The sequence below is a fragment of the Mytilus californianus genome, unplaced genomic scaffold (assembly GCF_021869535.1).
Source record: "Mytilus californianus isolate M0D057914Y unplaced genomic scaffold, xbMytCali1.0.p SCAF_2, whole genome shotgun sequence".
NCBI lineage: Eukaryota > Metazoa > Mollusca > Bivalvia > Mytilida > Mytilidae > Mytilus > Mytilus californianus.
The window spans coordinates 33,285,894-33,419,794 of NW_026262668.1; the positions used below are offsets into that span (position 1 = coordinate 33,285,894).

The 133,901-nt window shown below is 32.7% G+C and overlaps 3 protein-coding genes across 4 annotated transcripts; all 3 read right to left on the reverse strand.

Annotated features, from left to right (window-relative positions):
- Positions 1–27,505: 27,505 nt before the first annotated feature.
- LOC127728944 (beta-lactamase domain-containing protein 2-like) lies at positions 27,506–49,776 on the reverse strand. Its single transcript, XM_052236524.1, has 8 exons — positions 49,643–49,776; positions 48,637–48,831; positions 48,050–48,149; positions 47,395–47,500; positions 46,069–46,191; positions 43,372–43,556; positions 34,134–34,373; positions 27,506–29,338 (listed from the first exon to the last, which is right to left on the reverse strand). The coding sequence occupies exons 1-8, from the start codon at positions 49,774–49,776 to the stop codon at positions 29,114–29,116; spliced, it is 1,308 nt and encodes a 435-aa protein (XP_052092484.1). The 3' UTR covers positions 27,506–29,113.
- Positions 49,777–57,648: 7,872 nt separating this feature from the next.
- LOC127729737 (uncharacterized) lies at positions 57,649–70,116 on the reverse strand. Its single transcript, XM_052237608.1, has 10 exons — positions 69,755–70,116; positions 68,316–68,598; positions 67,213–67,547; positions 66,581–66,703; positions 65,747–65,858; positions 64,798–64,895; positions 63,519–63,741; positions 60,365–60,454; positions 59,158–59,406; positions 57,649–58,280 (listed from the first exon to the last, which is right to left on the reverse strand). The coding sequence occupies exons 1-10, from the start codon at positions 69,995–69,997 to the stop codon at positions 57,853–57,855; spliced, it is 2,184 nt and encodes a 727-aa protein (XP_052093568.1). The 5' UTR covers positions 69,998–70,116; the 3' UTR covers positions 57,649–57,852.
- Positions 70,117–80,084: 9,968 nt separating this feature from the next.
- Positions 80,085–119,161, reverse strand: LOC127729738 (DDT domain-containing protein DDB_G0282237-like). Of its 2 annotated transcripts, none has more exons than XM_052237609.1 (11): positions 119,020–119,161; positions 108,342–108,389; positions 104,341–105,451; positions 102,873–103,211; positions 100,874–101,106; positions 99,837–100,029; positions 96,794–96,920; positions 90,448–90,567; positions 87,559–87,646; positions 87,015–87,138; positions 80,085–84,306 (listed from the first exon to the last, which is right to left on the reverse strand). In XM_052237609.1, the coding sequence occupies exons 2-11, from the start codon at positions 108,372–108,374 to the stop codon at positions 82,154–82,156; spliced, it is 4,521 nt and encodes a 1,506-aa protein (XP_052093569.1). In that variant the 5' UTR covers positions 108,375–108,389; positions 119,020–119,161; the 3' UTR covers positions 80,085–82,153. The 2 variants fall into 2 exon arrangements, with proteins under 2 accessions (XP_052093569.1, XP_052093570.1); XM_052237610.1 differs by having other exon boundaries at positions 84,170–84,306; positions 87,034–87,138.
- Between the last annotated feature and the right edge of the window lie 14,740 nt (positions 119,162–133,901).

Sequence of the window (133,901 nt, forward strand, 5' to 3'; positions counted from 1 at the left end):
AAGCAACTATGGGACAATGTTAACACTTACAACATCTTCTATTGCTGTAACCTCTATAAGGTATGCTTAATTCATGTGCTTTTGAGCCGCTAGTCTGGACTGCAGCAAGGTCATATATATATGACAGTTTAATCAATATGTGTGCTTATTCGATCTATACAGAATTACATATCGAGTAAAAACAGGACTGTTGTGTGAGGATTCAGAATAATGTGATCGGATACGGTTGTATTCACATCTAAACACCGTTATAAGCAAATGGTCGGATCATTGGTACTTAGCAAGTGAACCGACACGCCGAATAAGTTTACGCGTAGGTATTGTACAACAACAACAAAACAGAAGATACAATGAAAGTGACAAAAACAAATCACAAATCGAGAAATAAACAAAATCTTGGCAAAATCCACAACACGACGAAAATTCAACAAACTGTCTACAAATCTCTACACAAAGAACGAGCAAGACGTACCCAACCGAAAACAGGGTATGATACCATGTGCTCCAAAAAAGTAAGTAGATGATGTTCCAAATGTGACGTGTTGATCAAGCAAGTACAAATTCATTGATATTTTCATTCAGTGATTTCACAATTGATGAATAAAGGTCGGACCTACAAACAAGCGGAATCATACAACGACATTATTTATATTATGAAAATATTATTATCAATCTCCAATATTGTACATTGCAAATGTCAGTCTACCCTTTTATTGTTTCTATTTTGACATAAATTGTACATGAGTGGACCACCAAAAGTTCCTTTACAGGTAAAACGGGTTTGGCTCCTCTGACCCTATACAATAGTTATTTGGGACTATTTGTATCAAAAGTCAGCTTTTGTATCTCTCCTATATGCTTTAATGTGCATAAAGTTAAACAATTATCGAAACAAATATAACATATTCCCAAAAAATATATAAAATTTTATTCTCCACGGGTAATCCCAATCACAAGGAAACTTATATGAACGAGGTTAACGATTTTTCTAAATACGAAATATGACATGTAGTGTTTTTTTCAAAACCTTTCGTTTCTTCGTTTTGTTCTTCTCAAAGTTTCAAACAGATACTTATCATAGTGTCCGAGTAAATTTAAATTCCTTTTATATAAATTAAAAAAATATGGAATAGTTTAAAAAGAGATCCAAGGATAAAGGTAACCGCACAATAAAATCAATGAAAACAATAACTACGAAGAGAAATAATACATGGGTTACATTGTGTTTTCGAATAACGAAAAAATAAAGACATCTAAAGTGATTGCATGGTCTTCAAAACAATATAAGGGTCAAAACAATTTGTCACAAAAATTTAAAGCAATGACAACAACCATCAGAAAGGACAACTTCTATTGCAGCTCCTGAATGGCAAATGCTCATTTTGTGGCATTTAGCTAAGTTTGACTCTCCCCTTTTGTTATTATCTTGACCTGACTAATAGCAATAGATACACAAAAGAGCAGTTAAGGAAACAGTACAGGAAAAACATATTAATCCTAATAAAATGATAGACGTACAAGGACAATTAATAATTAACAATATCAACTAAAACATGTTCTCCGTAACTGAAAATAACAGACCCAAAATAATACTGAAAAAGGTAAATAGAGCAGGATGACATTTCACTATAGTAGTTTCAGCGGGGTAAATAACAATACCGTCAAATCGTTCAATACACATCCTCTTGACGTTCAGTATTGTTTGCTAACAAATAACAGCATGTTCAAAATTTTTAAAACAGTTAATTTATAATAATGATCATATCAATGATAAAATATGTCAACACAGAAGTGATGACAACAAAAGCACTTGAGAATATCTAAGATACTTGTAACATATCCACGTGAATCTGTGACATAGATATTTCATAACTGCACTACGTCTAAAAGGATGCCGTAAGTAATAGGAACCATTTTTTCAATAGCTTCATTTTAAGCAGCAATCTTCTATTGTTTACGTAGAATGTCGATTAAAACCAAAGTTACCGAAGTGATGATGGTACTTATATGCTTTCATGAAAGCATATTTGCAATCGATTTGTCTGTTATCATCTAAATTTGACACTGTTTGCGTAGTTTGCCGAACTGAACTAATGTTCATGGAAGCCTTGATATTAATTGTGCTTGTTTTGTGTTTATATTCTTGTATTTTAACATTTACTTAGTTAATTGCGGTACACACACGACAAGCCCTTTTTAATTACCGATATCAGCATCTAATTAACAAATCAGGAGCTCATACAGTGTTTAATTTTCTTTCGTTATTAAATCATTTTCCCAATTCCAACAAAATCGTGTTTTATATGAACTTTAAACAATTAGATTGGATTCTTTGACATTAATATTTTCTATGTTTTTTTTTACAATTTTAACCAAAGATGAAGACTGTATCTTCTTTCATTGGATACTGTAATTCTCCCTTTAACATTATATTGCTTGGTCTCCTAATGCTCTATGAAATCATACGATTAAAACAATTTTTCAGCAGTAAATGCCGGGTTTCAAAGTTAATGTGAAACTACCCACGAAAGGGGCGATGTCAATCATGCATTGGTGCCTAAAGTGCCAAGGATCTGCTAGAGCACGTACAATCTCGGGTTTTTTTTTCTTGCAATAGTACACAAACATTTGGTTTCTCTTCCCTTTACACTAGATTAAGTATGCCTAAATCTAAACTTAAAAAGACAGATTGAAAGAAAAGTACAGCTATGTGGTTCATTGAAAAAAAGATTGACAAAAGCAACGTAGATACAAATATCTTGTTCAAGGAAAGGGATTACCCATACTAAATAAAAAAACACTCTGATGACAAAATTAAGATTGTTAATTGTTTCATTGACAAAATATATATTACGTTTGGAGGACGTGTTTGTTAACTCATAATCATCATTTCTAGGGAAATCTAGTGTTCCTCTTCTTGCCGAATTGTTCCATTATTCATATAAGGGAGACGGAGCTTTTCTGGAAGAATGAAAAGAAGCTAGCATTATGCGTTGACTTCACATTCCGCTAAATAGACGACAATTACCAATTGTTGTGTTCTTTAATAAATTTTCTTTCTCCTTTATCCTTATAAGGATTTTCCAAACGCCAATAACATTATAAAAAATCGTGTTTTAAACAGATGATAAAATGAACATTGCAGCACTAAAATAGTGTGTCGTGTGATATTAGTCGTATAAATCTTTTTTTTCCATTGTGATTGAAATATAAACAAACCGTTATTATTAACATGAGCAGATGCGACGTAATCACCAATTAAAATGAATATCCTTAGAAATCGAAAACATCGACTATTATTTTTACATTAACAAGATGTTCATGTTATTTTTTGTAATTGATCATTTTTGCAAAATTCAAACAAATATCAATGATCATCTTCATTAAACAGTTGGGAAGAGTTAGAATCTAATGAAATATTTAATCACCTGATACAAATCTGTATAAATGTTCACAATTCAACATGAGCTTGCAGTTACATAATATTTGTTGTCGAGACACCCTCCCCATTTTTCGTCGGTTTCTGCTACAAAATCTTTTTTTTCGCAGTATCATGAGGACTGTTGATGTCTGTTGTTTAAAGGAGGAGGGCCCCGGCATTATAATCTTTTTCACTTATGTTTTTTGGGGGATATCTCCTCCCCTTTACACTATCCTTATAAAATTAAGAATTACTAGTGAAGACTTTCTTTGATTATACAGTTATGTGCCTTTGGTGAATTCTTTATATAATTTTGATAATTTGACAGCTTTCTTTTTTTTCAAGTAGTTTGTCTTTTTTTATTATATTGTAATAGTTTTTTTGTTGTTGAAATTTTGGGTCAGTTGAACTATAGAAATAACTTTATGCTGCAAAATATAATCGTCCTGTTTTCACAACCTTAAGTACGTGATGTATTGTACAGATATCAAAATCTGTATGGTGACTTCTCTATTTCTTTTGTTTATTTTTGCCATTGAGCTTAGATATCACGTTGTGTGCTGTTAGTCGGGGGTCGATGGTCGACATTGATTTCAAGGTAACGACGTCAACAAAAATATTGAAAACAAAAATTAATAAAAACAATGACCATTCTTTTTTTTAATAGAATTAAGCTATAAAGTCATAATGGTGATTTTGCAAGGTCATATTAATAAGCTATCGATTACTAGATTAATTGATCAAAAGAAATAAAAAGGGTAAATACAGACATATATAAACGTGTTTCTTTCCCAGATTCTCCAGGGGTATTAATATGTCACAGAGGAATTGGCTTCCTTTGTGTCTAGCATTGGTTTTAGAAAAGGATTTATTTCCTGTGTTTATATACATACCGATTGTTTTTTTGCTATATTGACAAGCATACTTTTATTTAATTATTCGATGTAAAGGAGAACGAACTGTTCATATTGGAGACTAATTTATGTATGTTATTTCAGTTCTGGATTTATTTTTATCTGTTTTTTCGGTACCAACTTTAACAAAACTTTTTCCTTGATGACAGTAAAGCATATTTGGACCATATGTCCTGTCTGATGCTTCATTCATTTTTAGTTGCTCATGATTATGTCATTACCTTTAAGTCGCTGTCACTTTCTCTCATGGCGTTCCATCGGTTTATGCTTGTATCATTACCATTGATAGCTAAAAAGATGCTCCGAAAACGAGTATGGATGCCTTTTCTAACATTAATATTTTCTGTGGTTAACAGCGTTTTAACAATTAATGTACCTTATTTAAAGATAGATTTAATATCTGTTCATTCGTATATAGACGATAATAAAGTTGTTCAGGGATGTGTGCCAAAAATATGGATACACATGCCCGTTGCTAGAAAGTGGCTGGTTATTGTTGCACGACCAATTTTGACTTTATTTTTGTATGTTTCAATGAGTGTTATGGACGTATGTTTGATCGTAAAAATGCTACAAATGATTCGTTGGAGGAGACAGAATAGTTCGAAATCAGTCGACACTATCAAGAATATAAGTTACTTACTTTCTGTGTTCATCATGACGATAATATACACCATTATAAACATGCAGTTATATCTATCTACCTCATCGTTCCTCAAGTTGATGAAAGTGCCTTTAAAGACATTGAAATATATTACTATGTTAGTTCACTCGGCTAACTTATACAGCATTCAATTAACTCTTTGTATCCATCAGTACTTCTTTTGTACAATTAGAGTATCCAATCATTCAGAGAATCAGCAAAGAAAATATTTTGCGTTAGATGTGCTGAGTGAATCAATTCTTAAATTTTCTTGGATCACACCTTTCAATTCAATTGAACATGTGGTTTTGAAATGAATAGAAAAATAGATTACTATTCAGTGGTTATCGTTCGTTGTTGTATATCATATTTGTTTTTATTAATTGTTTTGTACATAAATCAGGCCGTAAATTTTATTGTTTGAATTGTTTACGTTTGTCATTGTAATCACTTTATGTTTAATATATATCATTGTTTAATGTCGAAAAATAAATATCTGGTTTCATTTTTCAGTAATCTATAAATCCAAAAAATCGCTTCGTAAGCACAAAATTAATAAAGCTTTATTTCTATTTCATATCATTTAAGCAAAGTTTGCCGTAAGAAGAAATCGGTATTGAATATAGTTAATTGGACATCTCGATACCAAATTAATTTCATTACATTATCAATTAAGTGACTTTTCAATAGAAAATCCCGTCATCTTTACAGTCAAAATAAAGTCTTTTGAATAGAAATATGTTCTTTTCTTTTACTACCCGTGTATCGGGTTATATGACACGTCGGCAGTCATCTCGATGGATAATTAGATGACCTCTAGTCTACAATACGCACGAAATACTGATAAATTATAACGAGTCCGTGCATTGTTAATTGATTTTTTAGACTTTTTGTAATTTGAATACACACACTATAAAATGATTTTGTTTTTTGAAGTGCAACAATAGTTCAAGTGAGACAGTCCTTAACGTCCCTTCCGAAGTAAAAATTGTGCATTTGATACACCCTTCAATCGCGGACACACCTTGCCGATAGGGAGTAGTTGTACACCTTAGCCGGTTTAATGGACCAAAAACTACACCGCGTGATTCTCTTGAGGGTCGAGAACTTTGTAAAAACACCAGCATCAGATTCATTATTTTCAAATGAGCTAAGACTGATTCTGATATAAATGAGCTAGCGTAACTTTTGAAATATAACATTTAAAATGACCCAACGACAAACAGCACAAAAAGATTCAACATAACAAAAGAAAACTTTCTATACAATATATACCAAGCTCTGAATCTAAGTCGGGGAATGCATTTTCAAGAAGAAAAAAGGGAATATTTAAGCAAAGCAACATTGCCTTTTATTGCTGTTCTTTATTTCGTAGTCACAGTAAGGGTTTAACTCGAAGCAGAAAAGAAATTTTCTACCTTACTGCAAGTTCAAGACGGCTCCTACCATAGATTTTGGCAGAATTCATGGCTGTTTCAATCGAGCTATATATTTGCATTGCACAACACAACAGTGGGGAAAAATTAACAAATTATAAACAATATCGGGCAAAGAGTTTTAACAATTACTGTCATAAATTGCCCGACATCCTCACCTCAAAACATAGAAGCAATGAAAACATTTAGAAAAAAACAGAACATATCAATTTACAGAAGACAGGAAATTGTGTAAGAATAATTCGTGAATGACATCACGATAACGAAAACAACTACATCGAAGGGGAAAAATTGAAGTATTATCAGAATAATAAATACGTCACAGCTGTAAAATATCAAAGATCTTCCAATAACACATTCCGAAGCGCATGGATTCTTTCGTAATAAAATAATGTTTACAACTACTGTTAAGATTTAAGAAATGCAGATGTTGATGAAAGTGCCTTTAAAGACATTGAAATATATTACTATGTTAGTTCACTCGGCTAACTTATACAGCATTCAATTAACTCTTTGTATCCATCAGTACTTCTTTTGTACAATTAGAGTATCCAATCATTCAGAGAATCAGCAAAGAAAATATTTTGCGTTAGATGTGCTGAGTGAATCAATTCTTAAATTTTCTTGGATCACACCTTTCAATTCAATTGAACATGTGGTTTTGAAATGAATAGAAAAATAGATTACTATTCAGTGGTTATCGTTCGTTGTTGTATATCATATTTGTTTTTATTAATTGTTTTGTACATAAATCAGGCCGTAAATTTTATTGTTTGAATTGTTTACGTTTGTCATTGTAATCACTTTATGTTTAATATATATCATTGTTTAATGTCGAAAAATGCAGATGTAACATAGTTATGGTGAGGGAAATCAAAATGTCAAAAACCTACATGACCCGACTAACACCGAACTACAATAACACACGTGCAAGTGTTAATTTATGAATGATGCAAATCATAGAACAGTATTTTTGGCAAAAAATCCAAATTATATTGTAAGTTGTTTCCTTTAATGATCTGACATAGGCATCGCAATTTATGAAAGGCCCTTTGCATAAAACATACAAAATCACATTTAAAATTTTATGATTCTCTTTCCCTAGAGATATTTTGAATATCATAAGGTTTAAGACTTTCCACTTTTTCATTTTTGTTTCGTATTATTTCCATTGGTTACCTGTATAAGTAAAGAACACAAAAACATAGCAGTGCAACTGTTAAAACATGGTTTAAATCCATTCAGGTCTGAGTTATGCCGCTTTGTTCGACGAACTAATAAAAATATGAAATATTAACATGAGAAATTCATCTTTTTGCGAGCAATATATGAAAACTCTCAAAATTTTCACCACGCACACACATATCGGTTAAAACCCTAATTTGAAATGCCTAACGTTACATGGCCTATTAAACTTTTCAGAGGTGCAGCGTTACATTTTAAAATTTAAAAGTTTGCATACATAAACTTGTGAACTGAACGTTTTAATTAAAAAAAACTGTGTCACAATTAGACTCATATATCTCATAAAAGGCAATTGGCGAAAAAAATAAGTTATACATAGTGGAAGTATAGGACTGATCACACATACAAAAAAAGCAAACCAAAAAATAATTGAACATGTTTCACATGTAGAGTTTACTCGTTTTCTCGAGAAAAAAAATCTCAATTGAAAAATTACAGAACCATCACCTGATATAAAATTTACTGTATTATGTGTATTTATGTGATGTCCAATACCTGAGTGAATCGAAGGACAGCTTATTCCTTAACTTCACGTTGCTCTATGATCTATGGTATGGATGATGTCCTCGCACTGAATAATTCAAAGATTTATGAATGTTGATTGCAATTTAAATAAATGATACCATATAAACAACTAGGCGTGCTTTAATTCTGTATATCTGTATTTATTAATAATTCATAATTTGTGAAAAACCACACTGAATCTACCAGAAAATATACTGAAGATGATATTATCAAAATGCTGGACTTTTTGATCGACAATATATTTGTTGAGTTTGGAGGATTTATATTTCAACAGACAGTCGGTATTCCAATGGGAACTAATTGTGCACCCCTACTGGCCGATTTGTTTTTGTACTCGTATGAAGCAGAATTCATTCAGAACCTTCTAAAAGACAAAACGAAAAAGCACCTTGCGAAATTCTCTAATTTTACTTTCCGATATATTGATGATGTTCTATCATTGAATAACCCATATTTCAGCCAATACTTACATCTCATATATCCCAGTGAACTTAAGGATACTACTGATACTAGAAGGACTGCTTCATACCTTGATCTTTTCCTCAATATAGACACAGATGGACGACTTCACACGAAAATCTATGATAAACGGGACGATTTCAACTTCCCAATTATCAATTTCCCATTTCTCAGCAGTAACACACTCTCTGCCCCTTCGTATGGTGTTTACATATCTCAATTGATACGTTATTCTCGTGCTTGTTCACACTATACGGACTTCATATACAGGAGTGTGCTCCTTACACAGAAACTGCTCCAACAAAGTTATGAGGAGGACAGATTAAAAATGACACTCCGTAAATTTTATTGACACCATCACGAATTGGTTAGTCCATACGATGTGTCTTTGTCCAAACTAACTAAGGACATTTTTACCACGTGTTAGATTGTGGTTTGTCATTACGTCGTCTGATCTTTTAATTACCGAACGTGACTTATTCCCGATTGTGACTGTTTTGCTGAGTGTGAAACCGCTTTGCTATAAGACGTGTCACGGTACCTTTCTATCCCAAATTCATGTATTTAATTTTGATGTTATATTTGTTATTCTCGTCGGATTTTGTCAAATGTCTTAACGTCTTTTCTGTTATATTCGTGTGTTATGGTAAATATCACCCCCTTCATTTATTAAATTTTAGTTTGGTTCAACGAAATTTATACGATATATTTGGTTTACAGTTTGATTCAGAAGAAACACTGACATAGCTAGATAATACAATTAATTATCTAATTACTACCACAATTTGATATTAATAAGTATTGTAATTTTCATTGTTATTAATAAATGTAATGTCAGTATTACAAATCTAATCTTGAATCAACCTAATCCTGTCTTATTTTTGGGAAATATTTTTACAAATTCAAATGTGACGTCACTTTTTGTGATTTTTTAGAATTTTAAATGTGACGTCACTTTGTGCGTTGATGCTTTGGCTAACTCGGCTGTGTATTTTTATATGTTGGATTAAGTTGTTTTATGTAATGTATCCGTTTTTATTCTGTAGTTAGTCCCCACTTCGGTTTTATCATGTATATCTATTATATAGTCATTTTATAAAATTTACTGTTTGCAAAATTATAAATTATTCTAAATAATAAGGATGTTCTTGTCCCAGGCAGAAAACCCTGGCCGTGTTAGGCGCAACATTTTGGAAGTTTTGGTCCTCGGTGCTCTTCGGCTTTGTACTTGTTTTGGCTTTCAAGCTTTTTTCATCTGAGCGTCACTGGATGGTCTTGTGCGGACGAGACGCACGTCTGGCGAATTGAATTTTAAGCCTAGTGCCTTTTGTTAGCTATTATTCGTGTGTTTCTTTGTCCTTTATGTTCTCCCATTTATTTGTATTGTGGTCCTGGCATGTGATGTTGTCGTTTTGGTGTTGTGTTTGACGTTGCCATTAAAGCGGGAGGTTTGGCATGCCACAAAACCAGATTCAACCCACCATTTTTTTCTAAAAATGTCCTGTACCAAGTCAGGAATATGGCCATTGTTATATTATAGTTCGTTTCTGTGTGTGTTACCTTTAATGTTGTGTTTTTGTTGTGTCGTTGTTCTCCTCTTATATTTGATGCGTTTCCCTCAGTTTTAGTTTGTAACCCGAATTTGTTTTTATCTCTATCGATTTATGAGTTTCGAACAGCGGTATACTACTGTTGCCTTTATTCCTATCTTGCCATAAATCTAGAACCTGACAATGAGGATCAGTTTAGAACTAAACTTGCGTCATTGAGATGACTTCAATTTCCCATTATGAACTTTCCATTTCTGCAGAGTCTACATAATAACAGAGACTTTTTAACGCAAAATATGACAATCAGGCCAAAAGATGAAGCTTTTTCACACAAAAAAAGAGTTAAGTGGCATATGAGAATTTCTAATTTTAGATGAGAACTTTTTATATGCAGTAAATATCTCACAGTGTCATACGATATTTCAGGACTTGTGTTTCCTATCATGATTTCCTTGGGAAAGGGTTGCTGCTTTAAAGTAAGCCATTGAAGCAAAAGTTCTTATGTAATGATAAATCTGAAGTCATTCCATAAAAAAATTAATGACGTCATTACCATTTTGTTGACGGTAATTGAATCTATTTGTCAGAGATTACCATGGATATAATCCACTTGTTTAATATCCTTTTTTTTCAAATCGCAGTCTAGAATATGTATGAAATATTTGCCACTGGACGTTAATCAATCAATCTTCAATCAATCGGTGCTAAAATATCGTCCCCTTTGACTTGATTCGACTGCTTACTCTTTCGGAACACATAGGTTTACCGGAGTTCATCCCCGATATTTGTTAGGGTTTGTGTTGTTCAATTTTTTAGTTTTCTGTGTGGTATTTTGTGGACTATTGTTTGTATTTTCGTCGTTATCTTTTGGTAATGGTGTTGTCTGTTCTTCTTCGACTTATACATTTTACCCCCCTCCCCCCTTTTTGAAACTTCTCTCCCTTTTCAATAGAACATATACTATATTTTCTACCGCCATAACTGAATACATGTAAAGAGAAAACAGCTTCTCTAGGGGGTACAGAAATAGAGTAGACAACCACAATAATATTAAAATATATTGAACACATTTTATTTTTGGTCTATTGTATGTCCGAATAATAATAAAATCGGACTTTATATTATTTCACTGAATTTAACAGCATTAAGATATCAAAGCAAGCACCAGTATTTATTCATACTAGACTTGTAACTGTAAAAATGTGAGTATAACTTCTTGTTATAATGAGAATTTGTACTAAAAAACAACGCAGATTTTGACATTTGGTTGGAGTTTTTTTAACGATTTTCAAAAGTTTATACGTTGGGAGCCTTGAGTAAAACAGTAAACAATAATATGACAATCAAGATGTCAAGTTCTATTCAGTCGAAATTCTAAAACTCACATGCACGCACGCATGCAAGAACACGAACCACCACACACGCAATAAAAATTGAAGTTACAAATCAATATCTTGCAATTATTTGACCACAACCTAATAAAAAGTTTGCAATTTAACAACAAATAGGTATTTTAACATATATCAGATTAGTATTATAATATTATAATGTAAGAATGTTCAAATACGTACATTATTCAGAAATTAATGCTCATTCTGTTTTTACACAAACAATCGGATTCTGTTTAGTATAGCATCACACTAGAATAAAATTGGCGCAAACTGGGAGAGATTCGCGCTAAACAGCAAAAAGGGTCACATTATCAATTGTTTTTTACTAATTAGGACGACGATAGACCACTGTAAGCTAATCAATTGAAAGAAGTTGCTGAATAATGAAAATACCACATGCTTTGATTTGAATATTACTGTTCTTATTGAGTTATCAAGAACATTGTTTAGTTGTTTAATGTATATTTTATCATTTTCAACATTTAACATTTTTTGGTATTATGGTGTTATTTCTTCTCCGTAAAGTATAAAAGTAATGAAACTGGTTTTTTTTTCTTGATTTTTCATGACACTCTGTGTTCCCTATAACACTAAAGTAAAGCACACAAAAACAATTCAGGCTGCACAAAAAAATCGTACAATGGTATTTGCTGTTTTCTCATACTGAGTGATTATCATTGAGAAGTTATACTTCATGTTTAGATTTTGTACTTCAATGGATATTTAGTTGGGTTAATATTTAAACACATTATATACTGTTGAGTTATTGTAAAGATCAATTGATAATGTAGTGATAGACTCTGTGAGATCACATTAACATTAAGATTTATTAAGATTTAAAATACAATTGTTTTGTTTATTTGCAAAGTGTTGAACGGATCATATAGAGGTGACGATCTTTATATTAGTTGATGTTTCTTAACAATCATTTTAAACTTCTTTATCTCTGTCGAACATGGATAAACACGCATCATGCGGAGGTGTGCTTTTAAATATAAAAATCATTATTTCTTTAATTAAGTTTTATGATATTTACTTTAATAATTTGAACTCCGGGATGAAAGGGAGAAATCCGTTTGCGCCAAAAATGCGTCATTTGCGCCACTTGTAAGGGAACTACCATTTGATTTTTATGGGGGGGGGGGGGGGGGGGGCTAGGATGAAATTTGAAAAAAATAGGCAGGACAGGAGTTTTGAGTAAAAAAAAAGGCAGGATGAGATTATTTGCCAAAAAAAAAAGGCAGGATGACAATTTATGTAAAAAAAAAGTCAGGATAAACTAAAAAAAAAAGGCAGGACCGAATAGAGTGAAAAATAAAAAGGCAGGACCGAATAGAGGGAAAAATAAAAAGGCAGGACAAATTTTTCATCCTAGCCCCCCCATAAAAATCAAATGGTAGCTCCCTAAGTGAATAATTCATCAGTGATGTTTCTTAGCTTATTTTGACAAAATTGAACTAAACTGGCTGCTAAAAGCGAATTATTATTTCACTATTTCTCTTGAATTAATGATTGAACAAAATAGAATCATATTTGTTTTTATATATCTCGTAGCTAATGCCCCTTCTAAAAACTGATGTTTCTATCACGTTAACATAGATAATTTGATAAATAAGCATACAGATAATTTGGCGGAAATAAATCTCGTATACCTGCGCAATTGATACCTTATAAAAATAAAATTTGGCTCCATTGATATATCTTCAAAATAATAATTGGCGCAAAAGGACTGCAGTCAGATTAATTGCGGTACAAATATATTTCCCATGGGGTATACAAATATGCCCAAATGGGAGTCGACAGTCAGACTTGTATGGGTGCTGAAAAATGGTGGGCCTAGTGAGCGTTTATTTGACTGTTTGGCATATGTTGGAATTTGAAGTTAAATCTAATACTCAATGTTTGAAAAGTGCTTCGCTCTCTGCACGTAGGTCCTTAAAAAGCTCTTTAAGTGTTCTGTAGGTAATTTATTGAAAGGCAAATTGTTTTTTTCTACCCAACATACCATCTTCTTAAATTGTAGTCCTGTTGTGCCCTTCTTCCTGGTTATACCTCTTTGAGGAAAACATTTTTGATTTATTGTTTTGTTTGTTCTTGTCCAGAATATACATGCAATATTTGCCACTAAACAATAAGCAAACACCAAATACTAAATTTCTGGTTTGTAAACACAGTAAAAATCCCTTTAAATATCAACTGTAACCCTTAATCATCTTGTCTGTCAGTTTGTGTGAGAGATTTGTTGAAAAAGCTCAATTCAAACAATTCAAAAACAAATAACACAGTATATAGAATCAAAGTAAGAATAGATCAATCATATGGAGACTTTGAATTGTTCAGAGAATTTCTACTGTTAAAACATATAAATGTAGCCTATTTTTCAAATTAAACATTGAGCGTATTTCTAAAAATATCCTGAAAGAATTGATTTTTATATCAATTCATGTTATTCAGGTAAATATACAATCAATAATTCCTCTGCATTTATAGCAAATGTACATAGTACTCAAATGTCATTAATTTAACCTTTTTTCTCATAATTTATATTTTTGTCAAAAGTGTATATGGTAAGAAACATTATTGATTGGGTTCGTTTACCATATTAACCCTGAGGGGATCATAACTGCATGTCCTTTACATTTCTGTACGTAACACGTTAGCCCTATATAGATTTTTCAGAACTTTAATTTATCAGATTTCCCATTTCAGATATAAATGTTCCAATCTTCATTCATAATTTTCAAGGTAATTATCATTAAATTTGATCTCGTCCCAAAAGTTTGGCCCCAATTAGCCATATAAAAAAGTTTTTGTTTTCTTTAATATGTTTTTATGAAAAGCTAGCAAACATGCTCGATGACATTTATAGTAAAAAAAATCTATTTTTCTTGGAGTATAAATGTATCATTTTACCAAAAGTTGGATAACAAAATGCTATGTTCTCAATAGGATTTTAAAATATTTCAATTTAACTTTGTGTTAAATTTTGAAATTTTGGAAAAGTGGTAGATATGTCAATAATACATAAAAAAGGATAATAGGAAGCATAAAAAACACCGCACAGTACAACAGACACAAACAACGATCGACTCCGAAGAAAAAAATAAAGATCCATATAGCCGATGTTGGTATAGGCAAAAAATAGTAGGTGTTGAAACAGTTTTATGTGCAAAAAACTCCGGATTACAAAAGAGATATTAATAAAATAATATTGCATATTAATTTCGGCCACATGTTGAAGTTGTGCACTTGCTATTTTGGAATTGTTTGCTCCCCATTTTTCCAGACTTTGGGGAACTTAATCATTTCTTCAACAAAATTTTCAAAAAAAGATATCAATTTTTGTTTTTATCACAGTTCTTTGGAACATCACTGAAAGTTTGCAAAGCTATTGTGGTTGTGCACCTTCCATTATGGAGTTGTTTAAATAATTGTTTCTTCTTTTCGCATTTTATATTTCTATTTCGTTCAATGTGCAGTATAGACCTTCTTCATTTGTTAAGAAACATTCTGCTCAACACGTCAATTTGAGTCTTTAATCAGTTTTTATGAATTTGTATAAGAGTACGTGTCGGTTATTTTTGATTACTTTTAGATCCATCAACTATAATTAAAAGAAATATACCCGTAAAGTTTGGCAGCCATTCGCTCTATGCCGATGTTTCCCCCCATTTTGGTTATGTTTTCAATTTCTAGCAGGTTTGTTCATGTAATTTGGTATTAATTAGTGATAGTTAAGTGCTGATGGTTTCTGTTAAATTTATTCACAACTTTTCTAGTATCTGGACGATTTCTAGCTTGGTATATTGTAGTAAACTTATCTATTGTTTGTCTTGGTGTTGTTGGGTTGCTGTCGCATTTGCCCATACAACACATCACCATTTATTGATATTGCTAAAAACCAAGGTAGACCGAAAAGATGGGTTGATTGACCGATTGTTGTTTGCTAAACGTTCATTGGCAAGTTTGTCATGCATATTCCGGATAAAAAAAAATTAACAATAAATACAATAGGTAGGTTCAATAAAGTGGATCGGCCGACATGAAAAGGGGGGGGGGAATCAACTACTGCCACTGGATAAAGAGTTGGCTGTTTAAAATATAATAGATATAACGTAACACATCACAGTCAGTGGCGGATCTAGAAATTTTCATAAGAGGGGGCCCATTGACTGCCTAAGAGGGGGCCCGCTCCAGTCATGCTTCAGTGATTCCCTATATAATCAACCAATTTTTTCCCACAAAAAGGGGGGGGGGGGGGGCCGGGCCCCCTGCCCCCCCCCCCCCCTAAATCCGCCTCTGATAGTGGGATATCTGGAGTGAACGAAAACAAAAGAAAATTCACTCTTTTTATGATCGAGTCGATAAGGTCAATAATAAAACAATACCGTTGACGATACTGATCAAAAGTTGTTTCTAAATAATAATTGTACATTTTAAAGAAATTATTTATCAAACTGTGTTATTAGAAATATACATGCAAATACACGATGTTTTATGTTCAGTATTTATCGAGATAATTGCTTTAGAAGCTTGTGAAACTGAAATTTAAAAACTGCCAATCTTTGCTGAATATTGATAAAAAAAATTGGAAAAAATCATGTACATACAAAATCGAAAGATCTTTCGGGTCACCAGTTTTCTGAGTATTCCAAAAAGTCCTTAGCATGTTACAATTTCCCAAAGTATGCTTATTTTTTCACACCTAAGTTATCGAGCACACCGGTCTGCTCTTGTCACATGTACATTCAATAGAGAACTATTGTCTTTTCGTGAATATAAACATTGAAAATTCTGTCTGTGCAGGTTAAAAAATTAAAGATAACTATTCTTATAAAGTAGGTATCTTTCTACTATTTTGTATACAATTTTAAGAAAAGGTCGTCTCGAGTTTTGTACAAGTATTTACGGTCTTCTCACATTCAATGTTTACATCGAGATAAGGTCTGTTTCATTTTGCTTAGCAACTTAATTTCAAAGTGCCAATCTTTGTATATATATATACGAATAATTAGCATGTTCCAGAGAGGTATACAGACAGTAAAAAAATAAATTGAAGTTGGTACTCCAGGAATTTATTCGCATAGCAACATTTTAAATCAGTTATACTCCAAACATCTTTAGCCTGCTGCACTCGTCGTTTGCTACTTAAGGAGGAAAATGATAACATTGAGTGGAAGTTTTGTTTTATTTCAATTTATTTCTATTTTTACTATTTACCAGAACGTTTTTCCGTGAATCCATAGTTGATAGCGTCCTTGCTAAAATGGGACAAACATTGAGAAGATCTAGTTTTCAGTGATTACAGGGGAGGTAATATTTTGTCACTAGATTTCCCACTGATCATTATATAATGATGGTAAATTGAGGTAAAATATTTAAAGAAATACATTTTAATATTTCATATAAAACTAAGTTAATCTTACATGTATTTGTAGAAAATAAATAATTCTTGTATAAAGCTTTTTGTGTAAAAAGATATAATTAGAAAGTCTCTAATGTTATGTAACTTTTGATATATAAGTATTAGATGTGAAATTCTTCCTATTTGACACTTAGCGATATAAATAAGGTTTGACAGCTTAAACTCTTAGAAGTATTTCCTTTAGCAAATATATTAATTCTTTTCTGTTGTTCACATAGAATTTTATCTAACCAAAATAATCGGATTTCCCTAATGGTCGTAAAAACAAGGTAATAAGTCAGTATTAAGTAATTAAAAATAGTAACCCCAAATTATGTAAAAATGTGAATAAGGTAAAAGAGATCTAACCAATAGAAACTGTTCTTATAAAAATAAGTATTCTAAAAGTCATTTTGATTGGTGAATAAAACAAGTCCAACCAGCACGTGTTCTTAGGGTTTAAAATAGGAAACCCTAAGGAATCAAACATTACTCTAATGGTTGGACTCGAAATAAACATATATAGACATCTTTGTTTTATTCACCAGGTTCGTAAACTTATTATTTTTGTTAAATGAAAAATTAAACGTAATCTTAGTAATATTTTAATGTAACAATTTTATAACAGAAATCTTTCTTTATTAAAGTTACCATAAATATCATAATAAACTATTTTAATTAATTAATGAAGTATTTTGATAATTGTTAATTCAAGTTCATTTTAAGAATCAAACTCTTTTATTTCATATTAATGTATTTTGATTAGATTACTCTAATGGTTGGACTCGAAATAAACATATATAGACATCTTTGTTTTATTCACCAGGAGGCCTCGAAAGAACGCGAACGACAGTCCCCCAAATTGTCGTAGTTAAAATAGTGAACAGAGACTATGTAAACACAAGAGTGACGACAACATTAACCTTCAGCGGGAGAGGGGAGGCAACGGCCTTAGTCTGCCCTGCCCTCTCTTTCCCGCATAACAGAAATGGTGTCTGTGTTCACTTTTTAAACTACGACAATTTGGGGGACTGTCGTTCGCGTTCTTTCGAGGCCTCCTGGTGAATAAAACAAAGATGTCTATATATGTTTATTTCGAGTCCAACCATTAGAGTAATCTAATCAAAATACATTAATATGAAATAAAAGAGTTTGATTCTTAAAATGAACTTGAATTAACAATTATCAAAATACTTCATTAATTAATTAAAATAGTTTATTATGATATTTATGGTAACTTTAATAAAGAAAGATTTCTGTTATAAAATTGTTACATTAAAATATTACTAAGATTACGTTTAATTTTTCATTTAACAAAAATAATAAGTTTACGAACCTGGTGAATAAAACAAAGATGTCTATATATGTTTATTTCGAGTCCAACCATTAGAGTAATGTTTGATTCCTTAGGGTTTCCTATTTTAAACCCTAAGAACACGTGCTGGTTGGACTTGTTTTATTCACCAATCAAAATGACTTTTAGAATACTTATTTTTATAAGAACAGTTTCTATTGGTTAGATCTCTTTTACCTTATTCACATTTTTACATAATTTGGGGTTACTATTTTTAATTACTTATTACTGACTTATTACCTTGTTTTTACGACCATTAGGGAAATCCGATTATTTTGGTTAGATAAAATTCTATGTGAACAACAGAAAAGAATTAATATATTTGCTAAAGGAAATACTTCTAAGAGTTTAAGCTGTCAAACCTTATTTATATCGCTAAGTGTCAAATAGGAAGAATTTCACATCTAATACTTATATATCAAAAGTTACATAACATTAGAGACTTTCTAATTATATCTTTTTACACAAAAAGCTTTATACAAGAATTATTTATTTTCTACAAATACATGTAAGATTAACTTAGTTTTATATGAAATATTAAAATGTATTTCTTTAAATATTTTACCTCAATTTACCATCATTATAATTAGATACGAGTCTTTGCATTACGATACTGGGGTTGTGAATATTATATATCCTGCAAAACCCTTTGGAGCTGTTGTGACCGAAATGATTATTTTTCAGCTAATTATCATTATTTTCGATCTTTATAAGATATCGGTTCTAACTTAAACTACGACAATGTTGGTATAGGAATGTTCATCGTTTTACGCTTTACAAAACACTTAAAATACTTAACATGTTAAGGAAAACATGATTTAAATGATCAAAAGTAGAAGTTTATTCTTAAATTTTCATGTAATCTCTTTACTGGTCATCATCTACGTCATCCAACTTTAAAGAAATTAAAAATGCAAATGGAATTTGATTTCACGATTACAAGATTTATAATTTTTTTTTAAATCCTTTGTGAAATAAAACCTTGAAGTGAAAAACTTTAATAACTTAAATACTGGTATTAAATGGGTTGAACTACAATACAACAGTGACGGTTATAGACCAAAATTAAACGACGAGCCAAATCTCTTCAATTAAATTACATTTTATTTTCAGTGGTAAGCCTGGAATAGGGTTCATAAAACTTTAAGGGGTTCAGTTTGCCTACGGGAGTATATACTAGTAATACCAATTTGATCTTGCTTCAAGCTGTGAACACTTGAATTCATTGTTAAAAATCGTTTCAAAACTTGCAGGCTGAACAGCAAAAGGACAGCAGCAATTGTTTTTATTATGTAATTAAAACCTGGTATTTCATGGAAGTATTCCTCACTTTTTTATACATCCTCGGTCCGTGTCTTTTTTCTTTTCAATCTTCCGCGTTTCATATCATAGTACGAGTACTGCTTTGTTCGTTTTAAAGGTTGACAAAGATGTGCGTGTGTTTTTTGGGAAGTCATGTTACAAAAAACTAACTTCATTAAGTCTCGTTAAAATTTCTCTCTCTTGTTTTTAAATAATGTCTTATACTTATAGGACTTTCTAAATTAGGCATTTGTTCGGAACTCATGTACTATCTGGAATGAACCAAACTACATCGGTTTTCTCAGGTGATATTGATAGCTTGATCAGCTGGAACCATTAATCAATATAATAAGGTCACTTGTCTAGTACAAAGTCCAATAATTTGGTCCAAGTAAATAATTATTCTGAAAGAAGAAAAAAAGTTCGCTCAGTTCACCTGAATTACTGTCCAAAAGGGAGAAAGACAGTAAATATTGACTTTTAAATTTATGTTGACTCAAACCGTGGATCGAATCTACGACCTCCCGCATTCGAAGCAAGCAACTAAAAGAAGAAAAAAAAAAGCCTAAAAATAATTAAAGTGTGGAACATAGAAACCATTCCCCCATTCTCCTGTCTGGGAAGAAGTTGGCCATACAAAATATTGAAACCGCTTGATCCACCATAGTGCACGTTGTTCGAATTAAAAATAAAAATTCTGTGTCAAATTTGAACAGATGATAATTCTCTGAAGACAAATAACTGTTAGATACGCAATGATCAATCTTGTGTATAAATGGAATTAGTTTATTTGTGTATTGGATATTTATCACATAAAGAAAATAATCGTATCTATTTTGCCTATAAATTGTATTGTTGTTTTGAATTAAAGATTTTCTATCGTTAGACGAATTTAAATGTACTGTAAAAAGAAGTTAATATAGCTAATAGGCTGTCGAATTTTAATAAACCTTCGGATTACTTATACACAGTTGGGGAGTAATTGTGTGACAAGAGATTTCACTCTTATTATGTAGACATTTTCGTAACAAATATTTGCATTCAACATTCAGGATAATTTATAGACTTCGGACAATACCGTTTTACAAAAACCGTTGACACAGGATAAAATACATATTTGACAAGTAACCTGCCTTTATATAAGATTTAAATATACTGTGTACATATATCTCATGATAACAAACGGTGTGTTATAACATAGGTTTGAGTGACGACACGGATTACTTTTAAATGCTTCTTAAAGTTTCCAAAAGAAATTTTATGGTACACTTTACTGAATCTAAGGAGTTATATACTTAAATATTTCGTTCATTTTTATGTGCATTATTTCATTTTAACTGGATAATTATGTCTTTCAACGTTTCATATCATGGATTAGCAACCAAAAACATCAAACATATTTATTCTACAAGACAGAGTGTTCAAGTGAATCCATATAGAAGAAACAGAATTTATAATCCGCCATCTCTTTCGTATGAATATGCCATGAGGAAAAGACCAGATGTTAGTAAGAGATTAATGGCATATGATCCAGAATATGGCACTTTTCTACCACGTGCACCAGCATTTCGCGCTTTACCAGGGTATAATTTAGAACGCATGGTATCAAGACTTACGAAACCAAATAAAACAAAAGCAAACCCAAGAGAATGTCAGCATTATAAGAAAAGTTTTAATGAATATGAATCTGATATTGAGAGTCCTAGAGTTGAATTCAAAAGAACTAAAAGTGAGGTGCGCAGAATCACAGATAGATTATTGGAACCAAATGTTTGCCACAAACACCATCACTATTCGAAACGTGACAGATATGAAGAGGATGGGGACTTAACTCCTATACATATGTAGGTTTAGGAAAATTTCACTTTTATATCATTTGAACAAATATGCATTACTAACTCAGATGCAATTCAGTATTACGCAATTTTGTTTCTTTCAAATATTTATTATAATGTCACATATATATAATAAGTCACAATCATAAATTTTATTTGGAAGTTTTTGTTTTTATTACTTTGACTTTTCCAATCATTTCATGAGTGCTACCACTTTACCTGTCGTCTGTCGATGTAAATTATGTTTTCCCGTATACCTTAACCACAATAATTATCTCTTCAAATGTTAACCCAATTTTATTTCAATGGTGTCTGCTGTCAAACGTATGAATTTATTGAATTTTATACGGAATTGTTGGTAGAAAATATCACCAAAGAATAAGGCACCAACGTTAAAATCATAATATTAATATAAACAAGGGATGAAGGGTACACGCTAATGAAACACCTACACGCCAATACTAAAAACCAAAGGCATCTAGAGATCAACATAGTCTTCATAAATAGACCGGTGTCTATATAATTTGTCAAACTCTTAGACAAAATCGCCCCAAGTCTAACAAAAATGTTGAATGTTTAATAAACGTTCCTTCTTCGCTCACTAAGCAGACCCCCTTTTTTATAAACAAACAGCAAGAGGTGTGCAACATGTTTTCTACAAAAGGCTGTGTGTAAAACATATACCATATAAAAATAAGGAGCTGTGGTATGATGAACAATGAGACAGCTATCCACCAGATTTCAAATAAAGTGGATGGAAGTAATTTTAGGCAGCTGTACGGCCTTCAACAATGAGAAAAACCCATACCGTATAGTCGTTTATAAAAGGCCCCGACATGACAAATGTGAAAAAAATTCAAACGAGAAAACCAAAGCATATTTTATAAGAAAACAATGTACGAAAAACAAATATGACAGACATGAATTAACTACAACCACTGAACTACAGGCTCCTGCCTTAGGACAGGCACATAAAGAATGTGGCGGGGTTAAACCTGTTTGTTAGCGCTCAACCCTCCCTAACCTGGGACAATGGTGTAACAGGACAACATAAGAACAAACTGTAAAAAAACAGTAGCAATTAGCTTGACTCAAAAGATCAGTACGAGGCAAAAAACAACTCGCATAAAACAATACACACAAAGCATTGAAATAAGAGTACTCGCAGTTACTGAAAGCTAATTTCAAGTCAATTACAACTAATAAATAAATAATTTCCTCACAGACTAAAGTATCAATCAGTACACACCCAATGGATTTAGTGTAAAGACTCATAAACAGTCAGAGAACCGTATAGTTTGCTATTTATAATGGTATCTAGACATGTTGAATTTCAGATCAGAATGATCAGCGACACATTTTTGCACAAATTATAATAGATTTTAACACTTTCAATGGACTCCTGATTGTGAAACAATGACTAAAAAGCAGTTTATATATGTTTCGACTGAAGTCAAATGACAGTTTCATTCTATTTCGGCGGCCAACTTTATTTTCAAATCGAAATAAAAAGAATAAAAAGAATTTATGACTTGTTATCCAGATGGATGTACATATGTACATAAATTTCAAGGATCTTATAATGTACTATGTATTTGGAATTCAAATTAGTATCATATAATTATAAATTAACTATTTTCAAAACATTGAATTTCTCGAAATACTAAGGGTTTACTACCCAAGATATAGATTACCTTAGCTGTATTTAGCAAAACTTTTAGTTTTGTGTCCTCAATGCTCTTCAAATTCGTATTCTATGTTTGGCCTTTTATAACTTTTTCGATTCGTGCGTCACTGATCAGTCTTTTTAGACGAAACGCGCGTCAGGCATACACAATTTAAACCCTGGTATCTATGAAGGGTTTATTTACAACCACTGGGTTGATGCCACTGCTGCTGGTGGAGTTTTCTTCCTGAGGGTATCACCAGCCCAGTAGTCAGCACTTCTCCGTTGACATGTATGATCATTGATGTGGTCAAAATTATGAATTAACTGTTAAAAATATTTGAATTTTTCGAAATACTAAGGATTTTCTACCCCATAAATAAATTACATTAGCTGTATTTGGCAAAACTTTTAGGAATTTTGTGTCCTCTATATGCTCCTCAACTTCGTCCTTTTTTTTTGGCTTTTTTCAAATTTTTTTGATTCGAGCGTCACTGATGAGTCTTTTTTAGACGAAACGTGCGTTTAGCGTACAAAATTTCACGGTATTTTATGATGAGTCAATTCACCAAACATCTCAAAACCTCGATGACTTTTATATGTATTCATCACAGAAATCGGGGTTTAATCATGCTTCCTTGTATCGACTTCCAGGAATATCAGATCAACATTAGCAACGCTTGTCCTCCAATGTTTACAATTCATCAGTTTTTAAGACAGATTCCAAGACGATATTCTGAACAGGACCGATGCTCAAATAGTTTCATTGTGGCTACAATCTTCGATGTTAGATCAGCACTTATATTACAATGGAAGGAAAACTATCATCTGTCTCAGTAACATTTTGTAGTAGAAGAGGGGCGAAAGATACCAAAGGGACATTAAAACTCATAAGTCGAAAATAAACTGACAACGCCATGGCTAAAAAAGAAAAAGACAAACAGACAAACAATAGTACACAAAACACAACAAAGAAAACTAAAGACTGAGCAACACGAACCCAACCAAAAACTGGGGGTGATCTCAGGTGCTCCGGAAGGGTAAGCAGATCCTGCTCCACATGTGGCACCCGTCGTATTGCTCATGTTAGTACAAACCCGGTAATAAGACTAATTCGGTAGGTCATATTCGGGGAAGGGGGACGGGATTGTAGTCACGACATTAGGAACATATCCGTTATCATCTGTGAAACGGATATTCCGTAACAGTCAACCAACCCGTGATGGCGTCCGTAAAACTTACGAAGGGATGATATCAACTTCCCAATTGTGAACTTTCCATTTTTATGTAGCAACATTCCGGCAGCGCATGCATACGGAGTATATATCTCCCAGCTGATACGATACTCCAGGACTTGTATTTCCTATCATGATTTCCTTGATAGAGGGTTGCTGCTCACAAGGAAGCTATTAGTTTAATTTCTTGATGTTAGTCAAAATATGCGGCAGACTTAACTGTATCTGTTGTATTCTTTATCTTAAGTTCGATGGGATAGATATGTTCAATATAGTCACCAAATTTTGAATTATTTAGTGAGAGAACATCATCTTTGTAGCGGAGAGTAAATTTAAAGGATACTGCTAACTTCTTTTCTTTCTTCCTAAGAAGTTCCTTAGTAGACTATGATCAGGTCCAATCAGAACAAGTTGTAATGATTACATTTACTAGTAGTTAAAAAAAAAATTGAAATGCAGACAGAATTGAACGAAAGGATATAACTTTATTTCACAGTTTTATTCACATTTTAAAAAGGCTAATCTACTACATTATAAAGGTGTCTTGACATATCCGAAAATTGAATGCTAAAACTAATTGAATCTAATATTTTCAGTAAGGTTTTACAAAAAATGCAAGACACTGAAGCTAATTTGATGCATTATATGAGCATTTCAAATAATTGTCACTAGTCAGTAGTAATGGAAACCAAATGTAGGAAAACCAAAGGTATAAAAAAATGAAGAATAACAAACCTAGAAATAACATCTAAGTAGGCACCAGAAAAATATCAGGATAACCTCAGAATGTAAACATTTTTTTTGTTTTTTATGTCATCTCAGATATTGTACAATAAACTTATGTCAAAGTAACGACATACCAATAGAAAACGAGATGTGAAAGATACAAAAGGAATATTCAAAATAGAAAAATAGAAAAGTGGAAAATAAACTGACAACGCCATGGCTAAAAAAGAAAAAGAAAAAACAGACAAACAACAGTACAAAAAACACAGCAAAGAAAACTAATGACTTTATCAAGCAACATGAACCCTACCAAAAACTGGGGGTGATATCATGTGCTCCGGAAGGGTAAGCAGATCCTGCTCCACATGTGGCACCCGTCGTATTGCTCATGTTAGTACAAACCCGGTAATAAGACTAATTCGGTAGGTCATATTCGGGGAAGGGGGACGGGATTGTAGTCACGACATTAGGAACATATCCGTTATCATCTGTGAAACGGATATTCCGTAACAGTCAACCAACCCGTGATGGCGTCCGTAAAACTTACGAAGGGATGATATCAACTTCCCAATTGTGAACTTTCCATTTTTATGTAGCAACATTCCGGCAGCGCATGCATACGGAGTATATATCTCCCAGCTGATACGATACTCCAGGACTTGTATTTCCTATCATGATTTCCTTGATAGAGGGTTGCTGCTCACAAGGAAGCTATTAGTTTAATTTCTTGATGTTAGTCAAAATATGCGGCAGACTTAACTGTATCTGTTGTATTCTTTATCTTAAGTTCGATGGGATAGATATGTTCAATATAGTCACCAAATTTTGAATTATTTAGTGAGAGAACATCATCTTTGTAGCGGAGAGTAAATTTAAAGGATACTGCTAACTTCTTTTCTTTCTTCCTAAGAAGTTCCTTAGTAGACTATGATCAGGTCCAATCAGAACAAGTTGTAATGATTACATTTACTAGTAGTTAAAAAAAAAATTGAAATGCAGACAGAATTGAACGAAAGGATATAACTTTATTTCACAGTTTTATTCACATTTTAAAAAGGCTAATCTACTACATTATAAAGGTGTCTTGACATATCCGAAAATTGAATGCTAAAACTAATTGAATCTAATATTTTCAGTAAGGTTTTACAAAAAATGCAAGACACTGAAGCTAATTTGATGCATTATATGAGCATTTCAAATAATTGTCACTAGTCAGTAGTAATGGAAACCAAATGTAGGAAAACCAAAGGTATAAAAAAATGAAGAATAACAAACCTAGAAATAACATCTAAGTAGGCACCAGAAAAATATCAGGATAACCTCAGAATGTAAACATTTTTTTTGTTTTTTATGTCATCTCAGATATTGTACAATAAACTTATGTCAAAGTAACGACATACCAATAGAAAACGAGATGTGAAAGATACAAAAGGAATATTCAAAATAGAAAAATAGAAAAGTGGAAAATAAACTGACAACGCCATGGCTAAAAAAGAAAAAGAAAAAACAGACAAACAACAGTACAAAAAACACAGCAAAGAAAACTAATGACTTTATCAAGCAACATGAACCCTACCAAAAACTGGGGGTGATATCATGTGCTCCGGAAGGGTAAGCAGATCCTGCTCCACATGTGGCACCCGTCGTGTTGCTAATATATGTACAAACCAGGTGATACGTATAATTCGGTGGGTCACTTTCGGGATTGTAGCTACGATAATTGGAACATATCCGTCGTCATAAGTGAAACAGATATTCCATAACGGCCAACCAACTCTTGATGGTGTCCGTAAAATTAACGAAGAGATGATTTGAACTTCAACACTTGGAACTCTTGGTTTAGTAGCTTCCTTGTGAGCAGCAACCCTCCATCAAGGAAATCATGATAGGAAATACATTCCCTGGAATATCGTATCAACTGGGAGATATATACTCCGTATACAGGCGCTTCTAGAATGTTGATACACAGAAAAGGAAAGTTCACAATTGGGAAGCTGAAATCAACTCTTTTGTCGTAAAGTTTTGTTTTCAACCTACCATCATTGTCAATTTCTAGATGTAAGCCAAGATATGAGGCAGACTTAACTGTATCTGTTGAATCCTTTATCTCAAGTTCGAAGGGATAGATGCGTTCAACATAGTCACCAAATTTTGATTTATTTAGTGAGAGAACGAATAACATTAAACAGTACCAATGTTACTGCACCAGATGCGTATTTCTTCAAATAATGTCTCTTCTGTGATGCTCAAGGCCAAAACATTCACTAATCCAAAACCTAATACTATCATTGGAGAGTTGATATATATCCATATGCATTATGTACCAAAAGCATAGCCAAACTCCAAAAATATGCACGAGGAAGATAAATTCCTTAATTTAAAAAAAAAAGATATCTTAAGTCACTGCTAATTTTATTAACAAAATATCGATATTTTCATGCCAGTACCGAAGTTTAACCAATAAAAAAGATTAACAGTCGTTTAATTTGTAATATCAGTTCTGATTAAGTATAAGGAGGGGTGGGCAGAAGAAAAGCCTCACTCCCGACATGCCTTCCTTAAAAAGCCATGTAGTATTTTTGAAAAAAAACATCTCATAACATTTATTGTCTTTGGTGCTTTTTTTAATTTCACTCTTAAATTATTTATTATTTATTGATTTGAAAAACATTAGTTTTTAAGCGGCTGTGGTAAGTTAATTCTTAACAAATATAAACCACAATGACAACACTATCAATTATTTGTCTTCATTGAGGATTATCAGAAAGTTTAAATTCATTTTAATTATTCTAATAGAAGTTAAAAGCAAGTTAATGTTAAGAAAACAGACGTTCGTTCATATTGTAGTATTGCTGTAACAACGAAAATATTTGTATATTCTGTTGGAGACACAAACAAACTTTCTATATAAAGTATATTTGTGTACACCTTGCTTTTCCTTACATAAAATATTGGTTGTTTGCCAGTTCTAGTACTAAAGTTCTAAATATAATAACGTTAAATGGAAGGGAGATGGAAGGGGAAAGAGGGGGGGATTCGAAAGACTTTACAGAAATGTTAACTGGCATATATTTATTTGGCATTCGACTTTGGAATTTTCAAAATGGCTGCCGTAACCATGGCAATAAGGGCGGGTGACATCCGCTATTGCTTGCAATGGCAAGTCTAGTTTTATCTATCATTTTTCATTTTGTCTAATAAATTAGATTATGGCGACAAAAAATATTTCACAATCTTTTTGTTCTGTTTATTAAGTGGTTACAGAGAGTAGATGAGAATACAAAAGTTTAAGTACGGAAGCATATGGACAATGGACATTTAAAGATTCATTAATATAAAGCATGCGGTCTTTTTAGGCCTGGAATTTATTTCAGAAACCGGTCGATTTCCTTTACTTTTTTGGTTGTTCAAAGTTCTCTTTTCCTCGTATATATTTGTTATTTGTTCCCTGTTCAATGTTTGGTGCTAGTAACTGTTGTGTCGCGACATTCGTGTTCTAAGAGTGTATTAAGCAAAGTATGTTTCGTTTTTACATCATAAAGTTCGGTTCCTTTTTCACATTATTCGCCAAATCATACCATAAAACGAAAGGAGAACGAAATTCGGACGGCACGTAGGGAAAGGTTGTTTGAAACATATTTTTTTTCAGTTTTTTTTTGTCCAACTTCAACAGAATTTAAAGCCAATTTTCAAAAGAAATTGTGTAATTTCCTAAGGTTTGAAAACTTTTATTGTTCTACTGATATGAACTGAATATAAAGTTTTAAATATTAATACATCAAAAATAAAAAAGAATGGTTATCATAAGGAATAACATTACACAGTTGCTCGCCTTACCTCTTTTTACTGTTCATGAAAAAGGTGGGATAACAGATCTTAAATTCTAATTCAAATAAAAAAGAAATAAAATCGTTTAAGAACAAGCGTCGTTCAATTCACTTCTTTGTAGCTCCCGATGTATTTTACGCATATTTACACATATATTATAACTACGTTATAGTTACGTACTAAGATACTGATAATGTGTCAAACTGTTTACCTAAGGAAGATTTCGATTTTTCAATATTATTTAAACAGTTATAAAATTCCTTCTGCAATGCTAAGAACTTAGGATCGTTTCCGTAACCAAATGCAGATAGATCATTTGTAAGATAGGCCATGCCTATGTTATTTATTGTATCGCCATACGCCATCTGTCCGCCATACCCGGGATGTCCATATACATCTTCATTCTGAAATAAAACAGTTTCAAGTACATATGAAGGTTTGTATAAAGGAAGATGTATACATCAATGAGAAATATTTTTTATCCTTCCAGTGGATATACAATTAAGGGTTTGCAGCGTCTGACTAACATTCAGGAACTATGTATTTGCGATGATGACAAACATAGAAATTGTTATTGTTGTGTTATAAACATGTATGAAGCAGTCCAATAGAGATTTCCAATAAAATGACTTTACTCGACATAACCGACCTAACTCAACGTATATCGTCCTATTGCATCGAAGCATGACGGAGGGGAGCATACACTGCATATAGATATAAGAAGATGTGGAATGAGTGCCAATGAGACAACTCTCCATCCAAGTAAAAATTTATAAAAGTAAACCATTATAGGTCACAGTACGGTCTTCAACACGGAGCCTTGGCTCACACCGAACAGCAAGCTATAAAGGGCCCCAAAAAAATTACTAGTGTAAAACCATTCAAACGGGAAAACCAACGGTCTAATCTATATAAAAAACGAGAAACGAGAAATGCATTTTTTGCTCTTTGAACACGCATTTTTTGCTGATGTAGACTTAATGTAAAAATCAACCCCAACTACTTTTTTTAATCTTTAAATATTTTGTTATTAAATTTTTAATGATTTTATTGACAAAAATATTTTAATGGAATAAGTAAGCTAGCAACTTGTAATCAAATACAGCCATCATTTCTTGTTATTTCACTTGACCCATATTTCAGTTCTTCTCAACATATGAATTTCAAAAACTACCAAGTAAACATTTAGCATGAAAATATTAAAATAATGAAATCAGAAGCGAGAAGGTTATCTCTTTTTTTGTTTTTATAAGTTTTAACGTTTAAAAAGTGGATTCCAACACATCCGAATGTAAAAGGTGTACGCGACTAACTTAAAAAAAAAAATCTATAATTTATTTCAAGATAATTTGACGTGGGCAGAAGTTCATATCATTGATACATTTATCAAAAAGTACTTTTTAGTCTTTAACTATAATAATGCATGGGACGAGGTTTTGATCATGTATGCCTAAACGTGCATTCGCAGATACAGGGGTAGAGGGCGTACTCCCCCTTTCGATCGCCAAGTAATTTTGAACATCTCACATTTTCCACGTTATCTATACAAATGTTTAGTATAAAATCGTCCAATATTTTTTCGCATTGCTTCGCTCGGCAGTATAAATTCAATTATCGGGAACTACGCCCTCTTTCAAATATCTTGGATCCGGCCATAATCACAAATTGTATAGCACCAAAAAAAAATTTAATGATTGTCGTTTGACTTTGATAAATACGTTTTAAAAACAACAATGTTTGAACATTAGACATCTCGCACGAGGTTTAAAAGTTTAAGACTACATACTGAATTGGATTTTTTCCTGGATTTAGAGCTCACTTAACACGGAAATGTGATACTGGCGTGTAATCCAATGGACACATATTCTTGTTTCTGATGTTTCTTTTAATATAAATATTCATTTATTTAGTTATATATAATCCCACTAACAAATAATCATGTATATTTTACTGATAAATTATCATTACATTTTATAGAAACTACATATAATCTGCTATACAGTTATGAACACTAATGGTCCTACAGACACTCTGTGCTTTTGACATGACACAAGGTCTTGCTTTTCTGGAGTGTTTATGTACTTAATTTGTGATATGTACAAAAAAGATGTAGTATGATTACCAATAAGACAACTCTTCACAAGAGACCAAATGACACAGAAATTAACAACTATAGGCCACCGTACGACCTTCAACAATGAGCAAAGCCCATACCGAATAGTCAGCTATATGAGGCCACAAAATGACAAATTTAAAACAACAAAAACGATAAAACTAACGGCCTAATTAATGTACAAAAAAATGAACGAAAGCACAGCAACAAATGATAACCACTGAATTACATGCTCCTTACTTGGGACAGTCACCGCCATACATAATGTGGCGGAGTTAAACATGTTAACGGGCCCACTTAGTGACTTACCTGGGACAGTGGTGTAAGAGTACGAAATAATTGATTAATATTCTAGACTGGATAATTATTCTGTATTTATTAGTTGTAATTGTTTTTAAGATAGTGTTCAGTAGCTGTGAATACTCTAAGATCGGTTCATGGAGTTTATTTTGAAATGCTAGTAGTTGCTGTTTTTGTGCTTCGTTTAAGTCGGACGAGTCAATCCCTTTCTTACTGTTTTAATTATGAGTAGACATGATCATTTGATAAACATACTTCTATGATCTCTATTGGCTTTAACTTGGACATTTATAGCATGTAGCAAAGAGATGCATGCATAAAATAAGTTCTCGACATAAATTGGCAAAAATATCAGATAAGAATTTAGCATCAAGCTATAAAACTTACAAGCTATGATAAATACGACGAAGATTTAGCTTCAGGCTATAATACTTATGAAGATGATGATACTAATGTATGTCTTATATCCAGCGACAAATATTACATATATATTAAGGATGATGAAATGATAGTGATTCGCTGGATCGAATTGTCCAACAAAATAATTGAACCCAAAATCGAGGCTGGCCTGCTACCAGTCAATTCCATATTTAATAAAAACATGTTTATATATTTTATGCTTTAACTGCATATATTATTATTCTAGCATCATATGTTTTGTTTTGATATCACTTTTTGTTGCATAATTTGTTTGATTTTTCTCCTTGTTTCTTTGTATCAAAAAGCTTAGTTTTTATTGTAAAATGGTGTTTCACAGCTTCCATTATCCTTGTGACTTGCTATTGTACTATTATCCAGAAGGCATGCAATTATTATTCTAAATAGTAAAAAATACTTTTTAACAAGTAAAGATTTCCCCGTTTTGATCCAGACTTCCTTACCACTAGCATCTAAGATACATACACTGACAAAATATTGTACCCGCACTCATATTACAATCACCCTGTCTGTCCGTCCGCCAGTCTGTCCGTTCAACAAATATTTTCAATTTTCTCTTCAAAGGCATTTGTATGCTGAGCATGCATTCTTTTTTCGATTTATTTTTTACACTCCTGGGGTCAAATAATGCTTAATAAAGTATGATGCAATCCAAGTTATCAACTTTAACAGAGACAAATTCTGACTAACACTTTGAATTCGATATTTCTGAAATTGCTAGAAAAATCTCTGTCATATAATAAATACCCAAGGAAATTAAATATTATAAAACATTAAGAGACGAAAGGAAAAAGGGACACCAATCTGATACCGACAAATAAAAGCATGTCAAATATTAAATAATAAAAGGTTCATTTGCAAAGTATATCGAAAAACAAAGTCATGGTCAAAACCATGAAACACAACTCAAATCAATCGTATGATAGGTAAAGATACGTGTATATACGTGGTCTTATGACAGTGAAGTTTTGGCGGGAATCTCAATAATCACGTGATATATAAAAATCATGATTTCTTTCGTTTTTCATCATCTTAGAAATACTTGATATTGATAAAATTGATCCTGAATGGGTTTTATAGTTTAGGAATACTTAGTTAAAACTTGAATGACGTATTTAACAAAATTTATATGTTAGCAATAAACGGTCCCGTTACGTGCGTACGTCGAGTTAGGTACGTATGTCATTTTATTGGAAATCTATAATAAGTCGTGCTTTATGACGTTATGCCATAGAAATGCAAGGTTTTGTCGGATGAATCGAATTATCCGACTTGACTACATGTATATGTTTCACAGAACGTGAAATCGAAAAAAAAAATCACATCAATTTAATAATACTATTATTAAACCTCTATTACTAGAAAGACAAACTATTTGTTTTTCGGTTTTTTAAAACATAAATCAGGCCGGTAGTTTTCTCGTTTAAAATGTTTTACATTTGGCATGTCGAGGGTTTATTTGTGTGGGAGAAAAATCCATATTATACCGTAACTTCAAATAGACGTTTTTCACATGCCATGACGTAATACATAATAGGGGTTTGATAAAGCATTTGCAACCGTGAATAAGATCGATTGCATGATGTCGTACAGATTCGGGGTTTGATAAAGCCCTTGCAACTGTAAATGATATTGATTACATAACGTCATACATATAAGGGGTTTGACAAAGCCTTGAAACCGTGACTGATACCGATGTCATCACGGATGGCTGATATTGCACAATTCAATTTGGTTGTATTACACATAAAATTTACTTGAACTTTCTACTAAGTATTTAATAAATACGTATACTTTACACATTTTAATTGCTCATTTTGAAAAGCCGACTCTTTTTGGATGTCGCATAAGACATTTTCGTAAATTTTATTTTTTTCCCGGGATACTTTATCTGTTGATACATATTATGTGACCGATTTGTGCATATTTAAATATGTTTAGCAATGTTGGAAGACGTACATAATGGCAAATTTTAAAAATACAAATTTTTTAGTCTCTAAGAAAACTTGTAAGATTTCCGCTGCTTTTGCAATTTGGGTACTCGGTGCAATTTGGGTACAGGGACGTTATTTGTAATATAAAATGGTTAATGACAGGATAAATGTTGATAAGTAATGCGATTAACGATAAGGTATTAATATGTGCTAATGGCTTTGCTTAAATACTGCAAAGTTTCAATTTTGATAAATCTCTTTAATAAGTTCTGAGGTCAGTGTGTAAAACGCACGACGAACAACAAACTTTTTATCCCGATGTTTCATTGAGTGCAGTGGTACATCAAAACAATAATTATTAATCAACTATGAATGGCGCAACTGTCATTCATGAGTTACACATATACCACCAACCTTTGGATTTTTTGAGTAGAACAGTCCTCTTCCCATTTGTATTTTTCTTCCATAGTTCAAACTTTCACCTGCTACTTTCGGAGTTGTTAATGCTTTTAATGTTTCTTCTGACAAAAACTGTTTATCCCCAAGTTTTCCTCCATTAGCTAAAATTCCATACAGTTTTGCCATACCTCGAGCAGTTCCATGTCCACTTACAGATGAAATAGCGATTTCTCTCATGTAGGGATCAGTCGTTATCTGAAAAGTAATTCGGAATTGTTTGATATATATAAAAAAATGTTTTAAAAACTGAGGGTTCAACTTTGAAAGCAAAACGGAGTCGGAGGTTTTGCTTCCTAACTTCTAATCCCGTAACGTGAGTCATTTTTATCGAAATCATACAAATTGAAACCAGTTTCTGGTTGAGTTTTTTTATCTGATATATCAGTACGCATTTGTCTTCATCAAACTTATTACCCCATTTAAATCGTGGTCACTTGTGGCCGATTTTTAAGTCGATTTTCAAATTTCTATTATACAACATACTCGTTTATCATTGTATGTCTTCTGTGATATATTTAGCCATAACCGGTCAACTTATTGTCAGCGCCATGAGATTTTAAACAAAACCTGTAGGTCTGACTAAATTTCTGAATATTGGTTAAAATGATCATAATAACATCTTAATTCCATGAAATATAGGAATTTAATTGATTTGTGTCAATAGTTTATCATATATAAATTGTTATTTATAACTCGTGATAAGGATAATCATAACTATACTAATTTATTACGTCACATCACTTCCGCAATCAGGTGAAAAACACTGCGCAACCGCAATTCCAGTATGCTGCCGACTTTCGTGGGTGACTGAAGTGGGTCAATAACCTCGACTACCAATGACTTTATTAAACGACTTCGAGGAAGTCTTATCAAAATTTTATTGAAGATTTGATAGTGTTCATATTTATTCAGTAATTTTTTTCATTCTTATTTGGATATAATATAAATATAAAGTTAACAATGGAGGACACCATTATCCAGACCCGTGGAGATTAAAAGTCTGAGAAAATGTCCAATAGGAATGCTAAAAGAGTATAAAACTAGATCAAAAAGACCCAAAGCCGTGTCCAAGCCTGTTGAGTTGGGTAAGGTCTCTTCCATGAGAACGCCATCGTCTTCTTAAACAAAGTCTAGTGTTAGTGATATTCTTAAGCAAACGAGGTTCAAGCAGAAAGTAAAAAAAATCCCTTGTTAAAAACAAAAACCAGAATCCATTAAAGAGACAAAATTTGCTAGCATGTGCCAAAAATAGGTCTGGTGATAAAGGTGTCTCCACAATTAATGAAGAGTTGGCTAAAAACTGACATTTTTAGAAATATGATTTGCCAAAATAGTTTTTCAGATTTCATGCAGGGTGATGAAATTACAGATCAGAGAAATTTGGCGGTTTTGTAACTGTTCAAACTGATCAGGTTACTTGGCATATGTTCGGGTGATGCATGCATAGTAGACACGCTTATTCTGTTGACGTACATGTTTCACGTGTGTTCCTTTGGGAGTATATGCGATTCCCTCAGGTTTTGTTTGCCACCTTGATTTGCATCTTCTTAATCGATTTACGAGATTTGAACATCGATAAACTACTGTCGCCTTAATCCAAGGCATAACACAAAACAATTTAATAGAAAAACAAAGGGGTATCCATCCACGACACAAAATCAATACATGCACAGCAAAAAAACACACAAAAAGCAAAGGAACAGCTCTTTTATTGCTGTTCTTCATCTTAGAGTCACAGTGAGGCCTTCAACACGGAGCACTGCAAATTAAAGACGGCCCCTAGCACCGGCTTGAGCGGAATTCTTTGCAAAAATAATTTGGATAGTCTTTGTTAGATGCAACACCGACTAATCGGGCCCGGTCAAAAAAGAACATACTGGAAAGTAGTACATATTTACAACAAAATAGTTCCTACGCATAGGTGTAAATCTAAAACTATGTAGAATACATTTTAGTAATTACTAGTAAGGTATTAATTAAGATATATAACACTTTACTAAAGTATAAATAAACTAGATCTAATGTTAAAGAAAGTGGAGTGCAATGAGCATAGTTAACACGAATTCACTCCCTGTGATAAATCATGCTCATATATTTGTATTTTTGATGAGGATAACTCTTATGAAACATATATGGTGAATTTGGTCACTTGCGAATGCCAATGTTCCAAATGATAAAAAGTTGTTGGCGGTGATGTGGTTAAAAATATTAATGTATTGGCAAATCAAGCAGGATATCAAATAAAATAAGAGGAAGGGCCGGCTTGAGAAGTGGTTTCAGTGGCGGTCGTAGACCTTGGTATTTTAGGATCAGCGGTAGAGGCAAAAGCCGTGGTAGAGGTATAGGCCATGACGGAACATCTCATGCAGGCTACAAATATTAGAAATATAGTAGCAAATAATAATAATACTACATGTATAAATATTGATGCAGATATCGAAAAATTTACTTGATATTAAAGTAATGAATCAGGTAGAATCGATTGAAGGAAAATAGAATTCACCAATTTTTGATAGACCTAAAAGAATGGAGAATATCGTATGATACCAAATGTTTAAAAGTAACATGAACATGTAGAGTATAAAGTAAAATAACATAAATACCGAACTCCATGGAAAATTCAAAAGGAAAGTCCTTTATCAAAATCAAAAGCTGACTTGGTACAGGCATTTCCTTATGAAGAAAATGGTGGATTAAACCTGGTTTTATAGCTAGTAAAACCTCTCACCTGTATGACAGTCGCATAGAATTCCATCATGTTGACAACAATGTGCGAGCAAAACAAACAGAAATAATAGGTACAAATGTCAAAAATTGGGGCACAACAGTCATCATTGTGTTATAATAGATATAGGAAGATCTGGTATGAGTGCCAATGAGACAACTCTCCATCCAAGTAAGAATTTATAAAAGTAAACCATTATAGGTAAAGGTACGGCCTTCAACACGGAGCATTGGCTCACACCGAACAGAAAGCTATAAAGGGCCCCAAAAATTACTAGTGTAAAACCATTCAAACGGGAAAACCAATATAAACAAACACTTATGTCAACAAAGAAAAACAAAATGACACATAGAAACTCTACAGAAAAAGCACATAATCAAAAATGAAAGACAAGGATACAAAAATGACCATAGTACATTAACACAATAGCGGGACATATAAATACCGAGCCACGCTAAAATGATATTACCAAAAATGGACTAAACAGTAAGGTTAAAAATATACAAAGACAAATACTTCAAGACCATCATGTATTATTTGTGAAGTTGATACGGAATATTTATGAACAAGGACTTGGAATCTTCCGATGCACTTTTTTTTAGAAAAAGGACGAGACGTTTTTCGACATAACCCTGGTTCATCAATCTTCTACTTAGACACTGTTGACGTTTTATAAAGTCTGAGTAGCAGCTGCAAGCTCTTGAATACCGAATTCTTTGGGAAATGTATATCCCATGTGCAGGTGAAGCTAGTATATTGTTGCCAAGGTGGGGAAATTTAAAATTTCAAAATTAAAATCGTTTCGTTTGTCATAGATTGTGGTACTGAGATGACTGCTCATGTCAAATTTGATGTACGAGTCTAAAAATGAGGCGGAGGAAGCCGTGTCTATTGTTTCTTTAATTTCTAGTTCTGGAGGATATATTAATGGAAACCAATCAGAAAAGTTTCGATTGTTAATGAAAAGAATATTATCAATATATCTGAATGTGAAATTAAATGATCTGGCTTCTTTGGTCTCCTTGTTTTTGACAAGTGTCTGAAGGAACTCCGACTCATATGAAAATAAGAAGAGGTCGGCAAAGAGAGGCGCACAGTTCGTTCCCATAGAGTGCCGACAATTTGTTGAAAAAGTACCTCCAAATTCAACAGATATGTTGTCAATAAGAAAATCCAGCATACTCATCACTTGTTCCTCGGTATATCATGTTTAATCCTTTTTGTTCACTATTAACAAAATATGCCGTATGGTATCCCAAAGCAACACATTCATAGCGTATGCTACCAATTTTCTTATATTGAAAAGCCTTGTGGAATATTTCTTTTAGACGATTTTTCAATTTCACACGGGGAATGGTGGTATAAAGGGTTGAAAAATCAATGGTTTTGATAGAATTAATTTCAGAGAAAGATCGAGATTTAAAATTACCCAGAAGTTCTTTAGGTTTTTTTTAGAATCCACATATGGTTAATACCACCTCACAGAGTAAACAGTTTCACAGTATTTCTGAAGACCTTCTTTCTTTGTAGAAAATGAAAACAATTAACACGTTATAAATTTCATGCGTCCGAGGCGCTTTTCTGGATAACATGCAGATGAGCCGGTAATGTACCGTTGTTTATACGGAATTTTTTGAAGCTTAGATATCCAATACAAACAAGGTAAGTCCTCAGATTTGCTGTTCGATGTTATTTTCATTGAAGCCATGAAGGACTTCTGGTTCGCCAAAATCTCATCCTCGTCAAATGATATGTCTTTGTATGTGGGATTAGCTGAGTGCTAATTTATTCCTAATTCTTTTACAAAACACTCGTAATAGTACGATTTACATGCAAAAACAATATTATTTGAAGCTTAAGTTAGTATTAGATAAGTTAATCACATTTACATTGCTGCAGTCTGGACTTGACAAATTTCCTACTCCTTTGATATTATCAGTGCACCAATATGGCATTGCAGTACCTAGTTAACTTATCCAGATATTTTCTCTATCTTTTCGGAAAGGAGTAGGCTATATTTGTGTGGTGATAAATATTTCTCGATCATGCGTACTTTCATAGATAAAGAAGGATCATGGTCGGGTTGATTAAAATAGTTATAAAGAACCCTGAATTGCGGAGCTTTATTATTAGACCGGTGTTGATTTATCTTTTTACGCAAAGTTTGTCGAGTTTCACCAACATAAAGTAGCCAAGCAGAGTACATTCAATTCAGTAAACGACATTGTCCGTGGAACAGTCCAGAGACTTAAAAGATTTTGTATAATAATTTGTTCCTGTTAAGATACTGGTAAAATCTTAGAAGTGATTAACATTTAACATGTCTTACATAAACTCCTCTTTCCCTTTTTAAGTAATATCCTTTTAAAACGGATACTTTTGAAATGGCAATAAAATTTAATAAAACAAAACTGTTACATGACAAGTGTCAAACCTACGTCATGCGTATTGGAGATTTATAACAAGAATTTGACTCCGACCTAACGCCCGAGTACGAATAAGAATAGTGTCAAATCTACGTCATGCGTATTAGAGATTTATAACAAGAATTTGACTCCGACCTAACGCCCGAGTACGAATAAGAATAAGGCTAGAAAAATATAAAGGCAATGCGTGGACGATCTGAAAATGATAAAAAAATTATATTCTTTTATTATTCAATATAATAACTAATAGTACAACAAATCTCAAATGGCTGTAAGTTTTGTTTGGATATTGTGTTATGTCTTATCGTTTGTGGTTTGAATTCTATTTTTATTTTCTACATGTATGTAAAAGTTAAGATAATTAATCAGCTAGTTCATTTATATGATTTTTAGTTTAAAGCTACTATATGCGCAGGATTTATTTGTTTTTACAGTTTCGATTTAGAAGAAAAACCGACATGGTTAGAAAATACAAATAATTACACCATTACTAACACAATTCTATATCAATATTCTTGTAATGGTTACAAAATACCTAAAATAACACCATTACAAACTTAATCCCAATTTTATATTCTATTTTTAGAAATTTACCTGTGACGTCACTTTTTGTGATTTACATATTGTAATGTACTATTATATTATTTTTTATGTATGTCTCTGTCCTGAGTGTTCTTGTGTTTAGTTGTAATGTATTCCTGTCACGTAATGTTGTCATTTTAGTGGTATTTTTAACATTGCTATATAAGCGGGAGGTTTGGCTAGCCATAAAACCAGGTTCAACCCACCATTTTTTCTTAAAATGACCTGTACCAAGTCAGGAATATGGCAGTTGTTTTCAAATAGTTCATTTCTATGTATGTTGGCGTTTGTTTTTGTAGCAGTTCAGTGTTTATGTTATTCCTTTGTTTTCCTCTTATAGTTGATGTGATTCCCCCGGTTTTGTTTTGTGACCCGGATTTGTTTCAGTTAAATCGATTTATGACTATTGAACAGCGGTATACTACTGTTGCCTTTACTTACATTAAAAGTGTTCCCATAACTTTATAATATTTAGGTTCGTTAAATACAAGTTCGACAATGACTCGGTATTCTGTTTTCTGAGTTTCCTTCACTCTTTCTTTTGAGCGATCTACTATCTTGTATAAGGCGTCACAACTCGAGAACGATTTTGATATATTTTATACTCGATTAAATATATATTTTTGATCGTGGAAAGAATGTTATTGATAATCACGAAATTCATTCCACTTCTAAAGCATATTCATCTATTCCGATCTCTACGATGCTGAACAAATTATGTATTGTTGTGTTCATCATACTTTACGTTATTGTTAAGTCTTTTTGATTAAGTGATTGCCCAATGACCAAACAATCATTAATCAAACTTAATTTGACAACCTCCAATTACCTTACCATAGTCGCCTTCTAATTGTCCATATCTTTCACTTGTTGGGTTATCGTTTGACTTTTTTTTTATTCCCCTTTAAAAATTATTTCTTTTTAAACATCGCGTGAGATTTTTAATTACTTTGCGTCAGTCTTCTTTTCTAACGTTTGCTGCTCATTAGTAGCCTTTTCTTGTGGAATAGTTTCGACAATAAGAAAAATAGGCAAGAATGGTCACGTTGGACATCATTTCTCTTGATTTGTTAATAAAACATTCAAGAGCGTTACAACGTACTGATTGGCCAACATTTCATAAATCTCTTAGAAGTGTCTATTTGAAAAGTGAGCCTCTGTGACATGTGTTAGTCTGGTGGATTTTTATGAAGTAAAATCCTAGCTGTTGTCTCAGGATGGTCAAATTTGCCATCGAACCTTATTAGGTTTATTCATATCTATATTTAACCAATTGGAAGCTAGATTAATAGAATATTTGGAATTGCCTCTATCAAGTGTAGGATTTTACTTGACTTAATGATGATAGGATATTCCAAATTCTGTTTACAGACATCTTGAAAGACAAGACAACAGTAATTTTCTTGGGACATTAAACTTAATGATATGTCATGTATCAAGAAACAGTTTATTGACAAAGAATATTCAACAGACTGCCCAAATCATTGCATGCTCTTGGAAAAAACACTAAAAAGCAGTACGAAGTATTTGTCAAAAAGTGGTTTTCATATTGCCGTGAAGGGAAAATGAAGTTCGAACAAAGTGATAGATTTTTATACGGATTTATTTGAAAATTGTCTTGGTTCAGTTCCGTATATACAGCCATATCTGCTCTTTCTGTACTTGGTTTGGGTATAGTTAATTTCCACGCAGAAGCAGTGGTAGTCAGATTTATAAAAGGAGTATATAATAAAAATAAAAAATTAAATAATAAAAAACTAAGAACTTTCTGTTTTGGATGTATCGATTGTTTGGAATTATTTTAAGCTTGTAATGTAGATACAAATGCTACTCTTAAATTTTGAAGTGTTGAGATCATGTTAAAATTGAGGGAGGAATTTGTTTTTAACATAGATGATTTATTTAAGTCTAGACCAGGATATAAGAATCAAGTTGTAAAATTGAGAACGTTCAACTCTGGATTGGAGGCTTTGTGTAAATATGTTTTGAAAGAATACTTAAAACGCACAGAAAATTTGAGTGTAAACACATATCAATACTCGACAATTTACTGCTCACTTTGTGAGATCGGCAGCCACGTCAAAATCCCAACTGTACAATGTATCATTTTCTGATTTTATGAGAATGTCTGGTTGGATAAATGGGAAAACTTTTGCATCCTTTTATAATAAAAATATTCGAATAGTTTGAGTGTGCGTTAAAACCTCATTTGAACGCATCTATCCCATCGAATTTGAGATAAAGGATACAACAGATACAGTTAGGTCTGCCTCATATCTTGACTTACATCTAGAAATTGACAATGAGGGTCGGTTGAAAACAAAACTTTACGACAAAAGAGATGATTTCAGCTTCCCAATTGTAATCTTTCCATTTCTATGTAGCAAAATTTCAGCAGAGCCTGCATACGGAGTATATATCTCCCAGTTTATACGATATTCCATGGCTTGTATTTCCTATCATGATTGTTTTGATCAAGGGTTGCTGCTCACAAGAAAGCTATTAAACCAAAAGTTCCGAGTGATAAAGTGGAAATCATCCCTTCATAAATTTTACGCACGCCATCACGAGTTGGTTGACCGTGGTGAAATATCTGTTTCACAGATGACAACGGATATGTTCCAATTCTCGTAACTACAATTCCGTCCCCTTTTCCTCGAATGTGACCAACCGAATTAGACTTATCACCTGGTTTGTACTAACAAGAGCAACACAACGGGTGCCACATGTGGAGCAGGATCGGCCAGAGCACATGAAATCAGCCCCAGTGTTTTTGGTGGGGTTCGTGTTGCACAGTCTTTAGTTTTCTAGGTTGTGTTTTGTGTACTGTTGTTTGTCTGTTTGTCTTTTTCTTTTTTAGCCATTGCGTTGTCAGTTTAGTTTTGACTCATCAGTTTAAATGTCTCTTTGGTATCTTTCGCTTCTCTTTTAATTGCAGAAGTGACATGACGTAATAGAATTACAAAATTAAAAAGATTACCTTGGTTAAAGTTGAAATTTAATTTTATTTAATTCTTGTGTCACATATTGATTGTACATTATACAAAACGTAATAAACATATTAACATATCATTTACTTAATTTGTTTGTGAAAAATTAAAACTTATTATTTACATTAATACACTCAAATAATAAATTCAGGTAAACAAAATTATGTAGATAAAAATTATTATTATTCAAAAATAAAATCACATGACTAAAAGAAGTAAAATTAAATTGTTTTTGAAAATAAAAAAAATAACTTACATTGATTGTAAATTAAAAACTAAATTCACGCGATAACGAAATGACTGTTAATTTAAAGAAGAAATTGGTGGTCAAAGTAAATATACTAAATGCATGTCTATTGAACCAAAAAAAAGTATGTTATGGAAATGTTAATCAGTCTGATTATATTTTATTAAACCAGCTGGATTTATGTTTTCATATATATGTAGTGATAGTTCTGAAAATTACTTACCTGATCAGTAACTGCATCTGATGCCTTACTCAGTAGATTGTCTGGATTAAGAAGCAATCCAATTACAAACATCCACATTGACGGTGTTTTAAGGGCATTTCGTAAAAACGCATTTAGTCCATAAGGCTCAAACCGTGCTCCCCTGTAAGACATATTCTTTGGAAGTCCAATTCGAAAATCTATGTCTGAAAAGATATTGATTGAAACAAAAATGAAGAAACATGCAGATGCAGATGGCCACTATGAATTGTTATTTTATTTACACCAGATGCGCATTTCGACAAATAATGTCTTTTCGATGATGCTCGAGGCCAATATTTGTAAATCCTAAACATAATACGAACGTTGGAGATCTGGTATAACAAAAAAAAAAGACTAAAAGTATAGTCAAACGGTAACAAGGTGTCAGAGCTATACAAGAGGTAAATACATTTCTTAATTTCAAGTGATTTCCAAAGATTTATCATTTCAGATTTCATATAAAAATACTGGTTTTCCTATAAAGCTTTTTCAGACAGCATATACGATTTATCATAACATATTTATTATATTTAATGTGCACGTTTATTCAACAGAAGATCTACAGTCTTAATGCAACTAGTTGGGTTCTGTTATCGGCGTATTGTTCCTTTCTTTCGCATAAGGCAGAGGCAACTCAAAGAATGAAAAAAAAAAACAAGCATTAACCTTAATCTATAAGAAAGATAAACCGTTAGATAATGACGTTTTTTCTATTCAATGATTATTCAAGTGGTTTGAACATACAACAGGTTAGATTAGATACACTTTCACATCTCTGATTGACAATATATTTGCTACATTTGGAGGGTGTGTTATTTTACAGACAATCGGTATTCCTATGGGAACGAACTGTGTTCTTCTTGATGACTTGATCCTTTTTTCAAACGAGGCAAAATTCACACAGGAGCTTCTCATGAAAAATTGAAAGAATCTAGCATTATCCTTTAACTTCACGTTCCGCTATATAGATGTCCTGTCACTTAATAATTGAAAGTTTGGTCAGATGTCCTGTCACTTAATAATTGAAAGTTTGGTCGCCTTGTTAAACGCATCTTGTCCATCGCATTGGAAATAAAGGATACCACAGGTACAGTTAAGTCAGCCTCATATTTTGAATTACATCTATTAATTGACAATAAGCTTGGGTTGAGAACAACTTTTTCGCCAAGCAGTAAGATTTTAGCTTTCCAATGGTGGACTTATATTTCTAAGTAGCACCATGCCAACATAGCCTGCATATGGGCTATATATCTCCCATTTGATATGAGATTTCAGAGCTTGATATTACTATTATGATTTCCTTGATATATGGTTGCTGCTTATAAGGAAGCTATTGAACAAAAAGTTTAAATCATCCCGTCGAAAGTGTTATGGAGGCCATCATGATTTGGTTAACCATTATGGAATATAACTTTGTCATCTCTATCTCCTGTAAGTCTCGTCTTCTGTTTCGTTCAATCAGTTTTAGTTTCAGAGGGAAGAACAAAAATTTGCAGATTTAACATTGTTGTGCTGATATTTAGATTAATTATAAATATATAGTCGAGCCAAAGTGGTCGAGTGGTCTAGCGCGTCGGGCATAGTGCAAGGCGATTTGGTGCCACGATATCTCAGTAGCATGAGTTCGAATCCCGGCCAGGGAAGAACAAAAAATTTGCTTCCGCAAATTAACAGATCTAACATTGTTGGGCTTTTATTTAGTTATTTATATCTATAATATTGTTTAGCATCTAACTTAAACTTATAAGGATTTAGATAAGACACGTTTTCTAATATCAAATGACAATTGTTTGATTGTTTAAATTGCTGTAATAAAATTTTGAAATAATATTAAATTAAGGAATTTATCTCCCTCGTGCATAGTTCTAATTCCTTGTTGGTTTATGTTTCGGGTCAACCTTTCTTTTTTTTGGAGTTTTTTTTTTGGTTTAAGGTGGTACATAACACAACAGGGAAATACCTGTGTAAAAATCAGCTAAAAGTTTTAATCACGTTCTATTGTTAAGGAAATATTTAGCTTCTCAATGATCAAAATTAGTGTTTGTCAAACTGCTATCTATCAAATGAAACTTTTCCGAAATGTGTGTGGTTCAAGTTTTTTGAAATTTTTATATTTTTGTCAAAGGGTCAAAGTAAATATTTTGTCAAAATTTTATGAAAATTAAACGAGCCAAATTAAATTTAGTCAAGGTATTTGGTACAACCTTAATTAGCCCTTCAACGTTTCCATTAGGTTTTTGTCTCTTAAATTTATTGGCTTCGATCATCACGTACTGCAGATAAATGCGCATCCGGTTTAGTAAAATTGGTACCGGTAATGTTATGACTTGTATTACTTGATTCAACCTTGTGATACCAATTTCCATGAGCAAGACAAATATGTTTCTGAAAAATAAGAACGTTATCCGGCATGTTGAGAATCGAAATGTAAACATCATTGCGACCACCATGCATGTTTGTGTTCTAAACATAAATAAAGAAACAAAATTTTATCGTCAAATCTTTTTAAAGAATGATATTAATGAAATGAGGAAGTAATTAGAAAATAATGGTGTAAAGAAAAATAACACACACGGTAATTCTAGATGGGACATGAGATAAAAGGAGCACCAACGCCCAAGTAATGTTTTTTTTATTTATGCAATCAATGTGGTAGATACATTTACATTTTCTTACCGAAGGGCTGAGATATTTCTTCCTCAAACAACTGATCTATTCGACGATGTTTTGGATCTGCCTTTGTCAATAAACGGTCTACATAAGCACCAAAAGTTAATGCGTGATATGCTGTGGCAGTACCTGAAATATGAAAATTATGACTTGAAATGTTAGTGTGTATTAAGTTGTATTAGATACAAATATTTCAATTGACGTATTGTAAATACATTTACATATCTTACAAAAATAGTTCCACTGCAAAATCGATGGAATTATACATTTTTTTACAGACAGGATACAGTGCACGCATGCGCATGCAAGGCACATGGTATCGAAATACATATAATATAAATGACAATACGTTCACCAGGTACACATGAGTCCAAAAGTTTTAAAAGCCAGCACTGGTCATTACTTCAGAGCCTTAAAAATTAAAAAAAGGTCTAAACAAAATTTTAGCAAGTGTGAAGAGGATTCACAAATTTTAATCAAATTCATGAAGTATATATCATAAATTGAATCCGTTAAGTCTATATCAATCAGAATTTCCTTATAAATGCTTTTCGAACTTATTTAGAAATCTAACATGCTAGAACGATGCTTTGTGGTTCGTTGACTGAAGAGTAATCTAAACAAAAACTCAATTGAGCAACATTGTTCGTATCGAATCTTGCAATTGGTTCCGAATGTTTGTTGAGAAACACGTCCTCAAAACATACATTGTAACAAATAATGTGTCAATTAAGAAATCAATCATCTTATAAAAGTGTGTTTCAGAGAATGTTTTGTTTGAATAAGAGTGATTTTTTCAAAGTAGGATTTATCCCTCCCTAAGACCAGATACTTTTATCTACGTTGGCCATTTTTTTATTAGACAAAGCAGGACCAATTCTTTCAATTTATCTGTTAGAGAAAAGTCAAATGATTGCATACTATTGCAAGAGGAAAGAGACTTAAACTGTATGTACTCTAACAGATCATTGGAATTTTTTAGTAACAATATCTAATCCGGTGATGTGGGTCTTTTTCGATCGAATTGATTGTTTTCATTTATACATTTTTTTATCTTGTATTACATCAATGCCCATTGGTAAAGGGAATTTGGAGGTATATATTAAACATGAGTGGATTTAAATAACTGTTGACATATGAATTGTAAAGGTAAACATATTTAAAAAAACATGTCTTTGTTGGTTTAACCCAATTATTATTTCATTAGACGGACATAAAATGCAATTTCATCACCAGGCGTGCAATGTTTGTGCATTTCTAAATCTGACATCACGTTAATAACTTTAATTAGGTAATCTTAGGCGTGTGTTTGTATTTCCGTTCGTAGCTCACCTGGTGGCCATTTAGGCGGTTCTTTTTCCAAACTTTTTTCGGCCTTCAGTGGATTATGATGCAACTCAAGCATACTGAATGGATTGTTCAGATAAGCAAGGCCTGCCTTCAATAAAAATTTATAATTTTAAGGAATTATTTAGAGAAAATAGTGTATGAAGATTATTATGTAGGCGAATTTTACAGTTATCTTTTGTTTCTCCGTAATAGAAACAATTGTGAAAAGAATATACATAGCATGATGAAATTCACGTTCGATGGGCAATACAATTGTATTTGTATATCCAAATGTTGCAGAAAGGACTAAAAATCACAGATGTAAGAAATAACTTAAAGTATTCATATTTACTGAATCATTTTATAGAATAGAATCAGAAATTCTTGCAATATTAAACCCACTCATTCCGGTACTCCTCGACATACATTAAATTAGGACAATATTATTATTTTGAACGATGAAATGACAAAATAGGTTCATTTATTTAACCAAATCTAATTCGTCTTATCATAACGATGTCATTTGCTATAATTTACTGGTTAATGGTGCCAATTATAAAACTACTGCGAAAAAACAACGGGTGAAACCGATAGAATTTTTTTTGGAAAATGTGCAATCAGCAGACGACAACAGAAAACAAGATACAAGTATACGTACCGCGTGATGAAGCAACATTTCTACTGTGACATTTTCTTTCCCATTGCAACCAAATCCAGGCCAATAGTGGGACACGAGTTTATTATAGTCTAGTAATTTCCTGTAGATATATAGACGTATCGCAATACAAACATAGAGTTGATTTTTTCCTTAATCGAAAATAATGCTTAAAAAACCTCATTGTTACATCATGTGTTATCCTCTTTTGTGTGTTTTATGTGTTTATGGGTTACTCATGATAGACAAAATGTAATAACTGTTCTTTTGATTGTGTAGGTTAAGACTTGGTAAAAGCTTGCGTATTGATTCCAATCTATAATAATTCGTTTCAAAGGTGTCGGTAATGAGGAAAAAGTCATAAAAAGGACCACATAAACGTAAATTTACATCCCCTCGCCAAATACTGTACTAAAAATAGAAATTTTCATTAACTCCAGTTAAAATCAATTTAAATCTTAACCCAATACAAGACATCATATTTTTTAGAACCCCTCCACCAGATAAAAAAAAAGATAAAAAAAACAAACATTAAACAGTAATGATATGATAATAATTATGATTAACACATATAATGATGTCCCACTCACTGATCTACCATCTTTGCTGCCAGAATAGACACCATTCCTTTTGTTGTTGAAAATGTTATTGGTAAAGTGTCGTTCCTCCATTTTTGCAGATCGTATTGCCTGTCTGCATATCCTCCCCAGAGGTCAACTACGAGACGTCCTTTATAGTAAACTGCAAATGTTCCTCCTATTTCCTGCCCACTTTCAACCTGTGATCTAAAGAAAAATCAATTTTGGGGTATATTAATTACTTCTGTCTGTCCGTCTGTTCTACACAAACGGTTGTAACACAAATTTTTTCTCCACTTCAGTTTATAAAGAAATTCAAAGAAAATTTACAGAATTAGATTAAATAAAGCATAACTGTGCATCTTTTACCTCACTTTTATTAGACTGATTTTAGGGCGTTCCCCTGGCATCATTCCTTCAATTGGTAAAGTCTGTCAACTGTAAATCTAAGAGCATGCTCCAAGAACATCTTATGTTTCTCCGAAACTAAAGCCACAAATTCTTGATACAATACAGAGGTCACATTACGCAATAGTTCAAATGTGTTATTTCCATCGTTTTCCAAAAACCATTTGTCGTTATGTATCCAATAATTTTACTGCATTTTAAATTTGTTCTCATTAATCCCATTTACCGAAAGAAAAAAAAGACAACGAGACTCTAGTCGAGATGAAAACAGTTTTTATTATTCGATATCCCTTGTACAGGAGCAAGGAGTTTGGACGTTGAATGGTGTAAACACAACCATTTTATGTAATATTCATAAAATTTCTTGACATATTTTAACGTGATTTAAGTCAGATATCTTTGATATTCATCAGGATAAATTTAAATATCCGATAAGAAAGATTTTCTAACAAACATCTTGCTACATGGATACCAATAATAAAATATGAAAAAACGGGACAAGATACAAAGGGTATAATTTCCTTATTTGTCAAATATTTAAATCAAAATCGAAATAGTAAATCGAATCAAATATATATTTGAAAATGTTTAGAAACAAACTGCGACATACCTGAACAACTCAGCGACTGGACGGAATTCTGGTAAAAATATTCCTTCATAAGCAGGAGGCAAGTTTGTTTGATAACATTTAAAATAATATAAAGAAATTGCTATGAATGCTACAATATACGCCGAGGATGACATTCTTATTCAAAAGATCAGGGTCAGGAAATAGAACTATACGTGATATCAAACATTTATCGTTTATATTTGTATAGATTATTTGCAAAGTAAACAATCTAGTATCACCTCCCGAATATTGTAGTTCACAGACTAAGACCAATCACAATATTTTGACAGTTAAACTGTATTTACACCCTATACAAATAAAGGGATCTACTATAAGGGATTCATAAAAAAATATGTTAGGACCATAAAAAATTGTCATGTCCCTGTCCAGGGTTACCTTCTTTACATGAAAAAACAATATTCAAAAATGATACCTTTCGGGGGGAAAAAGACGATACATGCACTTAATTGTTGAAATTATTATTGTCTGAACAGATGCATTTTTCCGTAGAATGTCTGTTCTTCGATGAAGTCGTATTTGTTAAATTCGTAAAAGTGCGACAAACATAACATTTAAAAGATATACGGTGACTTATAGTTACTTACACCTGCTTCATTATAAAAATAAGGAGATGTGGAATGATTGCCCATGAGACATCTATCCACCAAAGTTCAAATGAAGTGGATGTAAGCAATTATAGGCCTCAGTACGGCCTTCAGCAATGAGAAAAACCATACCGTATAGTCGGCAATAAAAGGCCCCGACATGATAAAGTAAGAAAAAAATTCAATTGAGAAAACTAACGGCCTAATTTATAACACAACTATTTAAGAAAAACATATATTTTTTTTTTATTAGTTGTTAGTGGCTTTGAACTAGCTGTCAGTAACTGCCAGTACTCTCAGATCTGTACTTAGTGTCTTTTTGTTGTTTGGATGTACAAGTACCCGGCCACGTCCACTTGTATTTGTATTATTTGTATTTTTATCCATCTGATGAGTTAAGCCTCTTTCAACTGATTTGTATTGTTCGTTCTTATGTTGTACTGTTACACCACTGTCCCAGGTTAGGGGGAGCGTTAGGATCCCGCTAACATGTTTAATCCCGCCACATTCTGTATATATGTGCCTGTCCCAGGTTAGGGGGAGGGTTAGGATCCCACTAACATGTTTAATCCCGCCACATTCTGTATATATGTGCCTATCCCAAGTCAGGAGCCTGTAATTCAGTGGTTGTCGTTTGTTCATGTGTTACATTTTTGTTTTTCGTTCATTTTTTGTACATAAATTATTCCGTTAGTTTTCTCGTTTGAATAGTTTTACAATGTCATTTCGGGGCCTTTTATAGTAGACTGTGCGGTATGGGCTTTGCTCATTGTTGCAGGCCGTACGGTGACCTATAGTTGTTAATGTCTATGTCATTTGGTCTCTTGTGGAGAGTTGTCTCATTTGCAATCATACCACATCTTCTTTTTTATATATGACAGACATGAACCAACGACAACCACTCAATACAGGCTCCTGACTTAGGTCAGGCACATATAGAATGTGGCGGGGTTAAACACGTTTGAAGGCGCCAACCCTCCCCTAACCTGGGACAGTGATGTTACAGTACAACATAAGAACAAACTATAAAAATCATTGAAAAACGTCTTAACTTATCAGATCGATACAAAGCAGAAAACATCAAACAAAAACACAGATCGGACGTGCATTGTATTTATACATCCCTAAAAAAAGAAAAAAAAACACGAAGTACAGATCGTAGAAAACTCGCAGCTACTGACAGCTAGTTCATAGCCAACACCAACTAATAAAAAATCATGTATATAAGAGTCGTTTGGACTCTTTTGGATAGTTTTCACATTGACAATCATACCACATCTCCTTATTTTATATTCCAACTTTGACGTTGATTACGGTTATATTCAATATACATCTATTCAAGTATTTCTGTAGTTTGTCCATATGAAAGTTCACCTTGAGGCATAAGATGCCCAATTGTTGTCTGAAATTTGCATTTATTTCTATTCATTTGTAACCTATTCTGACTATTGCGATTTCTAGTTTGTTGGTAAGAATATTTGACGCAGGAGATAACACTTGATGTATAGTGTTTATAAATTTAATATTGATAATCATTTTTTTTTTTAATTCTTAATCAATATTTACACAACCGTTGATATGAGATTGTAATGATACAAAGTTTAGTTTGAAATGTTTTGGTATACTTCCTGGATAGTTCATGCAAACATTTCGCCCATTTCGATCGAAATTCTAAAACATTATTATTATTGTTATTATTATGGCATATCTGATCGAGAGTTGTCTCATTTACAATCATGCCAAATTTTCTTTTATTAAAATAATTCCGCCTTTCCGTCCTTCCGTCATTCGATACGTCCTTCTGAAATCACACAGTTTTACGTACATTTTTTCATTATGCCTGCACATATTGATTCGATTTTTTGGAACATTAGTGAATATAATGAGGATTTACAGATCAAGTTTGCATTTCGCTTCTGGTGACCGACTTTTGGCAGAATTTCGGCCTTAAATTTGACCGCAAATTTAAAATTAAACTTTGAAAATTGCACGACAATCTTCTTTTGTAGTGCCTGCAGATGCTGTACATATGATAAGGGTTAAACCTAGTTTGTGGTTAGTTGGCCAATTTTTTGGCGGATTTGCAAGTTAACCTTCTCGACAAGGTTGTATGCGGAAACATTTGTGTCGTGCCGAATTCCGAAACATCTTGGATTTTACTAAAGAGGCCATGTCAGCAAGCCCTTTTTTCCAACATTAGTTATTGTAAAGAATGTCCCTTTTAAACATATTTGAGATAAAATCTAGAAATTTGACAAATTAAAAAGTTTTGGGCTATCTATTAGCATTTATAATTTAGTAATGTGTATACATGTACAAATGAACCAAAATATTGTTAGAACTTAAAAACTATGCTTATAATACTTTCATTTTATAAATTTCAATACAGATTGAAAACAGATTGCAAAGCGTTCAGTAGAATAAGTGTCTCACCCGCAACTACTGTTGTCAGCGCAAAAGTTTAGTGTTGACTGACAAAAACCCGAGTCCATTTATCAATAAAATATAGCAAATAAATAAGAAAAGTCTAAATTTTGCTCATGGCATTCTCTCTTGATTACGAAGAAGCTTCTGTCCAGATTAAAAAAAAATCCATGGAGTTTTTCAAGTTTTGAAATCACATACTGTACCAATTATGACTGCGATAAAGCTATGCCAATATTTATTGATTTGTAAAATGCAAATTAAAAGGAGTGGCTTCAAAATATTGACCCTAGATAATAAGTAGTATAATAGTACCAGGTAAAACATGGAATCAGTACAGTAGATATTAGTCCAAGGTAAAATATGGAAAATGAGCAAAAACTTAAGAATCTTAAATTTACTCCTTAAATTAAAATGGAAATTCTTTAACATGTAAACTATGCAAAAGAAGATCTGATAAAGTGGACCGACCGCGATTGGAAAAAGGTTGCGTAAGCTCCCTTTGAATTTGTTTAGTAAACCATTGCAAGTTTACCAATTAAGTTGGGCAAAAATCTTTTGAATTTATTTCACATCATTCATTTTTAAAAAGTCTTCCAAACTTCACTAAAATCACAGCAAAATAAGGGAGTACTTCTAAAAATGATACCAAAATGTAAATGCCGAAGAAAGTTCAAAACTGCAGTTTGGTAGATTTAGGCAAGTTTTAGTCATAATCAAAAAATTTAGACTTAACACATAATTATGCTTTATCTAAAGTCAATACTATTACAAACACAAGCTCTGAAGAACTTTTTAAACCGACAAAAAGCACAACAAACAAAACATGCATATCAAGTCATGCAAACATGCAAATAAACATAGAAAGCAAGAGTTCATATAATGCAAACACACAACACAAAAGTTCTATCAAGCAGCTTATACACACACACACACACCCTCACACACACACACACACACACACACACACACACACACACACTGAAGCATGCACTTATGGGGTAAACACAAAAGCAAAGGTAAAAGGGTTTACAACATAAAAAAAGAACATAGAGACTAGTTCAGGTAGTATGGGTGTCTTTCGCTATCTTGGATTGTAAAAATAGCAGAACACAATAGGTCCAGATTGTCAATCAAGTCAGCAAAATTTGATGCAGGAAAGCAATTAACTAATGTGAATTTTTATTCAAATGAACAAATTTGTAGGATTTTAACTTATTATAACCAACACTTGTACATACATAGATTATTTTTGATTGATTTTCATTTTTTTTCAAATTATCGTATTTAGGGAAGGTAACTCTGAAACAGTAGAATTTCAAAAGGAATTTGCATGAAATTTTTCTATTTCATATTATTGCAGGAAAAAAAAACGTATTGTGACCCTATCTTTTCTTTAAATATTCTGAAAGGATTTTTCTAAGAGCTATCTTCTCGTATTTTATTTCACAATTTTATCATTTAGTTTACCTTCTATTCACATAATGATGTTTTTTCCTGTATAATCCATACAAAATGTGTCTTTTTTAACAACCTGATGCTTGAAAAAAAAAAAAAAAACACGGTGAACAATCATTTTTATTATATTTTTTAATATATCACAATATATACTACACGTTTGGCAAAGTATGAAACAAATCTATCATTTTTCATTTATACTCCCATACCACCGGAAGTAACTAAAATAGGCACAAAATAGCAGAAGCACTATAAGTTAACAAAAAAATATATCAAGCTGAAAACAAAGCATTAAACTTTGGCAACATTTATAAAAAAGTTATTAAATATTTCAGCAACTTCATTTTGATTATTAATTATTTTGTTGTCTTCACATAAGAATAGATCTTTTGAAGAATGCGACCCTTTATTGGTTAAGAAGGACTTGATTGTTGGCCATAAATCCTTGGCCTCATACACATCTTTCCATGAAATAGTTTCTGATGGATTTCTTTTTTATTTTAGTAACCGAATTTGTTTGTTTTCTATAAGATTTCCAATTTGCTTTATTTTTATAATTTTTATATTAGTTATATGTCATCCTTTTTAACATATATTTCCCTGCGTAAAGTTTGATTAATAAAAGAGGCAGGTGTGTTGATGGACTTTCATTCTTTTTCATAGGTATAATATGTTTGTCAATAAACTCTCAATTAACATCTGACGATTCTTCTATCCTAGCAGTTTACTTCAAATTTTTGCCTTTGTTGAACTATTTGTAGACATTGTAGACATTGTTTTGCTAATCGTATAGATCTTGTTCCGCTGATTATTTTTGCAATGAAAAGTTTCTCTTTGCCTATTATAGTTTTCAAAATTAAAAAGAAAAAAAAGTTGGTAAAAATCATCAACTATAATAAAAAATAACTATTTTAAGGAGTCGACCAACGATTTCGGCCTTGTCGTTTAAAGTGTAATGTTTGTCTTTCTTTTGGTCAGGTGAGCAAAAATAAGGACTTGCGGTATAATTGCAAATGAGACAACTATACACTAAATACCAAATAACGTAGATGTAAGCTACAGTACTATTGATCTTCAAAAATGAGCAAAACACATGCTCTATAGCAATCTATAAAAGACAACGTCATGAACAAATGTTTAAAACAAATAAAATGAGAAAAACCAATGTCTGGTTTAGGCTAAAACAATAAACTAAAAATAATGATTACAGACAGCAACCAACGACTACCACTGACTCGCAGGCTCCTGACTTGGGACAGACACTTAAAGAAATTGTTAGGTGGAGAAGGGGCAATATCTTTATCAGTGCTCAACCCTACTATATAAAATTAAGGACATGAGGTATGATTGCCAATGAGACAACTATCCACCAAAGTTCAAATAGAGTGGATGTAAGCAATTATAGGTAACCGTACGGCCTTCAACAATGAGAAAAACCCATACCATATAGATGGCTATAAAAGCCCCGACATGAAAAATATGAAACAATTCAACCGAGAAAACTAACGGCCTAATTTATAATTAAACAATTAACGAAAAACAAATATGACAGACATGAACCAACGACAGCCACTGAACTACAAGCTCCTGACTTGAGACAGGCACATACAGAATGTGGCTGGGTTAAACATGTTTGTGAGCGCTCAACCCTCCCCTAACCTGGGACAATAGTGTAACAGCACAACATAAGAACAAACTATAACAATCAGTTGAAAAAGGCTCAACTCATCAGATAGATACAAAGCAGAAAAACATCAAACATAAACACAGAATGGACGTGTCAGTGTATTTATCCATCCCTCATCCCTAACAACAAAACACTTAAGTACAGTTACTGACAGCTAGTTCAAAGCCAATAACAACTAATAAAAAAAATCATGTATCTAAGACTAAAATATCAATCAGTACACATCCAACATCCAATGGATTTAGTGTAAAGACGTCAGTAACAGTCAGAGAAAAATATGACCTTGTGCAATGCCAAAATAAAGGTATCAACAGATTGAAGTACCGTTTAAGTGCATATGTGTATAACAAAACCATTTAGTATGATTTTAATTTACTGATAACAAAATCAAAACCAATAAAACAATATTCAAAGATCAAGTTACAGTGTTGAATTGGTAACCTCTTAGAATTAGTTTATCTAAGGGATTGATAAGTTTACCATGATCTTATGTGAATTTCACCAATTGATGACGTCGGAGCTTAACATACAATATTGTTATCTCCATTCTAATGAAACTGACAGAAAACAACGTCAAATTATACATTTAAAATTTGTCATACGTCGTCTGCGCTTGCACGTACGTTTTCATAGCATCAATTTTGAATTGATGCCATGCAAATTGGTGACGTTATCCAATCAAAATGAACGTTACAAACGATGTTGCGTTAGAATTTTAATTGTTTTCAGTGGTTGCTTTGCTTATAAGAGGAATTTAAATCAATTATTACAGACACATTCAGCTGGTTTTCTTTGTGTTTTTTTACACGTAAAGTTATATCTTTTAGTTTTTTTTTGTGTTGTACTGTTGCTTAAGTAAACTCATTGACGTAAACTTTACCCATATACATTGTATGTACTTTTACCAGGTTATGAGTATTTCCAAAGATTCCAAGGATCTGTCAAGAAAAAAACATTTCTGTAAGGACAAACAGGTATAAACAAGGGCAACCACTGACAAAGTTCCTGGATTCAGACTAGCACATTAACAGTTGTTGGGTATAAACTATTTTTTTAATACCGAGTCTTCCATTTCAAGCCTGTCGGTGGAAAAAAATGAAGAAAGAAAATACACAATATAAAAAGTTGAGAAAAAACTCAGCTCAATAATATTTGTACTTCAAACGACTGATACAAGTTTAAGTTAGACAAACTAATACAGTGTAGAAAATTCCCGTAGTTACTGAAAGCTAACTCAAAATATCTAATCTGCCGATGAAGAAAACCACTGCTTCGTCCACTTGGCTTTATAACTTTTTTTTATTTCGAGTGTCACTGATGAGTCTTTTGTAGACGAAACGCGCGTCTGGTGACTTTTCTTGGAACTTCGCCTAGATTGATAATTCAAATTCTCGTCTTACTCTCAATGTGTCAAATTCATAGTAACATTATTCAATATAATTCGTGCAAGATAAATTTCAAACATCCACTCATGTTGGACATCTAGGACTTCTATTGGAGAATTTACTTTGTCCATTACTTGTCAATGTTACATGTATGACAGAAAATACAAGGGGATCATTAAAGTTTGATTTGTTTTAATTTTGTTTGGTTGGTCTTTTTCATTATATGTTTTGCTTTTTGGTTTAAAGTCGTAATTATATATTATCAATATGTCTTTTGCACGTGCAAACAAGCACGTGTCTCTGGATATTCTGGAGTGAAACGGTTATTGTAATCATAACAAATAACAAAATTCCAATTTTGTAAGGATAATGTAGATTTGCAAACGTCCCTTGATACACCTTTGCAAAATATCTAAAACTTATAACAATTTAGTGTGATTCTTCAGAAAAGTTTATATACAATTTTTATTCTTTCAAAACAAAATGCACAATTCATTCTGTTTACATCTCTTTGTAAACACAATCACAACATGTATGAATTGACATTCATATATTAAATATGAATATTTACGATTTTCTTCAAATTTAATGTTTAACTATTTATCAGGAGTCATGTAAAAAGTGTTTATATATATTATGAGTATATTTCTGTTACTTTCCAACAGGTGGTGGGGCACTGAATATCACGCCTCTAGGAATACATTGTAAAATTGGTTGACTCCAGATAAAGTTGTTAGGGCAGGTCTTCTCGAATGCATCTCCGAAATCATCGCAATGAATGTATTTTGTTTTTTCAGGCAATGGATAATAGAAGAGATTTGGAATAGTATTGCATGGATTACTGCCACCACTGTAAACGCCCTTTGTAGGATCCACGACGACTTGTCTGTATAGGCAGGTCAAGGTCCTCTGGTCCCAATAATGGTGTACGTCACAACTCTTAACCACGGCTACGTAAGGGAGATTGTAACACTCAATAAACAGCTGGTTGTTTCCTGGGTATTCGAAAAAGTATAGGCCGAGCGCAAGATTCTGTGGTGTGCATGGGTTCTTTGGGGTACCAGTTGGCACTACAACACCTGCAATACAATAAATTGCAAATTGGTATAAACCATGTAACGTCCGTGTAAATTCTTGCTATAATTAATATTTTAAAAAATCTCGAAAATCTAACAAGTTGTTTAAGCATCAAAATTAATAAATAAAAATTCAGTAAACAATTTTGATAGATAAAAATTTGACCAATATTGGATATGAATATGTCTTTTTTTCCAAGACTGTGATTCATGAAATTGATGTATGTATCTCTTGTACATCAAGTTAAAATATGCAAGAAACTGTTCTGAATGCAGGGAAATTGTGTACCATATATTTGTAAACAGAACAAGAGAAATTGATTAAGACTCAGAATCTAACAATGGAAACGAACGACGTATGCTGCATGTCAACTGTTACATAATGTACATTTATATTTTTCCTTGCCATGAGCAACACAACGGCTGCTACTTTTGAAACAATAGACTGTTGATGGAAAGAAAGCTTTCGTTTGTATTACGGGCGAGTGGTGTTATACGTTAAGAAAAGTTACACATTCGTGGAGTAAAATAAATAAGGAATATAATGATGTATGATTTATCTATTTGAAAGTTGCCGCCCCCTTGAACTATGAGCTCTGACGCCCAACATCCAAAAAGGCAATCAGACTTCAGAGCAATCTCGGACTAGGATTGGAGTCGCTCAATTTAGATTTGTGTGAAGTGTATATTGGACTGTTTTTTGTCTTTTCATCGTTTTTCGTTTTGGTCATGATATTATCTCTATGTTTTCCTTTAAATTATGGTTTTTGGTTGTCCAATTCGGTATCTTCTCCCTTATTTCAATCAACAACTGGCTCGTTATAGGAAGAAATACACAATATTTTACATATTATTTTGGTTTGGTATGTTTTGTACTCACCAGTAGGAACTGCCGTGGTTGGTACGGGGGTAAGAGTTGACGTCAGTGGCATAGATGTAGTTGTTATAGGAGTCAACAGGAGTCTTCCGGGAATACAACGTAGAACATTGGAGTCAAAGATAGAATCCAAAGGACAAAGAACAATAAAATAGTGACCTTGACCATCACAGAATATAAATCTATCATTTCTTTCTGGGAAGACAAAGAACTCTGGTATGGCATTGCATAAACCTAGGTAGTTGTTCCTTCCTAAAAACAAACAAAGGGCATATTAAACAGATTAAGGATGAAGTAAATTCTTGTTATATTTCACAAACTTATCATAGTATATCTTTTAATAAAAGGGTAAACAAATGAAAAGAGGAAAACTAAAAGTTCAACAATCTCCAATTCAATTCTTTATTTACTAAACTACTACAAAATATAACCTATACTACACAAAATAATTTTTAATATTCCTTCAATATCAAATGCGAATTTCATTTCAAATCAATAGCGGTTTATATTATGTAAAAATACCAACATCGTTAACTCGAAGCGCTTTTCTGGATAAACATTTATCCATAATAAGATCAGTCAAAGATTTATGAATACATGAATATTACTTCATGCAAATCGATTTAATTTAGGCTGAAAAATATGGTATGATGTTACCCGATTACTATTTGGTGCAGTGTCTAGAAGTTTTCTTTTCTTCTGTATGAAAAAGTTTGCAACTTAAAGGGCTGCAATTTATACTTATTAAAAGAGAGAGATAAAACCCCATAAAAATTGTAAGATGTGTATGTATTGTTTACTTTCATTGTTTGCTATAAATATATGTGTATGTTTGTAAGCCATTGGTCCATATGGGCGTAAAGCGCTTTTCCAATAAAGAGATAAAATAAATTAAATGAATCGAAGTCGGTCCACATTTAAATGTTTGAATGGACAATACAACAGTTTTCTGTTGACCCATCGAACAAAATGTCCTGTTCCTAACGATAACCCCTCTACTACACATGTAATAGGGTCCCTCATTTCTGTATTCTTTAATTTTTTAGGCCATTTTCTTTACATTTTATACTGTTTGCCCATAATTCTCTATTCTTTATATTTAAGCACCACATTATTCTATATTCTTTATTTTTTTTGGGTCCATTTTTCTCTATTCTCTATATTTTTTGCCCATTTTTCTCTATTCTGTAAACCCCCTCGTGTAACTTACCTGGTGGAACAATGAGGAAAGGACTTTTCTGTAATGTTTCAGCTGTACAGTTCTGTATGATGTTATCCTCTATGCATAGTAAGTGAACATCTGAAAAAAGGTCCAATCTAATAGTTTCAGACTTGTATTTCGTATTTCGTATTTATGTTACAAAAAATAAGGCCGACTTCCACAGTATTTATTTCAACAGCAGAGTCATTCTAAAATATTTTTGAATAACAGTATTGCATATTCATCTTACAGTTTTATGTCTGCAGATCAAATTTAGATGCTTACTGTTGTTTCAAACCGAAATTCTTCTGATTTTGACGGAAAGAATGGTTAGTAAGCAACAGAATTGGTTCCACAATTTTCAAAAAGTATTTTTGTACAGATATCTGTTAGATGTATACGGTATTTAATAGACCTTTTCAATAACTCTCGACACCGACTAATGACACCTACAGTTTACAGGTAAAATGAAGGGGTCGTCTCAAAACTAAAAATCAATCATGAATAGTATTACTTTTACACCTTCGATTTATCGTTTTACACTATTTTGACGAAAGAACATATTTCTAACAAATATGAACTATATCTCTCTCTTTTGTATAGCATATTTATTATATGTAGTTATACGACATTTTACGTTGAATTTATATTAAACCTTCAAGTATATAATTACTGCAATCAATTCACATAATCTGCCTTTTTTCTTCTTAAATTTCATGATTATGCGAGTATTTAGATAAGCGAGTCTGTCAACGCAGATTGTTCCACATGCCAATTGCGATTAATTCTCTTTCGTAATGCTATTTATGAAATTTGCTGAAGGAACATTGTAACAGGACTACCGTCCGTCCGCTCGAGTTGTGTTTCTCAACCGTTCTTCACGTCACTTGTTGTACACATTCAATTTTGGGAGGGGTAAAAGCCTATTTGTTTTAAGGTCTAAGGAAAAGGCCACATCGATAATTTAGTTACGAGAGACTACTCCGCTTTAAGATACCATGTTAAAATTGAGATGTTTCCTTAATGAACTGGAATTATTAACGGCACCATTTTTTTCTGCGCCACATGCGCATTTTTACAATTAATATCTCTTCAGTGATGCGTATGGTATTTATATCCCAACAGAGCTTGTTGTCATTGCAGTGTCTTTTTGACAGCGCCGAACTGATTGACCTTTATAGGTTTTCCGTGTCCCGAAAGACGTGAACATACCTTTTCCCCTGTCGTAGATTCCTTTCCTTTCCTTTCCCTGTTCCTGAAAAATGACCTTCGTGCATCTTGCAAGAAGCGAGAACTGCTTACCTTTCCCCTTTTCAGGACATAGCTTTGGTTTTCTACTCTTTTCTATTTTTTCCATGCATAAAGGTTTATAAATTTCATCTCTGACCATACATAGGGGAGATTTAAGATCCCAATTATACTAGTGAAACCCCGCCGCATGTTTTATGCGCCTGAAACAATTCATAAACAAGTTGGTCATTGCAATTGGTAAGTTTTTGTCACAATAGAATATTTAGTTTACAATTTGATATTTTGACATCATGCTTCGCTCTCATATTTATTTCCTTTTTTTTCGATCAAAGATAGTAACTTTGTTTCCTTTTTTTTGGGGGGGGGGGGGGGGGGGGTAGGGGGGAAGATTGGGGTCTTTAACCAAAATGCAGACTATGCGGTAACTCAATGTCTGTTTTATATGTTGCATTGTGTGTTTTTTTTCTACTGCAGAAGTCATAAAAATAGCAAGAGAACGAAAAAAAAAGCTTACGATTTGAATCTGAATCTGAATCAGAAGAGACGCCAAGGGCCTTTAAAAATCTTGGTATCTATTTTTTTATGAGTACCATTGAGACATTGGAAGCCAAAATTAACAGACATTGTAGAAACATGTACCGCCCAAGTCAACAGATATAAATCATTGATTAATTAAACATCTACTACAAAAATACAGGTTTTTTTTTTCATTTTTCAACTCGACGTCTAAAAGAAATGAAACATTGAAGTCCTTCCTTTTCTTCATAGTCAATTCACAAATAAATTTAGTTTTGATAAACAAATACCTAATAAACAAAATAAGGTACGGTACACAACAATTGCTTATATACACGTCATGTTGGATAGTGGTATCATTGGCAATCAAAATAATCATATGCCATCAATAATATTTTTTTCAATTTTATTTTTGAGACGACCCCTCATATCTCACCTGTCGTAGTCGTTCTCAACTGTAGGTATAGACCATTGTTGAAAAGGTCTAATTATCGGTATAATGAATCATCTTTCACACTCATTAGTTCAGTTTATATGCAGTGCATATAAAGGTCAAAATAACCAACACATCATGTGAATTCAACTTAAAATTGGTAAATCCAGCAATTTGACTAGAATAATAACACAATCTTTTTATTTAAAAAACCAGAAAAACTTCCAGCCATCAAGACATTTCAGAAGCTAATGTAATAAGGTTACTGCAAAACTGTCACACAAATAATGTATGGTCTTAATTAAGTTGCGCTTATTAACTTATTCTACCCATTTTTCCTGCTCTCCGTAATCAGTGTCATTTTGACGATTTAAATGACCTTTTAAACATAGAAAATATGATTTTCAACATTTTTTTCTCTCGAATCAATTAAAAGTAAAAAATTTTATTTACACACAGCGTTTGATCTAAATAGGGTTCCAAAATTGATTGATTGGCGTTTAATGCCTCTTTCAGCACTATTGTGCTATTTCATGGCAGTCCGTTTTGGTTGGTGGTGGAAGTCGGAGTGCCCGGAGAGAACTACCGACCTTCGGTAGGAAAACTGACAATCCTAGTCAATTAAGAATGGAATCTAGCGCACCAGCCACGTGCGGAATTCGAACTCATAACCTCAGTGTTGACAGGCTAGTGCTAGTGATTCAGTAGTTTGACTACTTAGACCACTCGACCACCGAGGCATCTCCAAAATTGACTCTACAAGTTAAACCAGTACAAGTAAAGGTGAGTTTACCTCTCTATCGTACTCTTCAAACTTCGTATTTGATGTGGCCTTCCAACTATCTTGAGTCGATCGCCACTTATAAGTCTTTACTAAAGACAACCAAATTTTTGATTTCAGGAAAAACTATCTTGAAATATATATATTGAAATATAACTATACAATAATTTTATAAGTCTTACTTTTATGGGCCATCATTCCTTGCTCAACATTAACTGTGAAATTTGTTTTGCAAGAAATTGCTTTGTTGCTGACAAATGCTAGGGAAACTGCCTTATCTCCTTTTATATAAAAGGAGGTTGATGCACTGATTGTTGCCATGGAATTGAAATCATTGATAATGGCGTTAGGATTTGAAGTTGCAAGGGAACCATACACATCAACCTGTCCTTCATCAACCATAACCTGTGAAAAAAATGACAATTTTATACATATGGTTTTTAAACTCTTAATATTAAACAATTCTAGAAAATTTGGATATACATGTATCTTGGAGTGCCTGGGTAGCAAAAATGTTTTCTCATTATTGTTCCTTAAAATGAAAAAAAGTAGTTTAGTTAATCATATTATTACGATGTCCACACAAAACTGATGCAGTATTTTGTTTATGGTGCCAATCCAAATCCACATTTAACCTGAGTTCAGCGGCTAGTTTTATGAATTTAAGAATTTTGCTATCAACACTAGTCTTACTTGTATATATATGAAATAGATATGTAATTTTTGTTTTTGGATTGCAAAAACGTTCTTAATGCCCAGGGATAAATAAAAGAGAGGGGAAAGATACCAAAGGAATATTCAAACTCATAAGTTGAAAACAAACTTGACAATGCCATGGCAAAAAACAAACTGACAATGCCATGGCAATAAACAAACTGACAATGCCATGGCAAAAAACAAACTGACAATGCCATGGCAATAAACAAACTGACAATGCCATGGCAATAAACAAACTGACAATGCCATGACAAAAAACAAACTGACAATGACATGACAAAAAAAAAACTGACAATGCCATGACAAAAAACAAACTGACAATGCCATGACAAAAAACAAAAAACGACGAAAAGACAGACAGTACACAAGATAAATTTCACATTGATTTATTTTTTCTACTTCCGGAAATATTGCAGTTCTAATATAAACATGAGGAGACGTAGTATGATTGCCAATGAGACAACTATCCACCAGAGTTAAAATTGCATGGAAGTAAGCAACTATAGACCACCGTCCGGACTTCAACAATGAGAAAAACCCATACCGTATAGTCGGTTGAATAAGGCCCCGACAATTCAATCGAGAAAACTAACGGACTATTTTATAACAAAACAATTTACGAAAAACAAATATGACAAACACGAACCAACGAAAACTACTATACTACAGGCTATTGGCTTGGGACTGATAAATTGGATGTGCTGTGTGTATCTTAATTCAACTTAATGTTATTAATATTCTTACCGTGACAGTTGTACCGGCTTGTACATTTGGTAGAATTTGAACAGCAACATTACTATTACATCCGTAAACGTACTTATTTGGCGTCAATACTGCTGGGGCTAAAAGAACAAAATATTAATAGTGTTTATTATCATATGTGTTTCAGTTTTATATATATACATATAAAAAGATAAAACCTGAACATTAGTTTTCTTTGCTGACAAACATGGAAAGTTTAAATAATAAAATGGATAGGAAATGATATGTTGTACACATTATGTATTTATGACACAAAATCACTACATGCACATGAAAAAAAAAAACAAACTAAAGATGTAGCGCAATTATTGCTGATCTTCATCTCAAAGTCAGTGAGGCCTTCATTATGGAGGAAAAACTCTCACCTCGCTGCAAGTTCAAAAATATTTGTGATCAATTTTACTAAAACGAAATTTTTAATTATCTGTATACGTTTCAGTTAATAGTTATGATGTCGTCATATAGTACGACCATCGACCACCTGTCTCGGTCCGTCCACGAAAAATTGACTAGCTAATGTTCCATTGATTCAAATGTAAATATGAAAAATTTAGATACTAAGTGTAATTATGGATTTATTACATGTACTAAAACTCATGCAAGATTTTGCTGTTTTATCAATTACTTTTTTTATGCTCATAAACGTTTTATGTGTTTCTTTATTCCTACTATTGGTAATGAAAACAGGTTTCAACTTTTTTCCACGAATGCTATACCTTAAGTTTTTTTTCGAGATTTATTTGATATTAATTATTGAATACTATAATTGAGGACTGTTTGTTATATTGCTAATCTTGTTCCTACATATATCCTTACACATGTGTGAACCTTTGACGTGTCAGATATCCTTACACATGTGTGTACTTTTGACGTGTCTTTTGATACAAAACCTTGGTTGAACAATACACAAAATCAATAATGAAACAATTACCTTTGCATGACACCTGTTCTATTTCTGCTTTAAGAGAATCTAAGTCGGCAAATGTATTCAGAACTTGGACATGTGTGCATGTAGGTTGACTAGCAACGGCATTCAATTCTCTCTGAAAATAATCAATGGTAATACGTTTATTGTTTGACATTTGTTAACTATTGTATTATGTAAAAGCAATTAACTTTTGAATATGTTTAGCTGTCCAGGTTTGTGATGATGATGGATGGCTGTTTAACGTCTAGTAGCAAATCAAATGCATATACAGGACGAAAACATGCTAATGTGATATGAATATCAATGCTGCTTTATACTTAACCGACACGCTGAACAGGAGTTCACAGGGTAAAAATCCGCAGAAAGACATGTCACTCTATTCTGACATATTATTCTGACTCCTGCTCGACAAGACATTGATTTTACTCCAAACTGCTGCGTACTTACGGAGAAGTAACAAATACTAATTTTTGGGTATTTGGTCGGGGATCGAACCCACGACTTCCCGCACTCGAAGAGAGAACGCTACCACGAGACCTCCGAGTCCTTTTCAGGTTTGTACGTCTTTTGAACGTTTGCCTTTGATTCACTTTTGTCGTTTCATGTAATTAGGGGCTTATAATTGGTATGCTAAATGACAATGCATTTGCATGATAACTTATAACGATGTTGGACTGTAAAGCAAAATTTAATTAAACAGATAATGACAGATGGAAACAGATGACAATAGTTTTGCATTGTTATGTGACACAAGACAGAAAGATGGTAATGATGAAGCTTACCTCGACGACCTGTGCAGTTACTCTTATAGCAAATACTTATATTCCTTTAACTTACCTCGACGACCTGTGCAGTTACTCCAATAGCAAATATTGATATTCCTTTGGCTTTTGCAAGTTTGGCTTGTCTTAAAGTCTCAACTCCATTTTCAGAACGCCCATCAGTTACAAGAATCAATATCTAGGTGATAAAAAACATAGGATACTGAATCGGCAATACAACTTAATATAACCAAACAAAAATACGTTTTATTTATCATGTCTCCGAAATAGACCGATAACAGACAAAAAGAGTTGTAATAAATTAATTTTTTTTATAGTATTTTGCAAAAGGCAGAATTTGGAACTGATTATTTTATTATATTACATGTATTACATTGGAGTTTAGTATGGCGTCCATTATCACTGAACTAGTATACACATTTGTTTAGGGGCCAGCTGAAGGACGCCTCCGGGTGCGGGAGTTTCTCGCTGCATTGAAGACCCATTGGTGGCCTTCGGCTGTTGTCTGCTCTATGGTCGGGTTGTTGTCTCTTTGACACATTCCCCATTTCCATTCTCAATTTTATTCAAATCAAAAGTCAACACCACTTACATTAGACCAAACCCATTTTAATTACATGTATCAATATGAAAAGATCGTACAGAATTTTACTCAAGTCACATGATGTTAGAAATGTGCAGTAGTACCTTTGATGACCCTAAACGGGCGCCGTTAGTGGTTGTAAATATATTGTTGATGGCGTACTCAATTGCTTCTGCGGTGTGTGTACCACCGGATTTGTATACCACTCCGTCGATTGCCTTCTTTAATCCATCGGCAGAAGTGTGTTGGTTCAAGTAAAACCCTCCATCAACGGTTGTGCTAAATCTGATAAGGCCGACCTGTGTTTTGTCGCTACTTATCTCAAATGAGTCAACAATAGATTTGACAAACTGCTTGGCTACATCGAAATCTTGAGGAGCTAAACTGGTGGAACTGTCTAGGGCAAATACCAAATCTAAGGCATTTGTTCTTTTACACCCTACATAAAAGTGTTATAAATAAATATATATTTAACGTGCAATTGTGACCTCCATATATAATCGTTTTCTCTTTTTTTTGTGTTCTTAATTTATTGTCTCATTAGCCTTTACATACTCCAACTGCTTTTCTTCATTGTTATAAAACGACAATATAAAAGTAGAAATGCATGTAACAACATGTATCAAAAGTTTTTTTTCTTGTCGAACGTACAGTTGAGGTAGGCTGGGCAGCAAAAACCTATTTGAAGCTGTAAATTAAATTAATTCTGGTTCATTAGAATGTTAAAAAGGGTCATGAAACAAATCATTGAAGAGGGCAACTCATCCGTATCACAAAAGTTTATACGAAGTATTTGATTAACTGTTTTGAAATATCTTACAAAATGTAACCCCAGTCAATTTAATATCTACAGCAATCATATAAGTAAACCTTAAAATGAATGTTGATAGTGCAGTTTTTAAAATAAAAAGAAAGGAAAAAAAAGAAAAGAAAAGTTAAAACTACCAAAGTTTACCTTTCCTGAGAAAGTTGGGACTTTAGTTTTGTATTAATTTCTTATTTTATCAACTAACAAAAATTTAAGAAATGTATGTTATAAATCATGTCGGTGCAGAAGCACTGACTACTTGGCTGGTGATGCTCGGGGACTAACAGTCCATCAGCACAGGTATTGACAAAGTTTCGGTGTAGAAAATGAAAAATAACACTAAATAAATTTGGTCCATCTGAAGTGTACGTGCATACCTAAAATTGTAAAGACCTTTACCTGTTTCTAATTTGTTGGATTTTGTGAAAAACACATTTGCAAGTTGGCCAGGTCTGGAAGTGTTCACCCAAAAATTGGCTTGATATTCGATACCACGTGGGATTCCATTGTTTCCTGCTTTGAGCAGAGTAAACAGAGCGGCGGCAAGTCCTGAGTATAATGGTTTTGCAAGATCTACCCACTGTACTTTTGACCAATCGATGCCTATGCTCTGTTTAATCATCTTCTTAGCATCATCTAGAACTTTTGCTGTTGCAATTTGCTGGAACATGTCCTGGTCTATCTGCAAATATTGATAATTCATTTAATTCATTAAGTGTAACACATGTTCCCATAACAATTTTTGGTCATCAAAATACCAAAAAGAGCAATGAAAAATTATGAAACGGACAGACAACAACGAGGCCAACAGTAAAGAGAAAGAACGAAGGCGAATTGACATTTGAATGAATTCAATAATGTAGTGTCAAATGTATCAACTCAAAAGTTGCATACGATTTCATTTCTTTGACTTGAAAATAAAATAAAAATAACGCTTCTTAGAGTATGCAAGCTTCCGTTCATGATATGACGAACAGAAGACTTAAAAGAGCACAAGATTCGTCTCTTACACGTATCTTATATTACCTGTAGGCGCGATTTAATGCTTGGCATGTTGTATAGACACTGTTAATCGTTAGAAACCGGTTGCTAACTTCTAGATGTCTTTTGCTTAGTATATGTCAACGGGTTGCTGTCTTATTGACGTACACCCAAAATATTATTTTTCATATCTATTACAGCTAAAAATAATTTTGATAAAACAGACTTCAAAATCATTGTGCAAAAACACTACTCCTAAATATCAAAATAAAAAAAAAAATTGACTGCACATTTACCTTTAAAATTTACTTCCAGTTAAACAAATCTTACTATTTTTTAATTGCACTGGAATCAAAACAAAGCGATATTACTGAAATTGGATGCGCAATTCTTTATATTTTGCCTTCAACATGAACACTCAACGCCGATGAATGTGTAAACCAAATATGTATTCAAAAGGGGGAGCCTGTATAACTTAAAAAGATCTAAAGAACAATAAAGACCGTCAAAGGTCAGCTGCAACTGAGAAAGTTTTGACCTGGGTTTTCGTGAAATCAAACCAGTGTTAGTTAATTAGTATCAAATGTGTCGATTTATGAAACGGAAAATTTGTAACATTTAGGCCTACATATACATGTATCTCGAAATTGAATAGAAAGGATAATCCAACTTACACCGAAATTCTATCGGGAGTACTCACATGTTTTGTCTTTCAAATAAATATTTATTTCCTATTTATTTGGATGTCATTCAATTATTTTTTTAAAAACATTCTATTTATACATAGCAAATAGAAAAGTCAAGGGTGTTATAGTTTATTTTTATATAGGAAACTTAAGAGAAAATGAGCTACTAACCTGCCAAATTCCTCCATAATAATTTGGTCTGTATGTATTTGCTTCCAAACCATCCATGCTCTCAACATAGGCAAGTCTTCTGAGGTACAATTTATCATTTGGGAAGATACATGCCTCTCTGATCAAATTCACTACAGCTTCTACTACGTCAGATCCAGATGCATTTGGAATTCTCGTTTTGTCGGTTAATTGTCCATTTACAAAACACACAATGAAAAAAGTCAAAACACCTAATTTTAACATGTCTAAATTTTTAGAAATTTAATACTTTAAATAAATCTTTAAGAGACCTACAGTTTCGATGACTTTCGGTCACAAGTCAAGAAAGCCAGACGTTTTCAAAGTTAAGCTGCCCTCTTCAAGTGTGGTGTTAAAGTGACAAAGCTTGCTAACCGATACAATGGTTTTATATCCCTCGTTAAGGGTTGATTCTGTAAGCAAATAGATAATGTCAATTACTTAACCCTCCACCTACAACGGACAAGTGACGGTAACGCTGGTATTTTCAAGTCTATCGTTAAAGAGATATGTTTACTACAGAGTTACGACATTGGGCGATAAGACGTATGTTACATTATTATTTATTTGTACTTCGGATTACCCTACCCGATACATTTCTGTCTTGGTCCTCGATGCTAAGAAGCGGAAAGTAATGGGTAGAATGAATATTTGCAGTGTCAGGAGTTTTCATACAAATTATCATTGATAACTAAAGTTAAGGGCAAAGGGCGTACTTCAATAAGTTGAACATTTAATTAAAAGTAGCACAGTTTAACATCTTTTGCATTGAATAATGATTTGAACAGGATTGTACAATCTCTAAACAAGCAAACAATATCTGTTTAAATCAGAGTGTTTGTAAACATAATAACTGAATGCGCAATTGAAATGATTTGTTTGTGAATAATTACTTTTTTGTTCATTTGTATCTTTCTATTCGCCTGATATTTGAATCTTGTGCATTGAAGTAAACAGCACTTGTTAGATTTCTTTGCCCGATTTAGTTTATAATTTGGCAATATTATTAGATCATAACTGTATTCTTCAATGTACCCTAATGTAACATGATCGAAATGGTGTCTTCTCGATTGTCCCACTTTTTGAAATTACAGGTAAAAAAGTTATGAAATTTTGTGGGACAATCGGAAATATGTTTGTGGGACAATTGGGAAGTTTAAATGTGGGACAATCGGGAATTGTTTTGATAGTGATTAATTTGTTTTTATAGTATGTAGCAGTTAATAACAGGTTACTAATCAATGTAACTTATAAAATATAAAAATAAACATGAACAAATAATAATATTTACATATTTTATTCGAACTTGATCTGTAACTTGTCATGATAAAACAATACACCAAATATCAAATCAATATCTTCAAGCACTACGTTGGTAGGGGACTAAAAAGCACAAAAAGCACAAACTTCATCATTCTGCAGACGATCTGTGAGTTCTTGTAGGCGTTGATTGATTTGTGTGTATTGTCTTCTCTTTGTTTGAGTCCGAAATTTTCAGGTTTTAAGATAGAACCAGATGTCTGGTACCAATGGAAGAACTGCTGCCCTGCGTATACGTAGGTGGAAGTCTGTTGCTCTTTATAGTTGGTGACGAGTCCTGTTGACTGCATTTTACGGCAAACACACTGGGTATATTGGAATAACAGCCTTTAATAGTGATTCTTGGAAAGGCTGATCTGGCAGAATTCTGAACAGCAGCTTCGTTATCAATAAAGAAAGTTGTTCGGTTCTGGTGAATCTGATGTTGGGTGTAAGCAGACTTCAGGAATCTGATTACAGTAGTTGTCGTCTGTTTATGTAGTTCAAACGTGTTTCTCGTTTCTCGTTTTTATATAGATTAGACCGTTGGTTTTTCCGTTTGAATGGTTTTACACTAGTAATTTTTTGGGGCCCTTTATAGATTGCTGTTCGGTGTGAGCCAATGCTCCGTGTTGAAGGCCGTACCTTGACCTATAATAGTTTACTTTTATAAATTGTAACTTGGATGGAGAGTTGTCTCATTGGCACTCATACCACATCTTCCTATATCTATTCAGAAGTGTAGAGAATGTTGTGTTAATGTCAATACTGTAATTTTACTTAACTTTTCTCATGTCGAAATCCAAATAATTCCACCCAAAATTCGTTTTAAATTTGCAGTGAGGTTTGAACGTTTTATCAATGTTAAAGGTCTCATAATGACTTTGAGTTGAGAACTATGCGGGTGTTGTTAATTTATTTTGCTTTTAGTTTTGTCAAGTGCGTGCAATGATTTTGTGTCATGAATTTAAACATAAAATATAAATATATTAATATACTCTTTCTTTTCCATATTTTCTATAATGTTTTTTTTTTTCAATTTAAAGCCTGTAAGCTTGTTGCTTTGTGATATCATTTAGTGATACTTGGCAAAAAGCAAGCATTTGAAGCTTTGACCAGTAGTAAGAAGATGTGTGGGTATCCACAACTTTTTCCGTGCAATTCTGGAAAATGACAAACACATCCAGATAATCTCCCAGTAGTACTGTTCCGTCATCAGTTTATTTTTCATTCATCTTTTCAGTCTTTGACAAATTCATTTTCTTTCCAACTTATATAAATATATAAATAATATTTAATGTATAAATACTCTTATTTGTTGCATGGTTAAATATGTAAAATAAAGAGGATTTCTTAAGTTTGTTCGCCTTGTGTCTTGTCCAATTTGTATTTGAGCAAATACAATATATTTCAACTAGAGTCATTGAACGAACGGAGGAGCTTTTTCGCTCTATGGGGTAACTTGATAAAACTCAAAGCCTCAAATGTCTTGTAACATGAACTAAACTTAAACGTGGTTTTCAATATGGACAAACAGGACGTCAAGTTTTCAAACGAACACAGGAACATTAATACCGCTTCCGCAGACGTACAGAAATTCAAATGTTTGAATTACCAGCATTTAGGAAAAAATAAGCACAATATCAATTTTATATAATTCCAGCCACTTGAAATCGTGCAGAAACAACAATGGCAATCATATAAATAATTTGAAGATTCTAGTAAAATTTGAGAGTCGTCTTGGATTAAACAACATCATACTGCATACTCCCACGGTGTAAATGACAATAACAACCGTAGTAAACGAATTCAACAACGGACAAATTCAAGACTTGATGATATCTTATCTATATTTCAGAATAATGATAGACATTAACTATTTAGGCTGTTTTCTGCTCTTTGGTCGGGTTGTTGTCTCTTTGACACATTCCCCATTTCCATTCTCAATTTCATTAATTATTATGCGAAATCGGTGTATTACCAATTAGTAAAAATAATACAACATATTTTCAAAGAGTGTGAAACATCGTTTTAAGTCCATTTTATGACTGTACGCGTATCATTAAAGCTTTAGGTCACCATAGGATGTTCCCTCGTATTGATAAGCCTGAAAACCATCTACTGTACCGTTCAGAAATGTTTACCTCCCTATTGAGGCTATTCTGATGACAAAGTGCCGACTCATGATTATTTCGTATAGTATTACGTATAAAAACCAAGTAGAAGTGTTGTGTTTACTCAAACGCATGTAACACCTGGGCCCTCAGTCATAAGACTTAGTAATCTAGGATTACAAAACTCGTGCTCGAAACACCAAATCTAGTATTTTGCTTAGTTAATTCCTGTGCCTTAGTACGTGCTCTAATCTTTTATGACCGCTAGGCCAGACATCAGTTAAGAAAATAGTTTACAATCAAAATGAGAATGTATGTGGATCATAGACGTTAAGATATGAATCCTATGACCATGGTATTCAAGGGGACCTCAACATCGTTCAAGACCGAGAGGTTATATAAACTATCTGAGAAAAAGACCAACATATCGCCCTCCATCGAAAATGAATTGGGAAGAGTGTTAGCAGGTCATTAAAGATCGTCTTGCATTCTATTGTAAAAGTTGGCATAAACGACAGAAGTATTTAAAAAAAAAATCAAGTTATAAATAATTGTTCGATAGCATCTTCTTTTTAACAGAGACATATACCTATTATAAGAACTTTGTGACATTGACCTTTCAGATGGACATAACTTCTAGATCGTTACGCTATCTCTGGTAGTAGTGAATATGTATATCAGATACATGACAATTATGTATAGTTATATATAACCTTTTAAAAGATGAAATCAAAATGAAAAAAAAAAAACACTTTTGTTTTGTGAAACTTGGACTTTATTTATACAAAGTTGGTGTCCTTGGCTTTCTAACGAGGAAATTTGAGCCCAGTCTTTGTCTTACTTGTATACATTCTGTAATACATGTAATAATCATTCAATGCTTTTTGATATATAAACTGAGATCGAGATTATTCCACAAACATGTGAAATCAATATTATGCAGTTTTACTGCTAACTTGAAATTTTAACTAAAATCTAAAATGTTATTCGTGGCACACCTTTCATTGATGAACGATATGACATCCTTCTAGCCATTCAAAAGTTAAACACCATTTCCTTTTATGTTTTCAAAAAGTTTTGTAATCCTGAATGATATCTTCCATTTTAGATATACAAAATGTAGATTCCGACCTTCTTGCAATACACCTATGTGTGATGAACTTTCATATAATGTATCATTATTAAACTCTGCCGTGTTCATACTTGAGGGTCTGGATGGGGTCCTTCATTTCTTTATTCTTTAACTTTTTAGAGCATTTTTTTCTCTATTCTATTTATATTTGTATATAATTATTTATTTTAACCCTGATTTCTATTCTTTATATTTCAGCACCCCCATTTTTTTCTATACTTCTTTTTTTGCATATTTTTCTCTATTCTTTAAATTGCTTCTTGTCCGTTATGTCCGTTATTCTGTTTTCTGTAAACCCCATCCAAACCCTCTTAATGAAAACACTCTTTCAAAGGTGGACTAGCAGATATTGTATATAGACTAATTACAAAAGGGCTCTATCCGCCATTTAAAGAGCCAGACATAAATATACATTTTATTCGATAAAAGAAAGAAAAAAATGTACAAAAGGCATTCCAAGAGCATATAAGAGTGAAAGTCATCAAGAAGTACAAGGAGGTGAGTGTTATATGTCAGTAGAATAAAAACTTAGCAAGCTTTCAGTAATTGTGAACATCAGGTTCAGATTCAGGGTGCGCCATCCACTCCCCTAAAAGGCAAACAAGAAATGTATAAGAAAGGTAAAATAACAGCCAATTGTGAGTCAAAATAAGGTCCTTTAATTCCTAATTCTCAAGAGTCCCCCTCCCCTTAAACCAAATCCTAGATCCGCGCCTGAAACATCCATCATTATGGTATTATTTATTTCTGATTTGTGGGTTTTGAGTTAAATTGTGTTTTTTCTTGACTTATCTTTATGAAATCGTTAATCAACATTTATGTATCGCTCAACTGGAGTTTTTAAATACAACCGATACAACGCAACAAGAATATTTATGTAGAATGTGATCTTCCGTGGGCCAAATTCTTGTCTTACTAATCATTTTTGCTGGACACAGTAAATATTTCAAGATGATAGGCAACAATGGGTTATAACTGCAACAACTCATCTAAGGAGTCGATAGATGCTTTCAGTCATATTGACTTATTTATAGATTTTGAAATTTTTTTATGTTTACAGTTTCGCTCCATTTAATATAAATTTGACCACAAACGCAAACTATGTAAAAATTGCGATTTAACTCCTTCAATAAGTCGACTGACTATTTCGAATTATTTGTCAATCTTTTCTTGTTGATTAGTTCTGTTGTTTAAAGTTTTCTAAATCTACATGTTTTATAGTTCTCAAGATGATAGCCAACATCTGAAAAATAAGTAAAGAATCGTCATTTAAGGGTAATAACTCATACAAGACCGACAAAAACAGGTTGTAGTAGATAACGCAACATCCTACACTGAGCCAGTAACATCAGGTGTTCCACAGGGGACTGTGCTTTGACCCACACTTTTCTTGATGTACATCAACGATCTCTCTGATGGTGTAACATCATGCAACTAACAGACTGTTCGCTGATGACTATGTCATCTATAGACCCATAGAGTCCAATAAAGAATGCATTACTTCAAAAAGACCTGGAAACACTAGGACAATGAAGCGAAATATGGCACATGGAGTTTAACGTCAAGAAATGTGCCATCAGGCAGTTTACCACATCAACTAAGAAGAGACTGTACAAGTACACCATAAAAGATGAGCGATTAGAAATTGTACACTACTATCCGTACCTAGGCGTTGAGCTCAGTGACACACTTAAGTACCATCTGCACATTTACACTATCTGCAAGAAAGCTTCAAGTATATTTGGGTTCTTGAAGCGGAATTTCAGACCTTGTATACCGAAGATAAAAGAAAGAGCATACCGAAGTCTAGTCTGGTCGAAAGTGGAGTATGCAACATCTATTTGGAATCTACAGCAGAAAACTCAGATCAAGTAGATAGAACAGGTACAGCGGAATGCTACCAGATTTGCAATGAACCAACCATACAACCCCGAGACGCCAATCAGTGTAACATCAATGGTTCAAAACCTCAACTGGAACACACTAAAACGAAGAACCATGGAAGATGTCACTCTCATGTACAAAGTAGTCCACCAACTAAATTCTTGCCATACCACTGAAGAATCAACATTTGTCAACATTCATTTGTCCCTAGAAATTACCGTCTGGAACACTCGGTCAGAATCGGTTGTGCTCGCACCATCACTGGAGGCCTTCAAAGGAGAATCAAAATCAACTAATGAGCTTGAACTTTTGTATTGTTATATTTTAATCACCGGAGCTACATTTTTTTATTGGATTGTTTGCGCACACCACACTATTCACGTGCACACAAGTCCTCGTTATTAGATGTCCAGTGTGGATTTTGACGAGTAATGAAGTTGAAGTTGAAGGAGTCGTCTAAGAATTATGGTGAAAATAGTCAGTAGATAGATTGACATTTACTAGGTTTTAGTATCTGCTAGTACTCTTTTATCGGTGATTTGTGTCTCATGTTTTTATGTTAATTGTTTTTTTTTGGTTCTCCGTACCGATCTATTGAGTTACGCCATTTGCAACTGATTTTTAGTTTGTTTTTATGTTGTGCTGTTACACCACTGGTATTCATTATTGCACTGGCATTGCGTACATATATGCCGACTGTCGCTCTAAATAAAATCTACTTGACTTGGTTATGCTCGTATGAGTAAGCGAGTTACGATAGATCTGAATTTTCATCAGATTGATTCTTTATGTGCCCGTCCCAACTTGCAAGTCAGGAGCCTGTACTTCATTGGTTGTCGTTCGTGAATTGTATTATTATTATTCAGGCCGTTAGTTTTTTCGTTTTGTTTCACGTTTGTCATGTCAGGGCCTTTTAAAGCTGACTATACGGTATGCGTTTTTCCCATTGTTGAAGGTCGTACGGTGACCTATAATTGCTTATATCTTTGTAATTTGAACTCTGGTGGTTAGTTGTTTTATTGGCAATTATACCGCATGTCCTTATTTTTATTTTAGGAACATTTTTTCAAGACAGATTTTCTCATTTTAAAACGGTTTTAAAAATATTAGACGTTGTCCCTATTTAAAGTCATGGTGTCGATGCTGGTTGCCAGGCCGGATTTTCCGACACTTTTTTTATATACTAGATACTGATAAGGCTGATTGTGGCTAAGTATGTTCGAATAGAAAAAGTAGTTTCGAGGAGAACATTTTTGTAAAAGTGAACTGCATTAATGGACGGCAGCTGATGGAAATAGCTCACACTGGCCCTTTGAGTGAGGTGAGCTAAATAGTGTAAAAACCAAAAAAGGCTTAGATAGTGCTGGAGCGTAGCTGGATCCATTTGAAGAGCTGGCCAGTAAGGGGGGGGGGGGTATGGGGACAAGCAAGATTTATTTTTACTCGACGCAAAATGGTGCTATCTGAGGGCCTAAAATTGGTTTGAAAAGCAAATGAGTAAAACTGCATTTGCTCATTTTTTATTGAGAAACATCAGCAATTTTCAAAAATCTGCCCGCCGTTTTTTAGCTGCAACAAAAACGTCCATGGATGTCTAAATTGAACTCAAAATCACGGTGGAAGTGCATTAAACATAAGAACGACAATCTGTCATTTCTCTTTGTGGAAAGCGTACGGATGTACGTTTTTAAACGTTTTAGTACGCTAAACGACATTTCGACGGTAGCACTAGAAACGGGCATTGTTAAGAGAACAGTATTGTATCAATAGACGGATACAATGCGGGATTATCAATATCAAGCTTACGGGTTTTCCCCATTGTTAAAGTCGTACGGTGACCTATAATTGCTTATATCTTTATAATTTGAACTCTGGTGGTTAGTTGTTTTATTGGCAATTATACTACATGTTCTTATTTTTATTTTAGGAACATTTTTGCAAGACAGATTTTCTCATTTTAAAACGGTTTTAAAAATATTAGACGTTGTCCCTATTTAAAGACATGGTGTCGATGTTGGTTGCCAGGCCGGATTTTCCGACACTTTTTTTATATTCTAGATACTGTAAAGGCTGATTGTGGCTAAGTATGTTCGAATAGACCAAGTAGTTTCGAGGAGAACATTTTTGTAAAAGTGAACGTGCATTAATGGACGGCAGCTGATGGAAATAGCTCAAACTGGCCCTTTGAGTGAGGTGAGCTAAATAGCATAAAAACCAAAAAAGGCATAGATACATCATAGAACAACCAAACCCACCAAAGGAGTTACAACCTTATCTTGAGTAGGATCCATGTCAACTCGTACCTTTATCAACTAGACCCGATTTTTACTAAACTCGTACTTTTACAAACTCTTCAGTACTTCTACCAACTCGTACCCAATTTTCAGTTATATTAATATGCAGTATAAATCTTACAACTTTTCCTTCAGTTTATTGGAGTTCAAAATTTTAAATCTATATTTAGTCCTTTAAAAACCTTGAGAGCTATATTTCTTAAAATTAACACAGTCACCATCAAAAAAACTGTGTTCTAAGGAGCATCAGCATTGCTAACAATGATTTGTTGTTCATAGGAGACAAGTCCGTTTTATTAAGCTTTTTGTCAAGGGCACAGCAACTCATAAAACATAATAGGTGTCAGATTTAATATTTTATTCTTTTTTCTCCATTGCTGACCATCAGTAAGTAAGGTAGAAACAATAAAATGTTAATTAAAAAATAGAACATATATATATATAATTACAATTAATGTCATATAAATAATGAAGATGACAATCAAATTGTTGACCATTTGTTCAAAAATACTTTCAATAAATAAGAGAATGAAAACATTAAATGAAAAACGGCCAACTATTGAAAAAATACTTTAGAACAAGTAATATCAAGGTAATAATGTGTTTTAAATTTAATTTTCATATCAATAAATACCAAATTTCCCCACTTGTCCACGTCATTACCCAGTTGTAAGGGTTTATCAAAGTTACCATTTTGCAGCCAGCCTATTTCCCCAATTATAAACCAGCTGTAAAGGTTTATCAAAGTTCCCATTTTGCAGCCAGCCTATTTTTCCCCATAATAAACTAGCTGTAATGGTTTATCAAAGTTCCCATTTTGCAGCCAGATGTTTCCCCATTATAAACTAGCTGTAAAGGTTTATCAAAGTTCCTATTTTGCAGCCAGATTTTCCCCCATTATAAACTAGCTGTAAAGCCGTTATATCAAAGTTTCCATTCTGCAGCCAGCCTAAAATTTCAATTTACCAATACTGCAAGAGCCTGTACAATTATATTACATTGATTCATGATATATTTAAATGTCAATAAAATTAAATCAACACTCTAACCACTGTAACCTTAACATTTTTCAATCATTGTGACAATATATATATATGTAGTCAATGATTTGTGCCATTTTAACCCTATAGGTTTTGAAATGCATATGTAATTGGAATGATACTCTTTTTTTGTAATTATTTACAACTCCCTTAAGCACCATGTGTTTTGTAATTACTCAATAGAAACCTTTTACTAAACAAAATAAGCATTGTAATTGGGCATACTTTATAACAAAGAAAAAATGATCTGTATCTATACTTCAAGAATTATCTAATATTATATCAAAACGATTAAAAGAAAAGCAGCACCCCCCCCCCCCCCCCCCCCCCCCCCCTTCTCTCTCTCTCCCAAATCTAACCCCAAGTAAACAACTACATGTATAAAGAATACGCTGAATTGCACTGGTATAAAACTGATGATATTAATAACAGGCATTACTGAGGTCCCAAGATGGCTAACAAGGAAAACAGTAAAATGATTTTTTTTTTTAAACATTTCACTATCATGCCATTTATTTGTATTCTTATAAGATAAATCTATTTTTTATAAAAAAAAGGCAAAAACCATTACTTTGGAAAGGCAATAAACAAAGGATATTAAAAAACAGATGTGATGATAGTAACTTCAATTGAACGAAAAACAAAGTCAATAGTAATGGAAATAAGGGATGGTAGTAACTCATGGTTAAGAACTTGATATAACTTGTATCAGTTTCCCTTTAATCATAATTTTGTAGAAATTTATGAGTACTTGATGCAAAAAGAATCCAAAGGGACAGGGACACAAGAAAGAAACAGCTCCTGAAGGGAAGGGGATCCAGGGTTTAACCTTTCCTTAATGTGAAAATCATTAACTTAGACTGGAAGTCCCCTTTTTCATATTTTTTTAAGGCATGATTTGTGAAAAGAGAACCATAAAAATCCTAAATATTTGAGATTTTTGAGTTTAAAATTGTATAACGTTATTAACTCTACTCATATTTTTTTAATAATCTATGATGATTAAAGATTTTCGTTCTTGTTTCCATTGCTGTACTTGCAACCTCATGCTTAATTATATTGAGGTTACTCGATAAATTTTCAAGTTCATGCATCTGTATGTATTCTGTTAAATTTTTGCATTGGAAAATGCTCCTATTGACATAACAATTTTATATCCACTAATTACTATGTTTGAATCATGTATGGACAAGTGTTGAAGTATAGGGAATTTTGATTGAATAGCACATTCCTGAATATCAAATTATATGTCCAAAAGTACTTTGAATTGGAAATGTGGGGATAAAATATTTTAACAAAAGTTTGGTTCTATCATCTTTAGTTTATCAGCAAGTAACATTACTCTTATTAAAGTTACTATAATCATAACCATTTTTTCAAAGATGTTTTACAGGGAAAAACTGATGTTTAGAACTTAAAACATATGATGATTAGTATTACTAAAACATAGAATTTATTCTTACCTGACTGCATATCAAACTACCTGAAGCCAAAACTTTTACTTGAAAAGGGAGGTATGGACGCACAGACCAGAAAACATGTCTCCCTCCTACCAAATTTGGGGCATACAAACCTGCATGTACTAGGATTATTCAATTTCAAATTATAAAGCAACAAGTTATAGTAACAAAAGTGCACACACTGAAATGTTTCGCCTGCTTTACTGACCATGATTGATTTAATGATGAAAGTCTTAAAGATAAAGGTTTTTTCTACAAGTATTGCATAAACTAAACATTATTAATGCTCATTGGCAATAAGGTCAGGGTCAGATAAACCCTGCCATACAGACATGTACACCTTACAATCATTCCATACACCAAATATAGTTGATCTTTTGCTTATAGTATCAAAGAACTAGACCAAACTACAAAATATTAATGTTGATCAATGAATCATAAAAATGAGGTCCAGGTCAAGACATGTACACCTTACAATCATTCCATGCCCCAAGTATACTTGACCTATTACTTATCATATCTGAGAAGAGGGCCAAACTACAGAAAATTTACAATGACCAAATGAACCATGAAAATGAGGTAAAGGTCAGATGATACATGCCAGACAGACATGTACACCTTACAATCATTCCATGCCCCAAGTATACTTGACCTATTACTTATCATATCTGAGAAGAGGGCCAAACTACAGAAAATTTACAATGACCAAATGATCCAAGAAAATGAGGTAAAGGTCAGATGATACATGTCAGATTGACATTTACACCTTACACTCGTTCCATACACCCAATATACAACTGATATAGTAAACATTCTGCTTATTTTATCTAAGAAACAGACCTAATCATGTAAATTTAACATTGATCTCTCATCCATGAAATGAGGTCAGGTGAACACTGTCTGATGGACATGCAGACGTTGCAAGAAACCCATATGTACTAAATATAGTTATCCTATAGCTGCCACCGGATTGTAATCCCTATGTCTCAAATTCTGTTTCTTTCATCGCAGGCAAGACAAAAACTTTCATGGTCTTTGACAAATATAATGCATAAAATTCCCTGAATAGTCCAAATTATCTGATAATTTGCCAAAATAATGATTGCCAGTTATGTATGTAATACAGATTATCCATAATACAGACTATCAACAACTCCATTAGTCAGAGTCTGACAAAACAATAATTTCCTCTTTCCTCCTTGAGTCCCTATCCATGTTTTCTTCCTGAATAATTTGGATATCATCTCCTTCGTCACTGCTTTCCGAATCTGAAATGTGCTTTTTTGCTAAAGATAATTTCCCTTTTACTTTACACAAAGATTTTTTCACAAAGTCTTTATTCCACTTCTCTTTGTTAAAAAGATTGCTCTCCTTCTTTTCTTTGTTGCTAGCTTGCAAATCAGATAAAGAAGAAACTGCATTTTCTGATTCTGTAACTATGGACTTATCAAGATCTATAGATAGTGTAGTGTTCTTTAAAACATTATTTTGAGCATGCTGAGGTATTGAATCTTTCTGTTTAGATGAGCTGCATATCTGTTTAGAGTTCTGTTGAACTTTCCCAGATAAAAAATTAGAAATTTTGTCCACTTTACCAAATAAACTCGTAATTTTATTCCTAGATTTTGATTCTTCTGAGAGAGGACTTGCATATTCCACTACCTTTGTCTTGTTCCTTACAGGATGCTCCAAAGTATCAGTTTCAATTACTGTCTGTTTTGAAGTATCAGTGTTCCCAATAGGATTGTTGGAAGAATCACTGTTATATTCATCTAGATCAATACTAGTCACATCAATAATTTTAAAAAATGGATTTGTCTTTGACAATGAATTACGTTTTTCAGAATCACCAGCCTTTGTTAAAACTTCATTATCTTCAGCTTCTTCCAAAGTTTCTTGAGTACTTTCAACACTTTCTGATGATCCTCCAAGTGATAACTCAATAATACCTTCTGAATCTCTAACTGAATCTAACTCAATAATACCTTCTGAATCTTTGGCTGAATTTAACTCAATAATACCTTCCGAGTCACTAACCGAATCTAATGACTGACTAGGCGAGTCTGAAAAAGGGGTTTTCCATCCCCCCATTGTTTTGGTGACCTTTACTTCTGCTGCTACCTCAGAATTACCATCAGGCTCATTGGATGACAAGTCTTTTGAATTGTGGAAATTCCCTTTTCTATCAGCATTTTTTCCTTGCTCAATTGAATCATTTTTTTCTGCCTTATTTCTCCCAATTTTCAAAGACAAAACATTACGAGCTGTACTTTTGGTATCGGAAATGAATAGACTGTTATCTTCTAAATTTTTCTGAGAATCTGAAATTGGTTTCACACTTTGGTCAGAAATACAATGATTATCTTTTGCTAATTCCTTTTCTGTGTTTTTTTCTATTAAAGTATTGTCACTTTGAGGAAAATGTAACAAATTTTTTACCCTATTTTTCACCTGTTCTGACCTTACACATGAACACAACTTATCAATAAGTGTCAATTCATTTCCCTTGTCTATATTGCATACAGAACACCCCTTTTTAACTTCAATTATATCTGAAGAACTGTTGGATTTCTCATTTAAATTTTCTTTTTGTTTATGTAATTCATTTTCATCTAAATCCAAAATATCTTTGACTGGTGAACCTATTCTATCTATAATGCCTGTTATTTCACTACAGCAATTGCCATTATCTTCATCAGAGTCTGACATTTCTTCTACACCAGACATTTCAAAAAGATCATCATCACCAGTTAATATCCTTACTCGGCTTTTACTTGCAGTTAGATCAACAGATAATATTTTTACTTTGCTTTTACCTGAGGGGTTATCATCATTTTTCAAGCTTGTTTCTTTTTCAAAGTCATCAATTTTAACTGCAGTGTACAAAATTGGACATTCTTCATCTTCATCTTTTTGATTATGAGATTTTCTTTCATAAATAATTTCTGAATTTTGATGAATTGAAATATTTTCAACAAAAGCTGAGTGAATCTGAACAGGGCTGCCTAAATCTACATAACAATCTGTTTTGTCAGGAATTGCCACCTTACTGATGCTATCTTCATCAATTTCCCATAATACTGCTGGACTTCCTGTTGCATCTTCATCACCAGATGTCTTTTCTTCAGTGATTGAACTATAGTCTGTTGCTGTAGAAAACTCAACATCTTCAGCATAATCAGTTTCAATAATAAAAGATTCTGTTTCCATTTCAACATCAGAATGATCTGTATCCCTGCCTTGTGACCTACATGTGGTAGGCGATACCTGCTCTAAGATTTCTAATACTGGACTTCTTCTGTCTTCAAGGACTGAAAAAAATAGTAAATTTTTAATCATCAGTGTCAAGATTTCTGGCAGTGGTAATAAACATTGAACTTGCAAATTTCAGGATCATTAATAGTTTTACTGTATAATTTTTTTGTTTTACATTTTTCTGAATTTCATTGTGATATTTAGCTGATTCAATGTAAACATAAGTACGGAAAGAGTAAAACTAACACTATATATATTTGCTGTAAAGAATGAAAGATAGCCATTCATATGTAAATCAAATTATAATCTGCAAAATTGTGTTCACTGCAATATTGTAAGGCTGTGTTCATTCAAAGTCTGAACACCACATTATATGTTAATTTAATGAACATATTTGGAAGATACAAATACTACATTACTAAGTTAGTTTTCAGGTAAAAGTGAGGTATTTTCCTACATCTATATTAAAATGCTGTTAACTACATAATAAGAAATCATAATGACATATACATGTACATGTATATGAATTTTTTTTCAAGTAATAATTGTTATTTAATATTTTCAAAACCATCTCCCCTGCAAAAAAAAAAAGAAAAAAAAAATTAGAAAAAGAAAAAAGAAAAAAAAATGAAAGCACCTCTCTTGATTCACATATGGACTGTGAAAAATAAATTAATAGCATAATATTAATACAAATAATTTTGCATAAATTATCTCCCTTTGACAACATCTAAATACATTGTCTTTAAATCTATCATTAGCAGGCAACTTTATAGAATTTCAAATCCATTTTGTTATATTGATTTATCTGAAGTAAATGTTAAAAGAAGTAATAACATGAAAACACTTGCCTATTTAGTTGAGAATTGTGCTGTTACTGAATGGATGCTAATGCAACAGAATTGAATTATGACATGTCTTTTAATATTAAAGTGTTCAATTATTTCTAAATGGACCAACCTAATCAAAAAACAAAACTTGACATGGAAATAAATCTTTATGAAATTTGAGCTTCAGAAGCCCTTTTCTGGAATTACCTTCATCAGAATGGCTCAAACCTAATCATTTGAAATGAGACATTGATGGCAGAAATCTAGCATCTGTGTAAAACTTTTATACATTCTTTTCTGATAAGACAAACAAATTGTGCCTTAATGGCATTTAGTGAATAAGTCATACGCACATTAGTATTTAATTAAAAACTAAATACAAAAACATATGCTATGTTTGGTGTGTATAATATGTGTGTAAACAAGTGGACAGTTAATTGGTTTAAGTGAAGTATGCTAAATAAATAATCAATAAACAGCTGTTTTACCCATGCATCATGCCATAACAATTCATAACTATTACTCCATTATTTTGACCTGATTTGACATGGCTTAAATAGTGACCTATTAAGGTACATTCTATTAACTAAGGTAAATACTGGTAGTGTCGGTAACTTTAAAAAAAAAAAAATTAATCATCCTAAAAATGGTGTGCACACATGTGATTGATGTCCTTTTTTCAATAATAGACTTTCATATAGTTATGTATATATCTAAGCTGTATCAAACCAGGTAAAATAAGTAAGTAATGTATATTCTTAAAAGTAAAATAGACAAAATAGGACAAATTTTGTTGTTAGAACACAAAACAAAAAATAATGCCAACACAACAAACAAAATTTAGATCATGATTTATGCATGCTAACAGATTTCTTCTTGTATTTGATCATTTACAATAATTTTATTCTTTTTCAATAAATTAGCAAACGATTTCTTCATTTTTGTTGTTTCTAACAAGCTACAAATAAATCATTTCACTTTTAACCAAAAAATGAGTATTTTTTTCTTTTTCTAAAATAGTTTCAAGTCACAAAAGGATAAGGAAATAAAAATATGAAATTATTTGTTAATAATAAACCAACTTTTAATAAAAAATTAACCATATTTTAAAGTAAGTAGTGACTAAATTGGTTGTTGTTTGCTTAACATCCAGTGGCAAATATTTCATGCATGGTCAGGACAAGAACAAATTAACAATTAATACAATTGGTAGTTCTGTAAAAAGGGGTCAATCGGAATAGGGAATAGGATATTTGAAATGCCACTAGAAAATGAGGGTATATAGAATAAGGACTGAAATCCTTCAACAGGCCACCTACTGATCCCTCAAAGAGTTGTTGCAAGGGTTCTTAACGTGCAGAGAGTGTGACACTCTCTCTACAAGAGGCATCATATTTCTTGCAATCTTTTTTAAACAGTTGGAAGAAGACCAAGGGATGACCATACTCTACACTCCAGTCGACCATCCTGGTGACTAGAGACTAAACAAGTTGAGCTGTGAGCTGTTGCTCACTAATGATAACCCCTATAAGTATTTGGTAAACAGGAAGTTGATGAGTGATGGATGTTATCGTACAGTACAGGATGCTCACGGATTTAAAATACAGAAAGCTTTGATTTGTAGTTCTGGAGACAAATGTAACAAAATTTCATTCATGCCCTTTCTTATAAATCACTTTACATCCTTTTCTTTGAAAGTAAGGATATTGTTCTAAATAATTGTTTATGATCAAAACCTTTGAGCCTCTAGCGAAAATTTCATATCTTTTCAAAAACAAAAATATAAAAAAATTTTACTACAGAAAAGTTAGTAAAAAAAATTATGAATAAATTTTTTTCAACGTAAACTTGAAATGTGCAATATCATAACTGTATGTATCCTAAATTGTACCATTTTACTATAGAAAATACAACGTCTATCACCAAATATTAACTTGTAGTTATTTCTGGTACATCAATGTTTTGACTGGTTTCCTCTTCCTCATCTTCCTCTTCTGACTGATTCTCTTCTTCAATGGGTTCAGTAGCTGTAGCAATATCAGCATATTTACTCATCACCTGAAAAAGAAATTTACAGTTTTCTTCAGAAAGTTATATAAAGGTAATTACTCCTATATGTGGTCATTTTAGCATTTCAGTTATAAAGCCTTTTCTGTCTATTAAAGCTTTCAAAGAAAATAGGCAAAAATGGTAAAATTTGTCAAAAGCAGTTTTTTAAGGGCAGTCACATCTCTGTTTATAATTCAATCTTCCAAATGTTTGTTTGCAAAAGAAATTGAACTTGTTTATCTAAAAATTCACGACCGTCTGATTGATAAAACGAACTGCAGGAATGAAAGTCATTGAAGATCTTACATTAAGTCATGAATAAAACAAAAAGTTAATATTAGTTAAACATAAATTCTTGAAAAGTTTAAAAGTATGATTAAATGCTATGTTGGATTAATACGTAAACAGAATATATAGAATTAATGATACCTGTTCCATTTTCTCTTTGTAATGTTTTCTATTTTCATTCAACTTTTTCTTCAGCTCCGGGTCATGTGATGCAGGATCTTCTGGTAGCCTGCAATAAAACTTGAATGACTTAAACAGGAAGGTAATCTCAAATACAAGGATGCCCTTCTACCAACATTTTCTTTTACTTAACTAACTTTAATATCTTTATACTATCATAAACTGTTAACACAGAGATATGTCTCGCCTATTTGTTATTTTGATAATGCAAATAATGAAATTAAAATAGCAATACTTTAACATGTAAGTTATGCAAATATTCAAAGTCAATGAACCATGACTGAAGGTACAGGGCTAAACAATCTCCATGGAAATGAGATGTGCCAATGCTAATAAAACTGCAAACCAAATACCATTGACTTTTCAAAAGATGTTCCCTTTAAACAAACCTAAACACAAACATTAACTTGTAAACTATGTAAAAGTTTCAAAGTCAATGAACCATAATTAGGGGGTGGGGTTATATAATCTCCATGGAAATGAAACTTGCAAATGCCAATACATTTGCATTCTGAATATCATGGACTTAACATTAGTGGTTCATCTTAAACTGACCTAATCACAAACTAATACATGTAAACTAAGCAAAAGTTTCAAAGTCAATAGACCATGACTGAGGGGTAAGGACCAAATATTCTCCATGAAAATGAGATGTGCTAATGCTTATACAACTGCATACCAATTATCATTGACCTACCACTAACAGTTCCCCTTAAACTGACCTAATCACAAACTAATACATGAAAATTAAGCAAAATTTTCAAAGTCAATAGACCATGAATCAGGGGGGCCGGGCCAAATAATATCCATGGAAATGAGATATGCTAATGCTAATACAACTGCATACCAAATATCATTGACCTACCACTAGTGGTTTCCCATAAACTGACCTAATCACAAACTAATACATGTAAACTAAGCAAAAGTTTCAACGTCAATAGACCATTACTGAGGGGTAAGGACCAAATATTCTCCATGGAAATGAGATGTGCTAATGCTTATACAACTGCATACCAATTACCATTGACCTACAACTAACAGTTCCCCTTAAACTGACCTAATCACAAACTAATACATGAAAACTAAGCAAAAGTTTCAAAGTCAATAGACCATGAATGAGGGGGCAGGGCCAAATAATATCCATGGAAATGAGATATGCCAATGCTAATACAACTGCATACCAAATAACATTGACCTACCACTAGTGGTTCCCCATAAACTGACCTAATCACAAACTAATACATGTAAACTAAGCAAAGTTTCAAAGTCAATAGACCTTGACTGAGGGGCCGGGCTAAATAATATCCATGGTAATGAGATGTGCCAATGCTAATACAACTGCATACCAAATATCATTGACCTACCAATAGTGGTTCACCATGAACTAGACCTTATCAGAAACTAATACATTGCCAGAAACAGCATACCTATGTCTTGCTTTTTGACTCCGTCAAGGCGAGACAAAAAATAACAAAGTCCAATCTTTTGGCTGTCATCACTTGGAATTGCCAAAAGATAAAATTGAAGTCCGGAAATTTCACCCTTCCAGAACTTTAGGTATTCTGTGTAATCAATAATAACTGATAATCAACATAGTCTGTCTTCTTTCTGATATGGTTCTAATGTTATAAAGGTTGTCTCCCTTTTTAGACTGGCAGATAAATTCAAACATGCAAGATATCAATGAATTTGTATTTAACACTATTTTTACTTTTCTAGTACAATAATAAACTAGAATTTGGTGATCTAGTGATCACTGATACGCCTGCTTGCAGAAAAACTACAACAATGACAGTAAATGCAAAAACCAAAATTCAAATCGAACTTGACCTATATTTTATGTTTCATAACATTGTGTAAAATTGTCAAACAATTTATTTCTATTCTGTTATACTTGGATTTTCCCTTTTCTATTTCTATCTTTAGAACCTGTAGAACTAATTTGATTAGTATTTAATTATATGATTAATGTCTTCGTGTTAGTACTGCACAAATATTTCTTTTAGGAAGTTCTATAGTTTAATTTACAGGGACTAAACTTTGGAATTTCAAGCTGGGAGCCCAGACCAGATATTTCATAATTAGTTTCTATATGTTCAACTGAAATTTACCTGAAAGTTTAGGGGCCCAGCTCAAAATCTAGGAGCCATGGGCGACTGGGCTCCCTTTAAGTTTTGTCCCCGAGTTATAAGTTATATATAAGGCTGATACTTGCATAGTATGTATTGAGGTGCTCACAGTAACTTCTAAGTTCAACACATTCTGCATAGCATATTATTTACAGTATATTGTATTGATTAAGTGTACAACAAATGGAAGTTTTTAACGACCTTGACTGGCTATATATACAGCCCTTGCACAGTCGGGATTAAGTGTAGAACAGCTAGATGTGTGTTTGTTTGGAGATATTTTTTTATGTTTTGTGGTCTTTATTAAAGTATGCATAGCACAGAAAAGAATAAGTTACAATGAGCAAACCAAGTCTTCTATTTGACTTGCCTCTTATTCTTATATTCGAATTAATGAAGGAGAATTAAAAATTTTCATAATCACCTGGAAACCAAAAAGAAAAAAATCCAAATTTAAGTAACTAAGGGGAACAACTCATGAATATTAAATGTTAAAACCTTCAAAATGGAAGTTGACCTTTATTTTATGATCCATTACATTGTGTTCAAAGATTTTGTCAAGTGGTACTTTAATTATTATCTGGAAACCCAAACAAAATATGTTTAAAATGTCCTACTGATGTAAACATTTCGAGTCATAATTGTCAACGACGTGTGACATGAAATCAAGCAAAAAACATAACTGTCTTAAAAAGCTGTCCTGACTTTGAAAACATCTTACCTATCAACAACCTTAATATGTCCAGCTGAGGTGTATGCCAAATCTTGTCGTCGTCTCTTCTGAAGAGATTCTCCCACATCTAAGAATGCTTCTCTTGCTAATCTCTCAATTGCTGTAGATCTTTATTTTAAAGGAAGAAATTAAGTTGTTGTGACTACAATATAGTATATACGGTACCTTGCTACAAAGGAAATTCAAATGGAAGACACAATTGTGCCATTTTAAAAACATTCATAACAAAATTAGGGCTACACTTCTTCAGAATCATAAGGGAAGCTACACTACTTCAGAATCATAGGGGGAAGTGACTTTTCTTTTTGAAACTGATAGGTAGAAGTGAGCATTAAAATAGAAGTGCTTGTCTGCTTTCTCTGCTATATAATGTTTGGTAATTACAGGATTAAATTCTAGTTTGTACTGTACAAATCCGATTTTATTTTATGCCTGAGAATACCATTACAGTTGCCTCAGTATATGCCTTGGATTGTCATTTATAGTTACACAATTACATTTTTGCACATATGACTTTCAATTAATGTTCTATTCTGTTTATAATATTCATTAATATCATTTCTCATTAACTATAGACAAATTTAACAATAGTAAGGAACTACAGTGGTTTCAATCAATAAATTAAAACAATGCATTTGATTAAAATATAACTAAGGGCTATTCCATTAAAATGTATGGGGAGGGTAGGAAGGGACTTCAAATTATCCCTACAACCAAGAACCATTTTTTAGATAATTTTGCATTATGGTAATAGACCCATATACTGAAAAAAGACCCATGACCCAAATTCAATAATCAAACTTCCCTTCCTACCCTCCCACATACATTTTAATGGAATAGCCCTAAGGGAATCTAACCAAATTTCTATAAATGTGTATTGATTTTTTTTTTTTCACTTTGGGATCATTATTTGCCTTTCAGCTGAGCCATGCATGCTTCTGTAGTTATAACCTTAAGAATACAGATATCCTCATTGTTGGTCTGCCTCTGATCTGTGGTTAGCTTTACTGGCAGAAATGAGAAAAGTTTACAAAAGAAGACATTCTTTGACAACTGATTTGAAAAGGAATTGATGCAATAAACACTGATAAATGGTTCAAACAATAACTAAAGGCAATTCAAATCAAGTTTTAATGAAAATAACAAATTTATTTTGCCAAAAATCAGAATCTTTTAATGTACTAAAAGAAAATATTTCAATTTCTTTGCCTTAAAAATTGTTTCATTGAAATAACATACGGCCAGTCTCCAAAGTCAGTAATTACACTTAATTGTCTATGTCTGTCTATGTCTATGAATTCCTTTACTCATAATTGAAAATTGCTGTTGCATCAATTCATTTGAACACCAGGGACACTAGATATTGCTTTTCTGATCTCTATTAGATAACAATGACATTATGTATTTTGTGCATCTTTATGTCTTTTAATTATTTTTTTAGGGGGGGGGAGGGGTGTTTCAGTATTCAGACCTTCATGGTAAACACAAGCAAACATGTATGTCCCCACCATAAGGCCAATTAAAATTAATTGATAGATTTTCATACCCACCCGCCCCGACTTTTCTTTATTTATAAAAATTTAAGATTTCCGGATTTTATTCATTTACGTTAGGCCAATTAAAATTAATTGATAGATTTTCATCCCCGCCCAGATTTTTTTAATTTTTACGATATCCGGACTTTGTTCATTTCAGTTACCGGGACCGCCGATAATTTCGCTTCATTCAAAACTTCCTGTTTCAAATTTTGGTTTTCGTATTTCTTCGATTAATATAAGTCGACATATTCTTCTGCTCGATGATGACAACATTATCTTCTGAGAATGTAGATTGATTACTAGAAGGGCATGAAATATTCGTGTTATGAGTAATAAGCGATGTCCTTAAGAACGCTAATTGCGGTATGTCACAAATTTCAGTGAATAGAAAACCGTGGATTTTTTTTTATTTATACAATGACTTTTAGATAATTTGGACTGTAAATGATATCCAAAGTGCAAGAATCATGGAACACATTGATACAAAAACATGACTGGAATAAAGTTATTGACACAAGCACGAACATGTGTGATTTTAGTCCAAATAATTAAGACGTCTTGAAAGGCTATTTTTTTTTTTTTTCTGTGACGCCTATGAAGGCGTCACAGAAAAAAAAAATAGCCTTTCAGGCCATAAAAAAGAATATGTTTGTTTGCCCTAACCCTACCTACCCAGAAAATAGCTGCCTACTCAAAATCTTTTATTGTCCTGATGTGAAAAAGTTTTTTTTTTTAATCAGATAGGCATGATATAATAAACAATTGACACTTCAATTTCTCTTTGCCAAAAAAAAAAGAAAATGCCTGTCTACCTACCCACTGTCTCTACCTTCAAGTAGGGTTTGGGCAAACCAAAATATTTTTAAGTGTGGCCTCAAGACGTCATAATTATTTGAACTAGTGCAATTTATGACCGTATATTGAGTACAAAAAGTCGGCCAACGTACAAAATGTATTATAGCAATCCCTTAGATTTATCCCAAGGCTGTTGTTTTTGTTGACAAACAGCAAACACCCTCTGTCCCCAACCCCTCAATAGAGTCATCAAAAAACTTTTTCTTTTTGGTTCAGTTCATGTTTTGAATTGTAATTATATTTGCACCTTGCAAAATAATCTTAAAAGCATCAACCCTAGTATTTTCAACACAGTTTGGGTTTTCATTTCACTCTGTACTCATAATATTCGATTGATTGTTGATTGTTGGTTGCTTAACGTCCAGTGGCAAATACGTCATGCATGTTCAGGACGAGAACAAATTAACAATAAATACAATAGGTAGGTCCTGTAATAGAGGCTGTTCGGAATGAAGGTCAGGGTAAATTTGGACTGCCAATGGAAAATGAGGGTATAATGGATAGGGGCAGAAATTTAGCCCTTACAACAGGCGACCTACGAACCCCTCAAAGAGTTGTTGCAAGGGTTCTTAACGTGCAGAGAGCGTGGCACTCTCTCTACAGGAGGCATCAGATTTAACATCCCCATTATGACCGGACGTGGCTGCCTACTTGTTACATCCTGCATAGACAAACGGACGCCCCACTTTCGCAAAGGTTTTACTGCCGGCCATAAGAAGACCTGTAGTGACCATATTTCTATTCCCCAGTCACCCTTTGGGATCATATTTGGGCTGCATACCAATGCATATGCTTTATTTTATGGGCACTAAAAATCATAGCTTAGAAAGCAAAACAAATTTGATCTAGGTAGTCTAAAAGAGAACATTTCTCCATGTTTTTGCTATTTATTAAAAATAAGTTTTTAAAGTGGCAATTACATGTAGAACAGTGGTTGCCAATCAGAAAAATTAATTTAAGAATTTGAAAAAATAATGCAGAATTCCTTATATATACATGATACAAGCTTATTATTACCCTTGAACATGAACAACATGTCACAAAAAGGTTTAGAGGGAAATAAAAATTAAAAAATAAAATCCTCCCACCAGCCCCATTTTTTCAAAAATCTGGATGAAAATCTACTAATCAATTTTAGTTGGCCTTACCGGTATCCGCTGATAATTTCCTTTCATTCAATACTTCCTGTTGGATATTTCGGTTTTCGTATTTCTTCGAGTAATTTAACCGAAATGATTAAGTAGACATATTCTGCTTCTCTGTGATTACAATAGTATCTTCAGAGAATAGAGATTGATTATGGGAAGGACATGAAATATTCGGGTTACGAGCAATAAGTGGTGTCTAAGAACTCAAATTGCAAATTTTAATGATTAGAAAACTGTGGATTTTTCTATTTATACAATGACTTTGTGTCAGAAAATTTGGACTGTGAATGATATCCAAACGCAAGAATCATGGAACACATTGGTACAAAAAACATGAAATAAAGAAATTGACACAAGCACAAACCTTTTGGAGTTTATAACCGTATATTGAGAACAAAAAGTTAGCCAACGTTCAAAATGTATTACAGCACGCCCTTAGATTTACCCCAAAGCTGTCGTTTTTTGTTGACCAACAGCAAACACCCTCTGTCCTCAGCCCCTCAATAGAGTCATTAAACAACTTCTTCCTTTTGGTTAAGTTCATGTTTTACATTGTAATTATATTTGCACCTTGCATAAGAATCTTAAAAGCATCAACACTAGTATTTTCAACACAGTTTGAGTTTTCAATTCACTCTGTACTCATAATACTTCTGTTGCACACGCTTCATTTCATCGGCACTACAAACCATAGCTTAGAAAGCAAAATAAATTTGATGTAGGTAGTCTTAAAGAGAGCATTTATTCACGTTTTTGCTATACACTGAAAATAGGTTTATAAAGCGGCAATTACATGTAGAATTTATTTAAGAATTTGTAAAATTGTGTAGAATTTCTTATATATATATGTAGGACTAGGAGGTGCGATGGGGACGCTGAAGTGGGATGGTTATGCTGAAGTGCGATGGCTTGCCTTTTTGTCTTATAACATTAACGTAGTCAGGGTTGGCAGAAACCCGGGTTTTATGAGTATTGCCCAGCCCAGTGGGAAATACTGGGAAAACCCGGGTTTTACTGGGTTTTATCGGGTAATACTGGGCAATACTGGGTAATATGAAATACTGGCCTGAATTTCATAGAGGATTCAGTAATCAATCACAAATGCAATACATTAAAGATATTTATAAAAATAAGACATAATATTTTGATATATATAAATAAGTTCACTTGTTTGAGACTCTAATAATACAAGTGTATAAATCTGAGAAAGTATTGTTCTAGCAACTCTGAGACAAGTGTACATGAAGACACATTAGACACATGTGAAAAGCTTTTCTCAATAATCCACCTAAAAATCTATCATCTCACCATTCTGTATAGATTGGTCAAACTGTTAACATAAGCCTAAGAATTCAATTTGTATTTTTTTCAAATATATATAACTAATATTAATAATTAACAATTATATGTAAGGAAAATTACTTTTAAACAATAAATTTCTGTTCATTGCTTAAAATGTTTACTAAGTTTCAGCATATTTATATGTACATCACTAATTAATAAGTAATTATATCAGATTAGAACACAGATATGTTTATATAACAATAATCAGCCCTTTCATTTCTAAAAGTGTTCATAACATGTCTCTTTTGGGTGTTTATTTAGCAATATGATCATATAACAATTACCGGTAAATTACTATTCACTAGCTTAAACACTGCAATAAAATGCATTTTTCAAAGTTTGGATTATTGAAAGAAAGCTTGAAAATTAACTACGTATCCTAAAATGTGCAAATTTTGTATTATGCCTACATATATAGAATTAGTGGAGAAAAGGAAGAAATTGAATTTTTAATCTTCTAGAAATGACTCTCAATGGTTATCTGTATAAAACATGTTTGTAAAATGTATATATTTAGCTATAATACTATGAAACTACAACAAGTCTTTACTATTTTGTGTAAAAATAAGCTTAAAAAATCATATTGCCCAGTATTACCCATTTCTGGGAGTATTGCCCAGCCCGGGAAAACCGGGACCTGGGTTTTCTCGCCCGGGTAATACTTTGCCAACCCTGAAGGTAGTGTTTGAGATGGGACTATTGATAGAGCTACAATAAAAGGATAAATCTCGTGTCCCAACAAAGCAACTCCAGTTGCTGTAAAAAAAAATACAATGATCTATCTTATTCCTTGCTGTCATTCACAGCAGCCGAATATATTTGTTGCTAGTTTTGTGTCATTCTGACAAAGCAAGTAGTATTTGATTTCTAATATCTTACTTGTATTTTAGTAACTGAAATTAATAGTGGATTTTACGGACAATAACCTTTGCATGAAGCGTTAATAGTGGTCAATTTCTAAACGTTTGTATTAACCTTGGATTATTTTTTCCACCATTAAAGAAAAACAACAACGTTTCATTTAATGACTTTTTATCATGACAGGTTTTTACTCTCGGTGGTTTACTTTAAAACCTGAAAAGCTGCTTCTAACAAATTAAACAAATCGACTTCTACATCTACTTCTACACGAGAACATGAAAAACATTGAACATTTATTTATGTAATCCGTTGCACTTCAATGTTACTGATAAACAAGATAGCGTCACAATGCCACCATCGCATTCCAGTGTGATAAAAAACGCACTACAGCTTCCAACCATCCCACTTCAGCGTGACCATTGCAGTTCAGAGTCCTACATATATACATGCCATATTAAAGCTTATTATTACCCTTGCATATAAAGAACACATTACAAAATCCTCCCACCCGCCCCATTTTTTTCAAAAATTTGAATGAAAATTTACTAATTAATTTTAGTTGGCGTAACATTAAATATTTATACATACCCTAAACCAATCTTTTTGTCTTGGTTAACTTTGGTAATGACAGCTTTAACATCATGATAATCTGGAAATTCCTTTCTTTTATTTACAAATTTCTCCAGCTTTCGGTTTATCTCTGGGTAACGTGTTCCTATGTAAATAATGCAAGTTACTACAATACTGCAAACTTTTATAATTACAAATAAAAGGACAAGTTATGATTTGGGGTCAAATCAGCCAAAATTCAAATGTAATTCAATATTTGTCCAATTTGATAAATAAATGTTGAATCTTTGTACTTAAATATAACAGTGAAGTTTTGTTATAAATATTTACTTTCCAGAGCACATACAGCCATGAAATGACAGTAAGTTCAGTCAAATGACAGGGTTACATAAAACATAGCTGTCACACACGAGAATTTTCACCTTCACACCAAAGCTTCCAAAATTATTTTTAGCCAGCCGGACATTTTATATATTATCCCGATTTTAATCCCTTAAGACAAAATAAACAAAAGGCAATTATGGTAAACAGTTGCCGAGTTAGCCATCCTAATGATTGACATTAAAAAAAAACGATATTAAACTTTCTTTGATTCAAATTTGAAGTTCTGACGTAAACTGTTAAATTGGCAGTGCATCATTCGAAGTGTGCAACATCAGCGTACTTATATCTGCTGTAGACTCTTTATTTGTGCAAAATAACGTTGTCAAAAACTTTACTTTCGTTTCTAATGTTATACCAGATGTTATCTTGACAATGGTAAAACATGGACCAGAGACGGATACGTAAATTCTGTGTACGTTTGCAAAGCATGAATGAGTGTAAGTAGCTCTTTCTACGTTATTTCTTCAAGAAAATATTCGAAATGAATGCGAGATAAAGGTATCAAAGACAATTTAAGCATTTTTTAAAGAAATTAGGATGCATAATTAAATTTCACACCTGCGCACATGCGCACACATGTACTAACTAGTTCAAACAGAGACGTGTCTCTGGTTCAAACAACGTGGTTATGACGATTTTCCATTTTCACCTTTTTAATTTTTTCATCAAATCATAATTGTAAACGTATTTCTGAGAATTTAAATCTTTTTGACTAAATTAATTAGATGCAAACCGCTGAAATGTAAGAAATTAACTTTAAATAGACCGATCAATGTCCGGTTCAAAATAGTTTACCTGTCACCTGAACAGGTAAATTTCAGCTGTTCGACAACTAATTAGCCTTGATTAAAATGAAAAGGTAGGGGTTGTTTTGATAGTACTTAATGATAATGTCACTTTTATGACCGGAAATGTGTGGCTGTTAAAGGCAAAAGGTGGGGTCAAAAAGATCGCGAATTATGTTAAAATGACCGTCTCTTAAGAAAGCCTTGAAAACTAAAAAGTAGATGACCGTTTCATGCTTTGCCCAGCCGGACTTTTACCGGACATTATACAAATGTCCGGCATATATGACCGTTTTGGAAGCCTTGCTTCACACAGGATTTTTTAAATACCCGCTGGTTATTCAAATTACCCGGGATTTCAGAAAATAACCTGTTTTCACCCGTATTTCTGACTGGTATTGTTTCCGGTATTTAGCAGTTAAATATACTTTCCGTTTTCTCGACGTTTTTCCTTTGAAAAGGTAAACAATTGAAATTAGAATTTGCTTATTTACCATGCCAATGACAGCTATCAAAACATTACATTTGATTGAAAAGTAACAATTCGAGGATTGTTTGTCAATTGTACCCCAGAAAGTTGAAGCCAGTCAAGCTTGCATACAATTCTATGTCCTGATTAAAAGATTTGTCGTTTGCAAATATCCTCAATCCCGTAAAAATCATTTTAAAACAATTTGAACCTTTTAATACATTTCTGTTGGAGAGAATAATTTTGTTATCACTGAAATGTAAAAGCTTTAAATCAAATCCATATGCTCTAGATATTACATTGAAAGGGAATACACTAACTTCTTTCTACTTATCTTCCTCCTGTGTATAGGAGCACATTAGCTATAATTGATTTCTAATTACATGTATAGCTGGGGTTATGACATTCATTAATAAAAAGAATCAAACTAGTGTGAATAAAACAATAAAAGGGCATTGCTTTAAAAAGATATTTAATTAATGATAAATATTTATATAATTAACAAATACAAAAGTGATTACTTTTAGGAAACTCAGTGGTACATGTATATGTTATAGTACATGTATATAATAAAAAAAAACTCTCAACGCTAAAATTGGACTGAAAAAGGTTGTACGGGTTATGACCTGAAATTTTTTTCTTCAATGCAGGTCATGACCTGCATTTTTAGTTTCAGAGGTTGACAGGTATGATAAAATATTGACTATCTAACTCATCCATGTTGGAAAATAATATGGGGCACAACCCTCACCCCATTAAAATAGTTACACAGCAAGGGTGTTCACTATTTCATTCTACCTAAGTGTTCCAGAAATTAATGTGCATGTACATTGTAAGATAAAAAACTAAAAAAAAATTCTTAAGATGAGAAACCCAGAAAATCATACAGATAGAATATTAAAATATCAGGCACACAACAGACTACTTTCGAGTTTATTGCATTTCCATCAAAAACTTTGGTTTTAGTGAACATCATTCATGAGTTTAGGGACATCGTCACTTAGCTTCCTTCCGATATTGAGTGAGCGGCTGAAAAAATATGATGCTATATTGCACAAGTTATTCTGCAAATTAAATTCTTATAATTGATAAACAGCACTGCTGTCATAAGGGAATTGCGATTAAGTACCTACCGAACATACATTATTTCTAGTTTATCCTGCATAATGACATAACTTGAAAGTGGTCTATTTCATGTCCTGCAGAAGAATCTGTACAATTTTGTTTGATTTTTGTCAAGCTGTTTTCAAGTTGTTGTGGATTAACAATGTGTGACACAAACAATAATACAAGACATCAAAAGTGATCATTATGCGTTGCCCCAGCTGGATGCTATCAGGCCACAGAAAAAGTTGAAGATAAGGTCAGTATGTTAAAACTTTTTATTCTATGTGACCTGACTTTTTAATTAATATTCCTTTACCTGAATACTTGAACCTTCTTTCAATAGGACGGCCAGTGGCTGCCGATTTATTCTTCAGCTCACATAATTTTTTCCATACTTTGACAAACTTTTGTTGGTACTTGTCTTCCAAAATGTATGAAGAACACTCATCATCCATTTCATCAAGAGTAACCTCCCTTTCTTTAAGACCTTCTATCTTATTTCTTAAATCCTATGAAAATAAATTAAGATTGATTTTGAAAATGCCATTAGTCAGTAATAATTCAAGTTATGAGTACACAGAAATAGTCCATCATAAAATACACTTTCTCACTTTCCCTAAAAGCTTTTTTGCAAACATTTCAAACTTTTCTCTCTATTTATCATAGTTTTCAAGATAATGCAAAAAAAGGTACAAATATTTGAAGCTTTTCTATATCTATAAAGTTATCAAGATAATAGACAAAAAGGATAAAAAATATCAAAAATTCTCATATAAGGGCAATTACATCTGGAAGAAGTCGTCTGACAGTTATGGTGTAAATGGACCGTAGTCAATCTCGTTCTTTGAAAATTCCTAACCCAGTCAAATTTTCTCTGTCTATAAAGATTTACAAAATAATAGACTAAACTTGCATTTTACCCTTATGTTCTATTTTTAGCATTGGCAGCCATGTTGATTGGAAGGCTGGATCACCAGACATATCTTCAAACTTGATACCACAAGCCTGATTTTTGCAGAGTTTGGTTTTATTTAATTTGGCCCAATATTTTCAGAGGAGAAAGTTTTGGTAAAAGATAATGAAAGACAGAAAACGATGGAAGACAAATGTCGGACACCAAGTGAATTATAGCTTTTTGACCTATCGGGCCTGGTGAGATAAATAAACCATATACACAATTTTTTTACTTGGTCTATGACAACTCTTTTGCTTGTTAACATTCTTTCATTGAGCTGAGTTTTGCTTAAGGTGATCATAGTTGTTATTCAATAGATTTTTGTGTGTGGCGATAAATGGATAAGAAATGCCTATTTTTTTCACATAGAATCAATCTGAACAAACAGAATAAAATACCTCTAGTAGTTTTTCAAGTCTAGCTATTTGTTTTTTTGAGCCAGTTTTAGCCTTTTCTGCTTTCTGTTCATCTTGTTTGTCTACATTTGCTACAGATCCATTTTCTGCTTCAACATTTTCTTCATTGCCAATTTCTTTTGCTGCATGTTGATCACTGGTAATTTCTTTTGCTGCATGCTCACCATTACAAATTACTCTTGCTACATGCTGATCATTGGGTTTTTCACTGGTGCCTTCAGGAGAGTAATTGTTAAATTATTTTCATAGTATTTGTATTGATTCATATTCACAATTAATGCTTACCAATGCAAATGATGCAGGCTGGGCAACTTAACATACAAAACCATGTATAAACAGCATCATAAATTTCAAAAAGATGATGATGATGATGATGATGATGGATGGATGCTTAATATCCAGCAGCAAATTAAATGCATATTCCATGTATTCAGGAGGAGAACATGTTAATGTTATGAATTTAACTCTGCCTGAATAGGCCGACATGCTGAGTCCGATTTTTAACCTGCTAGTACTAGTTCACAAGGTAACAGTCCGCAGGAAGACTTGTTATCCTAACCAGAACATTATTTTGACTCTGAGCCGACCAGACTTGCTCTTACTCCTTATATATATAATTAATGTCGCATGCTTATGGAGAAGCAGCAAATACCAAATTTAAATCTTTGGTTTGACCCAGCATTGTTTGAAACCACAACCTCCTGCACTGGAGGCGAACATACTACCATGAGACCATTGCAGCAGTTATTTCAAAAAGACATGTGACAATAATAGCATAAATTTGTCCCAAATTTGTTATCAGTTAAATTCGTAGATGTAAATTGAGCAACTCGCACATTTGTCACAGCTAATAATTATATAATGTCTATTCATATATATATTCCCAAGGTGTTAAGTTTTATTAACATATACATATATATATACACATGTCTGTCTATCATACAAATGCAAATATTTAAATATTTTATTCATTAAAAAAAAAAGAAAAATAACTTTTGATATAACAATAAAATTGTCAGTTAGTTGAGATGACAACAATATATATTTAACTGATTAATCTACATTGTGTACATGTAAATTACCCATGGCTTCCAAAACGGTCATATATTCCGGACATTTATAAATTTACCGGACATTGTATGTCTGGGAAAAGGATGAAAAGGACATCTACTTTTAGTTTTCAAGGCTTTCTTAAGAGACGGTCATTTTAACATAATTCCAATAAAAATTGGAAGTTTATGCGATCTTTTTGACCCAACCTTTTGCCTTAAAACAGCCACACATTTCCGGTCATAAAAGTGACATGATGAATAATTACTATCAAAACAAACCCTACTTTAATATCAGAAATGATTTATAAATATGATTTGATGAAAAATTTAAAAAGGTTTTAAACGAAAAATCTTCAGAACCACGTTGTTTGAACTAGTACACGTGTGCGCAGGTTGGAAATTTAATTATGCATACTAATTCTTCAAAAATGCTAAAATTATCATTGATACATTGTACCTTAACCTTACGTTCATTTTGAGTACTTTCTTGAAGAAATAACGTGGAAAGAGCTATTTAAACTCAATTGTGCTTTGTAAGCGTAAACGGATTTTACGTATCCGTCTCTGGTCCATGTTTTATCATTGTCAAGTCAACATCCAGTATTAGATAAATGTGCTTTTTAAAACGAAAGTAAAGTTTTTGACGACGTTGTTATGCACAAATAAAGAGTCTTAGGCAGATATTAGTACGCTGATGTTGCACACTTCGAATAATGCACTGTCAATTTAACAGTTTACGTAAGAACATTGAATTTATATCAAAGTAAAGTTTAATATTGTTTTTTTTAATGTCAATCATTGGTTATATGCATATGATGGCCAACTGATTACCATAATTGCCTTTTGTTACTAGGTCTTAAGGGATTAAAATCGGGATGAGACATAAATGTCCAGCTGGCTCAAATATTTTTTGGAAGCCCTGATATTACCTGTATGACTTTCTTCCTTTTTTGTTTCTTGGTTTTCATTCTCTGAATTTTCATTTCTTTCAATCAAAGAACTGATAGGCTTGTCATCATGAACGTCAGACTTCTCTGTTTCAGAAGCTTTTTGAATATTTGATTCTATTACTTTCACACTAGTTTCTTTCTGTGCCTTATCTACATAATTTGGTACCACCACCTTACAGTCTTTTGATATTTGACTTCCTTCTTTATCACTAGTAAGTTCAGCTTTCCTACATTCTGATTTTGCTTTCTCTGAAGTTTCAACCTTAGGACTACTTTGAATTTTCTGTTGAGTACATGCTTCTGTTTTCTGTTCAGAACCTGAAATATACATGATCATCCAAATCACAAACTTGCAAATGTCCCATGTACACTGTACATATTTTACAATTAGAATTACTATATCATTGTATATACACACATGATATTTACATGGTTTCTTTACACAATAGTAATTTATGTGATAATTCTATAACTACATGTACATGTAGTTATATATGGCATTATATGGTAAAACTACAAAATCACAGAATTTCTAATTTGCTATTTAAATGAGGGATTTAAAAATCACTTATTTCTTTAATTCCCCTGACTGTTAAATTATAAACTGATCTAAACATAAACTTTAATAAATAAACCAAGTAAAAATTTCAGAGTTAATAGACTTTGACTGAGGAGGCAGGGCAAATAATCTCCATAGATATGAGATGTACTAATGCTAAAAAATCTGCATACCAAACATCACTGACCTACTACTAGCGTTTCCTCTAAAACGGACCTAATAACAGACTAATACATTGTTAACACTGCCGGAAACAGGACGGCAAAGTTTTCCTTTATTTTAACTTTATCAAGGTGAGATAAAAACTAATATCTAGATAATTATATAACACATGTACAAATGTATAATGCTCCATTTAATTTCTTATTGTCACATGCATGTTACACATTTTCTCCCATTGTGCTTGTATACAATGCTTTTCCAAGGGGTTAAAATCATTTAAACCACATGTGGGTTAAACTGTCGTGTATCACCTTTTAAGTATAGATTATCTGCTTTTCTACATATTGACATAGCAAAATATCAGCAACAATGTAAACCTTTTAGGCAAGTGAGTGAAGCAAACAAAGAAGTCTTACATTGTGTTGAGCAGTTGATATTTTACGGTATCTACATGTACATGGTCTTTCCCCTTCCCTTAGACAATGTTAGACAGTTATACACTTAACCAAACCAAGTCTGATAACATCTCTTCACACATTGTGACCTCACTGATAAATTCTCCTCAGACATTGTGATGTCGTTGATAATGCCTGCACACTTCTGAAAGCTGTGATACAAGAATTACTGAGCTGGGTGAAATACATGTAGAATTATCTGTCTTAAGTTGTGTTGAACCTGAAAACAGTTTGATTGACTGTGGATAAGGTTAAACAATATTTATCTTACCTTTAACTTCATCCACATTATCATTTGTTTCTTTGTCTGTTAATTGTTTGCCCTTTGTCTCCTTTTCGATGATTTGTATTGTACTTGGTTCTGTATTAACAGTATCTTGTGTACTATTTACAATGTCTATAGTTTCACACATTTCCTTTACATTTGTGTTTGAATGACTAGATTCTTTGTTATTTATATTCTTCTCTTGATTTACTGAAGTCAGATTTTTATCAATCCTAATCATGTTTTGTATTTCATTTCTATCTTCATTTTTATCCTCATCTTCATCATCATCATCATCTAATACGATAGTTTCAATGTCATTTAGGGGTTTCGTGCTTGGATGTTTGTTTACACATTTGTCTGATTCTGTCAACTGTGTATTTGAAACAAGCTTATACTGTTTTTTACTTTTAGCAGGGTAGTAAGTACTGTCAATAGCTTTGTGAAACTTTTGTATGAGACCTGAGTTGCATATATTTGTAGTTGATGAGACAGTCTGAGTCTTTGTAGTGCTTTGCACCAGTTTGAGCTTATTTGTGTGAGATATGTTTTTGGTATGATTTTGTACTTTCTTATCTATATCTTTAACATGGGATTTGTCAGGTTGTTTAGATGTACTATTTTGTAATTTCGTGACTGTTAAATTCATAGCACCACTTTCTGTGTCCTCGTCACTATCATCTATTGTTATACACATTTGTTCCTCAACATTGGAAATTACTTCTTTTGTTTTATTTACTTCTGAATATTCTGTTCTATCTTTTTCGCAAGCAGTTGCAGTCTTCCTAATAAATTTATTCCAACTCCCATCACTATCAACATCGCTTGTCTCCCCTTTTGATGATTTTGGACTTGGTGCATCATATTCATCATGAAGATTTGCCTCCCTTTTCCTTTTTTTGTCGTTGTTAGACTTTAAATCAGCCAGATAATCTCTAAGATGAATAAATATATTTTTACTATCACTTTCTATTTTTGCACAGGTAATTTCTGTCAAATCTGCAAAGTCTAAAGACTTCTTGTACTCCTCTTTACAGTCACTAAACCTTTTCTGAAGTAATTTAATAAGTTCTGTAGATTTCTGTAGTTCTAAGTAAGGTTTACAAAACTCTAAAAACTGCAATATATAAAAAAAATAAAAATCAATATGGTCACATATTATACATGTTATATGATTATAAAACAAGGCTTTCAAAACGGTCATATATGCCGGACATTTGTATAATGTCCGGGAAAAGTCCGGCTGGGCAAAGCATGAAACGGTCATCTACTTTAGTTTTCAAGGCTTAAAGAGACGGTCATTTTAACATAATTGCGATCTTTTTGACCGAACGTTTTGCCTTTAACAGCCACACATTTCCGGTCATAAAAGTGACATGATCATTAAGTACTATCAAAACAACCCCTACTTTAATACCTTCTCATTTTAATCAAGGCTAATTAGTTGTCGAACAGCTGAAATTTACCTGTTCAGGTGACAGGTAAACTATTTTGAACAGGACATTGATCGGTCTATTCAAAGTTATTTTCTTACATTTCAGCGGTTTGCATCTAATTAATTTAGTCAAAAAGATTTAAATTATCAGAAATACGTTTACAAATATGATTTGATGAAAAAATTAAAAAGGTGAAAATGAAACATCGTCATAAACACGTTGTTTGTACTTTACATGTCTCTGTTTGAACTAGTACGTGTGCGCATGTGCGCAGGTCTGAAATTTAATTATGCATCCTAATTCTTCAAAAAATGCTTAAATTGTCATTGATACCTTTATCTCACGTTTATTTCGATTATTTTCTTAAAGAAATAACGTAGAAGGAGCTACTTCCACTCATTCATGCTTTGCAAACGTACACGGAATTTACGTATCCGTCTCTGGTCCATATTTTACCATTGTCAAGATAACATCCGGTATAAGATTTAAAAACGAAAGTAAAGTTTTTGACAACGTTATTTTGCACAAATAAAGAGTCTAAGGCAAATATAAGTACGCTGATGTAATTTATTGTTGCACACTTCGAATGATGCACTGCCAATTTAACAGTTTACGTCAGAACTTCGAATTTGAATCAAAGAAAGTTTAATATCGTTTTTTTTATGCCAAATCATTGGGATGGCCAACTCGGCAACTGATTACCATAATTGCCTTTTGTTTATTTAGTCTTAAGGGATTAAAATCGGGATAATATATAAAATGTCCCGCTGGCTAAAAATAATTTTGGAAGCCCTGTTATAAAATCAAGAATTGAAAAAGATTATGTCTTAGTTATACTACATTTTCAATAGGCTATATTTGGTAGGGCTCATGTTGCTCAATTGTTTTTCAGTCAATCTTTAGTGTTGGGTGTACTGTTTTTCGGACTGTTTTCTATTTGTCGTTTTTCTTTCTTGCCATGGTAATATCTGATTTCTTAGATTTAGAGAGATGCATTTTAATCCCTTATTATGATTTTTTTGTTTGGCTTTGATATCATCTGTTATTCTTAGATTTATTAGTTTTTACTGCCCCCCTTAATATATTGTACTTTTTACACAAATCAAAGAATCTATCTTAACTACATTTTGTAAATGAAACATTGTAGCTATAGGGTTACCATATAACTATGCATGGAACATAAATGCTGGGTTAATACACAAATATTTGTTTTTCTAATTGTTTTATAAACAGGTGATAATACAATGGTCTATTTTTTTCTCCCAATGTCTATCTTCCCCCATATATGTCACTTGATATATATCTTATGTATTGGAATTAGTTGTATAGTTGTATAGAATATTTTTTTATTCAAAAAATCATAATTGGTGTATTTACCCAACATTTACATGATTTATGTTCGGTTTATATAGTTGCAATGTATATGAGATAATCATAATGTATATACATATAGTATAATACATACCTGATGATTAGAGAAACTGATCACTTTTAGCAGAAAGCTTATACATTTTTATACAAAATTAACTAGATTGATTGATTATTGGTGTTAAATCCTACTTTCAGCACTCTTTGCTATATCAGGAGGGCCAGTTTTCTTTCATGGAGTAACTAGAAGAACCACTGGCAATCGTAGTTAATTAAAACAAAAGTCAAATGCACCTGGCACAAGAGTGGTTGGAACTCACAACCTCAGTGTGGACAAGCTAGTTATTAAAAGGGCAATAGCTAGAATTTGGTCAAAAATTTAAAATACGGATCTTTTTGGTTCAAGTATTATAAATAAAAGCCAATTTTAAAATATAAGCAGTTAGTTAGGCCAAAATTTGTCAAAATAAGCTCAAAACCATTGCTGATGCATTATTGATTTGCAAGTGAATAATTCAACCTCAGTCATTGTCAGTTGAATCCATATTCATGTGAACTTCAATGTAAGTTACCCTTGGCTGGAGATAGGTTACGCATGAACTAGGCCTGTTCAGCTATTAAATGGAAAAGAATGTCAACATTGAAAGTGAAACAAGGGTAAACCATTTTGTTGACTGATTTGATACACAAAAAATCATTCTTATACAGGTAAAAACGATGATTAACTTATCTTTTCAACCTATAACATGAAATCAAACAGACTCAGAAAATCCAATTGCATGTGGTCGCTATCTATTTATATTTATGTTTATATCGGGTTATATGACCGTTGGCAGTCTTCGGAGGTCATCTCAATGGTTAATTAGATGGCGTCTAGACTAAAATAATACACATGAACTGATAATATATATTATTGAGTTAATGCATTGTTAATTGTTTATTTTAGACTTATTGTAATTTGGATATACATGTAGTACATTTGAGTATGTTATAAATCAAATAAAAGTATTTGGGTCAAATGGAAAAACGTGAATTTGACAGCTAATGCCCCTTTAATGTATATGAACTACTTAGACCAATGAGCCACTGAGGCCCCTGCAAAAAAATAACTAGATAAATGGAGTCAAAGTGATAAAAGTCCAAATGATTCTTTTGGTCATGTGGGAGGCTAAATACCAATAGCAATGCATCATAAATACAAACCTTTGAAAAGGTATCATCTGGGTTGAAAGCCATTGAACAGCATAAAATCTGAAAGAGGAAAATAAATCACCAAATTATTAAATAACTTGATAGCATTTATAAGTATACTCCATGGGCCAGTTTATATGATAAAATTGGGTTACCTTGATATCATGAATTTCAACTATATACATGTACATGTAAGATGCTTTAAATTTGAAAAATGTTTTCAATACAGTGAATACTACCTGTAGCCAGATGCTATTTCTTACTAGGAAGAACAGTTTTCACGATAAACTTTTGAATTCACAGGCCCGAAGCTCAATTTTAGTTGGATTATGTTTGCCTGTAGAGAAGATTTTTACAGGCCTCAGTGTCTTCCCTAGAAAATTTTTCATGCATGGTGGGTCCATTGTGGATTTGCAACGCGGCGCGTGATGATTCTTTTTCAGAATTAGTTACACTACATAATTTACTAATTGTTTTATTATAGGTCAGTCATGGAACTTTAAAGTATTTATTACAGATGAGAGGAATTAATAAAAGACCTTATAAACAATAATAAAAATATTCCAGTCTGCGCTAGTTATTTACAAATTAATGTCATGTACACATTATTTTGTTGATATCTTCCTCTTGTTTCAACTTTCAAAAAGTCCCCACACATTTTTCAAAATCAAAATCTTCCTCCTTTGGTCCTTCAATTGATATATGCATTAAGCAATTAAGCACTTTTTGGCATAGTCTGTTTCTCAAAGGTGTTTTAACTCTGTTTAAACATGAAAAACACCTTTCACAATCAGCTGTTGAAACTGGCAAAACAAGAACAATTGCTGCATACTTAGACAGACAAGGATACAAAATTCCAAGACTGGCAACTTTGTTCATTGTCTGCCTAAATGTCATGTCTTTACATTCTTTCACTAACAGTGTCCTCAATTTGCTGATAGAATGGTTTCAGCAGCAGCAACAGCAAGTTGTTAAATAAAACTTTGAATGTCATCATTGCTTCACCAAGATTTTACAGGAAACAATAAAAAAAAAGTTTATTTGCGTCAATTACAGAAGTTGTCAATGAAGAATACCTGACATAAGGATGACATATTTGGCAATTACCTGGTTGGAAGCTAAGCTGACTTTTTATTTCATGGCAATTAACTATTTTTTTTAAAATACTCTCCTGTCCGATTTATTTATAGCGCTTCTTAATTGTAAAAATCCTATCTTGCCGAAGTGCACAAAATTTAGCCCCACTTGTGTAAATAAAATGCTTCGCTGGGCGCAGCTTGATACGACCGCAGAGGTCGAACCCTGAACAGTTGGGGCAAGTATGGACACAACATTCAAGCTTGATACAGCTCTGAATTTGGATTGTGATTAAATATTTGACACAGCATAGGTTTCTGACACAGAAAGAATGTGGTCTAAGAACTTCAATTTTTTTAATTTACCTATTATGGTCCAATGTCCAAAATCAAAATACATAGTTAGATTCAGCATATCAAAGAACCCCATATATTCAATTTTTGTTGAAATCAAACAAAGTTTAATTTTGGACCCCAACTTGGACAAACTTGAAAACTGGTCCCATAATCAAAAATCTAAACACATGTTTAGATTCAGCATATCAAAGTACCCCTAGAATTCAATTTTTGTTAAAATCAAACTAAGTTTAATTTTGGACCCTTTGGACCTTAATGTAGACCAATTTAAAAAACGGGACCCAAAATTAAAAATCTAAAAACACGGTTAGATTTGGCATATCAAAGAACCCCAATAATTCAATTTTTGATGAAATCAAACAAAGTTTAATTTTGGACCCTTTTGACCTCAATATGAACCAATTTGATAGCAGGCCCACAAAATAAAAAATCTAAATACATGGTAAGATTCAGCATATCAAAGAACCCCATATATTCAATTTTTTTTTTAAATCAAACAAAGTTTAATTTTGGACCCCAATTTGGACCAACTTGAAAACTGGGCCAAAAATCTAAAATCTAAATACATGTTTAGATTCAGCATATCAAAGAACCCCATATATTCAATTTTTGTTGAAATCAAACAAAGTTAAATTTTGGACCCCAACTTGGACCAACTTGAAAACTGGTCCCATAATCAAAAATCTAAACACATGTTTAGATTCAGCATATCAAAGAACCCCAAAAATTCAATTTTTGTTAAAATCAAACTAAGATTAATTTTGGACCCTTTGGACCTTAATGTAGACCAATTTAAAAAACGGGACCCAAAATTAAAAATCTAAATACATGGTTAGATTTGGCATATCAAAGAACCCCAATAATTAAATTTTTGATGAAATCAAACAAAGTTTAATTTTGGACCCTTTTGACCTCAATATGAACCAATTTGATAGCGGGCCCACAAATAAAAAATCTAAATACATGGTAAGATTCAGCATACCAAAGAACCCCATATATTCAATTTTTGTTGAAATCAAACAAAGTTTAATTTTGGACCCCAATTTGGACCAACTTGAAAACTGGGCCAAAAATCTAAAATCTAAATACATGTTTAGATTCAGCATATCAAAGAACCCCATATATTCAATTTTTGTTGAAATCAAACAAAGTTTAATTTTGGACCCCGATTTGGACCAACTTGAAAACTGGGCCCATAATCAAAAATCTAAACACATGTTTAGATTCAGCATATCAAAGAACCCCAAGAATTCAATTTTTGTTAAAATCAAACTAAGTTTAATTTTGGACCCTTTGGACCTTAATGTAGACCAATTTAAAAACGGGACCCAAAATTAAAAATCTAAATACACGGTTAGATTTGGCATATCAAAGAACCCCAATAATTCAATTTTTGATGAAATCAAACAAAGTTTAATTTTGGACCCTTTTGACCTCAATATGAACCAATTTGATAGCGGGTCCACAAATAAAAAATCTAAATACATGGTTAGATTCAGCATATCAAAGAAGCCCAAGAATTCAATTTTTGATGAAATCAAACAAAGTTTAATTTTGGACCCTTTTGACCTCAATGTGGACAAAGTTGATAACGGGGCCCAAAAATCAAAATACATGGTTAGATTCAGCATATCAAAGAACCCCATATATTCAATTTTTGTTGAAATCAAAAAAAGTTTTAATTTTGGACCCCGATTTGGACCAACTTGAAAACTGGGCCCATAATCAAAAATCTAAATACATGTTTAGATTCAGCATATCAAAGTACCCTAAAAATTCAATTTTTGTTAAAATCAAACTAAGTTTAATTTTGGACCCTTTTGACCTTAATGTAGACCAATTTGAAAACGGAACCAAAAATTAAGAATCTAAATACACGGTTAGATTCGGCATATCAAAGAAGCCCAATAATTCAATTTTTGATGAAATCAAACAAAGTTAAATTTTGGACCCTTTGGACCTCAATGTGGACCAATTTAAAAACGGGGCCCAAAATCCAAAAACTTAATACACGGTTAGATTCAGCATATTAAAGAACCCCAAGAATTCAAGAATAAAACCCCATTGAAATTGATCAAGAAATAAGCAATTTATACGAAGTATCTTCTTTTGCACAATACTGTGCAATTGAATATTTCTTGCTATTGTGCAATACTGTACAATTGACAATTTCTTGCTATTGCGCAATATTGTGCTATTGGATATTTCTTGCTATTGCGCAATACTGTGCAATTGAAGATTTCTTGCTATTGCGCAATACTGTGCAATTGAAGATTTCTTGCAATTGTGCAATACTGTGCAATTGAAAATTTCTTGCTATTGCACAATACTTATTATATAATAATTTACACATCCTGTTTGGTGTGTATCTCCTACCATATCATTATCATTTGCTTTTAAATATTAATCAGAAATAACCAACTTAAAATGGAAAATTTTAAAAGAAAAAAAAAAGGAAAAAAAGAAAAAAAAAGAAAAAAAAAAATCCCCCCCCCCAAATTTTTTGAACCCCCTTATGATTCATCACCCCCAAACTCAATCCCAGCCTTCCCTTTGTGGTATGGTACCTTGCAGTACAATTTCAGAGAGATCCATACACTTGAACACAAGTTATTGTCTGGAAACTAGAAAAATGCTTATTTTTGGCCCCTTTTTGGCCCCCAATTCCTAAACGTTTCGGGCAATTACCCCCAAACTCAATTCCAGCTTTTCCTTTGTGATATGGAACCTTGTAGTACAATTTCAGAAATATCCAAACACTTACACACAAGTTATTGTCATGAAACTAGAAAAATGCTTGTTTTTTGCCCCTAATTCCTAAAATTTTGAGGCAATTACCCCCAAAATCAATTACAGCCTTCCCTTTGTGATATGGAACCTTGTGGTACAATGTCAGAGAGATCCATACACTTACACACAAGTTATTGTCTGGAAGTTACAAAAATGCTTATATTTGGCCCCTAATTCCTTAACTGTTGGTACCATAACCCCCAAAATCAATCCCCACCTTCCTTTCGTGGTATTGAACCTTATGGTAAAATTTCATGGAGATCCATTCACTTAAACTAAAGTTAGAGTGCGAAAACCAATGTGTCTTCGGACGACGCCGGACGACGACGACGCCAACGTCATACCAATATACGACCAAAAAATTTTCAATTTTTGCGGTCGTATAAAAACGACAAATGAATCCGCTATGTGACCCATTGAATTAAAGATAGAACAACACTAGATTATTAAAAACAATATTTCCGTAAATAACTACGTATGTTTTGAAAGTTTTTCCATCAAATGTTTTAAATATTTCATAAGACACATCTTTTTCTCGGCCCGGTTGTGGTGATGTGTATTCTTTGATATAATCAATCAACCGCGACTAATCTAAAAATAACTGATTGTTGTGACCAATCAAAAAATAATGCATCGATGTAAATATACCCATATGGATATAGCTGATGAAAAAACTGTGAAACTTTATTTAAAAAAAAAGTTTTGTCCATTCTCGGTGAAATTATGTTAGTTTTATTTTAAGATACCAGAGACTAACGTTATACCAAATTTTTAAATTTACTTTTTCAAGATCACAGTAAAATAACGATGTCAAACACTGGCCCGTTTTTTGGTGAAATTTATACTGGAAAAGGTTAAACTTTTTATTTAGCACAGAAAGATATGCATTGGAGATTAATCTTACTATTGATTAATCAGCTGACTGGCAACTTCTATTATGTAACCGAAGTCTTGATGTACAAATGTATATTCCTCTAATACATGTAATAACCAACTAATCAAGAAGGTTGTAAAATCGCGGCACGCTCGACGTGATGCATCCAATTATCTGTCGGATGAGTTTAAAACACCTGTGGAGTGTTGTTACTTGTCACTTCACTCTCAAAATATCGATAATAAATAATTTACACAGTTATAAATTCACACATAGTGGGATGCATTGTGGCAATGATGAAAGCATGGCGGTCGAAATTTATGCGTAGCGGTACCACAATGCTTGAATAGCCTAGGGAAAACACTGGGCCTGAAAGCAATTTTACAAGCCTGGGCTGGTGGCCCTTTGGTTAAGCGTGAAGACTTGAAGAACTTTACATTATTATGATTATCATTGATAATAAAAAACAATCTTTTTTTTTTTCTGATAGCAGGAGAAACTGACTAAGAGCTGTTAAATTAATCTAGGGTCCATGAAGGCACTTCGACATATTTTTTGATGAGAGGTTAAACATATTTTAAGATCAATAAATTAGAAAAAATTGACGTTTTCTTCCTTATACATGCCACACCTTCCAGTAGTTAGTCAGGGGTACTACTTGTACAAGTAATTTTTATTTACTTGAAGAAGTAATACATGTATTAATATACTTATATACAATGTAAGTAAATTTGTAGGATACTTATATGATTTCTATTTACTTGTACATGTATAGGTAAAAAAAAATTGGCTTAGTTATGTCCCTTAGACATTCAGATTTTTTTACTTATATAAGTGAATAAAATGCTCCGCTGGGGCGAAGCTTGATACGACCGCAGAGGTCGAACCCTGAACAGTTGGGGCAAGTATGGACACAACATTCAAGCTTGATACAGCACTGAATTTGGATTGTAATTAAATATTTGAAACAGCATAGGTTTCTGACACAGAATGAAAGTGGTCTAAGAACTTATAATTTTTTAATTTACCTATTCATACATGTGATGGACTGTGAAACTCAGATCAGGAGATTGGGAAATTTTGGTCAGGAGATTAGGACTCAGATCAGGAGGTTTTTAATCGACATAAATTTTGTCGTAAATGTAACCATGTGCTGTAAAAATGGTCTTTTAAAGTGTGTTTTCTTCAACTTTCCATCCAATTTATTATGTTTATAGTACCCTTGTACTTATAAAGTTTCTCCATCTTTATATTCTACATGTTCAATCTAACCTTTTTTTTTTTCAGTATGTCCTTTAAATTTTTTACTTCATATTCTATAAAACAATCATTGCAACCAGAACATTTGTTTAACTATCTGCAAATAGCTTTTGTTTGCATACTCAGAAAATTCGTAAGGGTTCCGCGGAACCCAGTGTCTCGCCTACTTTTGCTGTTAATCGCAGGCTCAACAAAAATGAGGAAAAAAAATCAATAAAAATACTCCTTTAGATAGTATCTTTTGATTGTAAGAAGCTTCTGTCAAAGTTTGGTATAAATCCAGGATAGTTTATGAATCTAATAAATGTTTTAAAAACTTTAACTGCAGACTGTATTTAATGTTAACTGGAAGAAAAACTAAGTCCATTTATAAGTAAAATACGGATAAACAGGTACAAATTTTAACAAAATTTCCTTCTAGATGCTAGCTTTTGATCATAAACAAGCTTCTGTCCAAATTTGGTACAAATCCAGGATAGTTTAAGAAAGCTATTAAAATTTTAAAAACTTTAACCAGAGTGAAAATATTGTTTCCTGGCAGAAAAACTAAGTCCATTTATAAGTAAAATACGGAAAAAATGAAATTTTTTTTTTAACAAATTTACTTCTGGATACTATCTTATGATCATAAACAAGCTTCTGTCCAAGTTTGGTACAAATCCAGGATAATTTAAGAAAGTTATTAAAATTTTAAAAACTTTAACCACAGAGTGAATGTAATGTTTCCTGGCAGAAAAACTAAGTCCATTTACAAGTAAAATACGGAAAAACAGGAATTTTATTTTTACAAAATTTACTTCTGGATACTATCTTATGATCATAAACAAGCTTCTGTCCAAGTTTGGTAGAAATCCAGGATAGTTTAAGAAAGTTATTAAAATTTCAAAAACTTTAACCACAGAGTGAATATTTGTGGACGCCGCCGACGACAACGACGACGCCGACGGAATGTAGGATCGCTATGTCTCGCTTTTTCGACTAGAGTCGAAGGCTCGACAAAAATCATTCTAGCTGTTTAACAGGGGTCATAGTTATTATATAAATTTCAATTTAAGCCTTGAAAGGAAGTATAGAATCCTCAAATAATTTTCAAATTATTATTTTTTTATTTGTCCTAAGACATTTAAAATCATTTATTTACCATCCTTTTATGATTATTTGTTCAATTTATATTTTATTTATATTCTTTTAAAAAATTTCATTATTAAAAGGAAAGTAACTTAAAACAGGATAAATCAAGGGAAGTAACCCAATAAATACACAGTTTTTGTTACACAACGGCAGTTAGCCTGAGGTAAAAAATCGTTGATTACCAGTATGTTTGACACCCAAGCTGACAAGTGAAGCCATATAATTATGCATGTTAATTGATTTACAGGTAAAATATAACTTCAGATGCCTGAGATGATATGTTGGGCATATTTCCTCTTCAACGGGAGGTCGGGAGGAGACTCCTGAAAACGGGATTATTGAATATTGTACTCCTGTCGGGAGGTTCACATGTATGCTATTCAAACCATATCATTATTATTTGCTTTTATATATAATTCAGAAATAACCAATTTAAAATGGAAAATTTTAAAGAAAAAAAAGGAAAAAAAAATCCCCCCCCCCAAATTTTTTGAACCCCCTTATGATTCATCACCCCCACACTCAATCCCAGCTTTCCCTTTGTGGAATGGTACCTTGCAGTACAATTTTAGAGAGATCCATTCACTTGAACACAAGTTATTGTCTGGAAACTAGAAAAATGCTTGTTTTTTGGTCCCTTTTTGGCCCCTAATTCCTAAACGTTTAGGGCAATTACCCCCAAACTCTAACCCTGCTTTCCCTTTGTGATATGGAACCTTGCAGTACAATTTCATAAAGATCCATACACTTACACACAAGTTATTGTCATGAAACTAGAAAAATGCTTGTTTTTTTGCCCTTTTATAGCCCCTAATTACTAAAATTTTGAGGGAATTACCCCCAAAATTAATCCCAGCCTTCCCTTTGTGGTATGGTATCTTGCAGTACAATTTCAGAGAGATCCATACACTTGAACACAAGTTATTGTCTGGAAACTAGAAAAATGCTTATTTTTTTCCCCTTTTTGGCCCCTTATTCCTAAACTTTTTGGGAAATTACCCCCAAACTCAATTCCAGCTTTCCCTTTGTGATATGGAACCTTGTAGTACAATTTCATAAAGATCCATACACTTACAAACAAGTTATTGTCATGAAACTAGAAAAATGCTTGTTTTTGCCCCTTTTTGGCCCCTAATTCCAAAAATTTGGAGGAAATTACCCCCAAAAATCAATCCCAGTATTCCCTTCGTGATATGGAACCTTGTGATACAATATCAGAGAGATCCATACACTTACACACAAGTAATTGTCATGAAACTAAAAAAATGCTTGTTTTTTGCCCCTTTTTGGCCCCTAATTCCTAAAATTTGGAGGCAATTACCCCCAAAATCAATCCCAGCATTCCCTTTGTGATATGGAACCTTGTGGTACAATGTCAGAGAGATCCATATACTTACACACAAGTTATGTCTGGAAGTTACAAAAATGCTTATTTTTGGCCCCTTTTTGGCCCCTAATTCCTTAACTGTTAGTACCATAACCCCCAAAATCAATCCCCACCTTCCTTTTGTGGTATTGAACCTTATGGTAAAATTTCATTGAGATCCATTCACTTAAACTAAAGTTAGAGTGCGAAAACTAATGTGTATTCGGACGACGACGCCGGACGACGACGACGACGACGCCGGACGACGACGACGCCAACGTCATACCAATATACGACCACAAAAATTTTTTTGCGGTCGTATAAAAAGTCATCCTATCTTCTTTTCTTGAATTCTTAGGACTTCTTTGCTCTAATAGAATTTTAAATTGTCTGTCCTTTGCAGATGTCTTAACTAATCATTTAAGAGTAATTTCATGGACATCTTCAGAACACTGCTCATTTACAAGCCCCCAAGGAGCAATTTATGAAGGCCTTGCGCAAATACTTAAGATCTTTGCGCAATCAGTTTCTTTGTTGAATTAATGAGATGAAACATTGAACTCTAATAAAAAATTATAAGCTAACCTGGGAAAAATCATTAAAGGCATGTTTTAACATCTCAAAACTTGAGAATTTTTGTGGGATTGTAAAAAAAATTTACTTATACAAGTTTTTCGTTACCCAACTCCAAGGGGTTTGAAACTTAGAAAGCTGAAAAGATTTGTGACAAGACAGACTTGCAAGCTGATTACTTTATAACCATTTGATCTTTTAACTTGGGGGTCTTCAAAACATCTGAAACATGACAGCAATTTCAATATATTTCTTTGATTAGTTCATGAAAATTCCATACGTGCCATATAGGTATTTGTATAAAACATTGATTTGGTTCTTAAGCTAGCTACTGACAAAAATGACTGAGGAATGTCATACATGTACAAATGTAGTAACGGTTACCACCAATATGTTCAACAGTTTGTGATGGGACCAGGCCCAACAATAGGTTAAAAATAATATATAAAAGATGGATCATTTTTACCATGGTTATATGAAGCAACATGCTAATTTCGTTGAAAATCAGAATCATGTGCATTCAGATCTACAATTTTCAAAAATCATGAGGCGACACTGGGGAATTTTCTTGAAAATTGAGGAGGACACAAACTTTTCCGTGATGCTTTTTTAGAGGCAAGTTGAATCCTAGGGCAAAATTCTTGCTCACTTTGCCCAGTGTAGTGAGCCTATCTGACATGTGATTTTATAGTTACATCCACTATATTGTTATACAAGAAACACAAATCAAAATTCTAAGTTAAATTGTAAAAATGACATATATCTAAAATTATACACTTAATTATCAGTAAAAGCAGTCTTACTCCATATAGAATGATGTTTTCGGGTAATATCTATTAGTTCTCGGGTTCATTTTGCATTTGTGGGAGTTCTTGGGAAATTGTTGTACAAATGTACCCCATAACAGGTTGGGACCCCCCCTCCAAATGAGGGATATCCCTTAAATCAGGGACTGTCCCTCAGACAAGGGGTCATTTTGCTGTTGTAGAAAAGAAAAAAGAAAAACTTAGCTTTTTTAACTTAAAAGGGGAAACATTCATTATATTTGGAACAACTTTTCTGAAAGAGAGGTCCAGTTATTTTTAATAATGAAGAAGATTGAAGTCCATGAATATTACAAAATTCATGGTCATGTTTTGACAATATAATACCAGAAAGATGTATAGTTCTTTAGGAAAAGTTTCTGCATACAATATAAATATGTGCCCTTTTGTAAATAAATTTATTTGTTGACCCGCCACAGGAGATCTTGATATATCTTACACAGTCTTCTTTCACGGGTAACAACTGCTTAGTTTTTATTTTTACCAATTAAAAAATTTCAAAATAATTCATTGATATAAAATAAATGGTCGTAAGATGTAATTTCACTTCAGTTTTGATGCTCGCTTCTTGAGAAATGCTTTGTCTGTGAGCTGGAAAACAAACGGAAGTAAATGGTGTATGGGAAAATTCAAAATCAATCACGGATTGTATTTACATATTAATCCGGAAAATTAAATCTAGATATTAAAGATAAGATAGATTAACAGTCAGGTTTATCATAAAACACTAGAGAAACAGACATCTATGTACATCTTAGTACAAATATATCAACAAAAAGAGGTATATGTCAACCTAGATTATTATAACACAGATAGAAATATCAGATGTCCACTTGTATGCAAATTTGTCCGCCATTACGTAAAATCACACAGGTTCCCGTAAACTTTGACATCATAATTCAAAACATTTGACGTCACAATTAAAAAGTGATTGTTGCCTGACGTCAAAATGTGATTCGGAGTAGATCTAAGGTCATTCGGAGGCAAAATCTAGCTAAATACCAAAAGTGTAAATACTTTTATTAGGACTATACAGATCTATACAGTATAGAGTTATTAAAAATACATCTTTGTCATTGATATTTAGAATGCAAATAAGCAGGCGCGGATCCAAAAAGGGGGTTTCAACACGTGCAAGTCATATAAGAAGATGGGTTCCAACCATATGCCCCATACAAAAACATAAGTCGGTTCAAACAAACCGTGGGCAGGGGGGTCCAAACATCGGACACCTTTGATCCGCCTCTGATGTCATTATATTATCAGGGACTGGTTAAGTTCAAAAATTAAAAAAAGTTTCTCATTAACATTTCTGTTTTGGCATAATGTCTCTCTTGTGCAAGTCAATAAAACATTGTTTTGCATCACTCGTAGTGGATCACTGAGAGAATCATGCAGGGGAGTTGTTTGCATAGCCAGAAATTAGTAGTACTTTTGCTAATTAATATTCATAATATGTAAATGAGAATTGTACCACGTGATAATAGTTTGAACTGGACTGGCTTGATATCATAAAATCTTTAAAACACGGATATTATAAGTTGCCCGTCTAAGAGTCCTTGTTTATAATCACTCTGATATTTCCTTAAAGTTGTCAGGCGGTCAAAATCAAAACAATGAACGCGAATTTAGTGAATTTTTCGTGTTTTCGTGAGTTTATTCTTCTTGAAATAGGGACATTTTAACTTTACGTGGGAACCTAGTTCAACGACTACACATACAAGGTTTGGACTTGCTTATTCTTTGGCCATTCAAGTTTCAAGTTTCATCCCCGCAACCTTTTTTTGTAATGACCTTGTTAGCCAATTTTCAACACGAAGTTTGCAAATTTGACGTTTCAGCCATTTTAGCCTGTATTTTATACTGCAATGTTAAAAGCCTCTCGCTTCGATTTTTAAAATAGCTCAGGAACCTTGATTTTTGCAACGACAGTCATTATGTTTCGTTTAAATGGTGTATATTGTTGTGTATATTTATTTTCTGTCCCCGCAACCTGTCTATCACTTAAATTAAAGTTAAAACAGACATTTTTTTTCAAAATTCCCTATCATTTCAATATAATTTCTGTGACCCGTATCCGATTTCTTAAGTATAATATTCAAATAAGCAAAATGGCGTTGATTTCTGGATATGGCGTGTTCGTGTAACCTGAGGGAGTGGACAGGGGGTACCCTTCTCCCACCTCCCGCCCCTATCTCCCACCTCCCACTTTTAGAATCTTTTTTTCTCTCCCACCCATTTTTTGTCTCCCACCTCCCCCCCCCCCCCCCCCCCCCCCAACCTCCCAGGCTCAAAAGCTGCATGTCCACCCCCTCTAACCTTATCTAGACTATGCCAATTATGGTCTCACTGACATTAACCAGCACCTGAAATATATATATATTTGATGATTTGAAATGTGGTATTTAAGAGACCATTATACTTAATTCCATAATTACCCAAACTAAAAACATTTTTGCATAAAATTGATATAACGCAACAAGAATTATTGAGATGAATAAGGGAAGTTTAAAGATGTGGTCCAACATGTTGACTTGATAATTTTGTTCGACATAGTTTTTATTTAATTATCCGTTATAGTTTTCACGAAAAAAGGAAAAATCGGGAAAAAGGATCGGCCGGAGGAACAATGGATTAAAATGGCAATCCAGGGCAACAAGTCATGACGATTTCAATCAATTTGACTGAACTTGTTAATAATATCTATTTATTATATAGTTTTTCGAGTTAAGCGTAAAAAATGTAAAAAAAAAGTTCAAAACTCGTTATTTTAGGACAATAGCTCATGTAAAGTGTCGACTGGTAATTTCGGCCGTTTGACCCTGCTGATTATTTTTTGCTAAATACAGTTCCTCTGTATCAACTAAAGTTTCGACCAAAAACGTGAAAAATATGAAAAAGTCGACGGTCACTTGAGGATCTTTTCTTGCTGATCATTCTTGGCAACTTAAATTACTCTCTATTTTTGCTTTAATAGTTTTCAATATCAGAGTCAAAAACGAAAAAATAAATAATTGTTAAAATCGCCCTTTAAGGGAAACAGCACAAAGGAAGTCGACTAACACATTTGGTCATGTTGACCATAAAATATATTAATTAACTTTTCTTACCGATCACTCTATCTATAACATGTATAATATTTTTCAAGATAATGGCAAGGTTTTATTAAACCGTGCAAGGAGCGCGTCTCTGTTTTACACGATGCATTGGATGTGATTTATAAAAATCCCATTCTGATCGGACGCTGCTGCGAACTTACACATCCTGCACTGCCAAACAGACGCCCCTCTTTAGCATTATGGTTTTAATGATGGTTTTAATGCGGGTGAGAGAAATCAAGTCATGGCCATAATTTTATACTCAGGTCAACGCTTCGAGTTAAACAATTTTGAAATCTATATTTTGTGAATACAAAACATGCTGAACTCCGGTAAAAAAAGAAAATTCGAGAGAGAACACTCAGATTTATTTATGAAGACTATTAAGCAATTATGACTGCTTTGCAAATCTAAATTACCATCTTTAAGAATTAGAACTCTGAATGAAATCATATGGTCTACAATCTTCAAGGTATGCGAGTGCTAAACTTTAGAATGAGCTGCCATGCAGATGAGCTTCGTAAGCAATCATCCTTAAAACAATTCCAAAACTTGATGAATTCTTGGTCTGGCAGCTCATGTCAGCGATTTGTCTGCAAAACCAGTTAATCCTGTTCATGTTCTTAGTTGTATGCTGTTTTCAGCATGGGACATGTTTGTTTACTTATAGTGCTTTGCTAATGTTTTGCTTATTTTAGTTATTTAAATAATCTCTACGTGTTTTTTTATGTTGTAAAACCATTTTTATTTTAGAATTTGCTCATAAGTTTTTACCCCATAAGCACATGCTTCAAATAAGTGTATGTATTGTTTGATGTGCTTTTCTTTCGTTGTGTTTTAAAAGCTCTCCAGAGCTTAATATGTTTGTAATTGCTGTGTTCATACCCACTTTAAATAAAGCTTTACAGTCGTATTATGTACGACATATTAATTGTGTACTTTTCACAAGCTCCTTTTTTTTTGTCATAATTTTTTTTCATATAATCTTATCAACTTAAACCAGGCCAATCGTTATTACTTTTGAATTATTTCCTTTTTGCTAATGAGGGGTCTTCATAGCTTACCATAATATGTTGCTTTTACTTACTGTTGAATGCTATATGTTGCTTTTACTTACTGTTGAATGCTATATGTTGATCAATTGTGGTTAACATCCTTATCTGTGTTCTATCTCATTGACACCTTCTTATTTTATTTGGTATTGATTGCAGTGCGCATGACTCTTATTTCTGGAACAATTTGCATCACGGGTGCTTGATTTCAAATCTTTTGGAAACAAATACATACAAACGCCAATCTCCTGTTTGGGAGTATCAAATGAAAAGGATCTTAGTTTTTTTTCGCACAACATTGGTTTAACGTGAAACTAAAAGTTGTAACGAAGATTAACAAATAGTAAGGTATCTTTCTGAAACATATGTTGCATGGTGTAAAGAATTAGATAGATATATCTGGGACATATTGTCGTGTACATCATTGACAACGAAATAATACCAACATCAGTTATCATAGTTACTGTTTTACCTCTTAAACATTGTAAACAAATGTTTCATTAAAACAAAATATAAGACATGTCCTCAGACGTTTGCAACATTATTTTCGAAAAGTCGGTGGCATTTGCGATCTTGCTCCCTTCCCTTCTTGGAGGTGCAACGTGGTTTGGAACAACAGACCTTCCACTGTTCCGCCGCCCATGATGCAACCAGTATCATTTTACTAATCGGAATTTGTTGTAGATAGAAATGACTAAGAACGGGAAAGTTCACACAAGCTTGAGCTGGGTTCTAACTGAAATTCTAATATGTCTTTTAGATGTCATAGAATTTTCCAGCTGTGTTTATAACCCCACAGGAAGCATTGGAATCTTCCGTGAAGTAGTATTTTCCCGAGCCACCAAAATGGTTTGTTTTCAATCGCATTTCAGATGTAGGCCGTATGGTGAAGAATCTCAATAAATCGCAAAAACATAAATCGAAAACATGTGTCTGTGAAAAGACACAGGAGAAAGCGCCTTCTTCATTTTCGCCATAAATGTCGACAGCTAACTTTCGATTTCATTCAAAAATTCTATTTTCTAGTCAACTACATGATGGTTTCAAAATATTCTGTACCTGTGTCAATACGGTCTTCAACACGGAGCCTTGGCTCGCACCGAACAGCAAGCTATAAAGGGCCCCAAAAATTACTAGTGTAAAACCATACAAACGGAAAAACCAACGGTCTAATCTATATAAAAAACGAGAAACGAGAAACACTTAAGAACCACATCAACAAACGACAACTACTGAACATCAGATTCTTGACTAAGGACAGGTGCAAACAATTGCAGCGGGTTTAAACGTTTTAATGGTACCAAACCTTCACCCTTATCTGAAAAAATAGTGTAACATCACAACATAGAAAGACACACTATAAAATATCAATTGAAATGGCTTAACTTAATCAAAAGACATATTAACACCAGTGAACATACACTAAACAAATAAATTTGATCTATGATACAATGTAAATACAAAATAAATAAACTAAGGGAAGAATAATTAAAGTAACATGTTATACCGCTGTGAATGTTAAACAATTTAAGAAAAACAATATGCTTGAACAAAAATATCAGCCATTTGCAATTACTTTAAACACAGGTAAATGGAAATTATTTTGTTGTTAGGTATACGTGTACAGTTCAAATGGAGAAAGGAAATATTTTTACAAAATACATAATTTTGATGTTCATAGTACGAAGAAGTGAAAATTTTAGTAATACCAAACACTTATCAAAGCTGGTATATAGACCAGATATAACCCTGAATGACATTAAATAACAAAAAAGCATTACAAATAGTATCAACAGGTCAAATAAACAAGAAAGTACGATTTGAGAGTACTCGCAGTTACTGACAGCTAGTTAAAAGCAAAAAAAAACAATTAATAATAAAAAATCATGCATCAGAGACTGAAATCAACTAAAACACATCCCAGGGATTTAGTATTTTAACGTCATGGACAGTCAAAGAAAACATGACTTGTGCAATGCCAAAAATAAATGTATCGACAGGCAGTAGGATAGTTAGGAGTTAACCTCTTTATAGATCAAAATGAACGTGGATGTGTCTTTATAAATCCCGTTTGAAAAGAATACAAATTTAGTTATGTTTTAATTTGCTGATGACAAAATCAATATTAGTGCCAATATAAACTATATTATATTTCTTTTTTTTTAACAATTGTGTATACTGTAGTCTGAATTTTCCTTTCTTTGATCTGAAAAATTAAAATGGAAATCTCCGTTATAATTCATTTTCTAAAATGAATACTATTCTTCTTTTCAATACTCCGGATTAATTCAGATGAGACAAGATATATCCTTGTTTCTATATATATTCAACAGTTGACAGGTTTAGAAAAACTTACGATTTGAGAGTACTCGCAGTTACTGACAGCTAGTTAAAAGCCAAAATCAATTAATAATAAAAAAATCATGCATCAGAGACTAAAATCAACTAAAACACATCCCAGGGATTTAGTATTTTAACGTCATGGACAGTCAAAGAAGACATGACTTGTGCAATGCCAAAAATAAATGTATCGACAGGCAGTAGGATAGTTAGGAGTTAACCTCTTTATAGATCAAAATGAACGTGGGTGTGTCTTTATAAATCCCGTTTGAAAAGAATACAAATGTAGTTATGTTTTAATTTGCTGATGACAAAATCAATATTAGTGCCAATGTAAACTATATTATATTTTTATTTTTTACGATTGTGTATACTGTAGTCTGAATTTTCCTTTCTTTGATCTGAAAAATTAAAATGGAAATCTCCGTTATAATTCATTTTCTAAAATGAATACTATTCTTCTTTTCAATACTCCAGATTAATTCAGATGAGACAAGATATATCCTTGATTCTATATATTCAACAGTTGACAGGTTTAGAAAAACTTAAAATTAATAATGATAAATTGTGCAAATTCTGATGTCAGATATTAGATTTGCAACTGACCTTCAAACATTTGTCGATTAATCCAGTTCAACGATGATATCAATATATACATACCTGCCAACCTCTGAAACCTTCAAAGAGGGAGATCTCCCTCTCAGCTATGACAGCTGAGGGGGAGATTTTGCGCGAACGACATTTTCAAGTGAAATATATGACGTGTTTATTTATTCATCTACGAAACACATATAAGAGTTAATAGATATACTTTGTTTCTTTAAATATGGTTATATCCTACAGATGGTGTGTTGTTTGTTTCTTTCCTATTTCATCAACTTTGATATTTGAATCTCTTCCAGACAATTTTCACCTCAGATACCTCTGTTATAAGAGAGCAATCATGTTGTTACAGGTGCGTTTTGTGTGTGCACATATTTATTTCACTAAATTTGGTTCAATACATATCTTATAAATTTCAATATAAACATTGAATAGAAGTATAGATCTTTTAAGTGATTTTTAAAATATAATTATTTTTTTTGTCTTAAGGCATACAAAATCTTTTAATTGCCATCCTTTTATGATTCTTTGTTTAATTTGTATTTAGTTTATATTGTTTTATCAATACACACTATTTTAAGAAGGGTAACTGAAAACAGGATTAAACAGGGGAAGTTACCCGAAATTTCTTTGAAGTGTTTTGCTTGAAGCAAAAGTCGTTAATGACCGTTAATTAGTACTATGTTTGACACCCAAGCTGTGAAGTGAAGCCATTTAATTTCACATGGTCTGTGATTTACAGGTAAAAACAACCCTCATCAGTGAGACAAAAACATAATTAATGTTGACTTGTCATTCAAGGTTAAAATATCCGGCCAAAGCGGGAGATTCTATACTCCCGCGCGGGAGGATACCGGCAAGCGGGAGATTTCCCGAATTTCGCCATTTGAGCGGGAGTCTCCCGCTCAAAACGGGAGGGTTGGCAGGTATGAATATATACAATATTTAATATCATAAAAACATAGATTAGCGAACCAAGTTCTCGTTAAACCGAATGACGCCATTGGTTTAATTGACATTCGAAATAAGAATTCGAATAAGAGTTTTCCCTTTAACCATGCACTTGCTCCTTCATTTACAGCTGACCCAGTGTAATAAGAAGTAAACTAGGAAAATTCAAAAAAGAAAGTCCATTAAAAAATGGCAAAATCAAAAGCTCAAACACATCAAACTAATGGAAAGCAACTGTCATATTCCTGACTTGGAGACGATTAAGTAAATCCACTCTACATTTGTGATTCTGTAAATTTTGCAATTTGATGAGGGACTTTCCGTTTTGAATTTTCCTTGGAGTTCGGTATTTTTGTTATTTTACTTTTTGAGAATACCGAAGGACAATTAGAAAACACAAAACGACGAATAGACGTCGCGGCTAAAAGAAAAGCTCAATATGGGAAGAAAGACATAGCGTTACAAAATTCACAAACATTAATCAAAGCTAGCTAGAATGGAACAATATCCGTGGTTAACTCTGATACAAATGTTCCATTACGGAGACCTAAGTAAAAAATCTTACCGTAAATGTTTTGAAATGATGATTTCAGCTCAACTGTTTGTAACTTATAGTTGTATATCTTGTGGTTATAATTAAGACTCATTAATGAAATTTGTGTTGGGAATGCTCAGGAATATCGTATCAATGCTCCATAATAAGGTGTTGCTGGAAGATTGCTACAAAAAAGGGAAAAATTCAAAACAGTATGCAGATGTATATCAAAGTACGGAGCTTATTGTAAATAATTAATTTATATCCCTGAAGTTTAATGGAATAGTATTACATGTAATGTCTTCCGTCGCCATATTTGCCTATGATAATGTGTAATGATAACTTATATAACCCAGGCTTTATGACTATTCTGTGAAGTAATATAAGCTGATAATTTTCAACTACTTTTAATTAATTCAAATTTATTTCACCTTTCATTTAGTAAAACATTTATGACTTCTTCTTCGGATAGATCAACATTAAATCATCAACCCCAAAAATGTACGACGTACGCTAATTTCCCAGAGATAATTTTTTAAGTTTATGTTTGTTTTGAGAAGATGACCACTCGGTCCATAACAAAAATGTAAACAACATTTTTTTTCATGCGTCCGAAGCGCTTTTCTGAATTGACATGCACCAGGAACGCTCAAAGCTGAATATTTGAAATCCAAGGATTACAAGAACCAAAACAATTGAAGAGCTATATGACCAAAAAGGACATACAATACTAGCCAAATCCATCTAAGGTCAACTTTGCCTGAGTGAGTTTAAAACTTAGTTTCTTAATAATTTCTTAATTTATAAACGCTCAATTAACAAAAGTGTGTTATAAATCATGTTATAAGTCGTCTTTTGGGACTTTTTTACATAACTGTTTTTAACATCCAATGTTATCCTTAACTCTACAGGCACTTGTCTTTGAAAAAAATACATATACAGTGGCGGATCCAGGGGGGGGGGGTTGAGGGGTTGGAATCCCCCCTTTTTTTTACGATAAATGCTTTTGAATCCCCTTTTATCCTGGGTTGGAACCCCCCTTTTAAAAATGGCTGGATCCGCTCCTGCTTTATACTCCAATATATTACAAAGTACAAAAGAGATTAACATTGACATTTGGCTGTGAGAAGACGAAATAATTAACGGTTAACCTACTTGGAAGGCCTGCTATGAATGGTTCCGACAATAGACTATTTTGTAGATAATTTAATGTAGATTTACGACATAACAAATTTCAATGGGATAGACAACCTCAGAATCAAAATATAACAGAAGTCCGCGACAGGGTTGATTTCTAAAAAATACGTGTTATATCAAAGTATACATACATGTAGGTACTAGTAAACAAAAATCAGAGACAAGTGCCTGTGCTTTACTCTCATATTATTCACCAGAACGAATAATAATAAAATAGTACATTGCAATAAAATACAGTACTGTGTACTTTAAAATATTTTCTGAATCATATTTACGTTCCAGTGTATTATTGAAACAGAAGGGAAAATCTTAAAGTTAATACGGTGGACAATTTGATGTTCAATACATAAATAACAGTAATTATATAATTCTGCCAAGTGATTGATTCGACCAATTTGACAATTTGATTAGCATATTAATAGGAAAAAAGTAAATAACTATCATGGACATTTATGCCTTTTCTTTCCTCGTTTTGGATGAAAATGGACGTAAGAATCCAAATTGACAAGTATTACTTTTTTTATAGATTAGATACTTGCTTGCGTTTTAAACAATTCTATTTAATGCATACAAAATCTCAACTGCCAAGCAACCGTACTAGATCCTACAAGTACTTCAGCAATCGTATATTCTTCAGTTTAAGGAAAACAAAAACCTCGGTTTATTTTCTCAATATCTATCAACAAATATTGTTCATTAGTAGTAAAAAATATATAGAATGTAAACATACAATTCATAACAGTCGATCTTCTAAGTATTGATGATTTTAGATTTGATAAATTTGTATTTTTTTTCTAAAAGGAAGTATTTTATCATAACGAAAATCAATGTCTTTGGTATATTTCCTATTCAATTTGTTTACATAAGGAAGTGCGGCGAACTCCGGGAATTTTCAAATAAAAGTTCATACAATATTACAATAAATATTCTAACGTTGTTTTCATTTTAAGAAATAATTACTCTAAGTATATTTTAGAAATAAAATTGTATGGTTAGGATTTTCACTTACGACCTTCACTTTAATTAAACCATTGTGGTGACGTCAGCCTATTCATTTACCGTGGATTCTTTTTCTAGAATCAACGCTTCCTAAATCTGCCGCTGAAATTGACTCACCAAATTATATTCAATTGTTTCCTTTGTGTGCCTAATTTCATTAAGTTTGAATTGGCTAATTTACTGATTTCTGTTCACTAATGGAATTAATTTAAAAACTTACCTTTAATTTTTGTAATTTTTATATGCCTTCACTGGGAATCGAACCCTTCCTTGAAATCTGTTATATGTGTGACTGACATCAACACACCGACGAAACCTCTCGGCTACCAATGGGTTACACTATAGATGTTTATTTTATATATTTAAATGAACATCTGATATACATCGGTTCATAGGACACACAGGGCTTGTACCTTTATATAGACACAATAGGCAGTCGTATAGTATGAGTTGGTAGCCGCGAGGTTAGCATGGTTAAAATCAATGCGTTAAAGATCGGGATTTGTCGGTTTAGGTTCGAATCCCTGTATTCTCTCTGTTGTTCCAATTCTTAAGCTATCCTCGTTTTTTTCTAATTTTGCAAGTTATAGCGGATATTTTTGTAATAATAGCGAGTTTTACGGTTTTTTTATATATTATTATCGGCTATTTCACATGTTTGAAACAAAAATGATTACATTCTATTTGTCAATTTTTGTTTTATAAATATAGTATGATTTCATCTGTTTTACTACATAATTTTACAAAGGTTTGTTCGCAAATTCCTATGCGAGAAAATCGTGATGTGCCTAGAGTGTTAGAAAATTTTCGATAACATACTTATTATATATACTTTATATATGCTTTTTGGTCGGGTTGTTGTCTCTTGACACGTTCCCCATTTCCATTTTCAATTTTATTAGAAATAATTTCGAATATGTCTTATTTTGTATAAACAGATAATATTCATATGCCTGGTAATATAAAGATCTTTAAAGGTAGAAGTGTTATATTTGTATTTTGTTAACCAATTAATTGTGATCTGAGATTTGTCAATGCATCGTTGGACACGATATTACACATGGTTATTTAAACTCACTTACAATACCTTCTAATTAAGAAAAGGCTTTAATTTTGAAAAGAAATTAACACAATAGTTTAAGTTATAGATACAATGGATAAGCGTAGATTCATGAAAAACAAACCATTCGCCCTCCGGGCTCATGGTTTCTTTTTCAAGAATCCACGCTTATCCATTGTATCTATATAACATATTGAATACGTTTAGAACAAACAATTACTGTGAGCAGTGCTTTTCCATTCACGCACAGTAAATTGATTGTCAAATAAAAAGAGAATAATAATAAAAGAAATATTTCTGTTTATGTACTATTTGATTTAAATATGTGATAATATCGTCGACTCGATATTCCTATATTTATTTTTAATATACAATAAAAGGCTGCGCCCGAGGAAGCAATATATACAATTGTTGCATTTCGAGAAGGGATAATTGAGGAATTCTCTAAAAATGTATTTAGATTGGAACTGAAATATACAATGTTTTATTATAACATATGATAGACCCTTTTATCACACTCTTTAAAGTATCCTAAAACCGCAGAAAAAAGACTGAAATATTGTTTGGAAAGTGACGAAAAGAAGCATTAAAATTCGATCTAAATATTCTGAAGTCAGTCCCCCTTAACATGTTGATTCCTTTTTATCTCGGAAATTGTAAGACATTGGTTAAATCTAATAAAAAAAATATACAAACGGGGTCTGTGATCAGAAGATGAAATTGAACAGCGTTATTTACTCTCTCTGTTTGTCTTAAATAATAATAAATGTTGACATGAATTATCGTTGATATTGTCATATTTATTAATGGACTGTTCTTCAAAACTGTGATTTGTTCAAAATACTAAGGATTTCTACCACAGGAATAAATTACCTTATTTGTATTTGGCAAACTCTTTCGGACTTCCTCAATGCTCTTGAACTTATTAACGTTTTTGATTCAAGCGTCACCTGAGGGTCTGTTGTTGACGAAATACGCGTCTGGCGTACAAAATTATAAGCCCGGCATCTTTGATGACTTTTTTTACTGTTACTCAAAAGCTATATTAATGAACTTTTTAACAAAATTATCGATAAAAATGTATGAAAACTTACACGGTAACATTTTAAAGATGAAGCTGATTCTATGTTATGAAATATCTTCTAAATATTTGTTACTTCCTCATCTCTTTGGCTCCATATCTACTGGGATGACATTTCTGCCTTTGAAATGATGGCCTGGGTTTATTGTTTGGCTCTTAAGAAAATGGGGTTATAATGGTTTACTTTTATAAATTTTGACTTGGATGGAGAGTTGTCTCATTGGCACTCATTCCACATCTTCTTATATCTATTGAACATTTTATACATTAGGGAGTGTATTTGCTAGACATTCTACCAACTGATTTCCACTATCTGCTATTAAAGCACCAAACTTTTCTCTTGAATAGTTGACTGGTTTTATCTGCAACCGTTTGCATCTAATTCTTTGCTAGTTCAAAGGTCTCATTTTCACTTAGAATTACCCCATAATCGTTTCTTTGATTATTTGATTTGAATTATATTCTGGTGCAACATATTATTCTTAATAACTTAAGTACTTTTTTCTCTTTTTGCTTATTTTGCAATAACTATCATGTCATCCATAAATGTTATTTTATTTGTGAATTCCATATTTCTGATAACATTCTGATAACATCTATGGTTTCTGCTTGATTTTGTTCCACTGATTTCAAAATGTTGCTTCAAAGAAAACTACACATACTGTACATACATAACCCAAAAACAAAAGTTACAATTTGACGTAACGCCAATACATTTAAGTCGAATATAATCTCATTATAGATACCAGGATTTAAAATTTTGTATGCCAGATACGCGTTTTGTCTTCAAAAGGCTCGAATTAAAAAAAAAAAAAAAGGCCAAATAAAGTACGAAGTTGAAGAACATTGAATACCCAAAATTCTGAAAGGTTTTGCAAAATAAGGCTAAGGTAACCGAATCTCGGGGTAGAAAATCCTTAGTATTTGAAAAAAAATCAAAGTTTTGTAAACAGTTTATTTATAATTATGATATATCAATGATAATTCATGTCAACACTGAAGTGCTGACTACTGGGCTGATGATACCCTCGGAGAGTAAACCTCCACCAGCAGAAGTGCAATGGTGACATTTTATAGGAGTGGTCTCAACTTAAATATTGAAAATACGCTGTTTGGAAGGATAACTTCTTTACCATACATATTAGAGACTTGGTGTCTTTTGATTTGAGAACTTAGATCTTTGACGTTGAAATTGATGTCAAGTTCTAAGGTCAATTTAACGTTCTAGTTTTCGATCTTGCTATAACTTCATTCTAGTACATGATTAGGCCGTCAGGTCTTTTTTATAAGGTTGCACGACATATGATCTTGAAAAAGGTCAACCGGAGATAATCTTGTGTAAAGTGGAAGTAGCTTTTTTCCCACTCATTTCATGTAAACGTACCTTGAAGTCATATATTTTTAGAATCAGTGTGAAGTATCCTATTAAGGTAGCACAATACAAAGATTTTTTCACCCCAATCAGACAACTTTAAACTGATATAATTTCTTTCATCCAGCTTTAAATTTTATAAATGAGGTACCAAAAGAAAGAAGAAAGATTAATCTTTCAAATGGTGATTATCTCATTATGACATGATTATTACATAATTAATTATTATGTAATTAGTTGCTATATTGTGATGTCCACACTTGAATGAAATTAGCTTCTTTGTTATTCATACCATCCCAAAATATTTTATAGATTCTTGTGCAACACAGTTTGACCCCCAAAAGAGTGTCTCAGATTTTTCCTATTGTATTTCATTTTCTCATAAACCTTCAATGAAGTTTGCAAACTCAATTCATAAGAGATCACTAAATTAAATTGGGTATAAAATTTGTTCTATTGATGTTTTTGGAAATCTGAGACAGCTTTTTGAAGATAACTGGTCAAGGAACAACATGTGTGAAAATCAAGCATATAGAGGTACCCATCTAGGAGCTAATTTCATTTAAAACTACATTTTCATGACAAAAATGAATGTGTCACAATTGAATAAATAAGGATTTCCTACTTGTACCCCTTTAACTTCAATATAATTCACACATGTATCATGGGAATACTTCAGGATTGGCCTTTAATCATAAATCAATTAGGTTTTGACCAGTAAGAAAGCATTCCAATTCAGCAATTCTAAATATATAAAGGAAATGCACACCCTTTGCATCAACAATCAGATCTGGCGGGAGATGTATTATCATTATTGACCTTGCTGTAAGTCAGTTGCTACTGATATGGTCAAAACTCCGCCCACCATGATAAACCTTTACTATTAATGATCTCTGAAGTTTATTTACACATTGCATTTACTTTTTTCAATATGGATTTTATTCTTTTAGTACATAAAATGATATATTTTGTTTTTTGCATTGTTACAAAAAGTAAGTTATGAATGTGTACACAAAATGATCAGTTGGTCAGT

Bases quoted from the DNA above. Each gene is read 5' to 3' on its own strand.
- LOC127728944 (XM_052236524.1), bottom strand. From the start codon at position 49,776: ATGTCATCCTCGGCGTATATTGTAGCATTCATAGCAATTTCTTTATAT. The intron at 46,192-47,394 runs GTGAGCTACGAA...TTCATATTTCAG, and splicing joins ACCGCCTAAATGGCCACCAG to GTACTGCCACAGCATATCAC. The intron at 43,557-46,068 runs GTAAGAAAATGT...ATATCTTTTCAG, and splicing joins AGAAATATCTCAGCCCTTCG to ACATAGATTTTCGAATTGGA.
- LOC127729737 (XM_052237608.1), bottom strand. From the start codon at position 69,997: ATGTTAAAATTAGGTGTTTTGACTTTTTTCATTGTGTGTTTTGTAAAT. The intron at 67,548-68,315 runs GTAAAGGTCTTT...ACTTTTATGTAG, and splicing joins ATCCAACAAATTAGAAACAG to GGTGTAAAAGAACAAATGCC. The intron at 63,742-64,797 runs GTAAGAATATTA...TTTTTTTCACAG, and splicing joins AAGCCGGTACAACTGTCACG to GTTATGGTTGATGAAGGACA.
- LOC127729738 (XM_052237609.1), bottom strand. From the start codon at position 108,374: ATGGCTTTCAACCCAGATGATACCTTTTCAAAG. The intron at 103,212-104,340 runs GTAAGATAAATA...TGTATATTTCAG, and splicing joins TAATGTGGATGAAGTTAAAG to GTTCTGAACAGAAAACAGAA. The intron at 87,647-90,447 runs GTAAGATGTTTT...GTTTTATTGCAG, and splicing joins CATATTAAGGTTGTTGATAG to GCTACCAGAAGATCCTGCAT.